Source organism: Rhynchophorus ferrugineus, unplaced genomic scaffold (assembly GCF_030347505.1).
Source record: "Rhynchophorus ferrugineus isolate W39M unplaced genomic scaffold, kcgeb_rfMv2 rfM1, whole genome shotgun sequence".
In the NCBI taxonomy this organism is placed as follows: Eukaryota; Metazoa; Arthropoda; class Insecta; order Coleoptera; family Curculionidae; genus Rhynchophorus; species Rhynchophorus ferrugineus.
The window spans coordinates 31,378,057-31,491,750 of NW_027472580.1; the positions used below are offsets into that span (position 1 = coordinate 31,378,057).

General features: G+C 30.9%; 6 protein-coding genes across 7 annotated transcripts; 2 read left to right on the forward strand and 4 right to left on the reverse strand.

The window, feature by feature from the left end:
- Positions 1 to 402: 402 nt before the first annotated feature.
- On the reverse strand, positions 403 to 13,378 carry LOC143206670 (uncharacterized). The gene is made up of 6 exons (XM_076419326.1): positions 12,500 to 13,378; positions 10,753 to 10,943; positions 1,293 to 1,541; positions 1,052 to 1,235; positions 812 to 984; positions 403 to 672 (listed from the first exon to the last, which is right to left on the reverse strand). Exons 1-6 carry the CDS (start codon positions 12,678 to 12,680, stop codon positions 469 to 471), a joined length of 1,182 nt encoding a protein of 393 aa, XP_076275441.1. The 5' UTR covers positions 12,681 to 13,378; the 3' UTR covers positions 403 to 468.
- A 151-nt stretch (positions 13,379 to 13,529) lies between these two features.
- On the reverse strand, positions 13,530 to 14,415 carry opm (transmembrane emp24 domain-containing protein opossum). The gene has a single exon (XM_076419339.1). It carries the CDS (start codon positions 14,413 to 14,415, stop codon positions 13,693 to 13,695), a length of 723 nt encoding a protein of 240 aa, XP_076275454.1. The 3' UTR covers positions 13,530 to 13,692.
- A 200-nt stretch (positions 14,416 to 14,615) lies between these two features.
- On the forward strand, positions 14,616 to 16,980 carry CCT7 (Chaperonin containing TCP1 subunit 7). Its single transcript, XM_076419325.1, has 4 exons — positions 14,616 to 14,894; positions 15,023 to 15,933; positions 15,991 to 16,295; positions 16,353 to 16,980. The coding sequence occupies exons 1-4, from the start codon at positions 14,889 to 14,891 to the stop codon at positions 16,751 to 16,753; spliced, it is 1,623 nt and encodes a 540-aa protein (XP_076275440.1). The 5' UTR covers positions 14,616 to 14,888; the 3' UTR covers positions 16,754 to 16,980.
- A 1,672-nt stretch (positions 16,981 to 18,652) lies between these two features.
- On the reverse strand, positions 18,653 to 20,247 carry LOC143206672 (ADP-ribosylhydrolase ARH3). 2 transcript variants are annotated; one of them, XM_076419329.1, is made up of 5 exons: positions 20,111 to 20,247; positions 19,833 to 20,008; positions 19,280 to 19,775; positions 19,014 to 19,200; positions 18,653 to 18,958 (listed from the first exon to the last, which is right to left on the reverse strand). In XM_076419329.1, the coding sequence occupies exons 2-5, from the start codon at positions 19,990 to 19,992 to the stop codon at positions 18,755 to 18,757; spliced, it is 1,047 nt and encodes a 348-aa protein (XP_076275444.1). In that variant the 5' UTR covers positions 19,993 to 20,008; positions 20,111 to 20,247; the 3' UTR covers positions 18,653 to 18,754. The 2 variants fall into 2 exon arrangements, with proteins under 2 accessions (XP_076275444.1, XP_076275443.1); XM_076419328.1 differs by lacking the exon at positions 20,111 to 20,247 and having other exon boundaries at positions 19,833 to 20,064.
- A 20-nt stretch (positions 20,248 to 20,267) lies between these two features.
- Positions 20,268 to 26,531, forward strand: Dhx15 (DEAH-box helicase 15). The gene is made up of 9 exons (XM_076419320.1): positions 20,268 to 20,448; positions 20,733 to 21,140; positions 21,301 to 21,647; positions 21,738 to 22,200; positions 22,350 to 22,624; positions 23,799 to 23,921; positions 25,662 to 25,852; positions 26,018 to 26,180; positions 26,245 to 26,531. Exons 1-9 carry the CDS (start codon positions 20,399 to 20,401, stop codon positions 26,370 to 26,372), a joined length of 2,148 nt encoding a protein of 715 aa, XP_076275435.1. The 5' UTR covers positions 20,268 to 20,398; the 3' UTR covers positions 26,373 to 26,531.
- Positions 26,532 to 34,304: 7,773 nt separating this feature from the next.
- LOC143206684 (A-type potassium channel modulatory protein KCNIP1) lies at positions 34,305 to 111,675 on the reverse strand. Its single transcript, XM_076419342.1, has 6 exons — positions 111,517 to 111,675; positions 104,644 to 104,960; positions 47,906 to 47,975; positions 43,959 to 44,029; positions 34,772 to 34,936; positions 34,305 to 34,719 (listed from the first exon to the last, which is right to left on the reverse strand). The coding sequence occupies exons 2-6, from the start codon at positions 104,797 to 104,799 to the stop codon at positions 34,561 to 34,563; spliced, it is 621 nt and encodes a 206-aa protein (XP_076275457.1). The 5' UTR covers positions 104,800 to 104,960; positions 111,517 to 111,675; the 3' UTR covers positions 34,305 to 34,560.
- Positions 111,676 to 113,694: the final 2,019 nt, after the last annotated feature.

A 113,694-nucleotide genomic window follows, 5' to 3' on the forward strand; every position in this document is an offset into this window, starting at 1 on the left:
TGAAATACCATAATATATAGGCATCGCGTCATCTCAAACGAGAAATGGTTTACCTATGTTTATCCTACGTTTACGTTCTACAAGCATGTGTGCGTTAGGGATGCTGAAAAAATATTAATAATTCTCACCAAGATTTTTTTGCCCTATATTCGATAATTTTTGGGTCGATACTTTTCGGTATTCTTTATCAATATTATCAATATAGGTATCGATAGTTGTTAATAAGTGTATCGAACTTTTAGTTGCAAGGTAAAATGTCGATATTAAAAACCTAGGGTGTTCGAAGGACTGCATCGAACTTCTTGGGATTGTTTTTGAACTTTTCCACGGCCGACATCCCTATTACGCTTTACTACACCCTAAACTCATGTTGTTTCAAAATTGGAAAAAAAATATAGAAAATTTTAAATAATATTTTATTAAACACAAAAAAGACACAAACATAACAAAAACAAATCGCAGGTATTTTTAACGCCTTTTCTTAAGTTTGCCGAGTTTATTCTTGGATAACTTATATTCTCTAGCGTCTCTATGAGCTAACGGATTTTCCGATGCCCTTTCTTCCAATTCCTCCTTCAACTCTTCTGCGGATATCGTCTCGATAGATTTACCCTTGCCATAAAACGTGTCTTCTCGATAAATTCGATCACTTCTTCGATATGTCCCATGAAGCTATAATCATTAAAATTAATTTATTCAATGTAATTATTGAATATAATTCATTCGTTGCCTCTCACAGTCATCTTATCAATAAAAGTGTTTGTTTTGGTGAGGTTTAAATGAAATATGAATAGACTATAGCTATTTTTACCTTATCCCAGAAATAAATGTTAAAGGCGAAATTAACGTGAAAGTACTGATGATGATTGTCGTGGAAGATGGCGTCTGGTTGCCACGGTTGCCACCAGAAGGCTTTGAAATTGATTCCTGAATGATCGATTATTCCGTGATAATAAGCGTAAAAAGCTACGGTGTAAAATGGTACTAGAATAAGAAAAAAATCGCATTAATATTGTAAAACGTAGATATATTCTTTAAATTCAGTACTTACGCCAATGTACCGGGATAAGGAAGAGGGGGGTAGCCAGTGACATTTGTATATGGAGTGACTCAACGGGATGAATAGCAGTGACAGAAAATGCCGTAGGCTGTTTATATTTGTGATGAAGTTTATGGAAATTTTTATATAAGAAAGGCCAGTGGTAAATCCGATGCAACCAATATGTGGCATAATCCTAAAATATAAAACAATAAAAATGTAGTTGTTAATTCTATTTCAATTAGTAGCTTACCTGATAAATAAATAACACAGGAAATTGTAAAATAAACCATAACAAACCATATTCGTCAATTTTGTAGTACACGGTACTGTATCCACCATTTGAGATATAACAAGCCAATACTGCCGATAGTGTCGCATTCAAAAACAATGTAATAGAACCCCACATAATTTCGTGCCTTTCTAATTCGGGAGATAACCATTTATTAGGCTGACATTTCCATTCTTCTGCTCGATCTCTCTGACGTACATAATAGTACCACTACATAAACAAAAACTAATTATAAACCTAATATATATATATATATATATATATATATATATATATATATATATATATATATATTTATAACTTTATAATTAATATTTTAAATATATTAAATTATAATATATTTATTTTTTTATAACTTAATATAATATAATAGTCTCAACTATTTTAAAATTATTACCTATTTTTATTGAATTTAGTACTTAATAATAGAGGATTTAATAATAAGTGTTGATTTTAATTAATAATGTTGTGTTTTTTTTATTACTATAAAATATAGTGCCCACCACTTGCTATTCCTATCCTTCGAATAATTAACCAATCCTGCATAAAAAGCCTTTGAGTTCAATCATCAATCAACACATTTTTAGCCATTGTTTCATTTAATGAAGCAATCAATTTCTTTCTTGGTTTGTTTTTCACAATACTTATAGAACAACTCCGAATGATTTAGATTACTTAAGTGTCTGATATAACAGATTAATAGCCCTAACCCTCAAAAGAAGCGCGTATAAATTTGACAGCTGTCGGATCATTAGTTTGTAAATTATATGATTTTGAGTGAAGCAACTTTTGATATTGTGAAAAAAATGGATAAAAATAAATTTCGCGTATTGATAGAATATTGCTTTTTGAAGGGAAAAATATAGTTGAAGCAAAAACTTGGCTTGGTGCCGATTTTCCAGATACTGACCCAAAAAAATCAACCATCAAGGATTGGTAAGCTAAGTTTAGACGTGGTGAAATGAGCACCGAAAACGGTGAACGCAATTGATACCCAAAACAGGTTGTTATGAACGAAAACATTTAAAAAATCCACATAATGATTTTGAATAACCGTAAATTGAAACTGAATGAAATAGCAGACACTCTAAATGTATCAACTGAACGTGCACATCATATCATTCACGAATATTTATATGAGATGCTCTGTATGAGAAAGCTCTGTGCAAAGTGGGTGCCGCGCGAGCTCATTTTTGACCAAACACGACGACGAGTTGATGATTCGGAGCAGTGTTTGAAGATGATCAAGCGTAATAAACCCGAGTTTTTGCGTCGATATGTAACAATGGATGAAACACGGCTCCATGGAATAAATTGTGTCAAAAATCCATTAATTTGGCTTCGAATTGCTTCCTCATCCACCGTATTCTCCAGATCTGGCCCCCAGCGACTATTTCCTGTTCTCAGATCTCAAAAAAATGCTCGCTGGGCAGAAATGTTCGTCGAATGAAGAGGTGATCCACGAAACTGAGGCCTATTTTGAAGCAAAGGACAAATCGTCCTACAAAAATGGTATCGAAAAGTTGGAGGGTCGCTATAATCAGTGTATCACCCTTGAAGGGAATTATATTGAATAAAAAATACAAATTTTGCCAAAAAATGTGTTTTACTGTGACAATCTCAAAGATCAATTCATCCAATCAATATTCCGATTCCAAAATTCCGATCAATATATCTGGGCTTTTATTATATTTTATTTATGCTACTTATTTATGCCACATGTCAAATGCCGAATGCCTCGATTAGTTTGATGATGGTTTTGTATACCATAATTGTGCTCAAAGTGCTTACACGCGATGTTGTCTAGATGTGCCTATGCCAAGTTAATCTACGACCCCAAGTAAAAACCCAGGTATTTTAAATGTTCTTCTGTGGGATCTTAAGGACGAACAGGTTTCTCTCCTCCCAACGGAGTTGGTTTGGTCAAGAGAGTAGAGAATAAAGATATACCTTGTGCATTGAACCAACGTAATGCCCAATTATTTATTTAATCTTTTGTAATACACTAGAAATTAATTCAAACATCTATTATATGATTATATATTTTTTAATATAAATAAAAACAAACAAGTCCTTTATTAAATTCGGAAAAGCCTAATTTCTTTGCGACACAACTGAAATCATAATCATAATATATATTATTACTATACTTATACAAGTCACATATAAGTCGTTCGAAGTTATTTTGCACATACGTCATTTAAATTTGTGACATCAAAACGTCGCAATGTTGCTGCATTAAGCTGCTGCTAAGTATTAGTTCAATTTGGCTTTAACATACAACATAACTCTAATCTAAATAAAATAATTGAACAAAAATGTTATCAAATGTAATTTATTTTAACATAGTGTATCTAAAAATTACAGTTAATTATCATAGAAAAAATAGAAATTTCACGGTATAGGCGACCTTGGGGAAATGTTTTGTTTAGTTCAATCAACGGTAGCGCTGCGATCGCAAATTGTGATTGGCTAGTTTAAATTCCTGGTGCCGCCACTAACATGGAACGTGATTGGTCGATCAAATTGTGTGAAGTCAGCATTTTTTTTGGGCGTCCATTTTTAAGTTTGTTGTTTGAAGGTTTTCTTTTTTGTATGGATCAAGAAATCTTCGTTTTACGTTGTGCATATTTTCTGTTTTACATTAATAATTATGGAGTAATAATATAAAAGTGCATGACAATGCGTCAGTGTAGTAAAATATGTAGTGTACCGGGGTCAAAATCTGCTACAGAAATTAGACATCGTTTCCCAAAGAATGATCTCGCTCCTTTCCAAAAATGAAAAATTTAGAATTACCCTTCCTTCACGGACAGGTATTTGGATAAATGCACATCCATCATTGCTTTTATCAGGTACATATAAAATTATCTATCTACTACATGTCTGTTTATAGATTGTTTGTTTACAGAAAATCAAGACCTACTTATGAAGATGTTAGTAATAATAAAATTCAATTAATCTATCAAGTTGTTCGTATGCTGTCAGTGTGATGTCTCTACATAAAGAAGTCTTACAAGAAGGTAATAATTAAGATAACTGGATAATTAGTAGTAATAAACACTACTTTTATTTGTAAAATATCCCTAAAATAATTGTAACTTTTTAGAACAATCAGTGTTCAATAATTGTATAGTAGGGCTATTGTATATTTAAATTTGATTGCCTTGTTAAGAAAATATTTGTTACGGTGCCATCAATTATAAATTTAATTGCTACTTTTAGGGGATTTATTACCTTAAAGAAATCTATTTTGGCTAAATTTACAAATAACTACATTTATTTAACAAATCTTAACCAAGAAAGAATTTTGATGGATCAATTAGAGGTCATGGAGGTAGAAACCTTCATCTAGTATGTTCGAAAAATCTTTAAAAGGGCACATCATCAGTTCAATTTTTTCACATCATTCGCCCGGAGAAAATTGTGACGAAGATGAACATATTAGATAAGTTATATTCTTTTTTAATGGAAGATCTAGTACCACTTGGGGTTGTTAAATCACCAATTAAGTCTATATTTTCAGTTCCAGAGAACTTTGCTGTGAGAAAAACAAGAGTCTAATATTGTATTTTAGTCTTATTTCATGTTATTTAACAAAACTTCTGAAAAAGAGACAACATGCAATATTTGCCTACATTGTATATTAAGTAGTTCCACCGATTAAATACTCTAAAATCTAAATATCTTTAAAAAACACATAAATTTTTAGTGTTTCAACTGTCCAATCCATAATGATTTTCAAGACCAAATTTTAAAAGTTCTTATGAGGTGTGTCTTTTTGGGTTGATGAAGCTAATGCAATATCAACGGAGAAGGATTTAAAGTTTACCTTCAGTATATCAAGATAAGTTGAACCCTAATAGATCCCATAAAATTGATGGCAATAAACAAATATGGAGATATTTTAATTTTACCAATAATAGAGTTCATAATTGTTTTTTTTTGCTTTTTGTTTATATATATTTATATTATTTACACTTATGTATATTTGAAAAAGGATTTTGTTTTAATAAATTAATTTGAAAAATTAAATTTGATTTTCCTTTAAATATTATTGGCCAATAAATGTGACGTCACAAAGTAATCAGGCCAAATGGCAGACCAATCAAAGTATTTTTCTTACATGTTTTTACATAACTATTTTAAACTAACCAATCAAATTCACGAGCCGCCAATGATTGAACTAAGCAAAACTTTGCCCCACTACTTACCATTGGAGTTGCACACCCCTGTTAATTATACAGCAATAATAGTTAATAGGTTAGAGTTATAACCTCTTATCACTCACTATTGCCTTGAAGAATTTTGCATACGTCTGACAACCGGACGACTTTGACAGACTCATTCGTTTACGTATTCGAACTAATTAGTTACTATTTTGTCTCTTTCAACTAGAATAAAATGAGAAGGAAAATATTTTCTAATACTAAAACGAAATTTACAAATTGCGGCAGAGATTAAACATCTTGATAACGTATGTACAAGAAACTTCGAATTTTATAGTGATATTTTATGAACTATTAATAAAGGGGAAATACATGCATTGATAATGTATGTATAATGCACTTACCATACTTGTATATTGATCCAAGTACAATAAGGCTATAGTAATGAATTAAATTGTTATTTAGGAATGTAGTAAGCATAAATAATGTATTTTTGAATAATTACATCTGACATTAGATATGCTTAGTATATTCTTAATTTACGTAATGTATTACTACTGTTCTGTTGTGCTTGCATTAATAGACAAGCAGGGTGAGCAATTTTAAATAAAACTAAACTACTTAAGCTAAAGTTAAGAATACATTTATACACTATATAAATTCGTGTGATTTGCTTCAATATTCTAAATTTTTTTGGTTTCCTAAATGGAGAAAAATGTTTAATGCACACGCAGAATTCTTTTAGAAGAAATACATCCTAATTATGTAAAATGCAGTAAAAATATAAACTTATAAATGTTATAAACAATAATTTTACAAAAAAAGTAAAATGGCAGAAGATGTTTATAAAACTTAAGGGGAACATAAAAATTGTGGAATGGCTGTTGAGTTTATGAGATGGTTTAAGATATAACAGGCCAATTGAAAAGTCCCCGGTCCACCATAGTAAAACACATTATTATGGCAAACCTAGTTTTTTTTCAAAATTCAACATAATTCCCTTCAAAGGTGATACACTGATTATGGCGACCCTCCAACTTGTCGATACCATTTTTTTTTCAGTTTCGACGATCATCTCTTCATTCGATGAAAATTTCTTCCCAGCGAGCATTCTTTTGAGATCTGAGAACAGGAAATAGTCGCTGGCGGCCAGATCTGCAGAGTACGGTGGATGATGAAGCAATTCGAAGCCCAATTCATTGATTTTGGCCATCGTTTTCACTGACTTGTGACAGGGTGCATTGTCTTGTTGAAGCAGCACTTTCTTTTTTTTCTGTTTTTTGATCAAAAGTGAGCTCGCGCAGCACCCGCTTTGCACAGAGCTTTCTCATACCCAAATTGATCTTTAGAGTATCCTGCTATTTCATTCAATTTCAATTTACGATCATTCAAAATCATTTTGTGGATTTTTTAAATGTTTTCGTAGATACCGACCTCTTTTGGGCGTCCATCTACCATCTTCGGTGCTCATTTCACCACGTCTAAACTTAGCATACCAATCCTTGATGGTTGATTTTCCTGGGGCCGTGTCCAGAAACTCGGCATCAAGCCAAGTTTTTGCTTCAACTGTATTTTTCCCTTCAAAAGCAACATTTTATCAATAAGCGCAATTCCTTTTTATCCATTTTTCTCACAATAACAAAAGTCGATTCACTCAAAATGCTATAATTTACAAACTAATGATCCGACAACTGTCAAATTTATACACGCATTTTTTGAGAGTTAGGACTAACTAAAAAACAATATCAGGAATTTTACCAATTCCTAACATCATGGCTATATGGGTTAGGATAACAAAATAGAAAAAAATTTCAACTAAATTACACAGTTACTGGTCTCCCAACAAGTATAACACGGTATATTGTATTGCTGGAATTAATTTTCATTTCAATCCACTTATAAATTATATAATACAAAAATCAATCAATTAATAGGTAGGTATCGTTGATCCAAAAAATAACCTTGTTAATCGTGTGGTATATTTTATTTGGAATGTTCTGGTAATCGGTACCTCTAAACAGTTGTGTTCATTCAACAACTTTAAAGATTAACTTATTTTAATTTTATTAGCTATTACATTCTAAGTCCACGTAGCTACTGCCTAGGACAAATTAATGTTAATCGTAAAAAATTAACCATTCAAAACTTATATTGCTTTTGATCTGGGATAAATTGCTAAATAAAATGAACACAAATGGATAATTTTTTTATTATTAGGTACTTACCTGTATCTTGATCAGCAAAATAATTGTTGAAAAGGCGAAATATCTTCGGAAACAATTGTTAAATATAATAAAATAATAATTCATAAAATCACAATTTGCCATTTAGTATTATTTTGTTATTTAGTGTTTATTGGCATTAATCGTAAAACGCTCAACAATCCTTACATTTATTGTTTAATTTGAAGAATTCTGTTGACGAAGTCTATCAAACACTTTTAGGAACTTATAGTGATGATGAGATTATAAGCTAGGTAATAATAATAATTCAAGTCAAACTCTTAAAGAATTTTCAGATAGCTTAGCAGTTTTATAAATCAATTATTTATAGACGTATAGGAAACATCCAAACGGATGGGAAATGGGTAGCATACGAATTAGCAGAAAATAACACTTAAAACTATATCAATATCGCGATTTCATTGCTAAAAAAATTCTGCAGCCTGTTTTGACTAGAAAGTAGAGCCACTTCGACAATCGCAGGTGCAAAAAGTAATTGGTATCCACATCGACTCCGAAGCGGAATATCCATGACTATACAGCCTTTGTGTATAGATAATGGAATCAGCTAAGTTTAGATGTGGTGAAGTGAGCACCGGAGACGGTGAACATAGTGGCCGCCCAAAGGAGGTTGTTACCGACGAAAACATTTAGAAAATCCAGAAAATGATTTTGAATGACCGTAAATTGAAATTGAATGAAATAGTACACACTGTAAAGATATCAACTGACCGTGTACATCATATCATTCACGAATATTTGGGTATGAGAAATCTCTGTGCAAAGTGGGTGCCGAGCCCACTTTTGACCAAAAACAATGACGAGTTGATGATTCGGAGCAATGTTTAAAGATGGCCAAGCGTAATAGACCCGTTTTACGTCGATATGTGACAATGAATCAAACATGGCTCCACAATTTCTCCAAGTCCAATCGACAGGCATCCGAATGGACTGCACACTATGAACCCGCTCCAAAGCGTGGGGAAACGCAGCATTCGGCTGGCAAGGTTATGGCGTCTGTATTTTGGAATGCACATGAAGTAATTTTCATTGACTATCTTGAAAAGGGAAGTACCATAAACAGCGATTATTACATAGCGTTAATGGACCGTTTGAAGGACGAAATCTCCGAAAAATGGCCGCATTTGAAAAAAGAGAAAGTGCTGCTTCACCAAGTCAATGCACCGTGTCACAAGTCTACGAAACAATTTTTATTGCTTCCTCGTCCACCGTATTCTCTAGATCTAGCCCCCAGTGACTATTTCCTGTTCTCAGATCTCAAAAGAATGCTCGCTGGCAAGAAATGTTTGTCGAATGAAGAGGTGATCGCCGAAACTGAGGCCTATTTTGAAGCAAAATACAAATCGTACTACAAAAATGGTATCGAAAAGTTGGAGGGTCGCTATAATCAGTGTATGACCCTTGAAGGGCATTATGTTGAATAAAAAAACTAATATTTCCAAAAGAATGCGTTTTACTATGGTAGGCCGGGGACTTTTCAATTTACCTGTTAGACGTCTACTGACGATAATTGAAGGAATTGAACGACGTATTGTTGAAAAAAAACCAGCTAGAACGAGTAACAGATGCAAGGTCATCCCCTTGTATGACAATGTCCAGCCAGGCATTGCAAATGTTTTGAAGGATACACTGTGGCATCATGAATGGGAAATTCTGCCACACCCAGCGTACCATATATAGTGCCTTCTGATTACCAAGTATTTAGATTGATACAGCACGGTTTGGCTGGCACATCATTTCGCAATGCTGAAGAAGTGCAAAAGTGAATCAATGATTGGATCGGTGTTAAACCAGCATTGTTCTTTAGATATAAAAATAGAGTAATTTGAAAAACAAAGATGGAAGATAATTTGATTAACATATACTGTACCAAATTTTTCAATAAATGGCTTTTTAACAATAAAACAATCAGAATACATTCAAGTAATACATTTTTTAAGAATATATTCTTGACTTTAGAACCAGATAAATTCATGCCAAATCCAGTACTTCGCTCTTCAAATATTTGTGACTTCCCCAAAATGAACATCACTAGACAGGTCAAAGCAAATAATTCAGAAGCTTCAGTCAGTTTTTTTTTTTCGCACAAGCTGACTCTGCAGTTACATTTTTTAAATGTACATGTTTGGATGTATGCAACCTTCCTATATGTTGTTTAAGATTATTAAGGCCGAACATGTGAGCTTCAAAGGTACAAACTTTAAAATACAATTTACATTCACAAGCCAACTTACGCTCTCCGAATATTGATTGAAATACAAACTAATAATTGATTTCACTCAGTTTCAGTACTACAAGTAGTATCCCTGATATAAAATAAACAAAATTGTCAATTTATTAACTTATTATTTATTTATTTATATATATACTTATATATTTATTAACAATTTATATATTATAGAGTTAAGGAACAATTATTGCGTTTGAGATGGTGTACATTAAACACCACTGTTAATCAGGATATAATGGCTACTTTATAACTATATATGTTTCGAAAATCGATGAACATCACATTGAATATTGTTAAGTTTCGGCACTAATATATTAATCAATATTGAGCGCGATAGTGTTACTAGTGTCGAAATAACACTGTTTCATATAGTCTAAATAACCTACACTATTCTGCCACTCAGAATTATCTACCATTCCTTCTAAAACTCATTCATTATTCATATTTTAATTTATTTGTTGTAACTTAAACATTATAATAAAAAAAACTAGTGACATTTTTTCAATCCATTAACATGTAATAGATTTTGTAACAAATTATCGTTATCAATATAAGTATTCATGTTAATCAAACAACCTGTGTACTTAAAAATTTTAAGTGGATGAGCTCATGTTGTACTAACTATTCAGTTAATTTTAATTTGCTAATTTTAATTTATGATTAATTTTAGACTTATTAATTATAGATTTCAATATTCAACCAAGTAGGCAATTGACAAAACTAGATAACAATAAGTTTATTGACATAGATATTGTTAATCAATTGGGATATCAACTTACATGTAAAAAGCCTCCCATAACAAAATACAGTCCATAAGAAGTCGAAATCGAACCCCAGAAGAAACCACTAAAATTATTCAACTTGAGAGAGTCTAAAGTGATATTGTCCCATTTCCAGGTGATGTTATTTCCTATATTCGTGTTAAAACCAAACTGTCTGCTTAAATGTACTATAACGTGGATCCAGTCTCCTGTAAATAATAAGCAATTTAAAACTAGGAAGATATTTCCTGATTCTACGTTACAAATAATCTACCATTTCTTAAATAATAATTTTCTAATAAATATTTTTTATAATTGTCAAGTCACAACAAGATATTTTAATGGAACTATGCAAAAATTGAATTTTAAGCATTGTTAAATAAAATATAAAAAGTTAAGGATTCTACAATTTCGTTATCTACATATTGAACGACTTCAATTTAACAGTGCAATTATTCTAAATTGAGAAGGTCCAGATCGTCCAAATATTACAGAATCAGATTCAGATTACAGAAAGAGTTGCCCACTACTAAGACGGATTTTTAGAGAAAAGAAACTACACTTCTGTTTAGTCTTTAAATGATATACAAAAAAGTTGAACTGGTTCTATATAAAAAATGTAGAGAATATGAAGATTCATATATTAAAAAATAAAACATATTTATATATAGATTTTTACTCAAAACCAAGCATTTATCACACAAACCTCATATTAACGCATTCTTATTTAATCAACAAAATAATTAAGTATATATAATAATTTATCAAAGATGATACAAGTACTACATTCAGCCAAAGATGAATTGTTGCTACTAAACCATTAACTGAAAGTATTGTAGAATAAGCTTAAAATAAATGAATGCCAACTAACACACGAACAATAAAATTAATTATCAATAAAAACAATAAAATATCGACACAATATTGATAGAATTTATCAGTACTTTGAATTTAAAATAGTATAAATCGGATAGTAAGAATATCGTAGACATTAAAAAACACTACCTGCAGATAATAACTACTCATAAAGAGTGTTATGGAGTTGGAGTATGATAAAACTTAAAACATACTAATAATATTAATTGGTTCTAAACGAACATCTTAAATTAAGAAAAACGTTAAAAGATAAAACAATAGTGCAATAAGTTTGCTTGTTTTGATTATTTTATATTAAATTTCAAATACAATTCCTAGTATTTAATTATATTATATAAATTCTAGACTAAGAAGCTCTAGAATTATATATATACATTTACTAACGCTTTGTACTCTAAAAATATAGTTCATTAATACTTATTATTTTTTTACGGTTTTATTTTTAAGTGTTTATATTAACATAATAACTATAAATAAACAAATTTTGACACACTAGAAAACTAGGCCTACGAAATCAAATGTATTTAATATATTTTCCACAATCAGCGACAAGATAAAAATTAAGTAATTTTAAGTGTCAAATTAATTTTTAAGAACCTATAGAAATTAAATTATATTGTATCCGTAATTTAAAACTGAATTAAAACAATATCGAAAAATAAATGTGGTTTTCTAGCTAATTTTATTTCTTGTGTCGGCTTCTAAAATAACAATTTAAATTTGGAATTTAATTATTCGATTGTGTTTTGTCAATGTCAGCGTACATAACTTTGAATATAATTTAAAAAATATTGGGATGTTAGCTTTAACTCTTAATAATCATCGATTAAATAAATTAGTAATAATATATTTTACTTATAAAACTAACACAAAATACATATTGTATTACCATTGATGGAGATTCCTAACATAAACACAGCCAAAGCTACCAAAACTTTTCCAATTTTATCGGGCACACAGCTCCATATTTTTGTAAATTCCTCGTTGTACTTTTCTGACCAGGTCACAGCCATAGGATCAAAAAATCCTCCGGTTTTTGCCGGTACACCATTCTTTTTAACTTTTTTCATATCACAGTTGCCACCCCGAACAATCAAAACGAAAACTCGTCTAATATCGTTTTAAATTAATATATAACAAAATCTCAGTAATATCTTATAAATCATGTTTTTCAAGTGGTCAATATCTCAACAATCATATTTAAAGTGCCACTTTAATCTGGCTGTATATTATTAAGTTTTAATATATTTATAAAGTAACATTTATTCAGCATTTCATACTATATAAATATCTTATAAGTTATTTTGTTTAAACTTACTTAACCCTCAAAGAGACAATATGAACAGCAGTAAGCCATCCAATAATAATAATAAAGCTGTGTATGCATGTTTGAAATTCTGTTTTTGATCCATGACACTGAATTATAAAATAAGCAAAATAATTATACAAAAAGGTTGAACATTATTTTTTACTCACTTAATAATTGTGACGTTATTTTTTTTTTTCAATCCAGTTAAAATGCGCTAATTTATGTGCGACCCTGAAGAAAACGACAAATGGCCGATAATATGAAATAACATTTTTATTAAAATGTCACGTAGTTCATTGTTAAAAATGGACTATTTTTATAATACTGTTTTAAAATATGTATAACACACTGAAAATTACATATATTTTAGTATACAAATATTTTATTTTCTTTATATACCCATAATTAAAATAACATATTGTATAATATTACTTGTAATACTTTTTTATTTTCATAAATTTAACCCCAAATAATCTAAAATTAGAACAGTCATGACATCTCATAAATAATGTTTACATAAGTATGAAATTTCTTTCAATAAACATACTAATTTACAAAATTGTTTGTTTTAAAAATTGTTTTTTTTTTAAAAAGAACACATTCACATATAAATAGTTAAATCATGTATATTCAAAATGTACACAAAACATTAAATGTATTATAATATAAGTATTTTTATCACTAAATTTTAGTCAAAAAATCAACTCAATATCCTAGTAAAAATAATAATACATATGGCACACAGAAAAAGAAAGAAATCAAAAGTTATTTTTTTAATGAAATATTCTCTCTAGGTAAGACCAGAAACTATGAACCTTTGATTTTTCTTCAAATAAACTTTTAACCATAAAAAGTTGTACAAAACTAACAAGAATCATAACAACTAATATAAGAATTGAATAAACATTCACTCTAAAAAATGCTTCTTCAGCAACATTTCTATCCCTTGCCTCTGTTGACTTAATCATGTCTTGCAAATGTTTAGCTTTATTCAAATTATCCCTAACATTATTTACAATCTCCTGTACCTCTGTAAGTTTTAAATTATAGATCACACTTGGATCCACATCATCAAAATTATAGTTTTCATCTGAATCCCATTTATCTTCTTCACTATTGTCCACAATAAGTTCGAAGAAAATTGTCTTTGCACTGAAAGAACTGAACTTATTGTCAAAACAAAATTTATAATCTCCATTCATTTGTACAACAATGGTATGACTATTTTCAGATTTCTTGAAATCAGCTACCAGTACTCTGCCAGTTGGATCAAATATATTCAATGAAATATCCAATTCTCCACCTGAAATTACTTGGTATTCAATGTCAGTAGTATCACCAATTTTCATTGGTTGATAAAAACAATCTTCTTTGGAAGCATCCACATTTACAGTGAATTCCTTTTCAAAGCAAAAAAAGGGCTTAATCATAAAGGCAATAATCCAAAAGTATTTAATATGACTAGACATCTTCAAAACACAATCAAAATGTACCATGTATGTAATGTGTAAGTTAATTCAAAATAAGAAAATTACACAAAAGAAAATAATTAAAACTCTTGAATCAGAGAACACAATTCGTATATCCGTTTACTTCATTACTGGATAAATCGAAAGACCAACTTAAACTATATAAATATATTTTAAATAATCGCAGATCTAACCCTATATTTCAAACTTCCGATATGATTTGAAGTTTGCAACAGAATCACACATTTTAACACAATTATAATTTCTTAAATGAATTGAATAAAATGTTCCAAATTATTTATAATCCTTTAATACTACGGTAATTTTGTGCATCTGCATTATAATACCTTTTTAAAGCTTTGTTGGTACTACTGAACTACTAATATCAATACCATGTGTAAATGTCAAAATTGTGTTACTAATTCTTCTGCCGGGGTTTGGAGTTGTGTGGTCACGTTTTTTTATAATTCTAGAATTTTTTCTCCACTAAAACATTCAAAATGATGGTTAGTAAATTATTTACATACTTCTAAGTAACTTTTATTTTATTTTTATTCTTAATTTTTCTTCTAATTTATAATATACTTAATTTAACCTACACCTGTGTCTTTAATATTATTTATATCATTTTTAGCAACCTCAGATTTTGCTTTTGAAAGAAGGAACAGACTCATCACAAGGAAAACCACAATTAATTTCAAATATAAATGCTTGTCAGATAATAGTTGATGCTGTTAGAACAACATTAGGTCCAAGAGGGATGGACAAGCTTATTGTTTTAAAACATGGAAAAGCTACCATATCTAATGATGGTGCTACTATAATGAAGCTTCTTGATGTTGTTCATCCTGCTGCAAGAACCCTTGTAGATATTGCAGCATCTCAAGATGCAGAAGTTGGTGATGGTACAACTAGTGTTGTTTTGTTAGCAGGAGAATTTTTAAAACATATAAAACCATATGTAGAAGAAGGTGTTCATCCAAGGATTATTATCAAAGCTGTAAGAAAATCACTTCAACTTTGTTTGGAAAAGATTAATGAAATCTCAGTTAAAATTAATAAATCAAATGCAGCTGAATTCCGTTCATTGTTAGATAAATGCGCTTCAACAGCGATGAGTTCCAAACTTATTAGCCAACAAAGATCATTTTTCTCTAAAATGGTAGTTGATGCTGTTCTATTATTAGATGACCTTATGCCTTTAAATATGATTGGTATTAAAAAGGTTCAAGGAGGAGGTTTAGAAGACTCCTTATTAGTTGCTGGGGTTGCTTTTAAAAAAACTTTTTCATATGCTGGATTTGAAATGCAACCCAAGTTATATAAGAATTGTAAAATTGCCTTGCTCAACATAGAATTGGAATTAAAAGCTGAGAGAAGTAATGCTGAAGTTCGTGTAGATAATGTTAAAGAGTACCAAAAAATTGTTGATGCTGAATGGAATATTCTGTATATAAAATTACAGAAGATACATGAGTCAGGCGCCAATGTTGTTTTATCCAAGTTACCGATAGGAGATGTAGCTACTCAATTTTTTGCCGACAGGTAAGGGGTAATATATATGAACAATTAATCATATTAAATTTAATACTTATCTAATAGGGATATGTTCTGTGCTGGACGTGTCTCTAATGAGGATTTACAAAGAACATTAAAGGCTTGTGGTGGAGCCGTGATGACAACAGTAAATGACCTTAATGATTCAGTCTTGGGAAAATGTGATTTGTTTGAAGAAAAGCAAATCGGTGGTGAAAGATATAATTTCTTCAGAGGTTGCCCAAATGCCAAAACATGTACAATTATCTTGAGGGGTGGTGCTGAACAATTTTTGGAAGAAACTGAAAGATCTTTACATGATGCTATTATGATTGTTCGTAGAACAATTAAAAATGATGCTATAGTTGCTGGTAAGCCCTCAATTATTGGACATTTAGCATATTGTATTACGTATTATTCTTATGTAGGTGGTGGCGCTATTGAAATGGAACTATCTAAAATGTTACGCGATTATTCTCGAACCATTGCTGGAAAAGAACAACTTCTTATGAGTGCAGTAGCAAAGGCTTTGGAAATTATTCCTAGACAACTGTGCGATAATGCTGGCTTTGATGCAACTAACATTTTGAACAAATTGCGTCAAAAGCATGCCCAAGGTCACTGTTGGTATGGTGTAGATATCAACAAAGAAGATATTACTGACAATTTTGAGAGCTGTGTTTGGGAACCAGCTATTATCAAAATAAATGCTTTAACAGCAGCGGCGGAGGCTGCATGTTTAATTTTATCAGTTGATGAAACAATTAAGAATCAGAAATCACAGACTGACCAGCCTCAAATGGGTAGAGGTATGGGAAGACCTATGTAGATTTTTTTTTCTTAATTTAAAGATTTTTTTAATTACAATTGTATTCTCGATATAAAAAGTTCAAATAATATAATTACATTGTTTTGAATTTAACGATAATTCTTGGAACGTTTCACTGCTTTTGTTCTATCAAGGACAACCATTTTGATTCACGCCTTCATTAATATAACTAACTATTTTATTATCATACTGTATGTCACATTTATAATAAAGTCTTTATTAATATATTTATGAACCGTTTTATTTTGAAGTTAGTTAAAATATATCTATTAATATCACACATTAAAAATTAAAATTCAAAAATATTTTCATCAGCGCGTATCAGATTGGTTATAAAGTTTGTAGTATCGTACTGAAGGCAATCATCCTAATGTACCTGAAGGTTTTTAGTATGTGTTTCTTTTTAAATATGCTCGACTTTGAAAGTGAGCGCCAATCTATAGAGTCTAAAGAAAAACCAATCAAAACGAAAATCACACACTTTCTACATTTAATACATTCTTCCATAAACCGACAGTGCGAAAATCTTAAATGCGATTGGATTTATATCCTCTCGGCTCTTCTCGACTTGTTTTTTCGTGAGCCCTTTGAAGTTTATTTTCACTAAAATCCATTATAAACTCCTGATCAACTCATAAGAGACTTATTCCCTGGTATTTTTTTCATTTTTGATTAACTTTTTTAAATAAAACTAAATTTTCCTATCGGTTTTAATTATTTCTGCTGCTGTTTGGTCCACTCCTACAGTTATATGATATTTTAACGATTTAATTTATTGAAGTTCGCAATTTCATCAGAAATTTATAAATATTGGTGGAGTAGGTAATCCCTGTTTTGGGTTGTTACATAGAGTAATATACTCTATGGGTCGTTATTGTAGAGTTAAACGAAGAATCCCATCACTCATTGTAAGATTTTACGAAAGTGCCATTTGATTTTTTAATGTTGGTAGATTTAGGCACACCGCTCAAAATATTTGGTGTCTGATAATTCGGTTTCATTCCCGTTTCATATGCGAACTTATACAATTTATTCCTTTTACTTGGTTAATTAGCCACTCGTGTGTACGTGTCGTTACAGCGCCATAGATCATAAGGGTCGCTACACGTTCAAATTTAGACTAAAAAGCTCTGATACTGAAAGTAGTTTTTCGTCCACCATGAGCAATCCAAACCGATGAATATTTTAGTAATAGTTTGTAAATGAATGGACGTTGTTCCAGATTCAAAGAATTCAAGAAATAATTTTATTTCAAAACGGTTATAAAAATATTAAAAAAAAACTATATACATGTACATCAATATAACTCTATCAGTAATTAGCTTTTTTGTAAAGACCATCTGCTAAAACTACAATGTCATGAGTTTTTTCACAGTGACTCAATAGTTGTTTATTGATTTGGACTTCCCCTAAGAATGCTCCAGTTATAGCGCCAGCCATACACGCTATGGTGTCTGTATCACCACCCAATGTAATTGCATACTGCAGAGTTCTTAGTAAATTAGTGGTCTAAAATTTTTACTAGTTATAACCAGCACTAATTTATATAAATATATAGGTATACCTCTATTCTTTGGATGGTATGCGAACTTATACAATTTCTTCATTGGCCTTTTACTTGGTTAATTAGCCAGTCGTCTGTATATTTCTAAACATGTCTTAATGTTATAGAAGTCATCTCTAGCCGTATCTGAGCCTGATCAGTAGGTGCGTACACGGACGGATACACTGTATATAATTACATGTTACAATGTGTTATTACAGCGTCATGGATCGTAAGAGTTGGTGCACGTTCAAATTTAGACCAAAAGCTCTGATACTGGAAGTCGTTTTTTATCCACCATCAGCAATCCAAACCGATGAATAGTTTATTAATAGTTTGTAAATGAATGGACGTTGTTCCAGATTCAAAGAATTCAAGAAATAATTTTATTTCAAAACGGTTATAAAAATATTTAAAAAAAACGATATACATGTACATCAATATAACTCTAACAGTAATTAGCTTTTTAAAGCTTTTTTGTAAAGGGCATCTGCTAAAACTACAATGTCATCAGCTTTTTCACAGTGACTCAATAATTGTTTATTGATTTGATCTTCCCCTAAGAATGCTCCAGTTATAGCACCAGCCATACAAGCTATGGTGTCTGTATCACCACCCAATGTAATTGCATACTGCAGAGTTCTTCTTAGTATATTACTGGTCTAAAATTTTTACTAATTATAACCAGCACTAATTTATATAAATATATAGGTATACCTCTATTCGTGGTATGTCTCCTTGAGCTTTTAGAAAACAAAATATTGCTGTTGGGACAGATTCATAAGCTTCAATACCATTTCCCAAAGAATATAATATTTCATCCTCTAGTTCATCATCATATTTTGAATTTAATAAAAATGGAATTCTGTTCAATTTTTCCTGATATGCTGTTATAAAATGATGACTAAAATACAAATATTTAAAGCAGTTGTTGGCTTTTATTTGGGTATCCAAATATTATATTAAAAAAAAAATCAACTTACTCTTCCTCCTCAGATTCTTCCTCTATTATTTTAATTTTTTTTATCAATTCATTGCAAAACTCTTTTGGATTAATACTATTTTTTGGATCCATTAACAAAGCTTGATGGACTGCTATACATTGTAATAAAGCACCATTAACCCCTAAAGGATGATTGTGGGTTACTTTTGTAACATGTCTTGCTACATTAAGCATATTATTATAGTCATTATGATAATATAGTGCAACTGGAGCTATTCTCATCGCTCCTCCATTTCCATAAGATCCACTGCCATTGAATTGCTCTTTAGCAGGCTTAAAAATATCTTCATATTTTGAATTTCTTAATTTTTGAAAAATTGTTACAATTCCCTGTCCATATCCCCTTCTAGGTTCTTTGAAAAATTCGTCAACAAATAATTTAGATAAATAATTATAATCTGGATCTGGTTTATCTGTTAAAAACTGAGCTACTGACTTCATCATAGCTGTATCATCTGTATACTTCTTGAAAGGGCCTTAATTATAATAGACAATAATAAAGAGTTTGTATATTTATATTTCCAAATGTATACTTGCGAAGTCTGGCTTTTCCATTTTATCAAAATATCTCTGAATTATAATTTTGTCCCCACTGGAAACCGTTTCTCCTTCGTATGGACCGCCTAAACAATCACCCATTAAAGAACCTAATAAACATCCTCTAAATTTTCCTTGCAAAAGATGTTTATCCATTTTAGAGCTCAATAATCTGAAAGAAAGATACATTTTTAAAATTACCTTATTAATGAAATAATATAACCTATTATATCAAAAGTTAATGACCTATAATTAAATAATAATATATATTTACCATAAAATCAGTAATATTTTTCTGTCTAATAATTTTTTTTAATCTAATTGATAAAACATTAATCAATTGAATATAAAATATAATATAAAATTAATTGTTGGTATAACTGTCTGATGTCCGATCAATTTATATTTTAACGAGTGGTTATGCTGCTTGTCAATGTCAATTTTGATGTCGGCGTATAAAAAAGTTTGCTAAAAGTGTGGTTTTTATATATTTACTGTTTATAGCAGCATTGAACTTAATAATTTAACATATTAACGTTTCGTAGGAACTGTGGTATTAATTATGTCGAAAAGAAGAATAGAAGTTACAGATCCATTTATAAAGAAAAAAAGGTATGAGTTCACGTTTTATCATCAGACCTTGTGTGCGGTTTTTTAATTGTAATTGACATCCGTATATATAAGTTATTTCTTGTTTCTATATTTTTAATAAATAATGATGTATTATCAATGCATTGTCCGTAAAAATATAGCCGAGCATAACTTTACATAAAATTATTGCAAAGTGTTACCTATAAAATGTGATTTTTATAATTATAATAATATACATATTCAAAAAATTATAATCATATCAACTGCAATAACGTAAATAATTACCCTTCAAAATTATTTTTAAGAGAGGAGAAGGGATTACCTGTAGCAACTACTTCCACGCCCGTCACAAGTGGTTCTGTAAATCCATATACTGGGTTTCCTTATACTCAAAGATATCATGATCTATTTCGCAAAAGAATTGGACTGCCTGTTTTTGAATATCGAGCAGATTTTATGCGACTTCTATCAGAGCATCAATGTATAGTACTAGTTGGAGAAACAGGATCTGGAAAAACTACACAAATTCCACAATGGTGTGTAGAATATGCAAGAACAGTTGGTTGTAAAGGTGTATGTTGTACACAACCCAGAAGAGTGGCAGCTATGTCTGTAGCTCAGAGAGTGTCTGAAGAAATGGATGTTGCACTTGGCCAAGAAGTTGGTTATAGTATTCGTTTTGAAGATTGTTCATCATCTAAAACAATCTTAAAGTAAGTGCACTAATATTATCTGGTTATTTTTATATCTGGTGTTTAATATATGTATAATATTATTTAGTTATAATTGAAAAATAATTGAAAGATACTTTTAATTTACATTTTAAATAATTATTTAAAGGATATATAAAAATTTAAAATTGTTTTATTTTAGGTACATGACAGATGGTATGTTACTTCGTGAAGGTATGAGTGATCCGATGTTGGATGCTTATCAATGCATTTTATTGGATGAGGCTCACGAAAGGACATTAGCAACCGATATATTAATGGGTGTCTTAAAAGAAGTTATTAAGCAACGCAAAGACTTGAAATTGGTTATTATGTCTGCCACATTGGATGCTGGCAAATTTCAACAGTACTTTGATAATGCTCCTTTAATGAATGTTCCGGGAAGAACTCACCCTGTCGAAATATTTTATACTCCAGAGCCAGAAAGGGATTATTTGGAAGCAGCCATTCGAACAGTAATACAGATACACATGTGTGAAGAAATAGCAGGTTTGTGATTATAATATGTAGGTTTTCAGCAATTATTCTCATTTGAACTTTATAGTTATTTTTTTAACTTAAATCTGTATTTATCTATAGGTGATATATTACTTTTTTTAACTGGACAAGAAGAAATTGGAGTTGCATGCAAAAGAATTAAACGTGAAATCGATAATCTGGGGCCTGAAGTAGGCGAACTTAAATGCATTCCGCTTTATTCTACACTACCACCGAATTTACAACAGAGGATATTTGAAGATCCTCCACCAAATAAACCTAATGGAGCTATTGGACGTAAAGTGGTGGTATCAACTAACATAGCTGAAACGTCGTTGACAATAGATGGTGTAGTGTTTGTAATAGACCCAGGTTTTGCTAAACAAAAAGTGTATAATCCAAGAATTCGTGTTGAGTCTTTGCTGGTATCACCTATAAGTAAAGCTTCAGCACAACAAAGAGCTGGGCGTGCTGGCAGAACAAAACCCGGTAAATGTTTCCGACTGTATACTGAAAAGGCCTTCAAGAATGAGATGCAAGACAATACTTATCCAGAAATTTTGAGGTGAGTTTTTTCCGTATATTTACCTTCAACATACTTCTTCATCTAATACTGACCTATTGGAGACTAATATAATGAATAATATATATTATCTTTATTTTCTTTTACTTATATTTATATTTTATGAAATTTAAAGTATTTTTGAATTTCAGGTCGAATTTAGGATCAGTAGTTCTTCAACTGAAAAAGTTTGGTATAGACGACCTCGTACATTTTGATTTTATGGATCCACCAGCACCAGAAACCTTGATGAGAGCATTAGAATTACTTAATTACTTAGCAGCTTTAGATGACGACGGAAATCTTACAGATTTAGGGGCAGTAATGGCTGAATTCCCACTGGATCCACAGTTGGCAAAGATGCTAATTGCAAGTTGCAATCACAATTGTTCAAATGAGATATTGTCTGTAACTGCCATGTTGTCAGGTATTTATACCATGAACTAGAATTTATGTTTGAGTTTATGAAAATTGTTGGATGAGAGTGTTTTTTAAAGAATATACATATCACTGTTATGTTTGTTGAATATTAATGCCTGTTTAATCACTTAGATATCACAATATATAAGTTTTATATGTTGGTTTTTAAATATTAGGAATAGATTATTTTTCAATTAAGCTGGGTTTAGTAATAATTCATGGAATTAAAATTGATTTACTATATGTTTCCATCTGATAACTACTAGGTTCTTAAATTAAGGGATGACCTTGCCTTTTAAAATTGATTAAGCATTCCAAAGTAAACATTTTTTAACAATCCAAAGGTAAATCTAATTTAGAATACTTTGTATAAAAATATGCTTATACAGTGATTCCTATAAATTTTCATTAATGCTTCTTATTAAATGATTGTATGAGTTGTATGTTAGGTTTGTATGATTACTATTGAAACTAGAACCTGTTTTTTTGAAAATCAATTGATATGCATTTTTTTAGTTTTTTTATTTTCTATGGGTTTGTTCTCACATACTCCACCATATTTTATAAATATACTATGAGTTTAAAGAACTTATGCAACTATTTTCACATATTGATTAAAAGTTTATTTAATCCATCTAGATTTTCTTTGTTGGTCTATTAGGAGTTTCAAAACGAAGACCTCATGTATTTGATTAATTATGATTGGAAGTGCTTTATGCATGATGCAGTACTTATCTATTACTTACTATTACTCTTAATTTGTAACAACAGTAATCTTTATACATACCTTCAACAACAAATTTTTAGTTTGTTTTTTTTTTTATTATAGAATATTTTCCTGAAAATTTAAAAAGTAGATTAAATTATTTGATCGTACGGTGGATCAATGGAGGGCAAATCCTTTTTAAGAATAACATTTTGATTAAAATTTAATTAAACCACTAATAACATAATTAACTTAGTGAAAAACATATATATCTTTGCTACCGCTTAATAAACGTCAAACTCGATTTAATCGACATAAACTTTTCTGAACGCGTATTTCGAGTGGATCATTATGATTCCCGTAATACGTACGTGTTGAGAAAGGTTCTGACTAAAGGTAGCTCTGTAGGATACGTATGAGTGCCAGCACAACTATATCTGTTGGATATGGGCCCGCGCCCCATTCCAATATTTAGTCCCACAGTGTTTCGTGCGACCGAACGAAGCAAAGAAAGCCGCCGATGATGCCAAGATGCGATTTGCCCACATTGACGGGGACCACCTCACCCTGCTGAATGTATACCACGCCTTTAAACAAAGTATGTATATATTTTAGGTATTTATATATTTTCTAAACTTCTAGTTATGTTATATGCTGCGTACAGTGGTCTAATAGTACTCTTGAAATGGGGGAGAGAAAACAAGGTTGTAAATTAAATACAATTTATTTTCTCTTCGTTGAGTAAATTAATACCCAAAGACGAGTTGTTTAGTTAATAATAAAGAAAAATATATATACATTTAAAGATATTAATTAACATGTAATGGGAAAAGGATTATGATTCATGTACCCCGATTCGTTGAGAATATCTGGGTGGGAAACACTCTTCCAGCTAGGAACTTCTCACCCTGATAAAACACTTGTGTTTCGGACTCAAGGAATTCCCGAGAATTGCACGATTTCGGGTCTTCTTGATATTTATGGTTATGGACGCCACAAGGAGCCTTCTACCAAGTTTAACATCCGAAAGACTCGACAACGAGCCGATGGGAATCATCTTTGTTGAACACATGTGTTCTGTTTGCTTGGCATCTTTTTGCCTGTCTATTTTCACCAGACGTTCAATAAAATGCGAACGCTATGTTTTGTATCAGGTCATAATTCTTTTCTCATCTCATAAATATTAGGAACTTCAGTTAAAAGGTTAAAAGCTTTACATGACTGTCCCAACTATTAATAATAAATTTGAGTCGCAACATGTACGTTAAGCTAAATAATTCAATCTATTGTTGCAAGGCATATTCATTCAAGTGTCAGAAATTAATTTTTATTGTTTTTGCATCAATAGGCGTTTATTGAGAAAAATTGTTTCGGTTTAATCAAAATGATTTCCATAATTTTTTGCAGTGTGTCCATATTTTTTGTAGCATACACGATGTAAATTAAATTGATATATGTAGCTTTCAGCAGTCATGGTTTCATGCTGGTTATAGTGGCTTGTAATACACCAGTCCCTGATTATTTATCATCCAAGTGCAGAGCGCGAACTTGCGATTGCTTTTGGTTAAGATGATGTTATGATGATCGTAGATCTTCTGTACTAGCCAATTTTTATTTAATTGTGGATTGTTATGGCAATTTGAGCATTCTTAAACATATGATAGCTCATGTTAAGTTTTTCTATATCTTTGGGGTGTCTCTTCAAGTCTTAGTATACTAGATTGTTCAATAATCTTTGTGGTTCTATAGAAAAGTCCGATTTTAACTCTGAAATAAATGTATCGATATATTTTACATGGTCTCCCTCAAAAGTTTTCAGAAATATTCTATGGATGTTCCTTGCAAAGTAGTTTTTATTACATAGGAAAAAAAAGAAAGGAGTGCTTGAGCGTTCCTGAGCGGATCGCCATCAAATTTTGTGATAGTGCAACCTCTCTAAAAGTAGCGCTATTTTGGAGAACTATTTTTACATTTACCAAAAATAAATTGTTTGATAAGAAAATTTCGGAAACTTTTAAGGCATACTCTGTAGAGATACGATTCCCACGATTGCTATTAATTTCCTTTTCGTTGAATGACATTTGTAATCGACACATTAATTTTTTGACATGTGTTAAATGCAGCAGTATGAACAAAATCTAGCAAATAAGGTGGATGATGGTAAACAGGACATTTGATCCGACAGATCATATTTATAATCTGAGTTTTTCATTTGAATTTTCTATCTTCATTATTTGACTGATCTAACCTAATATATTTACTTTTATTTTATTACATATAACATATTGATGTTATTGTTTAATATATTTGGACTGTTTATAAAATAATCTTTTTTAAGGTATGGAGAATCCTCAGTGGTGTTACGATAATTTTGTAAATTATCGATCCCTTAAATCAGCAGATAACGTCAGACAACAACTATCGAGAATCATGGATAGGTTTAACTTAAAGAGAACATCAACAGATTTCACCAGCAAAGACTATTACATAAACATTAGGAAAGCCCTCGTAAATGGCTTCTTCATGCAGGTACGTTTATCCTTTAATTCGTGTTACATTTAGTGTAACACAGGTTGTGCATTGGAAAAGTTAGTGTTTTAAATTGGGATTGAGTGGTTAATGCTGGGTAGTGATGAAATTAGAACTTTTTCACTGTACACACTATAGTATATAGTATATTCTTTTTTTTTTCAGGTAGCACATTTAGAAAGAACTGGTCATTATTTAACCATTAAGGATAACCAAATTGTACAGTTGCATCCGTCGACGTGTCTAGATCACAAGCCAGAGTGGGTGATTTATAATGAATTTGTTCTAACTACAAAGAATTACATTAGAACGGTCACAGATATTAAACGTAAGTATTAAATACAATATGTATAGTATGAAATATATAGTCATTTTTATATAACATGTTTTAGCTGATTGGTTGCTGAAGATTGCTCCACAATATTACGACTTAAATAATTTTCCACAATGCGAGGCAAAGAGACAGTTAGAAATAATACAGACCAGGATGGATTCCCGGCAGTTCCAACAAGGATTTTAGCGTGTTTCTTTTTTGTACTGTATATTTCCTTTCATTATATAAGTTTATGAATATATATTAACATTTCAATCAGTTGCATATACCTGAAATAATTCTATCACGTTATTTTCCAAACATTTTTTATGTGTAATAAATAGTTAGACTATTAATATTTTCAAATTGTAACTTTTATTTAATTCCCAAATTCTTTACTTCCTTGTGTTGGTTGGTGTATTTATAGATGTTTTTGTATATGGATGGCTTAAGATATGAACGATGACGATTTGATTTTATCAATTGTAAGAGGTATAACTTAAAATAAAATGTTGGATAGGGATTTTTCAGATTATTTCTGATTCTATATCAAAACTCTTCTAAAAAAGTTCTACATTTTTGGATTAGTTCGGTCCCGACCTTCATAGAGTCAAGACGTGTTTTTTCATTCCCGAAAACGAGTCTTCGTAAATATCAAATAAAAATACATTATATATTTTTTACGGTCAACTCCGGTTAACGGTTTCAAAGAACTCCCAGGTACAGGATACGGTGAAACGGCCAACCCAAAGTGAAGGAAATACGTGCTTTCAAACAAAAGACGTTCTACGTTTTCGAAAAAGTGAAAGTTAATGAAAAAAAAAAACATTTAGTTATAACAGTACAACATGATGGACAACAACGTGGATTCGAATATATTATTGAAAGAAAACAAAGAATTAAGAACGAATAATGAGCGTCTAAGGATATGGCTGCTATCCGTTTGCAACGGCAAGGTTAGACTCAAGATGCACCAAAAAGGCATACTAATTATGCAGACTGACTGCTTATGACTACTACACTGATGAAGACGAACTAGCATTAGAGGTAGGGGAACAGTCTAACTGGACCGAAGTAACAAACAAGAAGGATAAAAAGAGGAAGAAGCCTGAGATGACGCCTTCGCCAATCGCAAAAAGTGCTATAAATATTTAAAAAAAGAAGCAAGAAGACAAAATCCCTCTGCCCCCTCCGATCAAGGTAAGCATGTTGGCAATTTTAATTTATTTAGTTCACAAATAAAGGGAATAGCCTCTGACCGAATGCAGTTTAAAGCTTTGTCTAACGATGATATTAACGTAACCCTTAGCAATGAAACGGACTACAGGAATCTAAAAAAGCATCTCATTGAGACGAAGAAAAACAATTCATTCAATAAACTCGAATATCACACTTATCAGTTAAAAAATGATAAGTGGTATAGAGTAGTCATTAGAATGGCGAAAAACAAATTAAAACTTTTCCATTGTTCTACATAGACATGACACAAAACGAAAATAATACATACATATACCACAATGCACAAACTGTCAAAATCTTGGACACACTAACATTTTTTGCAGTAGGAACCAAGATGTGTGAAATGTGCCGGTAAACATCACACAATTTAGTACAGAAAACAACACAATAGTGTAACGACATGCGTGTTGTGCAATAAAAAAGGTCACCCTGCCAATTATAAAGAATGTGCAATATATACAAAAAAAAAATAGAACTCCAGCCAAAGAAAATTACAGCAGAACAACGCTTAAGACAAATTAAGAAAGCCAAAAACTCTGAAACAACATCTACCGTTGAAAATAAAAATCCATGAAACCGTAAGACCATCGGTCAAAAATATAAACGCCAAAATATCAAATGATAAACAAATTGATACGAAACCGCAGAAAGCTGCGGTGAACGAGCCAACTATCGTCGATATGATGAAGTTGCTCAAAGAATTCCAGACTGAAATGAGACAGAAATTCAGTCAGCAGACAGGGTGGAAAAATTGGAGAAATTCGGATTGGGGAAAACTACCCAAAACGAGCTAAAGAGAAACCATAATGAGTAATTCGTTTTTAAGAATTATAACTTGGAACGCAAACGGACTAAATCAAAAAGTTCGGGAACTAGAATTATTCTTAAAAACAAATATGTTATTTATATAGCTCTCATATCGGAAACACATTTTTCTAAAAAAAACTACATTAAAATACGGAGTTATGATGCTTACTGGACACTACACCCCAGTGAACGGGCTCGAGGCGGAACAGCTTTAATAATTAAACAAAATATACAACATTTCAAATAAGAAGAGATTAAAAATGAAGAAAAATAAGCTACGATAATTAGTATCGAAAAAAATTGGGCTGAAATAAATATTGGCGCTATATATTGTCCACCAAGACATAAAATAACACAACAACAATATAAAGATATCTTTTCAAAATTAGGCCCACGGTTTATTATTGGTGGAGACTTTAACGTTAAATATACAGCTTGGGGTTCACGAATAATAACACCTGGAAAAGGAAACGAATTACTCAAAGCCATTAACCTTACAAATTGTAATTATCATTCAGGGCGCGAACCCACTTACTGGCCCACAGACAGTAATAAAGTCCCAGACCTACTGGATTTCTACATTACAAAAGGCATCTCATTAAATCAAATTAATACAGAAAGCTTGTGCGATCTAACATCTGATCACACTCCAGTATGTAACCAATGAAGAACTGCACGATGGCCTGGAAATCAAATGGATTTGCGAAGTTGTCCAGGATTTCGCCTTGAAACACGAAAGAAGATTATTAAATCATACTAACGTGGAAGCAATACAACTGCTGGACAGCGCGCAGGATGTCAGGAGATTGAAACGAACAAAACCATACGAACTTATATAAAGTGTATACATTTATTGTAAACTATAGCTATAAGTTAATGATTAATAAATAATTATAATTTTATCATTGAGGAATACATACTCATGTATTTTCTCGCACTCGTCTTGCTTGTTAATTAATCCAAGTACATAGGAAAAGTAGTAATAAATTAATTGTAAATTAAGATCGTACTAAGCGTATCTAATAAAGATGTTATAAAAAAAAATTGGATTGCTAAATATTTTCATCACTATTGTTTGTCAATTTTTATATTACTCGCCAATTAAGGTAAAGGTTTTTAAACAATCTTATATTTCTTATAGCAAGAGAATAAGGTAATTGTACTGAGCAGAAGTATTGCGTATATATTTTACTTTAAATTTGCTCTTGACATTCTAACATATTAAATATTTATTTATTTATTACAATAATATTTTATATTATTTTTATATATTAGTATGCATATGAAAATACATGAAAACATTAATTAGATATCCAGGAGCTAACTTTTTTATGTAGCTTACAATATACCGTCATTGATGCTAAATTACATTAGATTCTTCTAATTATATTTCTAGAAACTTTATAATTTTGTTTTCAAGCATTGCCTCTTATTATGTAACTTGTAAACGTGGGCAATGTTATCAAACCGAGTAAGTAAAACTCAATTGTGAAAACATATGTTATAAGCCAACAAAAAACATCATTGGTTGAGAGTTTTACTTTTTCTGCTTAAATCAAAGAAAAGCCTTGTTCTATTAACAGTTAACACATTCAAGTGATGTATATGTTAGAATGGAGGGTGGGCACGTGGTTTTTACAATAAAACTACTGGATTCTATTATGGTTTATTCGAGAAGCCAGCTCAGAAGAGCATTTAATCGCCCTTTAATTAGGACTCTTCCTTCTTCCTCAGGCCATACTCGTACTAAGACTATCCCGATTTGGCGGCCGCTCAACATTGTTAGGTGTGGGGAGCGGATCTCCATATTTCTTGGAATATTCAAAGGAGGCCGCATCCCAACTGCTTACGGCCAATAAATGGCGTATGCTCACATATACTTGCTTGCATATTTAGATGTTAATTAGTCTTAATTTCAGGCCATAATCAATCTACAATTAATATTTAATAGGTTCAAATGTTGAACCGATTTTTTTATGCTTGTGCGTATGCAGTATTTTTATAATATTTTATATAATTTGCATTTTTGGTCAGTGATACTTTCCTATAGGACAATAAGGTTTATCACGCCAACTAACCAGGCATCCATAAATATATCGACCCGGCACTTTAGACGTGGGCAAGCAGTATTTTTAATTGTTTCTATGTAGCAGCGTCAGTCAGGAAGTCGAATATACAGATACATCCTGTTCGACAACGTAACAAGAAGTCGAAGGTCTTCTCGCTTAAATATATTGAATGTTGCTATTTGTTGTTAAACTGAATGCGAGAAATACTTGACTGCGTCTGTAGAGATATTCTGTTAATTTAACCAACTGATTTGAAATTCTTAGTTTAGGATTCAATGAAATCAAATTCGGAATTGAAATCAAAACGCACTTATTATTCCTATGGAATAGGATATTATCCGCCTTTTTATTTTCTGAAAATTAAAACTAAAATAATACCTGGGTATAATCTATAGGTTAGTATAATCTAGTTCTAGGGCTAACTAAGAATAACTCCTTAGTAAAAAAACAGTATTGTCCAAATACGGTGCTGCCCGATGAATGACTTTTTGTTTCAGTTGCTATGTGCTCAACAGTTGTAAATGTTGTGTTGCTTTCAACTGCAAGAAATAGCCCCTTATTGCGCCACACTCAGGGAGATTGATATCTTTCCTTATTACTTATTTTAGCCTGTAAACACTAGACTTTTGCGAAACGCACACTTTCATACCTTTTTGAGCCGTGCTAGTTACAACAATGCATAAGTTTAAATCGTCTAGAATCATCAGAAACGTTTACCGCTGTGGCATTAACCCCACTACCAGAAGTTCAGCACGTGGAAGAGAATCCGTTTATTCAAGACTATAATATGCTAATTTCAAACATATGGTTTTAATTTATTTCCGCACCGTACTCTTGTTAGTCAATTGGAAAATTTCGCTCTTTTCAATAATTCCAAATCATCAATCAACCTTTTATTAATTGTAAATTACAGGGTTCTTTCAATTATAATAACGTTGAGCGTATTCATTTCACGTATTTACTTGATTTGTATCTGCTGCTGTTAAATATCGCTAGGTATTTGTTGTGATTAATGTCGTAAATCAAGATTGAGATCCTGAACTGATCGGAATTGCATTTCTTAACATCCCTCAAATTAAATGAGAACCTCTCAAGCAAGGGCTACATCTAGTAAGAACTAGTTGAGACTCGCTATAAAATAATCTTTATCCTATATAGCTCTTTAGTATTAATCGTCTTAATGTTTTAACCTGATTGTTTTTTTTACATTGAAGAAGGTATGAGGAATTAATTGGTCACGCCTTTAATTTAGGGTTCTTACCTTTTTATGCCATTACTTTTACAACATAGCTTTTAATATAATTTTTAAAATCTACTTTTGTTACTATTCAATAGACATTTATGAAATGTTGCCTTAGAAATTATTCTCTATTCTTCGCATATACTCGGTGAAACGAAATTTTTATTTAGACTGGAAGCTTTCAAGTTTATTAAAACAGGAATGAACACAACACCAGTTATAGTTTTAAAGCTACTTCGTTGGGCATGTAGTTTTTAATCTGCAGTTATATATACGGTTAGGGCGTTTTAAAAATTAAAATGGGTACCTATGCGTAATATTTCAGTTAAATAAAAAAATATACTATTATTTCTTTATGCTTTTCGTTGTTTAATTTTATTGAAGACTCGAAGTGGCTTTAAATAATAATTAGTAATTATAGAATTTAAGAATAAAATAATTGGGAAAAGACCTGCTATTTAATCAGTAATTAAAGAGGTCCATTATCTTAATGTTATCTTATCTTAATATAATATATATATATATATATATATATATATATATATATATATATATATATATATATATATATATATGTATATATATATATATATATATATATATATATATATATATGTATATATATATATATATATATATATATGTATATATATATATATATATATATATATATATATATATATATATATATATTTTCTTTTTCTTTTCCCAATTATTTTATTCTTTTACTTTTGTTAATATTTTAGTTAAATTTTACCAAACGTATGTTATTTAATTAATACTGATAGCCACTACGACTCATTAGATTTTAACAAGTTTTATTTTCACTTGTTATATTTGTTCCATATATACTACAACGCTGTCTTTTGCTATTTTGATAATTTATAGTTATGTTTGTTATTTTCGAATTCTATGTTTATGTTTTTAATTAACGTTTTAATTTAATAATTTTTTAACGAATTAATTTAATCTGTATATGACCATGAGAAATTGTAAAATGACCTTATGAATTATCGATTTCGTTCCAATTCACACTCCAAGTAATATTCGGTATGCTAATTACACTGTCGATTACCAAATTGCTTTATCTCTTATAGTTTCCGAGATATGGACTGGACTATCGAAATTTTACATTTTTGGCTCTGCTTCTAACTTGGGCCAAAATTGTAAAATGGTCTTTTGAATTACCGATTTTGTTCCTATTAACATTCCAAGTAATATTCGGCATGCTAGTTACGCTGTCGATTACCAAATTGCTTTATCTCTTATAGTTTTCGAGATATGGACTACCGAAATTTTACAATTTTGGCTCTGCTTCTAGCTTGGGCCAAAATTGTAAAATGGCCTTATGAATTACCGATTTTGTTCCAATTCACATTCCAAGTAATATTCGGCATGCTAATTACTTTGTCGGTTACCAAATTTCACTATCTCTTATAGTTTACGAGATATGGGCTATCGAAATTTTACACCTTAGGCTCTGTTTCAAAATGTAAAACACTACTTTTTCATAGGCGATATAATAAAAATAAATAAAAGATAATAAATAAATATATTGTAAAGCTGAGACGACAAATTCAGTTTTTGAATATGCATTAATCCTAGTATCTATTGGTATACTATATTTTACTAGTATAAAAATAATTGAAAAACTTTTGCAGAATTTATTGTACATGTATACAAGGTACATAGATCCTAATAGATAAAAATAAGAATTTACGAGGAAAGAATTATAGGTGGTGCGAGAAAACCAAATGTAAAGGAAAATTAAGTAAAGTTATCATTATGAAACTATTACATATATCTGACATCAAAATCGTTGGATGTGTTCTGCAGAGGATAACTCTTCAAGGCTCTCGTAAGCAAAATGGCGACCGCTACCAAATGTGTTGGTTGCCAGAAATCATCACAACGACATCCAAATATAAAAAATGTCTCCATATACTATAACACAAGTTTCATCAGAATCTGTAGAAAGTTTGCTTTCTATAGCAGTTTTTGTTCATTCCCCAATAAGAGACTGTCTGATAGTACATTTAAAAATCTAGTGTTCATGAAAGGAAATTCTTCTTTTACTGGTTAATAGATTGGGCTGAATCATTTTTATTCTATTTACATAATCTAACACCTGACGATATTTTATAATATGTATTTTGTGTTTTAAATAAAAATATTTAACATTACTGCATTCTGTATTTTGTAACTAATTGCGTAAAAATACATATTAGTAAATTTAAGAGACATTATAAGTGTTCATTAATGCAAATTTAAATTTCTTTTTAGTAATGTGTTTCAACTTCCAATTCAGTAATTATCTTAATTAATAATCGTATTCGTATTGTGTTGAATTGCTTTTCACAGAGAAATAGCTTAAATAATAATGTAAACAATATCGTTAACTAAATTTACTTCTCAAGGAAATATTACACGCCATACATGTTCGAACTAGATTGTTGTAGATTGTAGAAATGTTATTCATTCTATATATATTATATTTCTTTATATTTATATTTGCTCGACTAGTGAATCAAATACTAATATTGTTTGTTTTAAGTTGATTTCAATCGTTTTTTTTTCGATTAAATTCTGTTTCGAAATTATTTGTTCAGTCAAATTGTTCTTTTGAAATTAGTTATATTTTTATTGTGTTTTAAGGGCAGTAGTTTAATCAATGTGAGTATAATGTCGAAATAAGGGATAGAAACAAGAATAAGTTTAACAAAAATCCACATTTAATTGTACTTTTATGTTTTATAATACTTTTACATAAACAATAGAAAAGATAAAATATAATTGACAATAACGTATATGTTAAAAGTAAAATTTGTCTCTGTAACGCACTTGAATACAGTTTCTGTCGTTTTATTTTTGGTATTACTTTAAATATTTTTTTTCTAATTGCGAACTGGTAACTCTTTTTTAACACAGTACTAAAGAAGGAAGATATCTCTTGATCCGTTGATTAACGATTTTTTTAAATCTTAAACACCCAAACGTTCTTGACAAAATTCGACGAATGACGTCGATCCGTTCCCTATCATCACAGAACGCAGTCGAACATTTGCAACGATCTGGTAATGACTTCGTCTTTAAGGCAGGATTCCATGAATTCTTCTATGGTTATGACGCCGTCTTGGTTCAGATCTAACTTTCGGAAGACACGATCTATTTGTTCTCGAGCCTTGCGGTCCTCTTCAACCTTAAAAACAACCGACTCGTTATACGTTAAAACCACATGCAAGATATTATACCTGATGGGCTCGTCGACCCATCAATTCGTGGACAGCGATCACGATTTCTGATAACTCCCCACGACTGATACATCCATCTCCATTGATATCATATAGTTTGAAGGTCCATCGCAATCGTTCATAGACGCTACCTCTTAGTAGCGTCGATAACGTTATCAGCAAATCCTGAAATTTAACGAAACAAACATTAATAAAATACCTGTAAAATGAAAAATTAAAAATAACCTCTATTGTTAGGTGCTTGCATGCATTCTGATTATATAATACTTATTTTAAAAAGGTATTTATTAAGAAAAATAGGTAACAGTTCAATTGAAAAGTCCCCGTCCTGACACATAGATGGCGCTACTAGAATTAAATCCATATGTTTTTAATTAGCCCTAACCCTCAAAAGATGCGTGTATAAATTTGAGAGCTGTCGGATCATTAGTTTGCGAATTATAGCATTTTGAGTGAAGCAACTTTTTGTTATGGTGGATAAATAGGAATTTCACCTGTTGATAAAATATTGCTTTTTGAAGAGAAACAATACAGTTGAAGCAAAAACTTGGCTTGATGTCGAGTTTCAGTGTCCGGAGACTCAGGAAAATCAACCATCAATGAATGGTATGTTAGGTTTAGACGTGGTGAAATGAGCACCGAACACGGTGAACGCAGTGGACCAAAAGAGGTTGTTACCGACGAAAACATTAAAAAAATCCACAAAATGATTTTGAATAACCGTAAATTGAAATTCAATGAAACAGCAGACACTTTAAAGATATCAACTGAACGTGTACATCATATAATTCACAAATATGTAGGTACGAGAAAGCTCTGTGCAAAGTGGCTCCCGCGCGAACTAACTTTTGACCAAAAACAACGACGAGTTGATGATTCGGGGCAGTGTTGGAAGATGATCAAGCGTAATAAACTCGAGTTTTTGCGTCGATATGTGACAATGGATGAAACATGGCCCAATCATTTCACTCCGAAGTCCAATCGACAGTCATCCGAGTGGACTGCACACGATGAACTCGTTCCAAAGCGTGGAAGAACGCAACGGTCGGTTGGCAAGGTTATGGCGTCTCTATTTTGGAATGCGTACGGAATAATTTTCATTGACTACCTTGAAAAAGGAAGGACCATCAACAGCGAAATCCCCGAAATAGGCCGTATTTGAAGAAAAAGAAAGTTCTGCTTCACCAAGACAATGCATCGTGTCACAAGTCAGTGAAAACGATGGCAAAAATCCATGAATTGGGCTTCGAATATCTTCTTCATCCAATGTATTCTCCAGATCTGCCCCCCCGCGACTATTTTCTGTTCTCAGATGTCAAAAGAATGCGTACTGGGAAGATATTTTCTTCGAATGAAGAGGTGATCGCTGAAGCAGAGGCCTATTTTGAAGCAAAGGACATATCGTACTACAAAAATGGTATCGAAAAGTTAGAGGGTTGCTATAATCAGTGTATCACCCTTGAAGGGAATTATATCGAATAAAAAAAAACTAATTTTGCCAAAAACATGTGTTTTACTATGGTAGTTTGGGGACCTTTCAATTGACCTGTTATAGTCTATTCAAAATAACAGTATACACACGACATCAAGATGTTTAATGTATTGATTGTTGTAATTGGAGTTCATTTAATTAATCGTTTCTGATTTCATTCTGGTTAAAATGAGATACTGAACTGTCTAATACGTTCAAACATGTAACCGAATCAGTCTAATCAGTCATCCGGTTGCCAAATACCTGCAAAATTCTTCAATACGTTAGTGATGATAATTACAGGTATAAACCGACAACGCTGTTGTGGTGCATTGTTTGTTTTGAAAATTTTCAAAAACAGCTAAGGAATCTAAGGAGAAATATAGTGATATTAAAATGATTTGACAATGAAACACTGCAACAAAGGAAACAAGAAGTAAACGTAAAATGTTACTTGGCTGTACAATTGTTAATTAGGTGGATTAGGCCTCTAGGTGAGGTGTATGGAAAAGAGTTGAGTGTAAATAAAATAAAATAAAATCCTAACCTATAAAGTACTGTGAGTTGGTGTGTGTATCATTAACTGCAATTCATTAAATGTACTATAATATTAAAATAAATTATATATGATAACATTATATTTTTATTTCAGTATTTTATTTAGATTGAAAATATGTCAAAGCCAGAATGAACTAAAATTCAAAGTTGATGCGGAACATTGCTCCGTTTTAACGTCATAATTTCTGATAATAATACAATTTCTTCTTTCATCTTTCTCGCAATATGACCATAGAGTGTTGAAAGATTAATGTTGTTTCGATAGTGACCCAATGTTGAATCCATTTTCGCATTTCTTCAAAGTTTCGAGACTATGTGCCAGCCAGGCTATGTTGCGTCGATCTGAATAAGTGGTAATCAGAAGTCTGGTAAGTACACTGGGTGCGGCAGAACTGTATATTCGAGTTACAACACTGTATACTTCACAACGCTTGCAATATGCGGACGACCATCGACATGCAAAATGATGACTTTTAATATATTACTCAATATTGCTCATCATTCTGCAACAATGCGTCGTACATTTTGTTCAACTGACGTTGGAAGACATCTGCTGTAAAAGACTCATTTGCAAAATTTCGGTGTCGATGTGGATAGTTGCACTCGACTAACCCATGAGGTTTTGCACTTGGGATACAGTCATCACAGAAAACTCTTCTTTTTTACCTGGACAACAATGAAACCGCGGTTCATGTGGTAAGTATATTCCTTCATTTTGGATCGTTGAAAATTTGATCTGGGTTTTTGTGGTTCTTTTTAGTTGGGATTCTCAATTGGGATAAAACCGAGCAGCATCATCCTACATTTCTAAAAGGGTTTGATGAGTTACGGTAGCGAATTTATTGAAATCAAACAACAAAAATAGTTAATGCCGAAAATACAATTTTGAACATTGCATGGTTAGAATCTGGTATTAAATATGGCGAAAAAATATCGATATATAATATTCGAAAAAAGTATCGATATTTTTTGACCGATATAACCTTTAGATATTTTAGTAAACCTTCAAAATTGGCATTCATCCGATTTTGGTACGTAATTTTAAATATTTATTAAAACTATCATTACTTTTTAAAATATTTAGAGAATATCGATAACTTTTTAGGCTGATATATCAATCTTTTTTGTTCTTAATTATCGTTATTTTTCCTAGTTGCAAAGAGATTTTAAATATTTTCTTCTCCAATGTATCGATAATTTTTAAAGTATCGATATATCGAAATTTTGATATTTTTCTCAGCGGCCGACACTTTTAGTCTAAATATAACGAATAACTCAATAATAAGGATGCGAAAAGAATGTTCGATATTGGCCAATATTTAAAAAATATCGATAGTTTGAAAATAGATTATCGAACTTTGAAACTCAGATTTTCCCACTCTCGTCAATTTATTTTTCGAGCAAAATTAGGACTGAAGCGGGATAAGATCGATCTTAAAACTTAAGATAGTATTGAACATGAAACATATCTTCAAAAAAGTTTGCTCTGAAAATAAATAATAAATAAAATAATATATCAATATTTTTTTAAATATTGATATATTGATATTTTTCTCAACGGCCGACATCCCTACTCAATATTACGATATGGAAAACTGTTATCATATGTAGAGAAATGTCAAAATTATTGAATATAGTAAGGTTTGATTGTTTAACAATTTGTGGTGACGTCAGGCCTCTTCTTCTTGTCGCGAACTGGCCACAGAATAAGATTGACCAAAAGCGATTAAGGGCACGCAGAAAAATAGACAGCAGAGATCTTTCGACGTTCAAACATCTTACATTCAATCAACATTCATTCATTCAATAATCAAACATTTATACATTTTCATTAGTTAATTAGTTGTGTAATAGTTATTGTTATTAATAAAGTGTTAAGGGAAACATAGTTTCATTCAATAAATTACACGATGACCTCAAGTTGCTTATATTGGTACTTCACATTTTTACAAACAGATATCAATGATCAAAATGCAGGCAATCACCTTCACTCGAAATGTCAGAATTATTTCAAAATGAAAAGATGATATTAATATAATAGATAAGAAATAAAAGAAATATAAATTTATAAACAATAAATCAAATCATAAATGGTCACTTCAAGCACACTTCAAACATTTTAAAACATTTGAGTATATTAATAATTATCAAATAAAATATGCATAGATGATAATTTATTTCTTAAAAATAGAGGGCCTTGGTTTTCATTTAAAGTTAACGGAAACTAATCTATTTATTTGTTTGGGATCTAAAATTGAAACTTTCAAATCGTTTTATGTGTGTAATTGAATACTATTGAAATGATTTAACAGAGGCCAAGAATAAATAACCTTCCGTAGCCACAATAAACTGTAACGTGATATTCGTTTCACGATCCCTAATGTATAAAGTTACAGTACACAATCCATATTTAATCTGGAGTAACATTTTGTAAGTACAATATAGCTCACAGTTTAAACTTATTTAGGTGAAGAACTAAATACGAGGCTTGCTATTTATATTTATGGTCTTGGCAATAGTTGTCAGACGCCATCTGATGTTTTTATGGAACTGAAACTTGGAATATAATTCTTTTTAGAACATATTGTATTTACATTTTTATACAGAATATTAAAAAATTATTTTGGCAAAAAATTATCAATTTAATTTTTGACTTGAATATTTTCGTGGGATTATTTTTCATAACTTTTAACTTGGACTGTAAAGATGACAATGTATTGATAGATTTAGTTCTTAGGGCGCCATACCCCTAGGCACCTTTTATAGTGTAATTTTAAATATCTGATTTATATCGATACTAGAGCCAGCGTAGAAAATAATAAGAATTAGTAGAGGCCGCTGTAATTTGTATCGAGGCTTTTCAAAACTGTATAAAAGACCATAGATGTCAATAAAGTTTCTCTTTTGTTCCAAAGCTATATCTAATCAATCCATATTTAATCTGGGGTAACATTTTGTAAGTACAATATAGCTCCCAGTTTAAATTTATTTAGGTGAAGAACTAAATACGAGGCTTGTTATTTATATTTATGGTCTTGGCAATAGTTGTCAGCCGCCATCTGACGTTTTTATTCAACTAAAACTTGGAATTGCTGAATATAATCCTTTTCAGAACATTTTGTATTTACATTTTTATACAGAATATTAAAAATTTATTTTGACAAAGAATTAAATCGATACTTGATTATTTTCGTGGGATTATTTTTCATAACTTTTGACTTGGACTGTAAAGATAACAATGTATTGATAAATTTAGTTCATAAAGCCCCATTCCCCTAGGCACCTTTTACAGTTTACTTTTACAACTTATTAAATATATGATTTATATCGATAGCGTAGAAAAGAAGAAGAAGAATTAGTGGAGGCCACTGTAATTTGTATCGAGGCTATTCTAAACTGTACAAAAGACCATAGATGTCAATAAAGTTTCTCTTTTGGTCCAAACTTATATCCAATCAATCCATATTTAATCTGGAGTAATATTTTGTAAGTACAATATAGCTCCCAGTTTAAATTTATTTAGGTGAAGAACTAAGTACGAGGGTTGCTATTTATATTCATGGTCTTGGCAATAGTTCTCAGCCGCCATCTGACGTTTTTATTCAACTAAAACTTGGAATTGCTGAATATAATCCTTTTCAGAACATTTTGTATTTACATTTTTATACATAATATTAAAAACTTATTTTGACAAACAATTAAATCGATACTTGATTATTTTCGTGGGATTATTATCATAACTTTTGACTTGGACTGTAAAGATAATAATGTATTAATAAATTTAATTCATAAAGCCCCATTCCCCTAGGCACCTTTTACAGTTTACTTTTACAACTTATTAAATATATGATTTATATCGATAGCGTAGAAAAGAAGAAGAAGAATTAGTGGAGGCCACTGTAATTTGTATCGAGGCTATTCTAAACTGTACAAAAGACCATAGATGTCAATAAAGTTTCTCTTTTGGTCCAAACTTATATCCAATCAATCCATATTTAATCTGGAGTAATATTTTGTAAGTACAATATAGCTCCCAGTTTAAATTTATTTAGGTGAAGAACTAAATACGAGGCTTGTTATTTATATTTATGGTCTTGGCAATAGTTGTCAGACGCCATCTGACGTTTTTATTCAACTGAAACTTGGAATTGCTGAATATAATCCTTTTCAGAACATTTTGTATTTACATTTTTATACAGAATATTAAAAATTTATTTTGACAAAGAATTAAATCGATGGACGAACCTTATTTTCGTGGGATTATTTTTCATAACTTTTGACTTGGACTGTAAAGATAACAATGTATTGATAAATTTAGTTCATAAAGCCCCATTCCCCTAGGCACCTTTTACAGTTTACTTTTACAACTTATTAAATATATGATTTATATCGATAGCGTAGAAAAGAAGAAGAAGAATTAGTGGAGGCCACTGTAATTTGTATCGAGGCTATTCTAAACTATACAAAAGACCATAGATGTCAATAAAGTTTCTCTTTTGGTCCAAACCTATATCCAATCAATCTATATTTAATCTGGAGTAATATTTTGTAAGTACAATATAGCTCACAGTTTAAATTTATTTAGGTGAAGAACTAAATACGAGGCTTGTTATTTATATTTATGGTCTTGGCAATAGTTTTCAGACGCCATCTAATGTTCTTATGGAACTGAAACTTGGAATTGTTGAATATAATCCTTTTCAGAACATTTTGTATTTACATTTTTATACAGAATATTAACAAATTATTTTGGCAAAATTTTAAATTGATACTTGAATATTTTTGTGGGATTATTTTTTATAACTTTTGACTTGGAATCTAAAGATAGCAATGTATTGATAAATTTAGTTCATAAGGCCCAATCCCCCTAGGAACCTTTTACAGTGTACTTTTACAACTTGTTAAATATATGATTTATATCGATACAAGAGCCAGCGTAGAAAAGAAGAAGAAGAATTAGTAGAGGCCGTTGTAATTTGTATCGAGGCTTTTCAAAATTGCATTACACAAGAGCAGAGATGTAAATAAAGTTTCTGTTTTGTTCCAAAGCCATAAGTGGTGTTATCCGTCCGTCCCGTCTCGAATTATAAGTGATTCGTAACACTTATATAACAAATTTAATCGTGAGCGATGATCACTCTAAGAAAAATTTCTTGAAGGTCGTTCAGACTCCGTTGTTACGTAAGAAAACATCGATGCTGAACATGATCTTATTAGATCATCCTGTGGCATACCATACCATTGATGAATTCTTGGACGTTAGTATGGCAAACGTTAATAATATGCGAGGGCAGTTTGATAAGCCAAGTTTTTAAACTTTCTAGCGCAGTAACTTTACTATAAATGCCATCTATTGATAGACAAAGACAATGAAAACATCAAAGGCTATCGTTACGAATATCTATAATAATTCGATATTTTAGATATTTTAATTTTGGGTCGTTTAGGTTTTTAAAAAGGTTTTAATGACAATGTAAAGTAAACTAGGCAGGATTGCCGTTCACTTTCGTTTCTTTTCAATTGTGGAATTTGTCGTCTTGCAAATACTTAGCAACAGATATCATTATCATGAATGGCAACATTGTTGATGTTTCTTCGTGGGCTGTATTTGCTAGATGTGATATCTTTTACTACCTTTTTTATTCAGTTGATTTTACTGCATTTTGTGCTGCTCGAGTTTGTTCACAGACTATTCCAGTTTTCTCTTTTTAATTCCAATTTATTATTTATTAAATTTCCATTTATAATTCTTCATTCATTGTCCTTTACTTATTTATTTACGTAACAGTTTATTATTATCTATTTTATTCTCCTCTATTTTATGATTTCTTCGTATCTTTTCGATAATTCCTAATTAAGGTGAATTAAAGATAATAGTTTTGGTTACAATTGTAAATATATATTATAGTAATTTTATAAGCCAGAAACTGACGCCAAAGTGGCCAAAGTAACTGATGTGTAGTTATTACCTATGGATCATTTGAAGCATATATAAATGCCACCGAAAGTGGTTTCTTCATATCGCCAGCCTTCGGATTTGTAATCCTAGCAAGGCCTACTAACCTTAATGGTAACCTCTTGCCTTTGCTTTCCTTGATCTCATTGCATGTCCATTATTGTTAGTGTTAGGTCATAAGTTGGCACGTCCTGAGTTACCTTCTCTTCGTACCTTGTGCACATGTCATATTTCATCTTAGCATAGTTTATCATTGTTATCAGTTTCCGTTATTGTCTGTTGTATTATGATTGTCCGTCATGTTATTAATTACTATGGACTAAGATTGTTGTTAACCATCATGGTTATTCCATCAATGACTATCGTTGTCAATGATATTACCAATACCATCCATTATTAGTACTTGTCGGTACATATATTTATCGATACTTTTACTAATCATAGTACTGATCCGCCAGCATGATTAATCATTTGATCATTCATTTGTTTGCCAGAAGTCTTCAGATAATTTGAACACCTTTGGTTAAAACATAATTAAATTTTGAAATTACAGTATTTGATATGAAATATAAAAAGCAATTTTTCTAAATTCGCTAAAGTCGTTCTAAAAAAGTTCTCAGGTCATTACAGTAATATTTACTAGGTTGTTCGTGGAATATCATTTATTCGTCAACAGCAGAATAAAAATTTTAATATCTCATCTTTCGTTAAAACCTAACTGAATTTTCATTCAAAGGTGACGTGGCACCTTCTTCTTATAACAACAATTGAAACAATTAAATAATGTTCATTGATATTAGTTTTGAATTGGTAAAGACTCTAGAGATTCACATTGAAACGACAGAAACCTTTGGTGAATATGTAACAAGGTAATACTGTGCATTATTATTTGCCATATTTAACTCCTTTCTTCTGGCTCTTCTCACGTTCTGCCTAAAGAAAGGTTTTGATTCGGAAGAATCATTTTCATCGAACCAAAAGGCAATGCCATGAATTCCATTTGGAAGAACCATTGGAATAAGTGTTTTGAAGTTGGAGCAAACGATTCTTATAGTTGAAATCCACGAACTTATTGAACAACCATAATAGGTTAAAAGTTTTAAATAAAACTGCATAGCAGACAATCATTAATTATATACTTATCGCGAAAGCGCACGGTACATATATCAATGTTCGCTTGAAGCATTTTCTTTTTTGCTTACCCTAAAACTAATTGCTCCGTTGCAATTCACATCGAATGCCTTGAACACGTAATGGGCGTATAAAGTAGCATCTGGAAATAAATAACACCAATATAAATAATTATAAAAAAGGCAATTATTAGAAGCTTGCATGTATTTCGATCATTTTTTTTTACTTCAAAAGGGCACGCACATAGGGGCATACAATATATTATACATTAATCCAAATATTTTCATTATTTCCTACGACGTTTTTCTATCAGGCAACATCGCGATAGCGCGTGGGTACAGAACGATGTTGATTTGGCAGCGGTCCAGTCACCGATCCATTTTCGTACTTCTTCAGCATTTCGAAATCGTTTACTAGCCAAGCTGTGCTGCGCCAGTCTGAACAAATGGCAATCAAAGGGCTTTATGTCTGGAGAGTACATTGGGTATAGCAGAACTATACCATACACAGATAGCGTTATCATTCGAAAGGATGTTATTGCATCTGTTACTCGCTATTCGAACTGTTTTGATCCACCAGGTCAATGAATATCGAAACTGCAATTTTGAGCGTTATTAATAGCGTTTCTATTTTCTGAATAACTTAACAATACTAAACCGTCATTTTATGTCAAAACCATTAATTTTAACAGTTGCTTAGATTCATCAATACATAGATCTTTGATCAAAATACATGTAAGCACCTAATATATTATAAGAAATAAAGAAAGTGCTATTTCACCATTGGAAACATCTTTTATGTAACAAAATTGTAATATATAAATGTAGAAATGAATTTAATTTTGGAAATATCTTCCAAAGTTAACCTACAGGTTCGGGTAGGCGATGGGTTGGATCCAGGCGATACAATCATTGACGAATTTACTTGTATTATCCAGATTTCTACTTTTCTTTCGTTTTTCTGCTATCACATGTTGCAATGGGTTCCAACAAACGAGTAACCCAAGTGTGGTCAACATGAGGCGCGTGTGAGAACTTTCTATTCCATAGTCATGATGGGCCTCTGAGTCGTACGAGGAACGTGTCCTTCAACTTTACATTTATTGTTTAAGTTTTTTGTTTATTTTGATCTGCATTATTTTTTCGTTTCGGTACAATCTTTGAAAATCACAAAAGGTGGTGAACATAAGTCGAAGAAAAAAACATTAAAAATTAAACCTGAAAATACAATTTTAATGGTAATTCAGTTCAATCTCTACAGCAAAATTCCTGTTTCAGGCGATGTTAACAAGCACTTACATTTCAAGGGTTCATATAATAGGTTTTCGATAAAAAATTTCTGTTTTTACTAATAAATGATGTCTAAAATAGCATATCATTGAATGAAACCACAGCATCTCGCGGCTGAAAAATAATGGTCCATAGATCATTCTAAATCTTAAGGTGCCGTTATTCTTTTACTTAGTTAATATATTCAGATTTGAAGGTTATCACATTTTTTTTAGTTCCGAAAGGGAAAAATACAGAACAGACTCATTAAAGTTGTGTAGCATTTATAGTGATAAGTGCTTAAGTGAACGCTAGTGTCGGCATTGGTTTGTTCATTTTTGGTCCAGGAATGTTCATGTTAAAGATAAATCTTCACCTAACGGGTCAATCGTTGAAAATGCCTCAAAAGTATCGAAGTATAATGGCAGATTTTATGCCGCAACATCAATCATCAGCCACAAATTAAACATCTACAAATTAGACTCACATTAGATTAGATACCAAACACATTAGACCACACACATATTTAGAAACTCCGTAAAAATTTAGAGAGATTGGCTGGAAAGTTTCGATACATCAACTGTATAGTTTGGTAAAAGTAAAGTAGGCTTTAAAGAGCTTTGTGAAAACTATTTCGTTCATTTTCCCCCCAGAAATCTGAAAAGCTTTACGGTGATAGAGTTATGGTTTTACTCGATAATGTCATCGACAGTTTCTACCTTCAGGTTCTTATGCAGATTGTCGTAATGAATCATGGAGTACCATGGAGCATCAACATTACCTCGCAACACCATTTTTTTGAATGTTTGTATAATGTTTTTATTGCTTTGGCTAATACAACCCCAGTACATTTTTTATACATCAGCTTTAGTTTTTCATATTTTTTTCTTAACATGTAGCTTCCACCTGAGTTTAACATCAAGAGTCATGCCAAGATATTCGACTGTATTTCTATACGGGACTACTTACTAGTTTATATATACATGTTTGTGGTTAATTCTTGTGTTGGTGAGATCAATATGCACTGATACATTTTGAAGCGCTATTGTTTTTTTTCGATCGATTCAGTGTTGTTATCTCCAATGGCTAGTATTGCCGTGTCATCTGCAAATATAGCAGCAACATTTTCGTTGAATATTGACAAGTTTTGTGTGTACTGAAAATAAAGGATTGGTCCCAATACACTTTCTTGTGACACCTCTGCTTGTATTTTCGCCGAATTAGAATAGGAGTATAGGTCAGTTATATATAACTCTAGAATCTTTGAATATTGGCTAGGGAGAAGCATTTTAATCTTATATTTTAAACTCTCATGCCAAACCTTATCGAAAGTTTGAGCAACATCTAAAAATATTTCAGAACAAATTTTTTATTTTCTTCTAGTTTTTCTATGGCATTGGTGATTCTGTCGAACTGATTAATCGTAGAATGCTGTTTTCCGAAACCAAAGTTATGATCCATCTGGAATAAGATGCTTTTCCTCTATCATTGATTTTATCCTTTTCAATAGAAGTTTTTCAAATAATTTAGACATTGTCGGTAATAGCGATATTCGTCGGTATGACGCTGTTTTATGAGGTGGCTTTCCTGGTTTTGGAATCATAATCATATCATACTTCAACCAGCTTCCACAGCTGTCGTACATGTTGTAGTCTGAATTAATGAAGCATTTATTAGGTTGACGATCTTAATTAGTAATTTTGTTGAACGTATCTTTAATATTATTGCGGTAATAAGATCAAAATCGGGAGCCTTTTTGGCGCTAATATTATTTTTTTTGTTTCATTTTTAATTTCATTTAGACTGAGTGGAATTTTTATCCTTTCCAATGACAATCCATCCAATAACGAAGGGTAATCATTTAAAGTTGTCTACTAATTGGGGTTGACACATGCTCTTGTGGTGGTCTGCAAAGCTTGTACCCTTCTCCTGATTATCTCTAATCCATGATAGGTTCTTTTAAGTTTCTGGTAGCTCTCCAGAGCACTAGAATTATTAGAAAGTCGCTACAGAATGGTTATTCAGCTTGCTTATCTTGCTAAACCCTGGAATAATGTCATTTCGTCCTCAGTCTTTTTTTTTAATTAATCCTAGAATTTACTTCGGGTAGTTATTACCGTTTAGTTTTCTTTTGATTTATGGGGTATTTTCCACGTTGAGTGCTGAATATGCTTGGTCAACTTGACCGCCGCAAAATCCAGTTCTTCTTCAGTTTGTATCTGGTCTCCCAAGTTGATTCTTTCTACCAACGTTATTCTAAAACCCATACAATTGGTTTTTATATTAACTATACAGCAATCACTTGGTTTTGATATGATTTATTCACTTAAGATCAGCACAATCGGTCTGAGTTTATTTCAAGATTTTCTTCAATTTGCATACATTTGCTTGAATTGTTTCTAATGTAGAAATCCAGTAGGTCTGGGATCTTATTTGAATCTGTTGGCCAATATGTGAGTTTGTCGAGTGTATCTGTCGAAGTAGTTTCGCAACGATGCCTGAATAGGTTTTAACATTGTTCTACCCTTGAACAATCTCAGTACCCAATGTGTATGTTTAGAATTGTATGAATCGAAAAACAGTTTTGAAGTTGAAAAATATGAGAAAAATAATGATTTTTGCCGAATGGGGTACTTTTTTGGATAAATTTTTTTATTTAAAGTAAAAGTATGTTTCCGTCTTGATAAATAGCATAACTTATGCACGAACTAATTAGGGAATTTGATAAAAGAACATTTTCATATACTTACTTCCGTGCGGAAAGAATTTCGAATAGATTTCCTTAAAACTATCCTCGTGGACGACGCCCTCCGGACATTCCTGCAACAGAACAAAACCGCCATTAAAACTTTTATCCCCACGTTCTTGTAATAGTCGCGTAAACGAGCCATTTCCATTTTAATGGTTTGAGGAAATGGAAGTGCAGAAAAAAAAACGCCATGTAATATATCATATTTTATGGATGTGTTATATTAAATAATAGCACGGAATGACGTTAGGACAGATACTTTTTATGTCGCGTCGTTTATGTTGCTATTTTCCATGCCATCGATATATAAAACTACAAGAATATTCATGTTATATTTCCACTTTATTGTGTTGTTATTAGTGTTGGGAACAATCGACTGAAATCGACTATCGACTGTTCAGTAATTAACTACATTTTACTTTCGACTATTTCAGTCGCTATTTTTGGTTCGACTGTTTTTACTAGTAACTGTTTTCAGTCGCTGTTTTCGGTCCGACTGATTTTATTACTATTTACTATCGACTGTTTTAGTCGTATACTTTTAGTTACTATTTTCGGTTCTACTAGTTCATTCGACTGATTTTTAACGTTCTGGCCTTCCGTCCTAGCCGCGACCTTGATATTAATGCGCCGAATTTATGCTTATATAGATTTATATGTAATATATGTGCTTTTATGTTTTTTTTGTAGTTTGCTTGTGAATAACTATATATTGTAAATTAATATAGCAGCATTTTGGAACGCTAGTTTTCGAGGGCAATTAAATTGTAAATGATAAATAGTAAGATACTTTTGACTGGCATAATAGGTAATACTTTGGACTGGTATAATAGTATAATAGGTAATAATAGGTACTTTTTTGATAAACTTCCACGATTTTTGTCAAAGCTTTTTGTTTGTCGAAACTTTTTTCTTAAAATCTTGAAAACTAAAATTAGGTTCCAAGGGTTTCAGAAATTGCATAGATCCAAAAGATTTGAAGAGTTTTTTTTACAGTAGCAGTTAAATTTCTTTTAAAAATATTAACGATAAAGAGGTGAATAAAGTATATTAAATATTTGTAATAAATACATTTTCTGATAAGAAAACTCTACTTTCATATTTTGTTGACTATTAAGAAGAGCACCACAGTTTTTATTTGTTAACGAATGGACTGTCTTAACAGAATGTGTTCAACTTTTAAAACTATTGAAATAATGACCACCGAGTTATCTGGTGAAAGATATCCCAACGATGTTTTTAATTATATGGTTAATAAGAGGACTGCAACATTCCATTAAATCCAGGATTTTAACAAGCGAATGGGGAAAAAATTACAAAATTGTCTATTAGATGTCATCAATAAAGGACTGGTAATTTTAGAAATGAATACGATATGCGGGAAATCCACATTTTTAGATCCTAGATTTAAAAAAGCAGGATTTGGTATTGAAAATAATGCGTAGGCGATACAAAAAGTTATCACAAAAGAGGTATCTTCCATTCTAATTTCAAAAAATACAAATATAGTTCCGCAATTCGAAATTCAAGACAAAACTACTGAGTAAAGATGTATTGACATCTGGAGATATTTTGATAAAAAATAGCTAGAGTGAAAGAAGTAATTACTCCAAATACTGCAGCAACTTTACAGATTTAGCAGTATTTGGAAATTCCATTTATTGGGCGTTGGGAAAATCCATTAGATTTTTAGCAAACCCATGGATTGAAACTACCTGAAATATATCACTTACACGTAAAATATTCCTCTATATTCAAAATCTTTCCTCTATTTTTCAAAATCTGGGCAAATAATTAACGATCGAAAAAACCGCCTCACGGGAGAAAATTTTAACATGATAATATTCACAGTAATTTAAAAATATTGTGTTCAAAAATAAATAAAACTTTTATTTAAAAAGGGTCTGGTAGTTATTGTACGATCATGTTTAGGTTCATCATGGATTAGATTTTTCAATGATTAGGTATACGTTTACATTTTATTTAGTAGTTACGGTTATTGAAAATCCTTAGTTTTAGGTTTTATTTAAGTTGTATTGTACTATTTATATTTATTATGCTATGTTATTTAAAAATAGTAATTAACATATTAAAACACGATAAAACATTTGTGGTGTTATTTTTCCATTCCTTTTTACACATCCACAGAACATTCAGTATAAGAGTAATCCTACTTCCTTTAAAATTATATTATTTATTACATGATAATAGAAATTAGTACATTTTTTTCTTTTCTTTTTTAAAGTTATCACGTGAATGAATATATATACATCTTTGTCTCGCTTATACTACCATTAGAGAATATAAAGACAATTAAAATTAACTACTCCAAGCATTTATCTCTGTCCCTTCCTATCTCACATTTTATACAGACAAGAAATCGTACATCTTCGTCTGACATCACGAATGGAAAAAAACAGTCGAACCGCTATTTTTTTGACTATCGACTGTTTCGACTGTTTTGCGACTATCGACTGTTTCGACTGTTTTTAGTCGATAGTTCTCAACGTTAATTGTTATGTATTTAAGTACTCGATTTCTATGCCTTTTCGGCAAAATTTAAAGTAAATAAGGTAAACATAACATCTCGTATCTCACATCTCTCGTCATATCATAAAAATCGGTGACAAATTTTGTATATTAGAAATTTCTTCCATCATTTGCGTGAAGTTATTGGCCCCAAGAGCTCCACTATGGGCCGTTAACTCCTGTTTTTTTTCACCATCATAATCCACTTCATCATGATGAAAATTTCATGCTTCAAGTTTTCATTACCATTTTTGTTGAGATGATACTCTTGGTAATGTAGGCGAATGTTGGATTGTTGCATGTGTTCGAATCTTTATTTCGGTATAAATATTCGTAATTGCTGAGATAAGAGTGTAAAATATTCATGAATTAGCTAATATTAATTCCCCAAATGATGTTACGAGTTAATAGGTGGTCAAATTCGTGGTTTATAGCTTGATTAAATAATGTAAGAGGTTGAGGTAACTAAAATCTATGCCTCTTTTATATGAAACGGATATTTACATGGAACCAAAATATAGCTATGTCATTAATTGCCGCATATTCTATTAATTTCATTTCTCAATTCTAAATACGTATAACTCGTTGTTTTCAGTTGAATATTAAGGTAATAATTTAAACTGGATGGAATAATTAATAATGATAATGGTAATAATGATAATTATTTCATCATAAAAATACATTAGTTATGCCTTATAGTTCGCCGATTTTATGGACTGATTTTTTCTTTATTCGATAGAGTGAACTTCCGAGGTGGTCCCATTGGAACCAGGTCTGGATCAAATGGGGGAAGCGGGAAAATCGAAGGAAAGTCTCAAATTTCAAAGGCATGTACATAGTTTTCACATATTTTTTTATCTAAAATAATCAGCTATTTGTGTATAGTGTTATTGCTGAACTGATGTGATGGAAAATTGGAAGTAGTTCAGTGTAAAAGCCATTCAGTTTGCTTTTTAGGTACTAACCAAATCATATGAAAAGGCGTAGAAATACTGCAGGAAACTGCTTCTATGGTGTGTGGGTAGAGCTTTGAGTTCACATGCACAGCTCATGTGTTCGATTCCCGACGGGGGAAACAGCTTTTTGTTGTTCTAGTTTAATTAGAACATTTCTCAAATCACCTAGACCAGGTAGCGGTCACTGGGGCTGGAAGTGTTCTTCTTAGATTCCATCATTGTTTCTTTATTTATATTTTTCTTGTCTAATGTAATACTACATGTATTTTTATTCTAATAAAAATCTAATTCAGTTCAATCTCTTTGTTAAAATATTTTATTACATGTAGAGTTCTTGTTGTTCTAGAATCCAAAACTATCCAATCTTTATCTTCATAGACAATAGAACATAGAATATAGCAGTTCAATTGAAGTTATATATCGAAGAAGAATTGAATTGAATCCCCGGTCTACCATAGTAAAACACATTTTTTTGACAAAATTAGTTTTTTTATTCAACGTAATTCCCTTCAAGGGTGATACACTGATTATAGCGACCCTCCAACTTTTCGACACCATTTTTGTAGTACGATTTGTCCTTTGCTGCAATATAGGTCTCAGTTTCGGTGATCACCTCCTCATTCGACGAAAATTTTTTCCCAGTGAGCATTCTCTTGAGATCTGAGAACAGGAAATAATCGCTGGGGGCCAGACCTGGAGAATACGGTAGATGGGGAACCAATTGGAAGCCAATTCATGGATTTTTGCCATCGTTTTCACTGATATGTGACACGGTGCATAGTCTTGGCGAAGCAGCATTTTCTATATCTTTAATTGCGGCCGTTTTTCAATAACGCTATGTAATAGTCGCTGTTGATGGTCCTTCGTCTTTGAAGGCAGTCAATGAAAATTATTCCATGCGCATCCCAAAATACAGACGCCAAAACCTTGCCAGCCGACTGTTGCGTTTTCCCACACTTTGGAGCTGGTTCATCGTGCGCAGTCCACTCGGGTGACTGTCGATTGGACTTCGGCGTGAAGTAGTGGAGCCATGTTTCATTCATTGTCACATATAGATGCAAAAACTCGGGTTTATTACGCTTGATTATCTTCAAACACTGCTCCGAATCATCAACTTGTCGTTGTTTTTGGTCAAAAGTGAGCTCGCACGGTACCCACTTTGCACAGAGCTTTCTCATATCCAAATATTCGTGAATGATATGATGTACTCGTTCAGTTGATATCTTTAGAGTATCTGCTATTTCATTCAATTTCAATTTAAGGTCATTCAAAATCATTTTGTGGTTTTTTAATGTTTCCGTCGGTAACTACCTCTTTTGGACGTCCACTGCGTTCACCGTCTTCAGTGCTCATTTCACTGTGAAGCAATATTTTACTTCAACGATATTTTTTCCCATCAAAAACCAATATTTTATCAACACGTGAAATTCCTTTTTATCCGTTTTTTTTTACAATAACAAAAACTGCTTCACTCAAAATGTTATAATTTATAAAATAATTATCCGACAGCTGTCAAATTTATACACGCATCTTTTGAGGGTTAACTAAAAACATGGCTTTAATTCTATTAGCGCCATCTATGTGCCAGTCCGGGGACTTTTCAATTGACCTGTTACAACAGAACAGTAGTAATAAATTAAGTTATAAATTAAGATTGTACTAAGCATATCTAATGTAAGACGTAATTAATTAAAACAAAAGTGATTGTATTCAAATAGGTATGGCAAAGGCAAACATCTTTTTTGCATTTTATTCCTTTTACAGTTCCATACTTGATATAAGACATGGCCTGTTGAATGGCGAAACACGAAAAACAAAAATAAATGTTAGGAAATTAGAGCCTTTTGTCGGGGTATGAAGTTCTATATATTATTAGAATAAATAATGAGGACTATCTATCAAAAACTAGCTTGATATTACAGCTTAACTTGCGACAGTATTTTAATGAAATTTCAAATAATCGTAAACAATCTGTTATACCAGAACTTGACCTATTTTCCGGTCAAAGTCGATCCTGAATTAATATAGCGAATGGTCTTTTGATCTAATTAATTTGTTGACATGAAAAGCCAACACATCGCGTGCGTTAGCGCTAAAATTTCCCCCACCTTTACTGCAGTCGTTTCTAAAATATACTCCCTCTTTTTTTGAATACCCCACGTACTTATATGAGTATTATGTAAATAGATTGTAGTACGTATATATAGCTTATAAAGGAAATGGCTGATTGATATCAGAATGCTTTGGAGAGGGTACGTTGAAATAAATTGCCAAACATTTTGAGGTTGTAAACAAAAACCAGATTTAATGTACCGAGTGTTTGATAAAGGTTTCATGTTTTATGAAGAATTAAATTGGAAATAAGATGTTTGCAATCAGAAACGGAATTGTATATTTAAACGACTTTAAAAAAGGAGATTCACCGATTTCTCCGTCAATTATGGACCGATTTTCAAAATTTTTTTTATTCGAGTGTATAATGTATATAATATATTTTTTATTAAAGAGTGTATTTCCTAGGTTGTTTCATTGGAACAAAATCAGCATCTGATGATAGAATCCGAAGAAGTCGAGGCACGTAGCGTATTTGCCAGCCGACCGTTGCGTTTTCCCACGCTTTGGTTCGGGTTCATCATCTGCAGTCCACTCGGATGACTATCGATTGGACTTCGGAGTGAAATGATAGAGCCATGTTTCATCCATTGTTACATATCGACGCAAAAACTCTGGTGTTTTACGTTTGATCATCTTCAAACACTGTTCCGAATCATCAACTCGTCGTTTTTTTGGTCAAAAGTGAGCTCGCACGGCACCCACTTTGGATAGAGCTTTCTCATACCTAAATATTCGTGAACGATCTGATGTACACATTCAGTTGATAATGAATATATTAAATTTTTTCGTCGGTAACAACTTTTTTTGGGCGTCTACTGCGTTCACCGTCTTAATACGTCACGTTTTCAACCATAAATGGATTTTGCTGTGATAATGCTGGAGATTCCTGGTAGCTAATCCTAGTGAGATGATAAAATCTCGAGAGTCTCGGAGAATTTCTCATTCGAACTGTAATGTGGCCGAACGTAATTATGTAAGGATAATTGTGGATATGGATAACTTTGTGTTCATTATTCACTATTGCCAGTATTATTTGTAAAAATAGCTTGTTCAGCTGAGGTCGATATATATCCGCAGTAGCAGTTTCATTCAGTTTCAGCAGCTCGAAATACAATTCACATTGCTGATTCTACTATGCACAGCAATATTTTATCATTGTCGGTCAGATACGCCACAGAAAACTTTTATGTTTAGCAAGCAAAACTACGATGTTGAAATGGTTCTCCAAAATCGAAAAATGTTATCATACCAACTGATTCTTATTTTATGTAGCGAAATATAAAAACCGGCGAATTTAACACTTAGTTTAGGTTGTTTAACAGTTGCTTACATTTATGAAAAGATGTCGCGGATAAAAATACATTCAAGTACCTAATATAAGTAGAAATATACATTTTAGAATAGCAAAATAATGCTTCTATACTTACAACTTTTTGGACTTTATTATGTCTCTCTGAACTCTGAATTGTTTGTGTTCACACTTGTCCAAGTGATCTTTGATATAGTGATATAGAATTTATGAATTCTCTGATTGAGATGTATTTTCATTGCGTATATACGAATGAATTCACGTGAGAAATCAATAAGAGATAAATGGTGGAGTTTGTTGAAAACAAGTGGTTGATCTGATGGCAAATATAGTTTTCTTGGTTCGGTAAAAAAAGTTACAACAATAACCCGAATTTATTATTTTACCTTGGAGGTAATTCACGTACAATTATTTTTTGCACAATATAAGAAAACTACTTGGTTAATTTGATATTTTTTGTGATTTTTTTTTATATAGTGGGAAACTCGAGCCATAGACTATTAAGTTCAAAACAACGGATTTGGTCTGGTTTTATATTTGCAGATAAAGGCTTTTACATATTTTTAATATTTTACAGTGATTTATTAATTTATTTTGGTAATATACTTAAAATAATTATTGCGTTCAACTATGAAACTCGATTTTCCTATCTTCTATATATTTCATAATAAAGATATAATATTTATTGTATACAACAATCGAAAACATCAGATATAAAATAGTTAGAATTGACAGCCCACAAAAATGCTAATATCTGGTGGAACCGTTCATCATGAACTATTTCAAGTTGGTCAGTTCTTAGTGATCCACAGTAGATGATCAAATTAACTGTGAATAACTAGAGAAAATCGGAAGAAAAATTGAATTTTATAATACTAAAGTTAAGTAGGTTTTTTGAGGCTCGAAAAATTGGGAGAGCTTTTTTAGAATATTTTAATGCATACGCCTACATCCACTGTAATTCAAGTATTACAAGTATTGTCAACAATAATGGAGAATATATATTTTCGATATTTTTTTCATCATTAATAAAAATTATATAAATCTCAACAAAGGAAAAGAAATAACAAAGTATATAAGTGGAAAGATAACAAAATAAATTATCAACAAATCTATTTATTAATCAATTTATATTTATATTATTGATTACTATGAAACTTGAAACTAAACGATAATCAAGTGGTTGCGTATAATCAATAAAAATTAGTCGTAATAAAATTCTATTACAATAACTACAATTACATTTGCTTCTTGATAAGGTCTAGAAAAATGAGGACATAAAATATTACAACTTCTTTGTTTGAGAAGAAATTAAATACTGTTTTTATTGAAATAAATTTACGACTGTTTTAGCCTTGCGGTGATCGCATTTATACTCACATATCAATTATACAAAGTTGCAAATAATCGCTTCTTTTTATCGTTCCACATGTTAGATATATAGCGCCACAATAGAAACAAAAATGGCACAATAGTAATTTATATCTGTTATTTACTACATCTATCCATCATTTAGTCGTCTCGGGTTGATTTTATCGTAATTAATTGAAACAATAATGCCGTTAATATTTATGCGACTATATAAGTGTCTGACAAACTATATTTTGTCATATGTTTCAGTTTCTTTATATCAATTTGTGGTAAAATAAAATCGATTATTATTACTTTCTTTTTTGTATTTATATTTTAAAGTGTTATTATTATAACGAGGGTTTAGCTGGACTGGAGTTACTGCTTAATGTGGGCTCTGAGCTAGGGATGCTAAAAAAATATTGATATTTTGGAAAGATATTTATTAAATGCCAAAAACAAAGTTTAGTGCATTTTGATACTTAATTTTAAATTTTTATTAAAATATCGCTATTGTTTAAAACGTTTAAGGTATATCCATATTTTTTTGGGGTAATATATCAATATTTATGTTATATATCTTCTTATAAATATCGATGTATATCTTGTAAAATATCATATTTTTTTGAAAGTCATAAAAAATATCGATATTTGTTTTCTGCAATGTATATCGATGTTTTCTAAGAATATATAAAAAATTTAAGATATATCGAAATATTAATATATTTCTCCACGGTCGACATCACGGTTGTAATAGATCCATTTTTTATTATCAATGGTAATAGGCAAAAATTCCTTCCTTATTGATTAAGATTTTAGAGTTTTCTTGCTTATTGTTTTCAATTCATTTAAGAATTTGCCTACTGTTGTATAGTTGAATAAAGGTACTCAGATTGAAAGTGTAATTATTTAAATTATTTATAAAGTATGCGATACGAATCACCTAGAAATGTCTCCGATTTTTACTCATTAAATCACTTGTAAGCTCATACAAAATTGCCATTTGCAAATTATGTAAACAATTGCGGCATATAATTTATATAATATTATCTATATATGACATCTTAGGTTATTTTTGGAATTCAGAAAATAATAAAGGAGCCATAATAGGGATAAAAAGAGAGTTTGGGGTAAATTGATATGGCTCGGTGAATGGAGGTAAAATGAAATGAAACAGTGGTGTTTACGTTATGTGACCGTTATTTATTGAAGTAATATAAATATGTGCAAAATACAAAATAGATAAAACGGATGTCAGCGGTGTTACCTGGAGACGAGGCTTGGGCAGTCGATGGTGGCACGTCTAAACCAAACGATGGTCGGTTACTGAATGATAAAAAGTACCCTTCAATAACATCCCAGATGAACGTCTCGGGGTTGCCAGCTATTCGCTATCGGGTTCTAGTTGGCGCTGCTGGCACCCCGCCCGTATTCATCATCTGGGATTATATTTCTGGGTATTTTGTAGACCGTTATTCGACTATGTGAAATTTGACATGCCTCAAGGTCGCTACAGAGATCATATTGAAATAGATACTCAACAAAATCAAAAGCAAAAGCTACTACATCAGTTAAAAAAGATGCTTTTTAAGTTTTAAAACACTACTTTCCTAGATCTACCTAGGAAATGGTGAAGCTACGTTTTCGATGGGCAAAGAGCCAAAAATATAGTCACTATCGATTGTGAATGAGATTGTGTTTTGAATATTTGACGAACTTTTAATGATATGTTAAAATTGAATCATTAATTTAGAGAAATTAAATTAGAAGGAATTGTATTGAAATGGTGTTCATTCTAAAATGACTCATGAATCATCGATATAATTCTAAATAATTAAGAAATTGAAATCTAAGAATGACAACATACGACAATTAAGAAATGTGTTCAAGCACTATTTATATGAAGGGTACAACATAAAGCCAAGTATTGATATTCCGAAATCAACAGTCAACGAATTGTCGTCAACTGTTACTGAATCAAGGCTTTCGGAGTTGGCCAACTCACACTAGACCCGATTTGGATAATCGATCTAAGGGTGAACAAAACTTTGTGCATTACAATGACTTACAACTTATCCATCTTCCGGACTTTAGTTTTTTGTACGATGTTTTAACGCTATTATTCACTTCGTTTCGATTAATTAACGCTGTGTAACTCGGTAATTGATGTGTATGTTTTGGACATTATAAAATTAGAGTGAGTAACATGCGAGCAATTATAAATACATTATTTATTTATTATCGTTTTGTATAGTCGGTCTAGTTACACGTTCGCAAACACTTTTCTATTTAACTTTGCGCGAGATCGTTATATAATGATACGGTTGGAATTAAAACCTTTCATTAAACCTTTTTTCTTTTATTTAGGCAAAGAAATGGTAGATTCGCTGAAAAAAAAAATAATAATAAATTGTCCGGAAAGTAGTCTAAGTTGGGATGAGGAAAATTTATTTTTAGTCTAATCAGGCAACCTAAAGCTTGATATTCTTTTAACACAATTTTGACTATTTGTTTGTAGTTAAGGCCTTCCTCTTTAAAGGCAACCCATCCTTTTTTAAACTATCCATTTAAAGCCATCTTTGTCTTGGAGGACCTTTAAAGTTCCTTGGCGACCAACTCTTTTTGGTTCAATGATTTGTTCGGTCTTTGCTATCCCATAGACACACTTTCTCAAGGGAATTTTGTAAAACCTTTCTTGTTGTCTGAGTAACATGAACAAAATATTAAAGTCGCTACGCGCCTGCCAACCATGGTCTTCATATTTATTTTGCGAAGAACTAATTAAAAGTTCTTGAGGGTTTCTTTGAGGTGTACGGGGAATGATCTACAAGAATAGAAGCATAAAGACCGCAGTTGTGGACCAAAACTATCTTAAGGTTTCGTTTTGATGAATCGACTAATCAAATAATTTCTATATTTCTTTTTAAAGTATTTTAAAATTTAATTTCTTGATAAGTAGTAGTAGTACCAATCCTTGATGGCTGATTTTCCTGGGGCGGTATCCGGAAACTTGGCATGAAGCCAAGTTTTTGGTTCAGCTGTATTATTCCCTTCAAAAGCAATATTTTATCAACACGCGAAATTCCTTTTTATCCATTTTTTCACAATAACAAAAGTTGCTTCACTCAAAATGCTATAATTCACAAACTAATGATCCGACAGCTATCAAATTTATACACACATCTTTTGAAGGTTAGCGCTAACTAAAAACGTATGGATTTAATCCTAGTAGTGCCATCTATGTGTCAGGCCGGGGACTTTTCAATTGACTTGTTGCAATAAATAACGACAGTCATTACTCTAACTTGTAGTGAGTACATATGTCGATTGTCAGTTTTGGTTTCAACGAATTATAAGTGATAACTTTAATGTCAATGGTATCTTTATCTGGAGGACCAAAGAAGCTCGAATATAATGAAAAGGAAGACTTATTGGCTGAAATTCTTAATTAATTTTCACACAGTTTAGTAGTTGAAGAATTATATAGTTTTCAAGAGTTTACGTGCCTCTAGGATATCTCTATCGCAATTTAATTTCTTGCCTAGCAAAAAGAAGAGTTGGCATGCGACTGGAGATAAAAAGCAAACTCACTACGATAATCCCAAATGTAAGAAATTATGTGTTAATCCATGAGTGTCATCTACATCGATATCGAAGCTAAATATTGATGGCCATAAGTTCTTGCTCTGCAGACTGTTTTGCTTAGCAAGGTATAGGGTATTGCGAGCTGCTTGAGAGGTAAACCGAATGAAATAGTTATTTTTAATGTCTGCCGATGTCAATTGAACACACTGAACGTCGTATTGTTGTAAAAAAAAGATTAGCAATAACGAATAACATTTCGAATAGGACGCTCTGTTGGGCTTAGCCTAGCCTTAACAGGCATAGCGCCTTCTAACAGTCACTTGTTCATCTCGATGCTTGGCTTGGCTGGCACACGTAATTATGGAAAGATGAAAGAAATGCGAAAATATTTATGTTTAGCTATTTTTCTCAATAAATATCTTTTAAAGTGAAAAATTGATCAGGAAGCATATAATAAAATACATGTTCTAGTTATTTTTAATATATTTCCTTCTAAATGAATATGTCAAATTTGTAACTTTTTCGTGCAATTATAGCGAATAAAGAATAACGAAGGATTTGGGGTTGTTATAAATAAGTTAAGTGTTAATAAACTTGTATATTAGTTCGGTTCGGTTCAATTCAGTAGCGCTCCTCTAGACATCTATAAAATGTTTTCTACTCTCATGGCTGATTTATTTCCAAATTTAACGACGTGTGGTTTAAGAACAGTTTGAGTTCAAGTTTATTCAAGAATATTGGAAGACTTAAAAGCAAATATCTCTAATATCTCCGGTGTTTGGGCAATATCAGTACTAAGACACTAATATCAATAATTAGATTCTTACTATTTATCAGAACCTGACTAACTGAATATATAAAAAGAGATTTTACTATTGTTGATACGAGTATTATTTATGACCTAATAATGAAAAAATAAATATTATGATCCAGTGAGTGATATATATAGGCTAAATTAAATTACAAACAAAACAAATCTAATTTGTTGGTCAGTATCGACTTCAAAGTGATCACTTGGTAATAGTTAAAATAATATTGTAAATAGATGAATAGCTTTAGGTAGCTAAACTGTCCGTATATACTAGTATATAAAATACGTTTAATAAAAATTTAATTATTTATTAATTTTTGAGTTCCTTATTTATTTTTTGAAGTCGGTTAATTTTTTTTGCTAAAATATTTTATATATATTTAGACAGTTCTAAGACATAAAGTTAGGAGGCATATTGTTTATAAATACATTTTCTAGACGTATGTTCTTTCATCTATTTACAAGGACGCACTATCATTACTGATTAAATGGAGTCGTTCAACTAAGATAACTAAATTTAATTAGCCGAAAAAATACATTTCGATAAAATCTACACGCAACAACTTTGCGGCGACGATCTTTTTTTTTTTTGGTCGCGTTTATTCCTACTCCAACGAAATGGTAAACAAACCTTTTCATTGTGTCATATATACGGCTTTTTTTGTCCAGTTTCGTATTTTTTTGCATCAAGTTTAACGGGGTTTATCGTGAAAACATTTTTTTTGTTTTAATTTAATATTTGTCTGCGTCACCGATATAAAATACGACGCATTGCGTGATATGCTCTCTGCTTTTCTTAGAATCGTCGCTATAATAGAAAAATGTATGAATAAATATGGATTTTTTTAGATTATAAAAGATGAAAGATGATAAGATTTCTTAAGTGGTACTGCTTTTGTGGTTATTTTTATTTTGTTCAATCTATAGTTCTCTTGAAGTAATTAGTTAAAATATTTATAATTACGATGAATGGTAATATTTCATATATTATGCTTGTGAATTAATTTTGAGGGATATACATTAATTTTTTTTTATGTTGGGAATTTGCGATAGATAAACACATATAAATCGATTTAAAATATTTTGCTAATGCAAAAAATCCAAATAAAATATAACAAAGAACGCCCTGGTTAAGAAAAAGTTCGAAGATGAAGAGTTTGGCGGTCACTGATGCGTAAGAACTGGGAATTTAAGAAAAAAAAAACGTAGAAATATGATCTGATGCTTGCGATAAAAGTAATATACAAAATCTACGTAGAAACTTTTGAATGGGTCTTAAAAGATCACTGGTAGCGCTGTGTAAATCCTTCTAGTTCTCTAAGTTTAAGGAGCAAAGGAAACACTTGATGAAGTTACCTGTTTCACGTCAAACGAAGGCATACCTTATTAACCGACTTCATTAAAGGGGTAATATCTGAGAAGGCACGATTTAAGCTCAGAGCACTTTTTTTCTATAGAGTAGTTTAGAAGCAAGCAAAGCAAAAACAATCTGATAACGTTTGCAGCAATTGAGTTGTTCTATCATTACATACACATTCATTCTTCACTAAATCTCGCTACAATTGGTGGTCGATCGCAACTGTACTGGTCTCAGACAATGTTTCCTATGTCTTGAGAAAGTCTCCTATGTCTTTTTATGATTGTTTCATATGGTTTTGATCCATGTTCTTTTCGGAGCAATTTCAAAAGTCTTATTTGTCTTCCTTTTAAAAGATCTATTTCGCAGAAATCTGATGGGAATTCATTTAATTTTTTGAATTGGACAGACATGTCCCAACTATTATAATTTGCCTCTCTGAATTTCTTCTTCAATTGCGCAGTTAAATATTCAGCAAAAAATGAAAATCATTTTCAAGTCAGTTCAATTTTTTTGTTAAAAATATTCTATTTTTCTCTTTTTAGTGTTAGATATTTACTAAATAAATTGCGCAGTTATTTTATTCAGTATTACATTGGATAGCCTAAGTGAAAGCCGGTAAGAGGAAAAATAGGAATAAATAAACAATGATTGAAATTAAGGAACGCTTCAGGCCCTGGGGTTTGCTACCTAGCCTAAGCAATTTGACAAAGGGTCCTGTCAACCTAGAACAAAAAAAGTTGCTGCCCTGTTGGTAATCGAAATCAAGACCTCCGCGTGTGAGCTCAATGTCTTAACCATTACACTATAGAAACAGTTGCTTACGACGTGTCTACGATGACTCATATTATATGGTAAGTGTTTAAATATCAAACTGATAGACCTTTACACTGAACTACTTTAGCAATAATATTATGCACCAATATCTGATTATTAAAAAAATATATGTGAAAATATTGTACCTTCCTTTGATACTTGAGGTTTTCCTTCGATATCCCTCCCTACCCCCTTCAGATTCTAACTTAGTTTCAATGGGGGACCACCTTGGAATTGCATTCTTTCGAATAAAAAAAAATTGAAAAAATTTGAATTGGTCTATAATTGACAGAAAAATCGGCGAGCGTACATTAAAAGAAATATATAGCCGAATATAGAACCTCGAAGTCAGTTAAAAACAGCATATGAGTTTGATGGGCATCAAATTCATTTAAGTCAAATATAAAAAGTCAGTTAAGTCGGTTAGAAATAGCAATCGAGTTTGATGGGCTTCTGCATCAAATTCATTTAAGTCAAATATAAACAGTAATGAATGTTGAGAATGGCATTTTGAGCGTTTTAAACGTTAATTTTTTGGTTAGGTTAATTAATAATTGTTTAAATTAATGCTACGAATTTTTATCAACAGATACCGCTGATCAAAATATATGTAAGCTAATATATTTATCCGAAAATATTATTTACAACTTATATGATTACAGTGTACAGCCCGCCCTAATATTTAATTTAATAAATGGATAAAGACATTTTCTAATTAATCCCTTATATTGTTATTGTCTTAATTAGTTAAGTTAAGTCGGTTAAAAATAGCAATCGAGTTTGATGGGCTTCTGCATCAAATTCATTTAAGTCAAATATAAAAAGTCAAAAATAATGAATGTTGAGAATGACATTTTGAGCGTTTTAAACGTTTTTTGGTTAGGTTAATTAATAATTGTTTAAATTAATACTAGGAATTTTTATCAAAAGATATCGCTGATCAAAATATATGTAAGCTAATATATTTATCCGAAAATATTATTTACAACTTATATGATTACAGTGTACAGCCCGTCCTAATATTTAATTTAATAAATCGATAAAGACATTTTCTAATTAATCCCTTATATTGTTATTGTCCTCGTTGTTTTGTTAATGAGATTAAACAGTCCGTTTAATGGAGTTTAATATAAATTTAGGAGCTGTTAAAATACATAATATTAGAAATATTTCATCCGTAATTATCCATCTTTATGATTATCAGTAAATTATGTTGAAAAAGGTTTAATATAGTCGCGTGTCTATTCGTTTCATGGTAATATTTTCACTTAGCGAAATTTGGCCGCCCTAAATGGAACGTTTTTTATTACTTCCCAAACGAAAATGTATGTGCGTTAATTTATGTTAGCTGTGGAATTAGTTAAAATAATGACATGGATTATGACACGACATAAAATAGTAACATTTTGATTTAAATAATTCGATATTCTTAAACAATAAGCAGGAAACACGTGGATTTTTTGATCCAAATTTACTAGTTTGCTCTAATGTTAATAGAAATGTATACTACAAAGTTCAATAAACTTGTAATGTACGAGGGTCGTTCAATAAATTACCAGGAAATTTGGTGGTCGGCATATGTATCAATTCAAATGGACATTATTGCTAAATGGCATGAAAAAGTATTTTTCGACAATTCTACGTATTTAATTTACCCGGAATGAACGTAAAGAAAGACTGTGAAATAATATAATTTTTAATGCCCGCCAAAAAGTCTTATAGAGACATCATTTTAATAATTGTGTGTTATAATTATGCCTTTTAGCGATTGATGATGTGATTGAAATTCTTCAGTGTAATAAAAACTCTCACACATGGACTGAAAAGTTCCAGACCTAACACATAGATAGCTCTAGTTTTATTGTATTCTCCACTTTTTCAGTTAGCACTAACCTTTAAAAGAAAGCTGTTAAAATTCATGATATTCTACTCACGAGTTTGTAAGATCAATGACTACGTGGGGGCAGCATTTACATCGGTGATGTCGGATGGACATATCATGCTCCCCGTTTCATCGAGTGTATTGACGATTGAACTGTTTGCCATGTATACAGCTCTGATCACAGTAGAAGATGTGCAAGACAAACAATTAAGTGCCTCCAACTATATCTACCTCTACATACTCTAGGAGTGCTTATCCGTGAACTAACCTCTAAACTGGAAAAAAGCGGCATGACTCTCATCTTTATATGGCTCCCTTTTCACCTTGGGATCATTGCAAATGACAGAGCGGATTACTTATCCAAGAAAAGGGAAGGATCACTTACGGAACATTTCCTCTTCTGGAGTAGAGATATTAAGCACCACTCTACTAGGATCTTTAGACATCTAGACCAACTCAGATGAGCTCTAATAGAAAACAAGAAGCTTTGGGAGGTGAAAAAAGAGTATTTTCAGGGCTTTAACACCACTAACCTCAGCAGACGTAACTTAAGCTTATTCTCGCATCTCAGAATTAGTTACTGCAAACTGACCCTTGAGTTTCTCGTGGACATTAAACCCACTGTCATCAAACATATACCAAACGAATGTCGAAGATACCATTCGCAGAGACGGTCGGTCAACCTGGAAGAGACGATGAACCAGTGTCTTAGGTTGGAGAGCCTGGACAAGCTGATTAATTTTCTAACCGTAACAGAACTATTATTAGAAATATAATAATAAAATATGCCAAGCATGTTCGTTTATATTTTTTTGCATCTTCTTCTATACTTGTAACAACATTGCATACTTTAATTGATGTATATGTGTGGTATATTGTATTTATATAAATGAAACTAAATAGTTCAGGAGGCTGATGGGTCTATAATAAATAAATAAATAAACACTCATAAACTTGTGAGTTATTGTGCTAAGAGTGACACTACTTTTGGTATTTTCAAAATAATGGATCAAAAAAAAATCAAAAGTTTTAATTTTACACTGCTTCTTGATGGGAAAGATATCATTCAAAGTGTTATAAGGACGCCGCTTCATAAAAAACAACAATAAAACGTTGATTTACTGACTTTAAACGTGGTCGTAGAGACACCGATGATGCAGAACGCAGTGGACGTCCAAATGAGGTGGTAACACAAGAAAACCACAAAAAATTCCGAGCAGTGTTTGGGCATGTTTAAACCTAATAAACCGAAAATTTTGCATTTATATGTAACTATGGATGGAACATGGATCCATTACTTCACTCCTGTATCGTCATTTGAGTGGACAGCAACTGGTGACAGACCTATATTGAGGCAAAAAATAAATCGTTCTACAAAAGTAATGTACCTTTTGATGGAGGTTACGTTGATGATTAAAGCCAATTTTTAATAAGAGAGAACATGTTTTGCTTGTTAGGCCAGGAATTTTCGTCCTAAATTAGAAAAAGGATAAGAGAAATGTGAATAAAGCTTGCAAGACAAGAACCAGCCCAGTATTAGTGATTTATTTCAATGTTAACCCTATTGAGGCAAATATTTACTCTTAGATTCAGTTACCCAATATTAGGTTTTCTTAAAATTTCAAGCTTATTGTGAAAAATCGATAAATCTATTTTATTTAATGTATTGTTATTTTATTCAAAGCCGCTATTTTTCCGATCTTTGATTATTCGGATTTCATCTCGATACAAGATATGTACCTTTTGAGGCTCTCTACGAATGGGCCCATTTTTGGTATCTTCATAAGAAGTGAAGCGCTACTTAGACATATTACGACTCATATATCGGAAGAAGGAAGAAGTAATACTAATAGTAAGCAAGTTCTGGAGAATATCCGGTGGGGGGAGGGGGGTTTGGTAGAAATTTCCAATTTAATCTTTACAAGTATATTTTCACCGGTTTTGCAATATATGGCCTAGCGTGGTCTTGCTGAAGTATGACATTGTTGTGTCTTTGCTTTATGCGTTTGTAATCGATAGCGTTTCTTATTGATGGTTTCCTTGAGTAATGTGTTCTCAAATACGTTCACTTCTTCTCAAATTCTTTCACAAATACCCTTTTTCAATTTTTTTGGCTACTCAGAATGCTGTTTGTATACAGTATTAAAATCACCAGCTTTAAACCGTCAAGACCAGTATTGACTTGTTGAAATCGAGAAAGCGTGGTTGCCATAAACTTCACACCGAACATAATAACCTTCTTCCATCTTTTTCTCTAAATTGAAGTGAAAAGTAAAACTTCCTGCTGATTTACTCGCCATAAATTCAGACATTTTCAACGATCCGAAAAAAAAAGTGTTCATACTTTAAAGAAATGATACATACTGAAAAGGGAACATGCAGTTTAATACACAGTAACACCATGCGTTGTAAAAACTTGAAAACTTTAAACTAAACTAAGGCCAGATAATATGGAATATTATATTTAATATGAACTATTGAATTTAGTTTTACAAGTGTGCATGAAGTCAGCACATATTTCAACATTTAAATGGTAATCCGGCAAAAGTTTAATACGTTCACAAAAAGCAAAGAAAGTGTGAATGTGTCAATCAAGTTTGGATCATGATTGGATTATAAAAAGCTAATATTATTATCAATAATAGATATATAATTGTAATATCTATTATATTGTGATGATATGTCATGATGTTTCAACCGCCTGGTATCCAGCCTGTTATGGTAGACAAAAGTTCAAATATTTCGATCAATACTTAACCCTAAGTGTTGTCACTGAAGTCAATTAAAGTAAAAGAAATTAAGCTGAGATTTCGTTTAAAGATTCATGTTGAGAAGATAATTAGATAATTAAGGGAATGTAATGTGTTACAGCTTGTCTAAACCGATTTCGTAGGGGTACTTGATTGCAATTATCAGTAGTATTGTAATTGCATTTGCCTCTATAAATTTATAAGGCTATTATTAAAAGAAATTTTCATTATAAATGAGAATTGTCTTTCATTAAGACAATGCAAAACGAATTGTCTTCTTATTTTTTATTTATAATTTCCGATTTTAAATAATAAGTTTTATTGCGAAATTTTGAAATTTTGATAGTCGTGCGTGACAGTCATGTTATTGACTGTTTAATAATCAATGAAACATCTCCATGTTAAAAATGAACACAGACGTACTATTTGGATTTGTTATTAAAATTTTATTTAAAAATACATTTGAAACAGCTTTGTAAATTATATTATGGCTTAATATCTAGATCACTGATTAGGTTTACTATGATAGGAAAAAAATGGATTAAACATGTTTGCAACTGTTTGATCTAAGGACTATTAAAATAAAAAAAAATGTGAAATTAAGGACTAGTAATTTATTATGCTATTGTTTTTTATTTTGTCAAAACATCCTAAAGCATTCTTTCAGTCAATGTGTAAAAAATAATATTAAAATTGCTTTAAAATATATTTAATTTTAATTACATTACCAAATCTACCTACTGGATTTACTACAAAAATTTGAAACTAAATACCAAATATAATTAATATATTAAATCGTTTGTAAATCATGTTTATGATATCAGTTGAGGTAATCTATAAATATTTTATCCTCTTATCAATGGAGTTGTAAATTACTTACTCATTATAATGACATCGATTATAATAGAACAGGGAATATATATTTTGATCCAGATGAAAAATAGCTAGACCTATTCCAGAATGTTCCTGAACATAATTTTAAATAAGTCTAGCCGATCCCGAGAGAAAAAAAGTAAAATGTCTCATGTTGGAACTATTTGGGAGAGATCTGTATTGGAAATTATTATACCCAAAAAAATAGAACACTCCAGAGACAAAATGGCATTCAAAAGGTATAAAAAGGGAGGAAATAACGGAAAATTATAGCCCAAAAATCCAATAGAATAGTAAATGGGGATGGTACGAAAATGCCAGAAAAATCGTTAATTTTATTATTTTAACACACACCTATATAGAAATACGCATAGTAGTATGAGATATTTATTTTGAGAAAAATTACGTCTTCTATGTTACAATGTCATTTCGACTAAAAAGATGAATGGTTAGGTTTATAGAAGATAATAAAATCTTTAAACATAATAATAGGTTGTTAATAAATTTTGACGTTTGATTATTATATGCTATACTATACGATTTGTATATGTAACAATAGTTAAATTAACATTTTTTTTTAAACTCTGCCCTTCCGTTATTTGTACGTTTGATTATTACATATTTTAGAAATTGTTTAGCCTATACCTATTTTCACGTTATATTTCGACTTTGACTGGAGTCCTGTGGTGATAAAAGTATCTTTTATAATGTGATAGTTCTTCAATAGTAAAAATACTTCTAACAAAAAATTTAATAAACTTCAAAAAATAAATAAGGGACCCACTAAAAAGTGAAAAAAATCAAATTTAGATATTTAACACAAACAAACTAATGTTTTAAAATAAAATATGTAAATAATAATCGTTGTAATAACTAAATAGTAATAAGTAAAAACCTTATTTAACCTTTTTTAAACGTTTGAAGGCATCCACTTCAAACTGATCAGTTGGTAGTAATTAAAATAATATTGTAAATAGATAAATAGGTTTAGGTAGCAGAATATAAAGTACCTGTAGTACGTATTATGTACATATTTTAATTTAAAACGTTTTTTTTTGTGTTAAAAATCAAAATTTTATTATTTTTTACTTTTTAGTGAGTTTAGTTTGAAGTTGGTTCAATTTTTACTGAATAAATTATGCAGAATTTTTCACTAAGTATTACAATAGATAGCTCAAGTAAAAATACAGCGCGTATAAGGAAAAATAGGAATAAAGAAACAATAATTGAAATTAAGGAATGTTTCAGGTCCTGGCGTTCGCTACCTAGTCTGGGTGATTTAACAAATGTTCCAATCAAACTAGAACGAAAAAAAGTTGCTGCCCTGTTGGGAATCGAATCCGCGACCTCTGCGAGTGGGTTTAACGTTCTATCCATTACACTATAGAAACAGTTGCCAACAAAGTTTCCACGACTTGTCATATTGGTTAAAAAATCAAACTGAATAGTTTTATACTGAACTACTTCCGATTTTTCGTCACATCAGTTAGTCATAAAATATCTGATTATTTTAGATAAATAGTATGTGAAAAGATTGTACCCGAAAAGAATTCCCTCGATCTCCCCCTTTCTCCATCGGATCCTAACTTGGTTTCAATGGGATCACCTCGGAAGTTCACTCTTTCGAATGGAAAAAGAAAAATTTTGAAAATCGGTTCGTAATTGACGGAGAAATCGGCGAACATACATTAAAAAAATATATACAGCCGAACATAGAACCTTCTCCTTTTTTCAAGTCGGTTAAAATTTATTTGAATACTGCCAAATGCAGTTTGTAAAAATGTACAATTCGTTTTAAACTCGGAGCGGATTTTTTATTCTCATTTTACCATAGTTAAAAAGAGATAGGATGCTGTCTAATGTCTAACAAAATATCAGACAATATTTGCATATTTAATATATAAGTTTTATTAAAATTATTTAAATAATTAATAAATTCTATTTTTAACGAAGTATTGCATTTTAACGACAACTGGCGATTAATAATATAGAATAATTTGTTGACAAAGAATCATTAAATTAAAACTAAAATATTCAAAGATAAAGAAACAGACATATCGAATTCTAGACCCAAAAAAACCCTTCATTCTAGGTATTTGGGCGAAATCATCGCTGTCACTTGAAAGACAATAACAATACTTTTATATATACCCAAAAATTGCATGGTAATTTATTAAGTTCTAAAATTGATCGGGCAAATAGTGTGACTATTTCAGATATTCTATTTTAATTTTTCAAATTATATGATCATTTTCAGAATGTTTTAGAGTTGTGTGAGAGGATGCGTGCTTTGCTACATTTCTTTCTTAAATGATTTCTCTTCTCGAGAATTTTAATTACTAGTTACCATAAATGTTTCAATAATATTCTGAATTTATTGTTTTGTTATTTTTGGATTACCCTAAGGCTTTTGCATAAAAATGTAATGTTAACGTCATCATACTTCAAGTCGAGTATTTTAGAGTTGGAGCCAAGCCCTTGACCCATTCTTTGGATTTTCTATCACAATTCCGACTTCAGCCGGTAAATCGCACACTGTAAGATCGAACAAGGCTCTCAAAAACACACTAACGCCTTCTTGACAGTTTGTATTTTAAGTAACGAATTCATTTGGCTCCTCAGAATTCAGTTTTATGCTCATAAAATACTTTTATCAGTGTCAAGGCAGCATTCGAATGTTTATTGATCATTGTTAGTATGAATATGTCTACACTCCCTAATAGCATGCCAAGGAAACAATTCTTATTTTTCAGGAATCAATCTTATTATTAAATATTGTCGTTTTTCTCTCAAGAATTAAAAAGTAGCGATATGTTTATAACTACCTATAGGCCCGCTTGATGGCGCCGTGGTAAAGACGATGGAACGGTCCTGTTGCGGTAGGCGTGGGTTCGAATCCTGCTGGGGTATGGTCGTAAATTTATGTTTCTGATTTTTTAAAATTTGTGAATGTTCTAGGCAAGAGTGTAAAATCCGACAAAATACCTATTTTTAAAGCCATTTAAATACCATTTTTAAAGCTTTATTAAAAATAATTAAATAATTTTTTAAAATGTTTAAGAAATATATGCGAAAAAAATATTGGCCAAAACAATGAATCTGTAGAGACCTTGAGCATGTCGAATTTTACATCGTGGAATAACGGTCTACAAAATACCCAGAAATATAATCCCAGATGTTGAACACGGGCGGGGTGCCAACTGGAACCCGACAACGGATAGCTGGCGGCAACCCCGAGACGTTTATCTGGGATATTATTGAAGGGTATTTCGGTCATTCAGTGCTCAACCCTCGTTTGGTTAAGACGTGCCACCATCGACTGCCCAAGCCTCGTCTTCAGGTAACTCCGCTGCCATCCGTTTTAATATTTGTATTTTCACATTTTTTTATATTGCCAATAAATAACGGTCACATTATGTAAACACCACTATTTCATTTCGTTTTACCTCCATTCACCGAGCCACATCATTTTACCCTAAAAATCTTTTTTGAACAAAAAAGATTTTGATGTATAAGTATGTTTCATTTAAAATTTTTTAAGGTTGACACTATAGTTTAAACTTCCTTACTAACGTTATGTTAAAAATATAAATGTTTAAATATATTACATCTAAAAACAGCAAAGAGCAAACGTAATATAGTAGATATAGGCAATATATATCGACACATTATACATATATTTTCTGAAGATAATGATTACATCGAAGTAGGCCATTTAGATCCATTCATATTCATCGATTTTCCTTACTTTGTGTATCCATCTTTCAGCCTTTCTGTGCACGTTATCTAAGATATAGTAGCTGGAGACTTTTTGACCTATATTCAGTCCAAAGATTTTCAGCCTCACTGATGCTGCTACTTAGTTGGGAGATGAAACGGGAGTTATGGTGGTGGTTTAAAGCGACTTATTACCAGAGTTCACTATAAATTACCGCATTATAATGTAAATTTGTATCTGTCTTGCCGGAATAATGTCAAGGGCGGATCGAAATCGGCTGTGACAAATTTAAATCCACAATCATCGACGATAAATCTTTTTTCCCTTTTGGTTCGCATTCGACAAATCGACCTAATTTCGTTCTAAAAAGTCGAAAGCCCGTGTAGTGATTCTAAAGGTTATAGGTGTGTAAAATATCCTAGTCATACGGGCTTGTTTTAGGCGTGTACTTAACAATCATATCAATTTCAGATAAATGATTTTTGTTTTACCTTTACCGTCACATTATGTAATTTTTAATATATGTAATTTAATAATTTATTGATCTAACAAATTACTTAATAATATATAATTAACAGCTAGACATGGATAATAATCATGAACAATTTAATTAACAAATGATTAGATAACTAAATTTTGATATTTTTGTGATATGGTCAAATTTTTAACTGAAATTAGGAACATGCTGAAGAAATTCGTATTCAGCAGATCCGCTGAGGTATCTCAGAGAACGGATGACTTCAGTTCCTCGTCTGGGCGTCTGCCGTTTGGTGACACTAATCTGAAGGAGGAGTGGTCCCGTAGGGAGAGGTTCCTTGAAGTCAGTAAACCCTCAAAGTCTTTTCTTTCTGGTGGTCCATAGGGTTTAAGGATAATATATATTTTCAGGACAGGGTATATTTTCAAGATAGGATATTTTAGATTTAAGACAGGATACGAAGTAATAGCATATTTCATGAAGGGATGTTTTATGATTGGATATTTCTTGATACTCTATATTTTATAGTAGGACATTTTATAGAAAGATATATTTGTCTCGGTATAATTAGACTCTAGAACATTATATTGTTAATTTTCAGTCGGTCTATAACGGTTTGAGCTTTGACTCCTAGGGAGTATTAATTTTTACCTTATATATATATATATATATATATATATATATATATATATATAATATGCTCCTTGTTGTTGGGGTCTACATTAAATTGCTGCTATCTACTGCAGCTATTAAGATTGATAAATATTTTGAATTTCACTACCATATTCACATTCTACTGCTATATTCAAAAAGCTGCTACTCTCTGATGTGCCCAAATGCGTAAGCGCAAAATTCGTGAAATATTGGCGATAATAATTATCATTGTGAACTGGCGGACGTTGTTTTGGCGCTTTACTTGTTTTGATAAATTTCAAATCGCTGCTTAAGATTTGTGGTTATTCTGATTGAAAATATTGGGGCTAATAAATAGTCAGTCAAAAACACGTGTCATCTATCTTCATTTAACATAACTTAACTTTACGGTTTTCCGAAACTATTTTGTAGACCCTTTATGTTTTATGTGCGGAAAAATTACCGATTTTGAATGATCAGATAATTTAGCAAAATCGGTATTTGTACGACCGCGTTTAAATTCAGTAAATAGTCAATAATAGTTAAGGGACATAATAGTTTCCCTCGCACAAAGAGAAATTCTCAACACTTAAAACTTTTTCGACTGGGGTATCCTAGGTTAGTGTCTAGGGACCACTCCTATATCTGCTCTACATGGCTGATATTCCAGCAACAAAGAAACAGTACTTGGAACATTTGCCGACAACACAGTTATCATCACAAAATATATATCTCTGCCTGCCTAAGCCTGTAAAAATGCACAAGCGATAGTCTACAAAAAATAGAGATGGGAAAATAAAGCGTAATAACTCCAAATCTGTCAATGCCATGTCGAAGTTTGCGTTGCGGCGTAATGACAAAAAAACCTTAAGTTATATTACTAGAAGGATTTCTCAATGAGAATCAGCTAAATACCTCGATATGAGTATCCATCTTGATGGTCAGATGCTCTCGATGGTAGGTTAAATTGGAAACATCATGTTAGACAAAAAACAGAGCAGATCAGACTCAAAATCAAATTACTATACTGGTTAGTCGGAAGAGTTTAGTTTACCAGTTAATAGTCAATCGTAAAGTCAGTTTGGACCTATGGGGTGTAAATATGGAGTTGCACTAAAACATTAAACCAACTAGTAATACAACGCACCCAAAACAAAGCTCTACGATTAATTACCAACCCTTACGAGAAAGTAACCAACGAAGAGCTGAACGATGACCTCGAAATCAAAAGGATATTATATACTAAATAAAGTTGCTAAATCGCAGCAACGTGGAAGCAATACAGCTACTGGATAACAAGCAGGGAATCAGAAGATTGAAGCGAAACAAACCACATGAACTTTTGTATTTTATAAGTGTTACATTTAACGTTAGCTTAAGTAGTTTTGTTTTATTTTAATTTGGGAAATACTTTCTGATACATTAATCCCTTAGTCGCCTTTTTTGTGTATTAATGCAACATAATAACAGACCAGTAGTAACAAATTAATTTATAAATTAAGATTGTAATAACATCTAATGTAAAATGTAATTAATAAAAAACGTATGTTTTTGTCTGATTATATAATTTGGAATAATTTATTTCCTAATTATTGTTAGTACACCAGTTTCGTACCGATTTAATTATATCCTAATTGCTAATATTTTATCAGCTGCTTAGTCCTGAGACTAAACAAAATTAAGTGTTTTCTTTTTCATTTTTCCCATATAAAATAATTTAATCGGAAATTGATATAAATCTCTGTAACAGCAATATTTCGGTTTTTCTTAAGGTAATCAACGGACTTCTACTATGTTATTCTACTATATATTAACTATTTAATCTATTTTCTTTCGCCTTTAATATTGATAAGAAAATTAATTAAACTGAGTTGTTAAAAAATTTTACGCTCCTTCAATTAAAATTAAATTATTAATATTTTATATATATTCACATTGGTATATTTAGCTTTGAGATAATTAATATATATATCGTTAAAGTAGAATGTAAAGATCAAGTTAATAATTTAATAACAAGTACATTTTAACAAATTAAAAATTCTTGACCTACTATATATTTTCATTGTTGTCATCATAATTCCTAGTAATTTAGTGGTAGTATAGTGTTTTATGACAAAAAATGTTTTATATAAAAAATTAATCAAATTATCACTGTTAGACCCTATAACCTTTTCCTGAAATTTGGCTTTAGAATTGCAAAGTCATCGTTTTTTTTGTCAGTTTTTTCATATATTTGGCCAGCCTATAAACAAAAAATATTTAGATTTTCATAACTAAATGTTTGAAAGTATAATAGGATTTTTAAATCTTATAATTATTTGAATTGAATACGAATATTGACGATAAATGGAAGTAATATAACAATAAATCAAAATCAAAATCTGGAAATGATTTTTTTGTACCGGCAAAAAGTAAAAAGAAAATATAAGGATAGATTAAAACATATTTTCATTAAATTATGTTAGCTGAACCACGAAATACGAAATATCAATGTAAACAATTATAAAACAATCAATTTGACATTGTTTGACATTCATATGGACAAAATAGCAGTTTTCCATTTAGTATTCGCTATTTGACGCTAATCACGAAATGCTCAAAACGGCATTTTCGACATTCATTACCTTTGATGTTTGATTTGAATATATATAATGAATTACTTATTGAACGAAATTCCTCAAAATTTCAAATAATTGTATTAACTTGTAAATAATTTTCATTTAGACGGCTTAGCAGCTAATTAGTCGCCTGTATCTACACGTTTATATACAATAGGAAATATTTAAAAGAAAGAAGTTCTACAGACTGGCAGTTCTGTTCTAGTTCTGTTGACTGGCAATGCCATTTCGAAGCGTTTCATATTTGCTGTATAATTGCTTTGCAGTAAAAAGAAAGTAACTACTATTCTACTAAGCTACTATTTGACTATTATGACAATCTCAAGCACAAGAACTCATGGTTTAGACCAGGAGAGATACCCACATCGACACTGAATCGGAATATTCATGACCAAGCCTAGATGTGTATATGGTGGGATTAACATGCAGTGTTGAAATATACATAATAAATATAAAGGATACATTGTGGTAACTTGAGTGGGAAGTTGGGTACCCACAAAAGCAATTAGAATCATTGATTTAAATCGATATATAGAAATGTAATTAAGTGAACGTGAATGAAGTACTACTGTGATTAAAAACTAGTAAAACTTGTGAAATGAAATGCTAACAAGTTATTCCCCTTTTCCGAATCAAGAATATCAATTCCTAAGTCAGACGAATCATTCAGTTGCTGATAATCAGTTTGAAATTATGATGAAAAAGTCTCTTCTTTTGAGATTCAATTTATTCAATCAAACAGTCAATGCACGTTATCAATATTTATAATTCCAATACGTCGCAATGTTGCCGCATTAACTTATAATTTTGGTTTACAACAATTTCCTGTTTGTAACTACTAATTATTGTTAATTATGTTTCGAAGAATTTTGTAGACATTTGATAACCAGTACCAATACAAATTGAATTTTACACATTATACATTCTGTTACTTTTTAACTACGGTAAAATGAGAAGGAAACATTTGCTCCCAGTTTAAAACACATTATATATTTTTACGAACTACGTTTGCAAGTATAATTGACGTCATCTATGGTATGCGTTAGCTGTTTTATTGGAAGGACTATACATGATAGTGATAATAATGAATGAGTTTTATTCATAACAAAAAATGTAATGCAAATATCATAGAGACAATACCATTATTTTTACAGCTATTTACTATTTTTCTATTTATACAGCTTATTATTTGTTTGATCAAGTATTTTAACAAATTTTTTCTCACTCAAAGCATTGATATTCTGTGTTTCTGTATTGATGTCATTGTTTAGTCACGTACTTAATTACGAACAGATCCAACTATAGTAGTCGGAAGATAGAGACTATTAGACCTAAAATCAGAGTTTGACGTATCAGTCGATAGTCAATCATAAAGTTAATTTGACCTATGGGGTATAAATATGGGGTAGCACTAAAACATCAAAACAACTAATATTGCAAAAGATGCCAAAACAAAGTTTTACGATTAATTACCAATGCTTATCCAAATGATTAAGTGATCCACGATTTCGCTTTAACCAAAACATGAAAACGTGAAATAAAGTTACTAAATCACATCAACTTGGTAGCAATACCCCTACTGGACAACACGAAAGAAATCAGGAGGTTGAAGCGAAACAAACCACATATACTTCTATAGTGTTATTCTCAACTTTACCTTAAGTAGATTAGTTTTAGTTTAATTCGGGAAATACTTACTGATATATTAATCCCGTAATCGATTTTTTTGTGTATTAATGCAACAGAATAACAGAATAGTAGTAACAAATTAATATGTAAATTAAGAGTCTAATAAGCATATCTAAAAAATATATCTTTTGGTCTGTTTACATTATTTGGAATAATTGCTAATGTTTTACAACAGCTGCCTAAGAGTAAATAAAAGTAGGTGGGAAGTTGTCCATTTAGTATTAATGAGTTATTTGTACATGACGCTAATCACGAAATGCTCAAAACAGCATTTTCGGCATTCATTACCTTTGATCTTTGATTTGAAGATATGCAATGAATTGTTTATTGAACGAAATTCTTCAAACTTTCAAATAACTGTATTTACTTATTTTATTAAATAATTGTCATTGTATCGACATGTTTATATGCAACAGGAAAGATTTAAATGAAAAAAGTTCTACACTGTTGACGGGCAATGCCATTTCCAAGCGTTTTATATTTGGTGTTTAATTGCTTTGCTGCGAAAAGTAAGTAACTACTATTCCACTATTTTATTAAGATACTATTCGACTATTATGACAATCTCAAGCACAAGAAGTCATGGTTTAGACCAGGAGAGATATACACATCCCCACTGAATCGGAATATTCATAACCAAGTCTAAGTGTGTATATGGTGGGATTAGCATGCAGCATTGAAACTGTGATAAAAGCAATTAGAATCATCGATTTATATCGATACATAGAAACTGTGATAAAAAAAAGTAAGACTTGTGATCGTTTGTCAGTTTTAAAGAAATTGTATTAGATTTCAAAAATTGTCTTTAAAACTTTCTTTGATCCTAATTTGAATGCCCAGCCAAGCCAGACGAACCATTCAGTTGCTGATAATCAGTTCATTATGATGCAAAAATTCTCCTCTTTTGAGATTCAGTTTATCCAATAAAATAGCCAATGCACGTTATCAATATTTATAATTCCAATACGTCGCAATGTTGCCTCATTAACTTAGAATTTTGGTTTACAACATTTGCCGGTTTGTAACCACTAATTATTGTCATTAATGTTTCGAAGAATTTTGTAGACACATTTTACATTTTTACGAGCTGGGCTTGCAAGTATATTTGACGTCATCTATGGCATTCGTTAGCTGTTTTATTGGAAAGACTATACATGATAGAGATAATAATGAATGAGTTTTATTCATAGCAAAAATATAATGCAAATATCATAGATACAATACCACAATTTTTTCTGTTATTTATTATTTTTAGTGTGTTATGTAAGTGTTTTGACAAATATATTGACAAGTATTTTCTCACACAAAGCATTGACATTCTGTGCTTCTGTATTGATGTCATTGTTTAGTTACGTACTTAAATACGAACGGATCCATATTATTCGTTAATATTTAACTAAAAACACAGTTATAGAACATTCGTTTAATAGCCATATTAACAAATAAAATTTGTGGTTTTATAGTTTAAATTTTATATATGTAATTTGATTTTGCCAATATTTTATAAAATGTCATCAACTAATTTTTATAACCTTTTAACTTCAATGTTTGTAAACATTTATTTTTCAGTAGTAAAAATTATATAATAAAAGATTCGCGGGACATAAAAAGCACAAAAGTAGTAAAAAAAAAACAAATCAATATATTTTGCTGTTTTTCTGCAATAAAGCACTCATAAACTTTGCACGTTTCGCTTTTATTTTTGCTTTTTCCAAGCATCATTACAGTCTATTTAAATGTCCCCATGATTGAATGACATCATTGATAAAACCGTATTGTTACAAGAAATCAACACAAGCCTTTTGATATCAAGATTTTCCACCATTATTACATGTTATTGTTACCTTTTCGTGTGTTTTATTTTACAATAAATGGCGTGTCTGTTCATACCTTAAATTTTATGATTGCTTTGATGTAGTTCCCGATTAGTTTTTATGGTTTGAATCGTAAATAAGGCCAAAATAAAAAGTCGACCTATGAACTTCCGCTTTACATAAAATGTGGGTTTTGCGATACGATCATTGTGGATACTGTTCTGTAAATTTTATAGGCGAGGATCTATTTGACCATTGCCAAAGTGTGGGCGGATTTATTTATTTATATAGGAGTTATTTCGTGACATATTTTAGGATTCGTTATTTTCTTGCCTGACATTTTTCGATATTCTTTTAAAAAAATATCGATAGTTGTAAGATAAATCCAACTTTGTAAAAACGTAGGAAGGTATCATTAAAGGAATTTTGAGTGGAAAATTAGAGGTGAAATATTCTTTATTTGCCCATATATCGATATATTTTTTTTAAAATATCGATTCTTAAGTCAATTTTTTGCAATATTTTTCTGGAAACATATCGATGTAGTATTCAATCATCCATTTATTTTTGTACTTCTTCATAATTTGTAAACCGTATGTCACCCAGGTCATGTATTAATCTGAACTAGTAGTAATAAGAAGACGCCATACCTGCTTGGTGTGAAAAAATCTCATTCAATCTGCAATAATGTGTCTTTAATCAACGATCAAATAAATCAACATGAATTAAGCAGCCGAATTCTCTCATAGAAGACTTTGAATATGTTACTCGCTATTAATAGCCTTTTTTGTAACAATATGTCGTTTAATTGATTACATTAGCATCTGTAGATATCTGCAGTAACGATTTCATTCGATTTTAGCATACCATATGCACAACAAAACTGTTCAGCTATGAATATTCCGCTGTGTATCGATGTGGACGATCCTTCAGCATTAACCCATGCCTTTTTGATGGGATTGTCGTAGTACATCCCCTTTTCATCGCAACTCGCCTGAATTTTCTTTGATAACTTGAACTGAGTTTTCCGTGCGTGTCATTATCCTTTTTGTCAACTTGTGATCTTTTTATTGACATCAAAATTGCTAGTTTTGAAACGTTGAAACATCAATCGTCAATAGAGACGGAGCAGCATCAACATACTTTTTAAAAAGCATTTAATAGGCTTCAACAGTAGGTTTCTATAAACCAAAATCTACAACAAAAGTAATTAATGTCGAAAATGCAAAAGTGAACGTTTTTATGATTAACGGCTGTATGCAGTGAATAACTAAATAATACTAAAAAAAGAAAGCTGTTGTTATATGTAGAGAAATGTTAGCATCTAGGTTAGGTTATTTAAGGGTTCTTTACATTGATACTAATGGCACATGGCCTATTCGGGCAAGAGTTTACTTTTTAGGAGGATTACAAACACTAACTATTGTAACTCCAACATATTGTCGATACTCTGCTAGATCCAATCATCTGGAAACATTGGTATCATCAAGAAAGATTCTACGATTGCATAGAATGTTGTTTGCTTGAATCCATATTAAACCATATAAAAATACCAAAAATAATCCCGAAGTGCTACTGGTTTTAATCAGTCTAAAATATAGTGGCTTCGTGGATTATGTCTGAGTTCAACATAGGTTCCGTCCTTTGCATGAAAAAAGGAAAATGTAACAGCATTGGATAGTAGATTTGCTCTTTTTTTAATTGTAAGGTGTTACCTGGAAGAACAACGATATATATATATATATATATATATATATATATATATATATATATATATATATATGTATATATATATATATATATATATATATATATATATATATATATATATATATATATATATATATATATCGTTGTTCTTTCAATCAATCAAATCAATTTATATTTATATTGTCTGAGAATAACATTAAATACAATATGAAACACATGAGAGAACACTTATCAAGTGTGTACTCGATATAGTGTTCCGACCTTAGGAGTATATTTGTCATTTAAGCAATTTTATTCATATTCAACCTAACAAACCGACAGAACAAGTTGCATCTTACAGGGCTATGTTAAAACGTATTAAACCATTTATAGAAATACCAGATTTCTAGTTTGTATTTCAAAATCACCACTCGACAATCGACGAAGTGCACAGAGTAACAGCGGCTGTTGAAAACACATTCGAGGAAAATAAATAACCATATTGGATTCCTGGACGTCTCACAAGCTTTTAATCGGCTATGACATTTGGGCTTAATCTACAGAATGAGTAAATTGCTATCGTGGAATTACTGTACACTGCCGGAATTATATATTTTCGAAAGAAAATTTAGAATCTTGCTGAAGGTGTATTTCAACGCTAAAACCTAGTTCGGCTGGAGTTCCACAGGGTAGTGTCCTGGACCAATCTTATATCTGTAACAGTACTTGGTACATTTGATGATGACACAATTATCATGGCAAAAGATGTATCTCTGTCTTAGGCTGCAGAAAAAGTACAAATAGATCTACAAATGGATTAGAAACTGGAAAATACAGCTTAATAACTCCAAATCTGCAAATAATATTATTTGACTGATGTTCCTCAAACACAATCAGTTAAATACCTCGGAATATATCTCGATAATTAGGTTAAATTGGAAACATCATGTTAGCCAAAAAGCAGAGCAGATTAGACTCAAAGTCAAGCCATAGTACTGATTAGTTGGAAAATACTCTCAACTTGACCTACAAACAAAGAGATTGGTTTATTTGTTTATTATAAAACCACTTTGGACCTATGTGGTCAAAATATGGGGTTGCTCTAAAACATCAAACTAACTAGTTAGTAATGCAACGCTCCTAAAACAAAGTTCTAACATTAATTACCATATCCGTGATCCAATATCTCGCCTTAAAATAAAGTTGCTAAATCACTGCCACGTGTAGCGAACCAAACCACACGAACTTATTCAGTGCATAAGAGTATTCTTAACTTCAGCTTAAGTAGTTCTTAACGAAGTTCGAAATAGATTCTTGTCTACCATATGCAACAAGAGAGTCTATAGTCAGTGTCACCTTTATCAGTAAATTAAAATCTAGTCTATCTATTATCAAGTTATGAAATGTGAAGGGCTTACTGTTAACATAATCTTTAGTCTTATCACAAACACAGGGCCCCATATGTCCACGGTATATCCTATACAGAATAATTTTCGAAGTCCTAATCCCAATAACCTATGGATAAGAAACTGAAATGCTGCAATCTGCCTTTGTTAACCATACACCCTGATCTGCAAGCTTCTGTTAACAAATTACAGAATGCTATGGAAGTTCACAGCAACTTCAGCCAGCCTTTGGTCGTCTTACACTTTGAACAACGATGCTTTTGTCGGAAATCCACGAACTGAGGAAGCTTTTCAAGGCTCCGGTGTATCCTAATTGGAATTGTCTATGGGTAGGAGTCTTCGAGCACTTTCATCCCGCCTTTTGTGTTCTTACGGTTTCCACTGCGATAAGTACACCAAGAAATACTTTAAGTAACTGCAGAACGATTGCAAATCCAAGGTTAATCTGAATTCAAAATGAAATATCCTTATGATCTTCCTGGAATTCTCTCAACTGTGTCAGTTTTAATATGTGAAAGTTTTAAAACAACACTTTTATTTACTTGAAAAACAATTTTATTTTATGGAAAGAACTGATGATTTCGTATTGAGTTGGCGACAAACATCTTCTACCCAAATATCCAAACATTGTTTTTTTTTATTTTTAGTTTGACAATAAAATATCAAGAGAAAAATGCGCGCTTTATGATATTCATAAACTGATAAAATATGAAAAATTTGATAAAAGTACCAAATTCATTTCAATATTACAATGCTTTTCTCTAGCAACTGTTGTTCATTTCCTTGTTACTCTTATTAGTTCCACAATCTGCCCAGAAGGCAATAAGTATTTGTTATGTGTATATTATATATACATGGCATGTAGAAAATCACTTCATGAAGTGATCTCTTGTATAAAATACTATTTTAAAAAATTAGTTTTATTCTAAAGTTTATTCTAAAGTTTATATATGTCCAATAGTTAGATCAGATGATGTTAGACGTTTTAGTCTACGTACTTCACTGTCACGTCGCATATTTTGCTGATTAGCGAGTACATTGGGATGCACTAACACCTTTTCGTAGTACTTCACACAAACACGTTGAATTACACTTGTTATTGATCCTACAGGATTATCGCATTGTATCACTTCATTTGAAACATAGTATGGGGCCTCGACAATAGCACGCAACACTTTATTTTGGAACCGTTTTATGATGGATATATTAGACTTGCTAGCGGTTCCCCATAGTTGGGATTCCATATGACTAAATAGGCTTGAGCATAGATTTATATAATAATATCTTGTTGTCTAGTGATAACTTAAATAACAATATAAATTGAAATTATGAGCTATGCATAAAATATGAAAGTGTTTGAGGACCAAATAGTTTAATCGAAAATATTCCTTGTTGGATTGTGCGCTGTCAATGTCTGGTAAATTCCGAAACTGATTTAGCAACTGCATAATATATTTAGAGCATTCGGTATCTGATGGCTAGGCGGCGATAAAAACTTAAATAGTGTCTAACCGAAAGCAATTATTCCTGATCACGGCTTGAGGGGAAAGTTAAAAGGATACATAAATTTTCCGAGCGTAAATAGACCCAATTTAATCTGTTCAATGAAAATGTTTTACAGCGTTAATTTCCTAGCCCAGTGCTATGGGAGTTTTACACTCGTGTGGGTTGATCTAGCGATAAAGGAAATGGCGTTACGTAAATAAGCCCCTAGTAGAAGTAGTTATCGAAATTCAAGCTTTAACACAAAGTTATAGGTCTAAATAATTGTTTTTTTTTTGGACTCCAGATAATGTGGAGGTAGCGGTGAACATTTTAGATTTTTTTTATTAATTACATATTACATTCGATTTGCTAAGTATAATCTTAACTCACAATTAATTTATTACTACTGTTCTGTTGTACTTGCATTAATATACAAGCAAGGCGTGAAGGGGATAAATATATCAGTATGCATTTCCCAAATTAGAATAGAACTAATCTACTTAAGCTAAAGTTAAAAACACATTTATACACTAAAGTAGTTCATATGGTTTGGTTCGCTTCAATCTTCTGACTTCGTGTGTATCGTCCAGTAGCTTTATTGCTTCCACGTTGCTGTGATTTAGCAACCTTATTTCATATTTTAGGGCGAAATCTTGGATCACTTCGTGTATCTATTTGATTGATAAATCAATCTCTTTGATTTTAGGTCAAGTCGAGAGTATCTTCCAGCTAACCAGTACAGTTGCTTGATTTTGAGTTTAATCTGCTCTGTTTTTTTTATCTAACGTGATGTTATGTTTTAGATAGCGATAATTTTATTTCTAAATCTAAAAATAGACGTCGTGATGATTTCTACCTCTTTTTACCCTCAGTCTTTTTCTCGCCATTCAACTAGTCGACGCTTCTTTCATTTAAATAAAACAGTTTTTCAATAAATTAATAGTTTTGTGTTTAAAACCCCTTCCCGCATTATAACTGGCGCAAACTTTCGGGCGAAGGTATTGGCGATATTTAAGTATAATTTTATTAGAACTAGAAGTTGTCCAGATGGGACAACAACCACATCTATACATGTGAGATTTTCTTTAAGAGAGAGGTTTAGGATTTTTCATTATACGATTAGTTCTGCAGTGGAAATGGACTGCACTGTGATCTGAGGGGTTTCCATCTGTTTTGAATTGTGTTATGAGTGATATGACTAAAATAGAGGTAGGGATAATTTCTTCCTGTTTTACCTGTTTCAACAAGTAGGTTCTTCTTTTCTTTAAATAAAATACATTTTCAAGTGAATTAATATGAAGAAGAGTATGAAGAGAGATTTTGCTGAAATAGTTTCGAGATAGTACACTCAACTTGAAAGTTATAGCAAAAAGATAAATTAATAACAGTATTGTGAAAAAAGGTGAGAGCTAAATGATTATCATATGCAATTTGATTTTTGCACGCTACTAGGCAGTGTGGATAAAATAAAGTGTCGATGCAGAGAGTTTTACTTAACTATTTTGGTTTAGAAAGTATCCCGAAAGTACTATTCAGAAAATATTAAAAGTGATTAGTAGCTATATTGATTTGTCAATATTTTTTCGATGGATACTCATGGTCTTAGTAATTATTGAAAACATTGAAATTTGGACTTATTGACAGCAAATGAACGCCTAAAACCTTGATAATGATTAAGAAGGAAGAAAACTGAGTCTATTAAGAATTGAAACACATAGACGTTGCCAGATTTACTTGCTTGATTAATACTTGCCACCTGTTTCCTGAAGAGCAATTTGTTTCTGTAATTTCGCAATAAACCCATATGAAGAGTAATGAGTCGAGAACGTCGAACCATCAACAAATTCCAGATGAGATCTGTATATTTAGTGGTACCAGAACAATAGGATATCATCAATCCATCATTGTCACCATCAATCCATAATCGGTGATTTAAGAGACCAAATCTCACCATTGTTCCTCTCAGCTGCTCGTTGTGCCGAAGGTCGAAGTCTGTGGATTTGTTTGCATTTTATTCAACAAATCATTGGAATATATGTTATGTAATACGGCCCGGTCGTATCCGGTCATCAGTTTAAAAACTACCTAAAGGGTGAACGAGTGAGACAGAAGCTTCTATTTTATTACCCTCAGTGTCTGAGGCTGCCTCTTCTTTCCATTAAATAAAATGGCATTTTGAGGTGAATTAATAGTCTCTGTAATTAAAACCCTTTCCCAGTCCTTAACTTTTGTTTTTCTACATTTATTATTCAATTGTGTACTGTACTGTTTGTCTCATTATAATCACGTTTTAGTATATTATATCTCCAAACGCTCAAAATATTTCAGATTTACGTACAGTATAGCATAGCACTGTCCAAATCTTAGAGAAATACAGAATAGTTGGAAAATTAAGCGTAGTAAAAAGATTAGACCTGATTGAAGATGAAGTTTCTGCATCATGGCTAATTAGGGTTACTACTGTGATACTGTTCCCAAGAATTTTAACTTCTGCATTTGCTCTAACCAGATTCTCTTAGGATTTACTGAAGAACTACATAGTTAAGAAAGCTTGAATCTTCAACATCTCTAATAACAAAAATATTATCAGCGAACATTATTGAACGCTCTTCTCTGCTTGTTTCTTCACAATATTTTTTAAATATCATTTACATCATTTTGTTACTCAGTTAAGATTTTTCAGTTGTAACAAGAGTGTGGTCTACTATGAAGTTACATAACTGAGATGAGACCAAACCACTGGGAATTGTTGTTGTCTAGAAATGACGTGCTTAATTTCTATTTACTGATTTCTTTGACTGTTTACTGATTTCTTTCTATCAGGATCTGTTTCTTGACCCAAAGATGAGAAAAAACAATCGTTACGAATTTTAATTTAACATGTTGAAAATCTCGAACTCATAATTACTCGATTTCGATATTTATATTATTTTATTTCGAGTAATTCTAGTACTTTAGTAATTCTTCACTGATGATAACGTGATTATGAACAATATTTTAGGAGTATTATGTGACGTTTAAATATGTGAGTAAATTCAACTGGCTGTAAGGCTGTGTGCAGGCGTGACATATAATCGATATACTGGCTTTTTCCTCAAGATTATCTAGCTTGCTGTTTCATATCTAAGAGGGAGGAACTTCTTAGTCAAAGGAAACTTGGACATTTTAGAACTGAGTTAAATAGGAGGAAAACAATTGTGCGATAAGGATTGAAAGAGATAAATGTCAGGAGGGTTTAGGCGATATATTATACAAAAAGCAAAAATACATATATCTAAGAATTTTGTTAAATATTTCATGACGTATTCATCCGATTAATGATATACGGCACGATAAAATGGTTCTACATGATAAGGATTTTATTTTTCACCTAATACTTAGTTTTAATGAGATAAGTAAGGTAAAATAAGTTTGGCCGGAGACTTAGAATTGCGATATTTATTTGAGACTTTTTTAAATATATTGTTATAGAAAGTATTATATATAATTAGCAGTAATGGTTTTTGAAAATGTTTTCATTTTGCCCTGGTCACATTATCAACATTCATGTCTTTCTTTTACTTGTCTTATTTCTCAATTTTTGTGATAGTAGCATTATACAAAACCTCCCTATCTCTGTGGATACGTCATAAACATGCATGACCATGTTTTACGTTTTACTTGCCGTCTGATGCTGTTATTTGATTCAATGAATTTCAAACTGACTTATAAAATTTTTATTTGTGGTTGGATATTTTTTACGTCTTGTGAATATTTCCATTTTGTGGATTTATTTTCTTTTGATTTTATCGTTTTGGCGTATGATTATATATATATATATATATATATATATATATATATATATATAATTTTTTTTGTTATATTTTCCTTTTAGTCGACGTTTGACTTTCACATAGTAAAGACATGTTCGGAGGGACGGTCAGTGAAACGAAACAAAAGTATAACTTCTGCATCACAAATGTGGCGTTAAAAAAGTCTAACAATAACATTCTAAAGACTGGTGAAAAAGTGAAAGTGCTGGAATAAATCTCGAGGCAAAACTTCGTTGGAAGGAAAATATAAAGAAGAAAAGAGAGGAACTGGAATTGAAATATAGGAAAATGTACTGGCTAATTGGAAGAAAATCACAATTAACAATACATAATAAATTGCTATTATAGAAGCAAATACTAAAACCTATATGGACATACGGAGTTCAACTATGGGGATGTTCTGCAAAGAGTAACATAAATAAAATACAAATTTTTCAAAACAAAGTCCTGAGAGGTATATTGGGTGCACCCAAATACTATAAGACTAATTACCTACATCGAGACCTTCAGATACCCACAGTCAGTCAAGAAATCAAGATAATTGCAGGGGGGCATAAGGAAAGACTCCATTCTCATACGAATATTGAAATATTGCTTGAACTATTGGATACCACCAGAACAGGACACAGACTCAGAAGAATCAAACCATCTGATCTTGTGTAGTGTTGTGTAGTGAGGTGCATATATTAAGAAATTCTGCAGTGACATGTATAAACATTATTTCACCAGAGACTGAGATAGGGCCGACGGGTCCTCCTAGTTATATACCTAGATTTAAGTTATTATAAAGAAAAATTGTAGGTTAGACGGAAACGACTAGTAACAATATTTTAATTAAATAATAAAAAAAATCCTTTTTACAAATTAGGGTTTATGCACTGCACTATTTAACGTAGCTTCCGAATCACACCTCTTGGTGTTAACTCAGAAAACATCCTAGAAGATAACCGACCTTACTCAGCCTGATTACTGGCGTGGATCATTTTCCTTGTCGGAGTTTGCGCTATCGTCTTTAACAAACATAAACATAAATTTACCATGCCCTGCGCAGATTTGAATCAACGATTATCGCAACTGTTGGAGGACGGTCTTGTCGCCTTGACTACTGCGACAGCCAAACCACTAATTTATATGATTGTATTTTATGATTTGCAGAGTGTTTAAATGAACAATAGTTAATTGTTTTTATCATCGTAAGAGTTGATATTAGAAAGGTAACTGGACTAGTAGGTAATGGCATCCGGTATGCAAATGTCTAGATAGAATTGTAAAAAACACTTGTCTAACACAAACACAAAACGCTCAAGTCGATAATAGAAAATATACCAGTAATTACACTAACGAACAAAACTTTTATCAAGTAGAATATTGAGCATCTTGACCGATGGAGGTTCCTCAATCAACTGTATAACTACGACCGACCACTGATAATTGATAAAGATGAGAGATCTCATCTCTCTGTTATGAAGTATTTAACAATATATGATATTCTTCATATGGCTATGATAGAGCTAATTTTATATTAGCTACGATAGAACAATCTATATCCATATTCGCTCATACAGATTTTACGTTTTCAAATATTCTCTCTTGTTAACAATAGATTTGTACATTGTTAGAGTTTATTAAATTAAATGTTAACGGCTTGCTTCCAGATTCCCATGTTGGAATCAATGTTTTTCATGAATCTTGCAATGACCAGCACCAAAAAGGACATTTTTTAAAAAATAATGATTTTTAAAAACAAAATTAGGAACGGCAATTATTATGCCAACATTGTTTCGTAAAACAACGTACCATTATCCAATAATAAAGAAGAAAAAGAGTTTGACACGTTTTAAATTTGATAGTTTTACATAAGAAGTCACTGTCAGTCATAACAATTCCAATCTTTTTTGACTTTTTACCATTTCTAGAGAACAGAAGGACTTTAACCGTATGAGTGGAGAGCACGACTGCAGTCGATCACGAGCGATGGTGAAACTAAGGCCTCGGTGACATAAGTATTAACAATGATAATTATAGAACCATTTTTAATTAGTTAATTTTAAAATATAATTGTACCGAAATATCGCTACATACAACAATAATTAACGCATTTAATTTTACCATCTTTATGGTATTCAAGTCTAGGTATTTGTAAAAGAATCAAACGGATATTTTGGTGCGAAATTTCGTCGGTTTTCTAATATTTTCCTTTACATTTACAAATAATAAAAATGTAAACTTGATTCTTCAGTTTTAATTTGATACGAAAGGATATATAGATCTATATAGGTTCACTAGGTCTTGCGATATCACGTCAACCGTTTTGTCTCGTTAACTAAGATTAAGGGCATATTTTTAAAAGGTAAGGCTTTTAAAGAATGAAAAAATATCGATTTTTCAAATTTCTAGATTATATAATCCCTTAACTAACATTCTGATATTTAAGATAATATATTACCAGCAATTTGTAACTCAACTTTTATTATAATAATTGATGAACAATTTATCATCAAAGTAATAACGAGGATTACTTGCATGCTTAACGTCATTCGCGTGAGACCATCTAAGAAATAAATGACCGAGTTATGAAAAAAGTAGCGGTGATTTCGGATAGATAAAGGGGCAGCCTAAATTTCATTAGAGATTCATGAATTACCAGTACGGATTAAAGGCTACGTATAATATTAAGATTTAATCGCTGTAAGTTATGACTAACAATATGTTTTAAAAATACTTTAGATTATTAGAATGCGTTATAGCGTGTGACGTGCTGATTGACAGTGTTGAAAAGTGTGAAAAAAATATTGTATACAAGTTAAAGTCATCACTTGACGATTTCCTTAATTTATCTTATGCTCGAATAATTCTTGTGTTTATATAATATTTATTATTTTATGACTAATATTAATCTGGAAAATACAAGTGCTGTGCTATTTTTTGTTGTTATTTTCATTATCTTCTAAAACAAAATAATTAACTATGAATATTGTGCCAGTTGAGGATAGCGTTATTTCATTAAGATAATTACCATTTGTAAACAATGAAAAGGAAGGTAGATGAATTTGACTCGTTTTACGTTTGTTAGTTTAGATATAGAAGCTACTGGGCACCAAATTCGGTGGATACAATATATGTAACAATTCTATCGTTTATTCAAGTTTTTTCTTTTTCAGGTAGTCGATGTCAATTGTTTATTCAGTTGTAATAAGTTGCAAACTCAAGTGAATATATATGAGAACATCGTCCAAGCTTTGATGCCTCTTTCTGTCTCTATCTCTCTCTTTATTAAGCCTTTTAAAGGTTAAATGCTAAAGCTAGTTTTAATTTTTTTAAATAAACAATTTTTCACTTATATTAGCCATAATAATTAAACCATGTGATTTCATTGCATAAACAAAAATAAGTTTAGCATTTCTATATAGCCGCGAGAATTAAATTATAATCAATATTGATATTGATCAATATAAGTTTAATTTAATTTATAATTATTATGTTATTTTTGAATTGTTTCAATGCTATATAGCATCATCTGTCACGTCTGCGTAATAGATTCTAATTAAGAAACAATCATTAACAATTTTTTTCTTGACAGATTCATATAATTTAAGTTTAAAGTAAAGAATACAGTTTCTTGAAAGTGCTGTTTTGGCTTGCCGACTCCGTGAAACTTTACTTTCTGTGATGATGTGATGTTGAAATATTGACATCTGTCTAACAAGTCATGATGCTTGTAACAGTGCTACGTTTTAAAATATGTATGGATTTATCAAATGAATGTAAACATGAAACCCTGTTGCCAAGTTAATGAATATTTATGATTTATGTAGTGTATATTATAACTACACGTTGAATGAAACATTATAATATTGAGTAATTAATGATCAAGCACAAGCTAGAATCAATCCAACGATTGTATATGCATGAAAAGAAATATATGTTTTTAAATTGCTTCTAAGAAACATAACCTCTCGTTGAAAATAATTAAATATACCAATGGCCACAGTGTGGCCGAAATTCCACCACAATGTATTATATTAATCATGTTTCTCCTATAATAGAGTAAAAGGAATAATTTAAAACTGATATGTTGCTAAAACTTATTTTCAATATAAAATCGGAAATATATTTGATATATAACTTTAATTAAAATAATAAATGTCTGTATATTAAAATATATTAAAATATATGCAAACTATATCAAGAACTAACAATCACTAACAATTTTTATATAACATTTAATTAAATCTAATTTCGATTAACTGTCTTATCATCAAAGTGATCAACAAAGTGTGAATCATAGAGTAATAGAGATGCAACTCAATAGGGGACTCAATAGGGAAAGTTTTGCTTTGCCCAACATCCAGAGGGAGCCATAATGGGCCCCTTAAGTAATTTGATTTGTTAATTTAAAATCTCCATTAAAGGCACCTATAAGAAAAATATTTTACTGTGAAGACATTTGATTGGATCATTAGTAATGTTTGGCACGTGTCAGCCTTGATGTCATGTTTAGTTGACCAACGAAATTTAAATAAAAAACAATTTTTTTCTGAAATAAATTTATTAAGTTAAATTCAATTAAATATACATATAAATATAATATTTATATGTATATTAACATAAATAAATATAAATATAATCTATAACAATAAATATAAATTTATAATATAAAGTTATCTACAAAATATAAACATAATATAAAAATAAATATATCTATAAAATATAAATATTATATACATGTATATAAAATCATAAGCAAAAAATTTGGTGCATTACAAATCAAAATTATCTCTTCCGTCTCGGCGTTAGTACTTTTAATATTTTATCCGAAAGATCATTATACAATAATCAGTACAATAGAAGGGCTTTAAATTTACTTTTTTTAACATTTGATAAAAATTTTGTTATATTATCAAAATGGCGAAATCGCTGAATAAAATAAGACATAGCTCAAAGACCTAGTAACAGTATAATAAAACAATTTTGTTAGAGTCTGGGGCACGAGATATTGTCTTGCCTCTATAAAATCCGTCTCAATTTGTGGGTATACTGATTTAGTCATAATTGTATGTAAACAAAAATCACACTTAATTTCTTTTTTAAAAAGTTTTACTAAATAACCTGGGATGTACACTACGGTACAACATAAAACTTTGTTTGCTCTTATAGAAACATCTGGACTGAAGTTATAGAGTCAAATAATTAACAGTAAGAATGAGCAGAAAGGGGTTACTGGCTGAATGAATACGAACTTTACGATTGCCTTCTGGACTTTGTTCAAATGTCGATGAAACTTGCTTCGAACACCCTGGTTGTGGGCCTGGAACCATGGAAATAGGCACTACAAATATAGTAAGATAGTTTAGAAATGAATGGTAACAATTATGAACAGAAATGTTTCACCATCACTAAATTGTTCGTTGTTACAGACTTGTATATACTAATAAAATAAAATAATAATTTAATGTATAAATGTTATAAAAAGCTAACCACACCGATCTCTATACAGGGCATATTGAAAATGGCGTGCAAAATAAACAAACCATAGTTTGAAATGAACCAAACAGATACCATCGCGGCTGTTAGCATATTGAATAAAACAAGTAATATGTCAAAGGTGGCGAAATCTCCATGTTGGATGTTGCGAAACATTCGCTAAAATTTCCTATGAAGTTATATCTCTGTTTCTCTATGGTGTGAATTACTACGCTACGGAAGATTATAACAAAGTATCATATGTACGATTATTTTCAGAACTGTAGCAACTTCAGAGCATCAAATATATATATTTTTCTTGTTATAAACATAAGTATGGAATAATAAATGAAGTAATACATGTGTGTCTATTAAAACAGAGATTATATGAATAATACAATTTTGATATTAATATTTGACATCTATATGTAATAATAAAATTTATAAAAAGAAATATTATTTTCGAAATAAATTGTATAAAAAATATGTAAAGTGTATATTTGTTATTGTTCGAAATAATAAATATTCTTACAGTTGGATCAAAACATAAACATAACCATATGATGTTTTCGAAAAAGTCATTCAAATAAAAGTGGGTACGATACGACACTAGAACGACTGATATTAGATAAGCTAAACTAATTTTCTTGGAATTTTATATTTATTAGCCAAAACTTTTATCTAAAGCTTTACAAACATAAAAATTCTATTACAGAAACGAGAACGAATATCAACGAGCAGGCATTAGGTTAATGAAACTGTTTACTCAATATTTGGATAATATTTCTATACCAACAGAACAATGAGCTGGATCTTACTACAGTATTGAATTTAACATATAATGTATAGTATTTAAAGTTAGTTCAAGGAAAATATATTTAGGAAATGAAAAAATATTTGAGGGATTAAAATTAATATATTTAATTGATTTTACTTGTATATAACTTACTTATGTTTAACTAGAGTTCATCTGGACTAGATCTACTGTTTAACGTGGTCTCCAAGTGATACTATTAAACTTACCGACCTAAGACTAACTTAGAAAGCATCATAGAAAAAATCCGGTTTTATTTACCCTAGTTGCTAGCATGGATGTTTCTTATTGGATTTTAATACTGTTCTATTTAATACTATATTCATTCGTTGGATTCAAACCTGCTAACTATCATAGCAGAAGGAGAACCGGCCTTGAAACACGGGGGCTACCAAGTGGGATATTGCTTTATCGATCTGAATGTGTTGTGAAAAGGAGCTATGAGGAGCTGGTGGAAGAACTTGCCATTCGGGCTGCAACGGTCCTTCATAGCTTTTGTAACGTGTGGCAGAGTATTGTCAGGAAAGAAGAGGACTTTGATGACGATGTGTTTATTATTGGCTACTGTTGGCATCGGTAATATTTGTAATAACAGTTTCATTGAGTTCTAGCAGTTTGTCCAACATACTAACGCTGCACCTTGCTGATCCCAACACATTCATAGCAAAATTTGATGGCTATTAATATATCGATGGCTATCCTGATTACTTCTTGAGCTTATGATTGTCGTAATATAACTACTTTTCATGGTTGGTTAAAATTTACTACAGGAATATTTTGATGCAATTAATTGAAACAATTTGACATTTTCAAGTAATTCAAGTGGTAGCTATTTTCCCTATCTTTGAATCTCTCCTATCGAAAAAGTTCTTTGAAAGAGTTTGTGTTGGGTTTTCGTCCAATAGATTTTGTAAGCAGTGTCTTCGAACTTTTTAGTCTTTTAGCCTTATTAAAACTAAAATCACAACTTAAATTGTTGAAACCAAAACCATCAATAGACTATATAACTATATTTGAAAAACTGGTTTATTACAATCCTACCTATTTACCTACAAGTTATTTCTGCAAGGTAAATGGATTTAAAAAAATTAACTTTTGAAATTGTGTAATTTTAAATGCACGCTAAAACGCTCCTTAATATTAATAAAATAATAATTTTATGAAATAATTGGACATTCTTATGTATATAGACTCCAAACATGTGCATTTTCGATCCAAGACACATATTAAAGAAATGTGGTTAAATATTGCAAGGCGCAAATGAACCAGAAAGTTTAAACATCGGTACATTATTCACAGCAATAAGACCGTTCTAATCCAATCATTTACTGTTTTAAGTACTTTTCATTATGTCTAAAGTGTAATTATGTAATATCGAAATAAATAACACATTTGAGGTTAGAGTTCATTTGTTTTGTTTTTTATTGTATATATGAATACCTAATAATTTTTAATAATTATCTTTCAGTACATATTTCTATAATGGTGAGTACAGAGTTGAACGAAGCGAAAGCTCGGGGTCTGCGCGAACATCTGCGCGAAGATTCGGCATGGATTCGGCGAAAATCTCTCCGTTCGCGGTGATCGAAATCTATTCGTGTGCCGTTCGGTTCTTGTCGGAAAGTTTCGGTCTCCAGTTTTCTTCGTTTGGTTAGGAACTCTGTATTTCGTTTTAACCATACTTTTCACAATGGCATGCTAAAATGAAATGTCTTGTGAATCATTTCTCGACGGTATGTGTAGTGTTCTTTTCCTTAAAATCAATGTTTATTGCTAAAATAATATGTACCGTCTAGTCGTTTTTGATAATAAACAAAGTTATGATAAGGAAGAAAATACGAATAATATTGAAATTCAGCTCGTTTGAAGTTTAAGGTAAGAATATAACATAAAACTCTTATGTTTATACGACTTTAGTATTCTATTTATAGATTCGTGAAGAGATTTCAAACATTTACAATTTTGTAACGATTACAAAATGATCCAAAATCCCCAGAAGATATATTTAGTCCTAAGAGAAAAGAACTTATAGGTGTAAATTTTACTATCAGATAGACATAATAAAACCTTAAATTAAGAATATTACCTTTATATGGTGGCCCAAAATGTATAAATGGAGTCATTAGGCAATTCATCCATCAATGATAGGGACAGAAATTATATAAAAAGGTATGAATTTGTATTTACTGCATCGTGTATTTTGTATATATTTTATTACTATTTTGAAGTGGAAATATTTGTTAACTGGCATTTTTTTAGTAATTTTAATTTAGACGCAGTGGCTAAGTAGTATGGAAAAATAAAAGCTGACTAGTGCAAGAGGATTTGGATGGAACAGCCACAGCCCTTATAAGACGATATTATGCTAGTATCTTTTCAAATTACAAAGTAAAAAATAAACTTGCTAACACGCACATTTGAGACATATTTTGGAAAAAATGAAAGAGTAACACCTTGAACTCACTAGTGATTCATCTGCTATCTAAAGAATAACATAAGTAAGTAACTATTTTCTGTAAAAATACTGTGTTTAACGAGTTTTTCTTTATATTTTTGGTCGAAGATATGGTTCTTTTTGGAAAGAAGCTAAGAAGCAACTGTTGGGTATAGTGCATTTAATGGGTGGTAATTTTTACATGTTAATGTGTTCGTCACATTTTAGAATGTTCGCCGAATTCAGTTCTGATCATGCGCATTTTCAATATTCTCATGAAATTAGCCCCGAATGTTCGGGTCTATACTCACCATAAGATTCAACCAGACCGAAAAAAATGGTTTCCAACTGAATTTACTGCTGCAAACACCATATATTCTCAAAATAGAAACAAAAATATTGATGAAACCGAAACCTTCAATAAGTGTCAATCAAATCTCATCATGGTTAGATTACAAAAAGCCACTATCAAAAATTTGGTTTTTTGTACATCAAATAGTTCGATGGGCTATACTTTACCATGTCAAAAATAACTGATATGTACTATATTATTGAACAAAGTGAATATCAAGTTTTTGCAGCCTAGTATATGTGTTATGGCATATAGAAATTTCGCAGATTTTGATAAATTTTTACGTACGGACAATGTATAGACAAAATTTTGACAATGAAGTCAAGTAAAGTAAAAGAAACTAAGCAGAGGTCTAGTTTCAGAATTCGTAAGAGAACTTAATATGTTAAAACGTGTGTAAACATAGATTGTGTAAACTGCTTGATAAATAAATGCAGTTACATATGCTGATAGCTATTAAGGCTTTTATTAAAATAAACGTAAAAAGTGCATTTTGTTTATCTAAATATTACATAGTTGTAGTATTTAATATAAGAACGGATACTCTTTTTCCAATAATGGATAATCAAACATCCATCATTAAATATACATAATATAAACTATTTTGTATTGATAATTACCTATGCAAAATGAGTATTTCTATTATATGATTTAAAATAATTCAACAAAATGGAACAGTCTTACTTTGTGTAGAGAAATGTCGAAATTATTAAATTTAACAACTATTTCAAGTTTAATACTTCATATCTTTGCCATTCGATATCAGAATTAATAAAACAGAAAGTTGTTGCAACCTTCGCTTGATTTAGTTTTCTGAGTCTTTTGACTGTTTTTACAACTCAAATCAAGATCAAATATCAATAAGAATCTCAATAGAAGGTTAGTAACAACAGGTCGATTGAAAAGTCCCGGCCTACCTTAGTAAAACAAATTTTCTTGGCAAAATCACTTTTTAATTTAACACAATTCCCTTCAAGGGTGATACACTGATTATAGCGACCCTCCAACTTTTCAATACCATTTTTGTAGTACGATTTGTCCTTCACTTCAAAATATGCCTCAATTTCGTCGATCACTTCTTTATTCGACGAAAATTTCTTCCCAATGAGCATTCTTTGGAGATCTAAGAACAGGAAATATTCGCCGAAGGCCAGATCTGGAGAATACGGTGGATGATGAACTAGTTCATTCATCATTCTTCCCACGGTCCAATAACGCTATGTAGTAGTCGCTGTTGATGGTCCTTCCTTTTTTAAGGTAGTCAATGAAAATTATTCCATGCGCATCCCTAAACCAGCCATAACCTTGCCAGTCGACTGTTGTGTTTTCCCACGCTTTGGAGCGGGTTCACCGTGTGTTTCATTTTCATGTTTCACACACTGTCACATATCGACGCAAAAAGTCGTGTTTATTATGCCTGATCATCTTCAAACACTGCTCCGAATCATCAACTTGTCGTTGTTTTTGGTTAAAAATGAGCTCGCGCGGCACCCACTTTGCACAGAATGAATGATACGATTCGTGAATGATATGATGTACACATTCAGTTGATATCTTTAGAGTGTTTGCTATATTATTCGCTTTCAATTTACGGTCATTCAATGCGTTCACCGTTTTCGGTGCTCATTTCACCACTTCTAAATTTAGCATATGAATCCTTGATGGTTGATTTTCTTGGAGAAGTATCCGGAAACTCGGCACCAAGCCAAGTTTTTGATTTAACTATATTTTTTCCCTTCAAAAAGCAATATTTTATCAACACGCAAAATTCCATTTTAACCAATTTTTTTCACAATAACTCAAATACTCAATAAGTTGCTTCACTCAAAATGCTATAATTCACAAACTAATGATGCGACAGCTGTCAAATTTACACACGCTTCTTTTGAGGGTTAGGGCTAACTATAAAACATATGGGTTTTATTCTAATAGCGCCATCTATGTGTCAGGACGGGGACTTTTCAATTGACCTGTTAGCTGCTTTAGTGTTTTTTCAATATTTCTTAAATATTTTTAGCTTAGGGATGTAGTCTAGGATATGTTAAACATGTAATTGTATTTTGAACTAAACGTAGTTTATAGTATATTATATTACATTACGTTATTATAGTACGACAACATTTATTGAACAAATATATACAAATACATGTATATATAAGTACATGTTTTATGTAAGCCTTGTCTTCAAGTGAACTATATAATTTTGTATGATGTGTAAAGCAAATATGTATGTAAGATTCAAAAACCAGCTAGACAGTATAAAGACGCGTTATTTATTCAGCAAAATTCTGATTAACTATTAAGTTTAATGTCTAGAACCTTTAGTGGGAGGTAATCGTTTTGAGACTAGATCAAGGATCAGAGGACTTTTAAGAAGATTAGTCTAAAATGGTAAGATCTTTCAGCGGCATTGTTTCAGGCGTTAGGGAGTTGCTACATTTTCCTGCTGTAGAGTTTTTCAATGAATATATTACCATTAAAGGCAACGAAGTTTCATTTATACGTCTTACATTTGCGTAAAGTGTTTTGTGGTTTTAATCTCCAGCAGAACATTTTCATAGAGTAAAATATTTTTATTATCCTAATGCGACTAAATAGAAATAATACTTAATTCGATATATTTATGTATAGTCGTCCGGATATAGTTGTATTATTTAACGACTTTAAGTATCTACTTGTTAATGAACACAATCCTTTATTTTGCATTAGACTTTTTTAAGCTAATATTAGCCTCAGTAATATTCGATTCAAGAACCTTATTATTGGCAAGCTAAATTCTTAGCCCACAAGGTGGAATGTTTGTTTGCCTTTGATGCATTTTAAACAATTTTAAACAAAACAAAAAAGTAATCTGACATTTGTCATATTTAAAGGGTCATAAAATTAAATATTTAGTTGCACTGGGCATCCATGGGAATGCTACGTAAAGTAACTCTGCATATGGTGAATTATTTGTTAATTAAAATATATTATTTTTTTAAGCAAGCCACATACGATTTGCAAATAAGCTTCATACGTTTTTCGGATATAGCGTATATTTGAGGAAATTCCAAAGTGTCTATTGCTTTAAATATTTTTATTTACCAGGAATTCTCATTTTAGATAAAATGTAATTGTTCCAGAAATAGAAAAACCGTAGGAGAACGCGATATCTGTGGTCAACAGTTGCTTGCAACAGTCAAATGCTATTTAGTAATTAGTGTATCATCTAGCTTAAGCCATTAATAAATAAAAGGAATAAAAAAACTTTCTTCCAATAATACGGTCAAATTAACAACCAATGTTAGATGGAGATGAAAAAAAAACGCGATGTCTTAAATTTTTAGAAGTATTATTATTATATCAATATATGCAAAGATGAACATGGATAATCAGCATGACAAAATATAAAATTATAGAATTACAAAATACACCAGTGGCTCAGTGAATCTGTTCACCAAGGTTTTATCTTTCTTCAAAGAATTTTTGTTATTGGTTGTGTTACTTACTAGGAGTTATTAGATCGTAGAAAGTTTTGATTTTTTTAGACAAATCGAACAATCCCATATCCATATTCCTTTGATATTAAATATCTGTTAATGTTACTAATTTTGTTAGACTACTAGTGTTACCTCGATCTCTTAATAAGCTTTTCATATTTGATTGTGCTCCAGATGATTTCCAGATGATTCGACCGTGTCGTACGATTTGTTGAACGACAATGCCACAAATCGCATCGATTCATACTACAGATTGTATAAATTGTTGCTCAACATGCTAAGCGACTGATTGCATCGATCGTCTATCCAATCTGTAGTAGAACTTATCGTACTACAAATTGCATGGGCTATTTAAGAGTCGTTCAGGTATTTAATTGGTTCATTTAAATTTATGTTACTTAGTTACTATTATCATTTGTTAACATATTAAAAAGCTTATATTAGGTTTAACATTTTTTATGTTGTGACTGAATTAATAGTCCATGTTACTTGATTATAATGGATCCCCGATCTAAAAATTGTAAGAAAACCGAAAAAACAAAATGTTGACAATGAAGTCAAATAAAGTAGAGGTCTAGTTTAAGAATTCGTAAGAGAACTTAGTATGTTAAAACGTGCCTAACCATAGATTGTGTAAACTGCTTGATAAATAAATGCAGTTACATACGCTGATAGCTAGTAAGGCTTTTATTAAAATAAATGTAAAAAGTGTAATTTGTCCATTTTATTTATCTAAATATTACAGAGTTGTAGTATGTGACATAATAACGGATACTATTACTATATATATATATATAATATAAACTATAATATAAACTATTTTGTATTGATAATCACCTATGCAAAATAGTAATTAAGTATTTGTTAGCCCTGTCTAATATATTTGCATCTGTATCTTCGATATATTATCAGCTTAAAATGTTTCAGGAGGTTGCCATCGATACAATTTTAATTTGCCTTAACAAACATAGGGCACTTGATTTAGATAATACTATATTCCTAGTTCCCAACTAGCGATAGGTGCTATTGCTGGGTTATATTTACTTAAAATCGTCGATATTGTACCACATTTCATGGTTAGTTTGTCTGGAATACTCACTCACTTCTCATTTCTCTTTTTTTTTTCTCTAAAAAGTTGGAATACAGAATTGTGGTTAAAAATATGTTTGTCAATGTTTTGTAATGCTTCTAATTTGTGTTTAACGTAAGATGGCCAATTTTGAAATGTGGTTTTATTTCTGGTAAACATATAGTAATCGCACTTTTTATTTAAAAATAAATATGTTTTTAATAATCTCTCTATAGTATATCATTATTGTAAATCAATATTTTTGTTATTTTACTATTAGAATATTCATTCAAATCAAAGAATAAATATAGTGAATGATGATTTGGAGTGTTATACGATTATATGATATTATATGATTTAAAAAAATTCAACAAAATGGAACAGTCTTACTTTGTGTAGAGAAATGTCGAAATGATTAAATTTAACAACTACTTTAAGTTTAATATTTCTTATTTTCGCCATTCGATATCGGAATTAATAAAATAGAAAGTTGCTGCAACATTCGCTCATTCGTTTGATTTAGTTTTCTGAGTTTTTTGACTGTTTTTACATCTCAAATCAAGATCAAATATCAATATGAATCTCAATAAAAGGTTAGTAATAACAGATCGATTGAAAAGTTCCCGGCCTACCATAACAAAACACATTTTCTTGGCAAATTTACAAAAAACCGAAAAAATGAGACATCGTTTCCCTAGGGATAATCTGGCTGTATTCTAAAAACGGATAGATTAATTTAAAAATTCCAAATTATCTTAATTAATTATAAAACAAATTGATGAATGTTATTATGCCGTAGACAATTCAATGACGACTTTGACTTTATATATATATCATATTATTTTATATCATACCATATCATTTTTTTGAATTATTTGAATGTTATTTAAAATTTTCATTGAATTTTATTTTAGTAAATCTCTTTTAGAATTTTTTTTATTTAAAAGTTATTGGCCAATAAAACATAACGTCATACCAGGGTAGCATGTGTCACATCAGTATTTTGGGATCTTTTTGAGAACTAAACAAATGCATTAACAAGAAAATATTTTCTTTACAGGTACATTTTGAGTTACTCAATGTATGAAATCGTGCGGTAGATTTATTTGATGTCAAATAGTAATACAGGTTTAATACAATTCCGAAATAAAAAAGGTAACTATCCTATTTTACTTCGGCATCAATTGATGAGATATGGTATATGGCATATGAGAAAATTAAATCAGATCTCATGTCAGCGATAAACCAAAATCATCCGGCATCAATTCGTACCCAATCTAGTTAATGGCGTAATTGACTTTCCTCAATCAGATCCAATTTTACATGCAAAAAAATACAAAAATCTATTCCTTAGCGGAACTCGAACACGTGGAAACATCGAAGTGACCTGCTATACCAGCCAGATTGCTATATTTTTGATAGAATAATAATATTTTCATTTATTTTAGTCAGTTTCTTTATTATTTGATTTGTTTCTGTTATAACAAATATTTTTATAGAGATACACAGCATGACTTTACAAATACTAAAACTTATATGGTGCGTGTTTATGTAATATAAATTAAATAAATTATATTTGTAAAGTTATGATCACTATTGTCCTTTGTTGCGTTGTTTTATTGTTTTTAGTTGACTACAGAGAAACTATATTCCCTGGGTAATTAAGTTTATGATTATTTCTCTATATTAAGTGTGGAATGTCAATTGGCTCAAGAATCCCTATGGCTTTAATAATAAAATATACATATTGAATTTCTAAAGCATCAAACTTAAAATGTTATATAACAATGTTTGATAAACATTTGATGGCTGTAATAAATAAATTTACTCACGTCTAATGGTATGCATTCACGAATAAAAATTACAGCTTAGTATTTAAATATGCTTGTTAAATGTTATTGATGATTTTTAGATAGGTACTTATAAATCCTCATCAGTTTATGAGAAAGGTAACCAAATGGTGGATGCAAACAAATTATTCAAACAAATCAATGAATTAATAAATTTCTTGCTGCAAAAAATGTTTTATTATCAAAACAGGAGAATTTTCAAGGAATAATTTAGTTGTACAAATAAGTATTCGCCGCTCGATAAATGAAGATACAACCAATAAATAATGTTTGTCACAAAAATAAATTTCAAATATCAGAGATTTTGCCTAAGAATATTCTTTTTTTAGGTTTTTATTATTTTCGAGTTTTAAAAGAAATTAAGTATCATTTCCGGTAACTTCGTTTAATTTGAAGAAATCCGTTCAGTGGATAGACCGAGTGAAAACATCATGGGAGATCGGATTGATTATATTTAATATGATGAGAAAGATTCATTCCAGAAAACATTGATTTCTTTAGCAGAAACTAAATCAAGTGATTCCTCAATATGATAATGTTTGATGGTTGAGACAAACCATATCCGTAATTTATTTTATACTATATGAATGTGACAAAATTAAGTTGATTGATTTAACCTTAAAAAATGAAGTACCAGAACTATACTTATACTTTTAACAATATATTAGCTGCTTGCATGTATTCTGATCATTTATTTTTTCCTTTCTTCTTTTAGGAATTAATTGAGATACATTGGTTGAATATAAATTGATCCAAATATTTTCAATAATTCTAGATACATTTTTCCTATTTTCCTAGCAATATTGCGATACCGTGTCGACAGAACAATGCATGACCAACTAGTAATCAGAAAGCATTAAGGTCTGGCGCCGAACTTCTTTACGGTGGGTGCAGAAGAACTGCAACAGTATATAATTTGTTCAATTAACGTCGGTAGATGTTGCATCTATGGTCATAATTGTTACGTTTAAGCGTCAACGTAAATAGCTGAACGAAAATCCTGAACTAACCCATGGCTTTTTGAACTTGAGAATGTTGAAGAATGTTTGAACTTGCAATATTTCTATGTTTACCTTACAACTAATGATTCCGTGATATTGAAACGGTTTGAAGTGGCATTTAAAGTCAATACATATAATAGCCATTTTCCCTTCATTTGGATCTTTCACATCGCACAGTTGCGAACAGTTTTATCGCCATGCTATCTGAAAGTTCCTTCATAATTATTTGATATTGACATCAAAACTATCACTTCTAAGCCCTTGGAGCCAACAAATGGGATATGACGAACTAGAATCAACTTCTAAAAGAGCTTGATAGGCTTCTTTATAGATTTCCTTCAGCGTAAACAACAAAATTGATGTCGTAAATGCAATTTTGAGCATTTAACGATTAGCGTGTATATACACTGAATAACTCAATAACTAAATAACTAAACGTAAAACTGTATGTAGAGATTGTCAAAAGTATGGAAATTTACAGTTATTTTAGGTTATTATATTATAATAATTATTTACTTTGCTATTTCAAATTTTCACCAATAAATATCTATGATGAAAATACATGTAAGGACATAATTAATATAATAGTACTTTAGACTTACCGTTTTAAATCCCCTGTACATTATTCTGATTTCCTGTCTTGTGAATTTGGTGAGCCGACACAGGTCTTCTAGAGCAACTGGAATGGGTTTAGGTACCCTGGACGGTTCTATTTCAAACACAACCTCTTCTATTGGACTGTCGGATGGTGTTGCCATGTTTATCACCGATTGTTCCCGATTCTATTCACCAATGGATTACAGATGAGGCATATCGGTGGACTAAGACATGTGCGGCGGTCGTTTGCTTGGGTCTGTGATGATAAAGTGTCCGTTTCATATTTCAGTGGCAACAAACAGACAGTTGAGATAGGTTAAATCTACAACAAAATAAATTTAAATATGTTTTTATTACAATTTGTTTATAAAGTTAGAAAATTATTTAAATAGCACTAAAACATATTTTTAACTATTTTTTCAATATAATTCAACCTTTTGAAAAAAAAATTAAATTTTATCTTCTGAATTAATCTGTAATTATCTTCTGGTTTAAGAAAAAAACACGAACGTATATTACCTTAAAGTAAAACCAAAACAGGACTATTTTGCAGGATGTTATTTTAAGGTTTAAAAAAGTATATTTTATGTTAGCGACATAATTTTGAGAACTCTCGAATTTTGGCAGATTTTGAAACTTGAACAAAGCTTAGAAATTGTATGGATTTATTTAGATAATCTTATATTTATATTACTTCGTCTATTTTGTAGCTGACATACCATAATTATACATTAAACAAAATAATTCGATTAATAATAGATTGATTTCGTTCCACATTTAAACTATATCTGTCTAATGTTATAGAAAAAGTATAAGTAGCGGTCAACAATATCTACAAATGGGCTAGAGATTATAAAATACAGCTTAATAGCTTCAAATCTGTCTATGTTAGTTTTGTTTTGCTGCGAATTGACAAAAACCTAATTATATCACTTGACAGATGCTCGATTCCTCAAGCAGAATCAGCTAAATACTTCGGAATACATCTCAATTGCAGGTTAAATTGGAAACATCATGTTAAACAAAAAACAACGCACATCAGACTCAAAATCGAACAACTGCGCTGGTTAGTTGGATACTCTGAACTTAACCATAAATCAAAGACATTGGTTTATCAGTCAATCTTAAAGCCAATTAAGATCTATAAGGTACAACTATGGCGTTTCACTAAAACATCAAACCAACTAATAACCCAGCACACCCAAAACAAAGTTCTATGATTAACTACTAATTTGTATCGCTACGTAACCAACGAAGAGCTCCATGATGACCTCGATATCAAATGGATATACCAAGATTTTGCATTAAAAAGTGAATTTTTGCAGTCTTACCAAATCACAGCAATGTGGAAGCAATACAGCTACTGGACAACAGGCAGGAAATCAGAAGGCTAAAGCGAACTAAACCACATCAACTTGTTTTATGTATAAGTGTATCCTTAACTTTAGATTAAGCAGTTTAGTTTTATTTTAATTAAGAAATATATACTGATATATTAATCCCGTACTCGCCTTGCTTTTGTATTAATGCAAGTACAACAGAACAATAGTAATAAATTAATTAGTAAATTAAGACTGTACTAATCATATCTAATGTAAGATATAGGTAATAAAAAAACGTTTAAAGATCATAAATAGAAATTTCGCACAGTATATATAGAAGAAGTTTTTGGTTGTGCGTAGCATGGAAGAAGGCTATGATGACTATATGACCATCGTGGAGAAGAATTGTATCTCTGTCACACCTACTTTATGGAAGATTTTTCGGAAAAAAATGGTTTGCAGATTGACAAAATTGAACTCGTGCAAGAAGTGAATGATCACCAAATAACGGGTTGACTTTGTGAATGGACTTTAAATAAGATTGCTGTGGAATTAGAAATTAATAAAACCCTTTTGTTTAGCGAGAGTGCTATATAATAATTTTTTTACAATTATTATGTCAATAAACAATATTGTCACATTTGAAGTAAAAATATCCTTCAAGTATTTGTTGAGACATTGTTATATCCTAAGAAATGACTATTTGATGTGCTTTGTCGGCTGGTAGGAAATTGTATCGTAATTTTTCAAAATAATGCCGATCAGAATATTACAGTCATTTGTGACCGCTCTAAAGTCGTTTCTGAATAACTTAGATATGGAGGAGATATGTTTCCAATAAGTCAACGCAATCACAGTTGGTATAATAATCGATATATTGAAAAAAAAAGTGATTTAGTGACTTCTCACAACATATTTAAATTTTGAAACCAGCAATATTAACAATCAAGTGTCAAAAGTAAAAAGGGCCAGTAAGAGAAACATATCTTCTAACTTGTATATATTTTGTGTATGTTCTTTATTAAGATTTTTACCAGATCATTAAAAGAACTGCAATGTTATTATTTATTATATTGTTAATTTTTTATTAATGGAAGCTATATAACTATCTAATTACTATCAGAAGGAGGTATATGATGAGTTATTTGGACACTGCTGATAACAATAATGCACTTGTCTGGCCATGCTTCTCTGTTTCTATTCAGCTCGAGTAACGAGAAATAGAAGACAAAAAGAAAGATTATTACTGTTATAACACGGTTTCCATTATTTGATTTTAAATGATCCACTTTATGGCTTATATAATAAGAAATTTTAAAAAAGTGAAGGTTCTTGAGATAGTTAAGTGCCAGGAAATTAGTTTTTTTTTAAAATTTGATTATATTCAAGTAAGATTAAAAGATTAAAAAATTAGTCACAGTTTACATTAGTTAAGAGGAATTTAAATAATAGCATTCGAATTTAGATGAATGGCAATCTAGTCATAGCCAAATATCTGGGACTTTATTGATGTTTGTCTGCTCTGGAAGACACGCGTTAATAAAAAAAAACCAAATATTTTTATATAAAGAAACTATGCTTTTGATAAATATTTATTGCCTACAATATATCCAACATTTTTAAACGTATAGAGCTAGGATATAAAACAAAAAGTAACGTAACATAAATATAAGCTAAAATAAATTCGGACCAGTGACATTTAAAGATGTTTAGAAGTAGGGTTTAGTAATCTCCATGTTGTGAAAAAATCTTCAGACAGGAATAGTAATATAATTTTGGTAGCATAGAATTATATAACATACTTTCAACACCATTAACTGAACAATAATTGTATGGTATTAACTAAATTGGATAAAACTATTGGTATTTTTAATGAATTCTCGCTCATTTTCTATAGATATTTTTGTATCATTGTGTGACATGACGAATCTTTGCTAGACGAAGCAACGTAGGTCAATACAATTGCCACAAACTTCTAACTTTTATATAGTCCTAAAGTCAAATGAAAAAAAGATAGAAAATAAAGAAAGAAAAATACATTATTCTGTTATTTGCTAATTTTTTGCTTAGAGATTTTTGCTTAATATAATAGATAATTACAGTAATTTTTTTAACACAATATTATGTATATTACAGTAAACTGAAATAGGGCATAGGTAAATAAATTAAATAAATTATTAATTAATATAACATAATAAAATTAATTGACAACTTATTAACCAAAATAATATATTCCCTAGTTTAATTTAAAACATGATTTTTGTATTTGTTTGATGTATTTTATACGTAATTAAAACTAACTGGTAATTTTTATTCAACTCAACATACATTAATTTATAATTCGAGGGTAAAATGTTTTAAAAAAATCTTACAAAAGTGTGTAAAATCAAATGAGAACTTTCCTAATTACCAACATAGGTATCTGAACGTCCATTCTAAACGGACGCTGTTATCTTATTTAAAGTATATACAAATATATAGAGTTGATTACAAATATGTGCAATAATAGTTAACTAAACTTGGATATGTATCTTACTGTTAATTGTACTGGCGTTGTGTCAAGACATTGAGGTCCCAGTTGCATTATAATTTAATAGCAAAGGATTAAACATTTTTAATAATTTTTTGATTTATATATTTTGTTCGTTAAGTGAAATTTGTATCCAATATAGCAAAACAAATGAATTATAATTTCATTATTTTTTTTTAATTCATAATATTTAATGTTTAATTCAAAAAATATGACTTATACTAATAAAATATATTTTTTATACTTCTGTTAGTTACTATTTACAACTTTGTGTCATTTTCGATATGTGCTACAAATATGTGATGGAAACAAAATATAGTCAATAGGAACTATATATGATGAATGAATATGATGAATATGGTAAATGAGCAGGTCAGAGATTTGTAAGGGTGTACTAATTAGTTTATGTTAAACCCACTTGATAAATATCGAAATGTTTTCTCTAAGCAAATTTTAAGGCTGTTTGGACTATTTTCCATATAATTATCAAAATTGATCTCTTCTTTATATGACACAATTTGATGATATTGTTGTCTTCTATTAGGTAGATAATCTTCGATTCAGCACTAACTGTCGTTAATCCCAAATAATGTATTTTTGTTCAAATATACTAAAAATTAATTTTATCGTACATATGTTTGTTTTAACATCTATGTATGAAACACATATCAAGTACACATTTTTCAGATATGAAGAAGTACAGTAACTATTCTAATATATGAATTTTTGTTATGTAACTTTAATATATTATTTTATACTAAGCATAAAGTCATAACTCTATATTTAACATTTTATTTCATGATATATTTAGAATTTTTACAAGACATAAAACAGAAATGAACTGTGTTTATATTATTTCTAATCTTGCAAAGGCAATTGGGGCGTGTACTTATTTCAAATAGTAATATATAATTTTGATTTTCAAAACTTTACACTAAATTTTGTTATAAATATTGTATTTGTACTGAAAAAATATTTTAAAATATATGATCTCTCTTATTATTGGTCTCTTATAATAGTGTTTCTTTTTTTTTAGTTGTACCTGACAGCTAGTAAATACACTAGATATATTCATAGATAGATAGATATTCATTACCAATATATTACAATTTCTACTACGAAGCTATACATTTTACAACTTCTCCAAATTCAAAAAATACTGCTAGATTAATTTTAACAATTTCTTTTATAAGTTTAAGGGTTTTGTTTCTAAAAATGACAAATAATATTTATTAACTAAAATATAATATGTTCATGTTTATTTAAGGTTATCCTAAAGTGTATAAATGGTAGACCATCCCCCACAATAGATTATTAATAGGGGAAAAAGTTCTAATTAAAACGAACAATGCTTGTTGAATACGGTATTTGGGATAAGAACTGTTATTTTAAGAGTTTTCATTGTATTTAGCAATGATGCTATTTTACAGACTGTTGCCAAGTTGCTTTTTTAAATCTGTTCCTGTTGCTGTAAATGAGAGTAATTTATTATGATGAGTTTTTATTTTCCCATCTTCAATCTATTTGATAATATCAATCAACATTTAAAACACCCAAGCCAATTTTGAAACATCTTTCAATCCTATGTAAGCTAATTGATATCTAAAAGTAAAAATGTGGTAGTAGAAGAGTAGGGCTTAAAATTTTTGTTTTTATACAAATTACAAATTATTTCTTACATTATTAGTATTTGGTTTAGAACGATATTTATTAGCTATCGTATTTGGTTTAGAACGATATTTATTAGCTATCACTTTTACTTCCACTAATTCTATCTATTATATTAACTCATTAAAACATAATATGTGACTTTAATATACAAAATATATTTATATATATTATTTAAATAATTAACATTAATTAAGTTTTACATTAGTTAATATTTTTACATTACTGCTCCTTTGATTTGATCAGAAATTAATAACACTTAATTTATTACTGTAGGTAAAGGTAATTTAGGATCACTATCCTTTCGAAAAATCAATAAAATTAAGGGTTTTAGAAATAGGTTACTCGAATAACTCAAAATCCTATTTTAACTCAAATAAAACTCACTATTTATTTATAAAATCGTTAGTATTGTTTTATCGGAATATATTTCAAAATTATTGTCAAAATCGGAAAAAGTAACGCCCCTTATATGTCGTTTCATTTTTTAATATTATTTTCTTTCTTTTCTTAGTCAATTCAAACTTATTGAAACGGTTATCGCATACGTTACGAGTTTATTTATTTTGTTGTAAATATAATGATTATGTAGTAACTATATACTATATAATGTATATTGTAGTAACATAATGGAGTATTAAAAGAAATTATAAAAATTAGTTACTTTATAAATATGAGTGTTTAGTGGCAAGAAGATTCAGTTATTTTGAGACTTCATGCGTTAGTCATTTATTTTGGATTACTTATTGATGCTGAATGAAGCAGTTTATGAAATGGATGTATATTATTTAATTATTGGAAAGAAATGTGGTTGAGTAGCAATACTCAAGAAATCAATGAAAGCAGAGATTTGTAGAAATAGGTTACGAAACCCCATCACGATGCCAACTTTACCTACCTTTCACTTACAATCAATCTGCGAGACTAAACCCCGGAATGCCTGTTTTGGTTTATTGGGACCTAAAACCCTTTTACAAACAGAAAAAGAAACGCCCCCTATATTTATACCATTTTTTCAACGATGTCGTATCAATTCTCGTTCTTTCTTTGTATATTTTCCAATTTATCATCCCGACTGGTCAGTTTTTTTTTAATTGAATAAAACGAAATAAAAAAAATATACACGTAATTTTTTTGTTTCTATCTCAACGAACTGAATGAGAATCAGGCATAGACTCCGTTATTACTGTATAGTCCGTGCTCGGTGGACTGAGCATTAATCTGGTGCAAAATTCCCCCGAGCCCATTGAACGGATCGTTTTTTTTTTCTCTCTTCTATCGCTTACGAGCCCATTCCGATCCGTCTCAAAAATGGCGCATAGTAAACAAGCCCTCGTATAAACGGTCTGCAACCTTACCTGCAACGTAAACCTCGTCGGGATCCGTACAGTAACTGTCACTGTACGTGCTGCTGGCATACGATTGAAAGGTCACCCGGTGTATGTGTGCACCGCTACAGTCCTGAAAGCCAGTGTATGATGTACGGCGAACGAACGCGTTTCCTGGTGCCCGGACTCGACCCGGAGCGACAACTGGTCCTTTTTCGTCGGTCTAGGGCTGCAGGAGACGACGGTAGCTGCGCAGGACCGTCCGTCCCGTCTAGGTTTTCGGTGGGGTGTTTCGGATGCGCCACTCTCTTCGCCGATTTCGCTTTTAATTTCTTTCGGTTTTCCGTTTTTTTTCCTCTCTCCCGTCTTCCTTTCTCTCCTCCCTGACCGTCATACATAACTGTCGAAGCAGTCGACAGATTATCGATATGATTTATACGTACGCGACACTGTTTACCGCGGTCTCGATTTGAATAATCCGTGTTTTCGATCTGGACTGGTAATTGAAACGTATACCCGATGCTTTTGTTTTCCATTTTAGATGGAACCGGGCCGATGGAGATCGGAGATCGAGTTGATGGAGCTTATTTTACTTATGGAGTATTGTGGAGTAGTCTTTTATTCGATCGAATTAAGAGGTTAATTTAAACTGTTAGAATCAATTATATGTAAATTCCTAATAACATGTAGTTTAATGGATAACATATTTTTTCCTGTCATTGCTTATAATCATTAAAGAGTATTTTTTTAAATCGAATTACTGTTAATTACTACTTTAGATTTATATAATTGTTCTTCTTATTTTTTATTGAATCCATGTCGAATCTTCGCACATGGTCTAGCGCAGACCACGAACTTTCGCTTCGTTCAAGTCGTTCAAGTCTATACTCATCATTATATGCGCTGATACTTATGTTAAGGCTGTGTATTAGAGATCACAGGAAGCTACATGTTACTGTCTGAAATCTGTAATATTGGGGACTCTCATATACGATTCTTAAGGTAAATTTTACATGTTTCTCGTCCAGATCGAATTATAAATGAAGTCTCATTGGTTTAAAATGCAGTAATTAGTGCACAGTTTAGGAACAGTCCAATGTAAAGGTGAACGAATTCCTCCCAGATCAGTCAGCTTAGACACTAAAGAAAATAAATACTGCCGGCTTGATTGGCGACGTGGTAAAGACGACAGGACGGTTCTCCTACTGTTGCGATAGTCGCGGGTCGAATCCTGCTGGGGCATGGTTGTAAATTTATGTTTGTGATTATCCTTAGGCAAGAGTGGAAAATACGACAAGGAAAATGATCCCAGTCACGCCAGTAACCAGGCTGGGTAAGACCGGATGCCTTCTGGGATTATATTCCTAAGTTGGTCACTCGCCAAGTCGGTAGGCTTAATGCCGAGGACCGTACTTCGTAGTCAATGTTAACGACCTATAGGTCCAGTCCAGATAAACCCTCGTTGGTAAAAGGAGACTTTTACTAAAAATAAATATTTTAAAGAAAATATTATTTTTAAAATAATAAATAAATAAATACTTTAATTAAAATTAATTAAATTAAAATTACCTAATACTTACAAAGGGTCTTACAAAGAGTATTTTTTAGAAAGTAGTAACATAATGTTAATTAAGTTTGAAACCATAATTTTTAACTTAAAAAATAAAGCTTTTAGAAATTATTTCAGAAATAATTTAACATAATTTTAATACAATTTTAATATGATTTTGTTTCTTTTGAAAAACCAAAAAACCGTGATTTTGATACCTCATTATTTTTCCCGTTATTTTTGGTCCTTGTTAGGTTAACAAGGATTTTTCTCATTTCATATTGGTCTATATCTTTTTAACTTCCAATTTTTGGTTTCGTAGAGAGTTGGAGTCTAAATTTGTTGAACATACAAGCTACATAAACTTGCAACTATTTTTACCACAGAATTTGTAACTCAGACTCAGTCAATTGTATTCAAAGGACTAAAGCTTGTGCTTCAACCATCCATTGGTGGTCCATATTTACAATTGGTTCCATAAACTAATAAGGCTCGCCACGAGCTTTTTAAACACCTGACTTCGCAGTATCAGTAAGATCGATAAAGTTGACCAAATGGTTAAAAAAGCCAGATAAATTGATAAAGCCCTTACATACCTACCAAATATTAAAGGCATATTCACCGTTATAACATAAATAACCTGATCCTATAGAGTGAAA

Excerpts from the sequence above, each read along its gene's own strand:
- opm (XM_076419339.1), bottom strand. The coding sequence starts at position 14,415 with ATGGTACATTTTGATTGTGTTTTGAAGATGTCTAGTCATATTAAATAC.
- LOC143206672 (XM_076419328.1), bottom strand. The coding sequence starts at position 20,025 with ATGTATCTTTCTTTCAGATTATTGAGCTCTAAAATGGATAAACATCTT. Across the intron at positions 19,201-19,279 it reads GAAGAATCTGAGGAGGAAGA|TCATCATTTTATAACAGCAT; the intron begins GTAAGTTGATTT and ends TTTGTATTTTAG. Across the intron at positions 18,959-19,013 it reads GAGACATACCACGAATAGAG|ACCAGTAATATACTAAGAAG; the intron begins GTATACCTATAT and ends TAAAAATTTTAG.
- LOC143206684 (XM_076419342.1), bottom strand. The coding sequence starts at position 104,799 with ATGGCAACACCATCCGACAGTCCAATAGAAGAGGTTGTGTTTGAAATA. Across the intron at positions 34,937-43,958 it reads ACGGAGCAATTAGTTTTAGG|GATTTGCTGATAACGTTATC; the intron begins GTAAGCAAAAAA and ends GTTAAATTTCAG. Across the intron at positions 34,720-34,771 it reads TGGGTCGACGAGCCCATCAG|GTTGAAGAGGACCGCAAGGC; the intron begins GTATAATATCTT and ends GTTGTTTTTAAG.
- Dhx15 (XM_076419320.1), top strand. The coding sequence starts at position 20,399 with ATGTCGAAAAGAAGAATAGAAGTTACAGATCCATTTATAAAGAAAAAA. Across the intron at positions 22,201-22,349 it reads ACTTATCCAGAAATTTTGAG|GTCGAATTTAGGATCAGTAG; the intron begins GTGAGTTTTTTC and ends TTTGAATTTCAG. Across the intron at positions 22,625-23,798 it reads TGTAACTGCCATGTTGTCAG|TCCCACAGTGTTTCGTGCGA; the intron begins GTATTTATACCA and ends TCCAATATTTAG.
- CCT7 (XM_076419325.1), top strand. Across the intron at positions 15,934-15,990 it reads ACTCAATTTTTTGCCGACAG|GGATATGTTCTGTGCTGGAC; the intron begins GTAAGGGGTAAT and ends CTTATCTAATAG. Across the intron at positions 16,296-16,352 it reads AAATGATGCTATAGTTGCTG|GTGGTGGCGCTATTGAAATG; the intron begins GTAAGCCCTCAA and ends ATTCTTATGTAG.
- LOC143206670 (XM_076419326.1), bottom strand. The coding sequence starts at position 12,680 with ATGAAAAAAGTTAAAAAGAATGGTGTACCGGCAAAAACCGGAGGATTT. Across the intron at positions 1,236-1,292 it reads CTGTGTTATTTATTTATCAG|GATTATGCCACATATTGGTT; the intron begins GTAAGCTACTAA and ends TTTATATTTTAG. Across the intron at positions 985-1,051 it reads CCTTATCCCGGTACATTGGC|TACCATTTTACACCGTAGCT; the intron begins GTAAGTACTGAA and ends TTCTTATTCTAG.